Source organism: Panicum virgatum, chromosome 2N (assembly GCF_016808335.1).
Source record: "Panicum virgatum strain AP13 chromosome 2N, P.virgatum_v5, whole genome shotgun sequence".
Lineage (NCBI taxonomy): Eukaryota > Viridiplantae > Streptophyta > Magnoliopsida > Poales > Poaceae > Panicum > Panicum virgatum.
The window spans coordinates 63,359,479-63,501,572 of NC_053146.1; the positions used below are offsets into that span (position 1 = coordinate 63,359,479).

Sequence of the window (142,094 nt, forward strand, 5' to 3'; positions counted from 1 at the left end):
ACAAACTTTGACCAGGACTTGTGAGCTGGTCATCAGACTCACACTGACGGTAGCAGGAAGGCTAGCATGTGGGTATCACATGTTAAAATCAATATTTTATTTTTATATTAATCCAAGGAAACATTTGCAATGTTGGTAAAAGTTTCAATATCTCTCTTTTTTTTTGAATAATAACGCAGGAGCACTGCTAAATAAGTTTCAGCATCTCAAATTTACAGAAATCGCCGTAGATTCCATGTATGTTACAACCAAATCGGACAACGGGAAAAGTAGCAATAGTCGAAAATCCTTTGTTGTGAGCTCTTTTGGATTAGTCAAACTAAAAGGACCTATCCATTAATCCATACGTCCTTCTCTTATATTTAACTCGTTACAGCTTGTGCTTCACTGGGGCAAATTGGAAGCTTCTGCTGGTCGTTTGGTCAAGAGAGCGCCCCAAGTGCAGCAGCTACAAGCTTGATTGCTGCCTGTGCTGGTCCACTTGTGAGGTGACCGTGGACTAACTGCTGACTGACCAGAATCGCTGCGTGGCAGCAGTTATGGATCGAGTTGGAAGGATTTGTGAACCCAGGGTGTGTTTAGTTCGCGAATTTTTTTGAGTTCAGCTACTTTAGCATTTTCATTTTTATTTAGTAATTAGTGTCAAATCATGGACTAATTAGACTCAAAAGATTCATCTCATTATTTACAGCTAAATTGTGCAATTGGTTATTCTTTTAAATTATATTTAATGCTCCATGTATGTGTCCAAAAATTCGATGTGACGAAAAATCTTGAAAATTTTTGGGAACTAAACATGTCCTTAAATCTGACTATCTGAATGACATTTGGTTGTCCTGAGTTAGCTTTCAGCTTTGAACTTTGAACTCACAATGAATAGAAGTCCTGATGACACTGGAATTTTCTTTTACCACGGATGGATTTACAGATTGCAGTATGTGTACAGGAAAACATAGATTTGAAAGAGGCCCAAAGAAATCAAAATGAAAAAGATGGGTAATTTAACATCCACTCATGCATAGAACAAGGAAACAGAAATGGGACACAAATTTGAAAAAAATCAAACACATATATTATCAGTTCATTAATCATATACCAATGAATCGAATTATGATTTGGTCGGTACGTATAATCATATATACCAATGAATCAAACACACACATACGTATGGTTTCAAGGTACTTCATGAGGAAAGGGAAATCTGCCTCTCTTTTTTGGAGGGATCTGCTCTAACTTTTTTTTTCGAGAAAGACACCAAAAAGGTAACTCATATCCGGTCAACCTCGGGCCTTCCGGGCCTGAGGCATACGGAGCGCACAGTGGATCGGGCCGCCGAGGTAAAGTCTTCTTAACAAATGAATAGATGGGCCTCATCCCCCTCCTCTTCTCGGCCCAATTGCTCCGGCCCCTCTCCCTCCCCGCTGCCGCGGAATCCACACAGGCCGAGGTAGAGATGCGGCGGCGGCGGCACACGATTTTTTTATTTTTATATTATTTTTTATTCGATTTATCAAAAATATATGTCGTTATATTTTTTTTGCAAAAATGTCACCCTCCCGCCGGTTCGTTTGGCGGTAAGGAGTTACCGCCGGATGAACCGGCGGTAAGATCCTTGGCCCACGGCCCATGGAACTTACCGCCGTTTCATCCGGCGGTAGCTCCTTACCGCCAAACGAACCGGCGGTAAGTGCTACCGCCGGGCTACAGCGCGGCTATAGCCGGCTGTAGCCGTCCTGTAGACGGCCAGTGCCCTACCGCCGTTTGAAACGGCGGTAGGTATTCCCACAATTTTTTAATTATTTTATATGTTCTCACTGCTGTAATTAATTATATAATTATTTTATAGGAACTGTAATTATTTTCTTTACGTTTAGAGATATTTCAGAAAATAATAGAGATAGCGGAGGTTAGGGAAATATTTTTTAAAAAATTTATACAAATTAGATTTAACTCTAATAGTCTGTGAAATATATTTTTATGAGATATTCATGAGTTTCAATTACGATTTCGATGTCCTGTCACATTGCATCAGATTCTTCTGCACCCCCACTATAATTAAAAATGTGGGAGGACCTACCGCCGTTTGAAACGGCGATAGACATGCGTGAACCATGCCTATAGACCAAATAGCTCCATCTATAAATAGAACATCGCCCCATCTCATATGAAGTCAATAGCCATCTCATACGAAGTCTTTAGCCATCCCCGCACGACCACCATGTCTTTCTCTGGTTCTACCTACATTCCGTGGAACAAGATTAGACAACATGTGCCTCAAGGAGTGCAGGTTCCAATGTGCTTCTGCGGTTCATTGTGCAAGCTGATGGAATCCAAAGTTTTGGGCGATGACTTCGGCAGGAGGTTCTTCATGTGTGAAAACTACGAGTATGATCCGCCAAAGCGCTACGGCAAGGACAAAGCGAAGATATCACCTCGCACTATCTAGTTTGCGCCTTCGGAGTTCAGTAAGTTAATTATAACTCGGCTTGGAAATAGAGTCCACCACCTCTTTGTGATTTCATACAGTGGCTGGACATGGAGCAATCGACCGAAGCTAAGGAACACGTTGAGCGCGAAGCAAGGTGGGCTGCGGAAAGGTGGCAGCGAATGCTGCAAGAGGAAAAAATGGAGGAGAAGCGTAAGAAAGATAAAGAAGAGATCCAGAAGAGGTTCGCAGATGTGGAACGTCGGCAGGCGGAGGAGCGTGAAGCTGATAGGGAGAGGAAGCGAGAGAGGGCCCGCCGTGCGAAGGAGGCGGGACCCGAGGCTATTAGGAAGGGGAAGTATCCTCGGTGCACTCAGTAGATGACTATCATGTAATGTTCGAATTTCATATTCCCTAAGGCATGTTAGGTCTAGATGGAACACGACGTTAGCGTGTTCCATGTACATGCTAGTGCAATTGTTATTGTAATTTCAATGTCAAATTAATCTGCATTGTGTAATTTGTACTAGCTACAACTAGATTTTTCATAAGCATTGCCGTACAAATAAACTTTTCAGACCGACGCGATGACAACTCCATGGGCATATATCGGCCAGTACACACAATAAAAACAATCAAAACAATCACCGTTCATACATTGAACACAAATTAAATAGTGGTCCACACAATTCAACGCACAGAACACATGACATGGCATGTCAGGACCTGTTGCAAGCTACGGTAACGAGGTCCAAGACTAAACCTAACATGCCTTAGGTAATTCGAACAAACGTTACATTATTTATTCAGACGGAGCAGTACAACATCAATCATTCACGGGCAGTACCCTTATCACGTCCCGCGATGTCTAATTTTGCACGCTCGCCTTTGTGTAAATCTTCATTCACCTTCTTTAACCACTCCATATATTGCTGATCACGATTAGTGATCCACGTGTCAATCCACTCATGGAAGTGACACCAATGAGTATGCGTGTCATCACCAGCGTACTTTTGCAAACAAGAAACGATTAAAATTAATAAAAATAACAAAAGCATATTTACAAATTAATCTATACCTGTGATGTTGCACCTCTTTTTTGGACAAATGTAACCCGTACCTAGGAACCCAACGACGGTGTATCGGCATCGTCGACATGGGCACACGTGCCCGAAACGTCCCTAAGCTTATGCCACGGACCGCAGACATGTACGACCGGTGGCGCTTGTCGACGAGAGCATCGAGCAACTCAGGGGTGACTCCTTCCTCGTGCGGCATACCTGTATAATAAGATTTATTAGAAAAAAATTCAGAACATAAATAACAATATTAAGCAGAATAACATTAAGTAATAAAATAAATATGTAATAAAATACTAAATAAAACATAACGTAATAAACTAATAAATGATGCACAACAAATTACATATCATATAACTTCAATTTCCAATTACAGCAACAAAGTTGAACATACGTTTGCTCCACACATTACAACAAATATTCGTACGACAAGACGAAATCAGTTTACGACATATTAGTTCTTAATATTACATAATTTAACATCGAACATGATTCAATATCGAATGACACAGTTTACAATCGTCATCGATCACATAAGGCCTTCGTTGTTCGGACGGCGGCCACGACGACCCGTTGCCTGCGTTGCCGGATTTGGAGCTGCTTCTGATGGGCCCGCTCCATCTGTGCGGCCACCATAACTCAATGCCGTACAATCCTTGTACGTATGATCCGTCTCATGGCACTTCGAGCAGAGGCGGACGTCTCGACCAGCCTCCGATCGATCCATGTTATTTCTAATGCGTTTCTTCTTGCGTCGGCCCACCCCTTGAAACATTTCTGGATCTGGATCCGGAATGTAAGTTGTATTGTGTTCAAGATCAGTTATGAAGTCTCCCAGGATGCGGAACCCATAAATCTCGTGCCTCCAAGTCATCAAAATAGTTTCCTTCATGAAGTAATTTGAGACATACATACGAGGCTGTAGTCCACCAGCTTCAAAACAGGCAGCAATGACATGTGTGCATGGCATGTGCAGCAGCTTTAGCTTATGACATGAGCAAATACAAGCATCAGGACCGAGAACACACCCCTGCACATGCTTCTCACGCCGGGCCCCCATTCGGCCTTTGTCTCTACACATCACCTCGTATCAACGTTCCATAGAGCCAACTGGAGTCACCCTATGTAAACGGCCCTTTTTGAAAGATGCCTCCATATACTACGTAACCTTGTATCCGTAAACTTTGCGATTATCGACCATATCTTTCTGTGCCACAGCGTAACGGTCCCTAAAGTACTCGCAAGTGCGATACAAAAAGAACTCCACGATCCCAACAAGTGGCAATGATCTTACACCACGCAGCACCCAATTGTATACCTCGGCTAGGTTCGTTGTCATTAAACCGTACCTAGCACCTCCTTCATCAAACAGTAAAGCCCATTTTTCTTTTGGTTCATGCTCAATCCACTCCGAGAATGTCTTAATTGCCCTTCTCCTTTTGCGCCTGACATTCGGACCGTCCAAGCCCACGTCTTCAAGTGAGACCTGGTCGTCCTCCTCTGTATTGACAGATCTCTTCGCTAGCTCCGCCGTTTGCTTTTTTTAGCTCATCCAATTTTTTCCATAGGAAGTTGAATTTCCTTTCCTGATTCTGGCTGCATAACCGCTTGAACAGCTTCATAAGGGTTTTGTTCTTGAACTGGCTATGAAAGTTTGCACCCATATGCCTCATGCACCACCTACTCTTTAGGTCCGGCCAAAGTGCAGTCCTACTACGCTCAGTAGAACCATTATGTATATCATCGATTGCTTGTAATATACCCTTGTGCCGATCATGAATCAAATACACGTTCTCTACATCTTTGACAATCATCTGCTTCACCCTCTGCAAAAACCAATACCAAGTATCCCCTGATTCTTTCTCCACAAAGGCAATTGCCAAAGGCAACAATTGTCTGTTACCATCAGCTGCAACAGCTGTGAGGATTGTGCATTTATACCTTCCTGTCAAAAATATCTCATCTATACAAATGACTGGCCGGCAGTGCGGAAATGCCTCAATGCAAGCGCCCAAGGCCAAGAACGACAGTTGGAGTACCTGCTTTCCAGACTTCTGGGCACATGGATACATTTTCAAGTCGTAGTAGCTACCAGGATTTCTAAGACATATAGTGTGCAGCAATGCCGGCATATTGTGATACGAAGCTTCATACGTCCCCCACCTCATCTGCAGCACTTTCTGTTTCGCTCTGTAAGCTTTGTTGTAGCTAATTTTATATTTAAACTCCTCCTCAACAACACAAATGATTGACTTAGATTCATAACTAGGATTGTCCACGATCAAAGGGTACATGTAGTTAGCTATGAAACCTGCACTGAGGTTGCGGTGTTGTGGTTCTAATTGCTCAATCAGGCATGTGTGCTCCACATTTTTTTTGACCTCCCAGAAATCCTGCCACTTGCCCATAGAAGCATACACCCTGAAAGGACATTCGTTTCTCACACAACGCACGTCATATGTTCTCGGACTGCTCTTGACAACTTTGAACTGTCTTTGCAAAGTGAGAGTCGACCAACGTTTTATAGCTTCCTTCATATTGTCATTGTTGGCATACACCGAACCGATGCATACCTCATTTTGCCTGTACTCCCAAGGGACCGCTTCACCTTCATTTACACCTAATTTTGAAAAATCATACCCGGACCAGTTGTGTGGGACATGATAATCATCGTCATCATCATCATCATCCGAGGAGTCATCATTCATTGCATTGTGCTGTTGTTCACCCTCCCTCTGAAACTCTTCAACTATCTCAGTAATGTTTTCCCCTTCATCAGCCTGACCAGTTGCTTGACGAGGTTCGTGTGCAGCATGTCTATCATCTTCTAAAATCTCGAGTTCACCACCTTCTTCATGAGGTTCATGCATCGTTTCGGTTTCTTCCGATACTATATCTCCCTGCCCTTCATGATCTCCACCCGCTTCAGTTCCCGAACTAATCTTCTCGAATGTTTGCACAAAAAACACAAGCGGTAAGCCTCGGCTACTACTTATATTAACATAGTTCCTCCAATTTTGCGTCCCTTCAAGCGGCAATAACTCCCAAAATATTGGTTCCCTTCGACTGACCACTACCATGACAGAGATCTCATGTTCATCTCGACTAAGGCCGAAAGCTTTAAATAGCCAATTGGATATTGAAATCCAAGTCCTCTCTCTAGCTCGGGGTATTTTTTTGTGATCGAGCTAAACTCTGACAAATCTACCCCTTCAGGACCATATCTAACTTCTCCTGGCCCATAAAACACTTGAAAATACAAATCATCTGACATGCCTGCCAATATTTACGACAATAATTACTCGTCCTTAGAATTTAATCAACGCTAAAAAATATTTCTGCTATTTTTACATCTATCTTAATTATTTCTCTACAATTTTTATTACTGACAACAATTTCTGTTTTTCTGTAATATAATATTAATTAATAATATTTTTATGAGACTAATATGTCTGTTTGAACTCATTAATATTTTCAATTATATTCGTATGTAAACCAATATTTTCAATTACACGTTCTACGATTTTGTATCAAAATAACTTATTTTCAAATCACTAAAATTTAGTAAAACTATTTCTACACATAAAACTATATTCAAATCACTAATATTTCTAATTCTAATCTACCAACTATTATTACTAAAATTAAAATTTAAAATTTACCTGCGATCCGAGTGGCGAGCGCCGCCTGGGTGCGACGGCCGGGGAGCGCCGGCGAGCCGCGCCGCCGGCCAAAGCCCGGTGCGCGGGTGCCGGGCGTGCGCGCGGCCGGCGGAGCGGGCGGGCGGCGGCGCGGGGCAGCGAGCGGGCGGCGGCTTGGGAGGAGCGGGCGGGCGGCGGCGCTGGGGGAGCGGGCGCGCGGCTTTAATACGCAGGACCTTACCGCCGGTTGAAACCTACCGCCGTCGGCGGTAAGATCTGGCCCACCACGGCCCACGGCGGTACGAGCCTACCGCTGGTTCATCCGGCGGTAACAACCTTCCGCCGGATGAACCGGCGGCCCGTGACATTTTTGAAAAAAAAATCACGACATATATTTTTGATAAATCGAAAAAATAATATAAAAATTAAAAAAACTCGCGGCACACGCACCGATGGCCGCGCGTCCGCGATGAGACACGGCGGCCGTGCCAGTGGCGCACGAGGGGGGAGATGATTAAAAATGCCGTGGCCTCCCTGATGGTGCGCCTCCACCTCCTGCCGCCGCCCCGCGCCGCGCCCGCCTCCACCTACCACCACCACCAACGCGCGCTCCGCCTCCCGCGGCCCTCATCGGCCTCGCTGCGCCCCGCCGCCGCCTCCATGTCGACGACGGCGGAGCAGGCGGTCGCCGACCAGAAGCGCGCGCTGCGCACCGAGGTGCGCAGGGCGCTCAAGGCACTCTCCCCCGACCAGCGCGCCAGCGAAGGTGACCTGCGCCGAGCGTGCTTCGTTTGCTTCGGGCCTGCTTGTTGCGCGCGATTGCAGGGCCGTCGGTCGCCACCTGTTCGTCGATTTGCCGACTAAGAACTGAGCTCTGCCTGTGCTTCTTTTGGCTAGCTCTTACGCTGACACACTCTGGAGTCTGGACGTTTAGTAATTGGAGCGAGTAATAAAAGAGTGGCGAAAATTTTGTGCAATTTCTCTGTACATTCTGCTTTATATTTCAAGATCATGAGACTATTTAGCATTGGAGTGTGCCCCAACCATATGAGAAGTGTTATTTTCCGATAATGGTTTATTTGCAGATAAGTGCACCAGAATAAGCGTCAGAGAAGACACTAGGAGAAACAAGGATTAGTCTGCACTAACTTTGCTTTTACATTAGTGCGACAAAGGGGACTTTCCTTATTTTGATTTGGTAATTAGAGATCTTAACTAGAATGGGGATGTGGGGGTGCTGTACCACACTATTGTTCTTCCATTGTTGGTACAAAGTAGATTTAATTGTGTTGTCCCATTCAAGTATTTGGAGGTGAAATTTTTGTTTGGTTTTCCAGATCTGGCCATTCAAACTACAATTTTGAACTCCTCTTGGTTCAAAGCAAGCAAACGGTTGTGTGCTTATATAAGCTGCTATCAGTTGCGAGAAGTCGATACATCAAAAATACTAGCAGAGTGTCTACCATCAAGTCCTGGTGAGTCCATCTATAGTTATGCTCGTTACTGATTATGTTACTAACAATTCGGTTCTTCTTAAGGACAAGAGGAACTGGCAAAGGATCTTTATGTTCCTCGAGTGGAGGATAAGAACCGCAATATGCGGATGCTCAAAATCACCACCATGGATGACTTGGTCAAAAATTCAATGAACATTCTGGAACCATCACCCGTGGATGCTAGTGGCAACGATCGTGAAGATGGTAAAGTTTATTTCCATGTTACCGGAAAGCTTTACCCCCATATAGTTGTACTTATAAACTGCATCAACAGGGTGGCTAACTTGATCCTCAATTAATCCTTGCAGTATTGTCAGCCTCTTCCCCTGTTGACCTTTTTCTATTGCCTGGTAGGTTCTCTGTCATTTCCTTTATACGTGCTCTGCCAGACCACCACATAGACTCAATTTGGTAATACTTCTTATTCATGCAGGACAAGCGTTTGACAGAACTGGTCGAAGACTGGGACGTGGTGGAGGGTAGGATTGCATATATTATTCTATTTGCCAGTATTGACTATTGAGGTTGCTATTTTTCAGGGATAATTTTAAAAGAATACTCCCTAACATAAGAAATAGGATCCCAAACTGCATGAACTCAACATTTGTAATAATATTAATGTAAATTTCAATATACTGATAATAATTAAATCAAAGTTTTAATTCCTTTGATTCTGATACCAGAGGAGCCAGCTATAATAATAACAATAGTTACATTTAATTCGTATGATTCTGCTACCAATGCAGCCAGTTGTAATAACAATAGTTACCATCTAAGACAGTATGTAGATTTTTAATATGCAAAAACTCCTGGAAAGGGTGGTCCATATTAGTCATGCAAACTCATGGGATGGCAAAGGAATCAAATGGGTGTCGTGATCTGAACCAACTAACTTGCAATCTGAAAGCTTGTAACCTCACCCTGTGTACTTAGAATCAAGGAGAGTTGTATGAACATGAAATCTGTCCAATGACAACTTAGTAAAAGTTTGAAAAAGCAAGGTCATGCTGGCGTTGCAATAAGCCTGTCGCCTTCCCTGTTTCTTTCTAGATTATGTAGGTAAGGTTCTGTGATATATATTTGTTTTTTTCAATGCGGAAGTACCATCATGCAAGTCAGCTTTGTGTAAAATGCCTAAGCAGAACCTGAACCTCAAAAGATATACAGTGTTGCATGGTAATGGTTAGTTCAATTTATGCTAAAGTGCATGCTTATGCTTTTAATTGAAAGATATTTTTTTCCGCCGCTGTCTTATTGTTTGTCTTTTTTTCAAATTTAAAAGGTACTATGACACATTCTTGCTGAAATACCAAGAACTTGCAAAAGAGAAAGGGTGGAATCAGCCCCTCTTAGGTATGGCACACATTTATATATGCAGGATTTTGTTATGTTTTTCTTAGACCTCTGTCTTTGTAATTAAGGATCTTTTTCAGTTTTTCTTATGATACTAAATCATGGGTTGGTTGATCTGAACTTGGATGTGAACTTAGGTTTTGTCTACCTATACCCTATTCGTTACTGTCAAGCCAAGTATCCAAATGGATCAGAATTAGAGCAAGATTTGACAGAGCAAATTATGGATTGCTGTTCCAGAACAAAATAAATAGTTTGTTTTAAAGGGAATGACAGTAAGACTAGCAACACATTTTGAATCGTCTTTTTTGCCGTACCAAATGGTGAATCAAAATGAGTCAAATGGAAGTTCATTGTGCTTCTAATTGCATTAGAAGCATTAATTTCCAGAACAGAGTATTACAGTTCCATTTACTATTACATGACTATGAGATATTTTAATCGAAATGGAAGCACCTTTTATTTCTGTCATTCTGTCTTTCGTGGTTCCATTTGATGATGATTAATAATATGTTACATCCATGCCATTTTGATTGCTACATTACCTATTGTAATGTTTGCTTGGCAATTTTGAAGTTGCTCTTTCATACTCGGTGCAAATTATGGAGGAAGGTCTCATCCCAGTCAACTCAACTGATATCCCTATTGATGCTCTGGTCTCAGCTTCTGGTATTATTCCAATAAGCCCTGCAGCACTGGAGAGGATGTAATGAAGCTGATTGGTTTCTTGTTATGCTTTGACAACATGCCCTCTTTCAGTATTTTGTGTTCCCTGGTTGCCCTAATGATACTGATAAATCAGCGGATAAGGGAATCTGTCCTCTTTCTTGTGGCTTTCTGCTGTATCATTTTATAATAATATAGACACTTGATTTCTATTCCTTATTTCAGCTGATTAATGTAAATTCTCCTTTTGAACAGTCAGTCAGTTGACATGGTATTCGGAGTTGTGTTGTCATGTTTCTTTAAAGTCTTCAGAACTAGCCAATCGCCAACAAAAAAAGGGAAATGAAGTTTTTCGACTATTTTTAACTAGATTTTCGACTTTTGTTAAAGGAGACAATTTTGTAATGGTTGCTAACTTCGTGCGCTCACTATCCATGAATTGCCTAAGATTTGGCCCAAGGCAGTTGGGCCGCCTTAACTTTAAGCCTCATGGGCTCCTCCAGCAGTTTCCTTTATGGGTTTGGAAGGAAATGCTGTGCAGCCAAAGGAATTCTGAGTAGGATGTGTCAAAAAAAAAATTGCCATGTACAGACGGTGACCTAGTGACGTACGTCGATTTCAAAAGCAAAAAAAAAACTGATTTGAATCGACTAAAATTTCTGTTCTGCAAAGTGTCGCATGTGCAGCAACCAGGGTGTGAAGTCTTAAATAATAAACTGCAAAACTCTTAAATAAAGTTCGCGATAGGAAAACGCAAAATTGAATTTAACCCGTTTTTACCAGAAGAAGAGCAGCGGTGCTGATCAATTGTTGATTTGTTTCAGCAGTGAAACCTTACAAAGGGTTATTACAGATTGTACTGAACTGTCGCTTAGCTTCGATCCCAATGATCATGATCGAGCAGTCCAAAAATTAACCAATGATTGCAACGCTCTTCTCCTGGAACTGTTTGGCTAAATTTGGTATCGGGCAACGGAACTCTAGTGAGGATTAGTGGATTTACAAGAAAGTCTCAAGATCCCTAGACGACCTCTCCTTCCTCAACTTCACTGCTTGTACGCAATGACCACCTTGGCATGGTGTTGAGCACGCACAGTGGGGAGATGTAGGGGTCATTGAACCATACCGTCCTCACTACCTTGTCCAGCTCCCGCCGAAACTCCTCCCTCTGCCGCTGCAGCTCGTCCTGTCTGCGCCTGGCTGCTTCGTCTTCGGCGTCGTCACCGGCCTTCTCGGTCTCCTCCTCCGGCGACCGCTTCCTGTCGTCGGCGGCGGACGGATACTCCCGCGGCGCCCTCCGCTCCTCGGACCGCGAGGTGCTCCTCCTCCTGGTGTCCCCGCGCGCGCGGCCACGCTCTCGCCGACCCTCCTTCCGCTTTGCCGCGCGGTGGGCGACATCGCGGTCGCGGCGGTGAGCGACGTCGTCGTCGTTCTTCCGGGAGTAGATAGCGCGACCAGCGCTCTCACTTCCCCTCCTCCTCTTCCTGTCCGGGGACGCCCCGCGGTCTCCGTCACGTCGCCGGCGCCTCCTCATCACCGGGGGCGGCGGCCGCGGCGTCCTCCGCGGCTCTTCGTCGCGGGGGCGCCGGCAGCCGCTCGCGTCCTGCACCTGCTTTCCCGCGAGCTGGTCCTCTCGGCCCGCCACGCACGTGGGGTCGATGACGCGCACGCGGGACACGCCGCAGACCGGCGCCGGGATGCCGGGGTGAGAAGGAGCCACCGCTGCCGCCATGGTCGTCCCCGTGCCTGCGGCCGGGCTTGCTCTAGGGCTCGTCACGTACAGGTCCGGAGCGTGAACGCGCGTCTCGTCTCTCTCCGCGATCGTGTTTGGACGGTTGATGGAACGCTAGTCTGATTTCGTTTTCTGATGATGAAGGAAACAATGGAGGAGTGTTGGCCACCGGTCCTGTTAAAAAGGCGCGCGGGCGTGGCGGTTCTCTCACTTTGTTTCCGATTCGGACAGGGATTACGTAGGCGCGCCGCCGGTTCCGATTAGGCGCTGATTGAGATGGGAAAGTGGATTCGGCCCGCCCCGTTCGGTTTCGGACTTCCCGCGGATGTCCCGTCTAGATCGCGGCCCATCGTCGGGCCCGGTAAGACGACTGCATTCGTGGGCGAAGGCCTGAAAGGCGTGAAAGAACCAGCCCAATAGTAAATGGCGCCAGCGATAGCGAAGCATCGTGCCGGTGACGACTCCCTAATTGGAGGGTAGATCGCGCACGCCGATCAGGTGAAAGTGGCGAGCGCGCAACGACCTCCTGGCTGCCTGCTCCTGCCGTTGTTTTCCTGCAGACTGCAGTCAGCAGTCAACTCGCGCACGATGCGCCCGGGGTGCTGCCACCGTTTTTGTGTTGGTTGGTGAGCTAATTAATCAGCACCTGTTTGGCAAGGCTCCGGCTCTTCCAAAAACGGTTTCGGCTTTGGGTTTTTTTGGTGGAGCGGCTTCTCTGGTGGAGTTGAGCCGTTTTGCAAAATGTTTGGCAAAACAGCTCCATTTTGTTTTTTATGAATGGATTGGCATGGTCAAATGTCCAATATGCCCTTAGATATTTGAGCTGCTTAAACTGATGAGTGGTGGTGTAATACATACAAGGAAACATGACGGATTTAATTGAATTCATGTGGAAATAAAATAGATAAATAAATAGGTAATATTGGACGGGGGCGCACTGCGGTGAAGTTGCGGACGGAGTATGCACGTCTCCGACAGCAGCACGAACCGCTCGTTGCCGTGATCCAGGAGCGCGCTCGCCAGCAGCCGCCTCTCCGCCTCCACCAGCATCCAGGCCCCTCCCCCTTGGAGGATGCTCAGCGCGCGCCGCGCCTTGGCCTCCCGTCGCACCTCCGCCTGGATCCGCCCCCGCCCTCCGCCGTCGTCTGGATCCACCTCCGCCGGAGTGGATCCGTCGATTCCGGTGGCCGGGGAGCCCTCCCTGCGCGCCGCCGCCGGCGGCTGCCGGAGAGGATTCATTGCCTCTCTGTATCGCTGGGAGCAGGGGGACGGGAGGATGGTGAGCGCTCTTTGTTTTTCTCCCGTCGGGGCTTGGAGGGTTGGGGAGTGGCAAAATTGTGGTTATTCCGGCAAAGTTTAGGGGCAATCATGGAAGGAAGGGCAATGGTCTGCTGCCGGAGCCGCGCGGAGCCTCGTTTTTTCGGCTTCACGTCGCCTGTGGAAGCCGCTGACGGCTCCAGCAGGGGCTTCACATGTGGACATGGTTCCCAAACCATCGTTTGGCAGGGCTCCGGCTGGAGCAGCTCGTGGAGCCGCTCATGGAGCCCTGCCAAACAGGGCCTTAGCATCGTCCCCGGTTCCTCAACGCGCCTCGAGCCCTCGACACGTCGACTCGTAGTCAGTCACAGCGGCATGATCCATTCGCACCGTAGCATTTTTTTGTTCGGCTGGTTGTGGCTAGTAGCTGATGTTGATTTGTTTGTGGCCGATGCTGATTTGATATGAGTGAAAAATACTGTTGATTAATTGGCTGATTCGTTGCTAACGACGACGTGTGGTTGCTCGACGCAACCCGTCAGTCCGACAACGCACGGGAGACAGCAACCTCCACTCCCTGCTGGTGCTGTGCAAGGCCGGCGTCGCTCGCTCGCACAGTCACGCTACATACGTCGCTACCGGCTACCGCCCCCGGTCCGTCGTCGCCAGCGACAGCCGCTCCGTCCACGATCCAACCAACAAACAATGTGGTATGTATGGATCGCGGCGCACGAGCGGGACTAGAAAAAGGCCCACCCGTCGGTCGGCGCGGCGGCCCTGGAAGCAAATCAATCCGCGAACGCGTCGCCGTCCGGCGTTCGGTGCCGCGGCGGACGCGCCACTGATTTGACAGCCGCACATGCGCACGGGGGGGCCCCGGGCATCGTCGTCGTCATTGGGCACGATCCGCACCGGATCTTCAGGGAACCTTTGGCAGCGCGGAGCGGCGGGCGCCCCGTCGCTCGGCCTGGCAGCGGCCAGGTCGCGAGCGCGGGGGCGCCGGCGCCGCGGGACGCGGCGGACCCGGATGGAGGCGGATCGCGGCGCCGCGGCGGCACCCCGGGGGCAGGGCCTAGGAGGGACATGCCATCACTGTAGCCGCGCAACCAGCACGCAATAACCCTAGCTAGCAAGCCGGCGGGGGTAGCGGACGTGCATGTCCATCCCGGGACTGTGCGATGTCACTGTTGGGGACGCCGAGCCCGACCCCTCGAACGCCGCCGCGGGGCACGCACGTCGGCCAATAATGCGAGCGCGTACACGGGGGGCCGTCGCCGGTAGTAAGTAGTAACCCGGTACGATCCGGCCGCCGGGAACAGGCCTGCAGGAGCCCGGAGCGCGAGATGCGTCGCACCGTGGGCCGTGGCCCCGTTTGGATGGCACTAGCATGAGTAGCACAAAAAGGAATCTTGTTTATATGAAGCACTAAACAAAATTTATTTGCAATTTTTTTTACGAATGGATGTAACTTTTCGCGACGAATCTAATAACGGTAATTAATCGCTGATTGACTACAGTGATGCTACAGTAACCAACCTCTAATCGTGCGGTCAAAGGCCGCATTAGATTCGTCTAGCGAAGTAGCGCAGGGATTGTGGAGTGAGTTTTGTAAACTATCTTTATTTAATACCTCTAATTTTTTTGTCAAAGTTTGTGCTATTCGTGCCAGTAACCAAACAGGCCCCGTATGCTTGTGCTGCTGACAAAGAGAGAGTTGAGGCGGGAGGAGATTACGGCTCCGCTCGTGCTCCCAATGATTTGGCAGGCGCAGCTGGATGGAACCTCGGCCCTGTTTGGCAGGGCTCCACGAGCTGCTCCGGCAGGAGCCCTGCCAAACAGTGCAAATCGCACCGGCTCCAGGTGTGGAGCAGGCGCTGGAGCCGCTAGCGGCTTTCAAAGGCGAGGAGGAGCCACGTTTTCGTGGCTCCAGGCGGCTCCGCTTGCTCCCGTCCCGCAATGCCCCTCCATGGCACACCCAGCGCACGGAGAAAAAAAAGCGACGCGTCTCACACCGCTGGCTGCGACGGTGGCGGGGTGCCGAGGTAGAGGAACTCGGTGCTGGGGTTGGACGAGGAGGTAGGCATTGGCGGCGGATGCCCTCCTCGTCCCCGTCATCATTGTCGCCGGCGTTGCTGCGGTGCGCCGCGGCGGCAGAGGAGGCCGCGGCCCCGTGGTGGCCGCTGTGGCGGAGGCGACGGACGAGGTGGATGGAGAGGAGCGCGGAGAGGAGGAGGAGGAGGAGGCAGAGCGAGAGCAAGGAGAGGAGCAGCGCCTGGAGCACCGGGGAGCGGCGGGAGCCGGATGCGCGCAGGGTCGGGGCGACAAGGTTGGAGATGTTGGCCGGGAACGTCGGAAGGCCGCCGTCGCCGGAGGAGGAGGGCTGGGTCTCGGCGGCGGGAGGCGGTGGCGTGGGGACGGCGGGGAAGAAAGGGTTGTTGGTGAAGGGATAAGGGTCGGTGGAGGGGTTAGCGGAGGAGGACGGGTACTTGGGCGTGGGCGAGGTTGTGGCGACTGGCGGAGCGGGCGTCGGCATGGGCGTCGGAGGCGGCGCCTGCGTGTGTTTGTGGCGTGGTGGAGGCGGAGGTGGAGGGGGGAAGCTACTGGGTGGCGGAGCTCGCGGTCGGTGGGAGGCGCGGGCGGAGGCCGATGGGGCCGCGGGTGAGGCAGGGTGAATGGATAAGGAGGAGGAAAAAAGAAAAGGGAAAGAAAAAGAAAATAAGAGGAGAAAAAGGAAAAAAGAAAAAATATAAGAAAGGGCAATTTAGATATTTTACAGTCTCAATCCAACAGGTGAAGCCGTTTTGCCAAACGTTTTTCAAAACGGCTTCAACTCCATTAGAAAAGCCGCTCCACCAGAGAAGCCGAAGGTGTTTTTTGAGGAGCCGGAGGTGTTTTTTGAGGAGCCGGAGGCCTGACAAACAGGCCCCTCTTCGATGCCTGCATTTTCCGTATAGGTGCATGCTCGGCTGGTGATTGGTTTGGTGTGCGGGCAACAGCATCTACAGGGTGCCGCCCCCGGCCGAGAGCTACCAGGTGGTTGACTGTTGCTGGGAAAGATGATCTGACTGTCATGAGTGTGTGCCAACTAGCGATTTATGGTACGTGTCGTTGCTAACTACACTTTGCCACATTTAAAGTTGGTTGCTAACTACACTTTACCACACTTAAAGTTAGGTGAGGTAAGTGTTGCTGGCGTGTGATCTATTACTAGCATGATGCGCATAGAACATTGGTCTGATGATGGTCTGCAATTCGGCATCTCATGCGTGTGTGTTCGCAAACATGCGTCGCAGCCTCGCAGGCCTCGGGGTAGCTGCTTGGTGACGGTGGACAGTCGATAGCCTAGTATCGTACGAGTAGCTCACGTTCCCAGAGAAGATACTCCTCCCACTGTAAAACTGTAAAAAGGTAAAGCGAATACTGGTACCGTCACGTCCGAGAGAGACAAGATCGAGTCACAAAAAAGTTCAGCCCTCCGTCTCTTTTCACCCACGAGGTCACGCATCTTGAGGAGTTATACACAGCACAAACAGTGAAAAGTGGCATCCAAATGAGGAGACCATCCAAATGATGAATGGGTGACGATACAATCGGTGATCCTTTACTTCAAAAACAATCGGTGATCCGATCCAATTCACAGACGAACGAACGGTTGTTCTGGTTCCTCAATTTCTCATCAGTCCATGATGAATGAAATGAAACAACAGCATCACCTACACCTACATCGAAGCGGCCGATCGAAAGCACGAAATGCGTCGTCAATTTCGTCACGCAGCTAGGAGTACTACACATTTGCCGCCGCTGATCTCACAAGAACCGCGATCAGCTGGTACTCGAACTCGATGCTCATGGCATTGCAGACTTGCAGTACAGGAGCTCAAAGATCCGAGCTTTTGCGAGATTGGCCGTCGCTTCACTTGGCGCCGACGCCGAGCGTGAGCTCGAGCTCCTCGGCGGCGACCTCGTGGATCCGCTCGCCTTCCCACGGCGTGACGCGGCCCTTGTCGAACTCGAACTCCGCGGCTGCCATCCCGTCCAGCTCCATGGAGGTGGAGGCGGAGGCGCCGCTGCTCGGGTTGACGAGGTTGTACGTGGGCGAGGCGGGCGCGGTCGTCGCCGCGAACATCTGGAAGCTGATCCACCGGCCGGAGTCCACGGTGGAGCAGACGTCGGACTCGTCGCACTCGGGAATGGTGTCCGGGTGCTCGCGCCGGCGCGCGCGGGTGGGGCTGGCGGGGGCCGAGACCGCGAAGAAGGGGTGCCGGAACGGGTCGACGGCGACGGCGTCCCAGTCGGGCTTGCGGACCTTGGTAGGCGGGCGCGACGCCGCCGTGGGCGAGGAGAGCGGCGGCGTGACGGGGGCGCTGCTGGAGACGCGGAGCGGCGGGAGGTTGGGCAGGCCCCGGAGGAACGGGAGCAGCGAGGAGGCCGCGGCGGCGGCGCCCGGGTTGTTGGTGTTGCTGCCGCTGCTGGGGTCCAGGCGCGTGGGGCTCGGGAAGCTCGACGACGCCGGGCTGGCGTGGTAGGACGGGACCGGGCTCGGGTAGCTCGAGGACGGCGCGCTGAGCAGCTGCGACGACGAGCACGGGCCCATCATCCCCGGCGGCGGCTTGCATCCCTGCCAAGAACGACGAAAACGCACGGTGAGCTTCCATCTATCAGATGATTCAGATCTGCGCGGACGAAGCGCACGTCGAGGATCCCTGAACAGCGGGGAGAGGGAGATCAGGGACCAAGAGAGAAAAAAGAGCAGAAAGCTCCGACCTTCCGGTAGGTGGTGCCGTCGTCCTCGACGACCCAGCCGGCCTCGCGGCAGAGCGCCTTGAGCACCTCGTTGTTGTCGCAGTGCTTGGGGAGCTTGTAGTTGCCGAGCGCGCGGAGCCCCGTGAAGATCTTGGCGGCGATGGCCCGGCGCCGGCGCTCCCGCCGCTTGTTGTTCTCCCGCTCCTTCCACGTCGGCGTGCGCCCCAGCCCGCCCGCGGCCGCCGCCCCCGACGTCATGCCGGCCGCTGCCCGCGACTTGCCTTGTTGCCTCCTCTTTCTTTAATGGCGAGGTGGTGGGTGGCGTACTGCGCCGTGAGTATTGACTAGTGGGAGAAGGCCACAGGGGGAGGGGGAGGGGGAGGGGGAGCTGGCTGCTGCTGCCTGCTGGAAGCCCGTAGTAGAGTAGAGTGGTGTGTGTCATGGACTCATGGCATGGCGTGCGAGCTGGAGCCGCTAGCTTTGAGCTTTCGCCCTCGTGGGCCCGGGCGACGGCTGGGCGGCGGGCCCGGGCGAGCTCACGAGGGTGGTACGGTAACTTTACTTTATTGCAACTTGATTGGCTAGATACTACTGGCCATGGTGGGTGGGTGTGGCCCTACCTTTTTCCTCGCCTAGAGGCTGGGGTGGGTCTCTCTCTCTGCCGTGCCGGCCGGGGGGCTCGGCTTTTGGCGAGTGGGAGTTTGGTTTTACAACAAAACTAATACGTATGTTTTTCGAATTTTTTTTGCATGTATGAAATATTAAATGGAGTCTATTTTCAAATTTTTTTAGGGATGTGTGTAACTTTTCGCGATGAATCTAATTACGATAATTAATCGATAATTTGCTACAGTAATCATCCTCTAATTACGTGGTCAAAGGTCTTATTAGATTCTTCAGGATCACTAGCGGAAATTCTGAAATTGGTTTTGTAAACTGACTTTGTTTAATATCGTAATTAGCGATCAAAATATCACTATTTACTAACATGCTACGAAACTAGCGCAAAACAAAACAGGACCATGTGCTGCGCGTGAGCGAGTGTGGGAGTAGGGCCGGCGCGCAGGCATCGCGGTGCCGGCGGGCATATGTGTGGTGTGGGTGGGCGCGCCTCGGGATCTGCGACGGCGAATTTCACGGCGCCGATGGATGGATGCCGTCGCCACCGCCGTCGGAGCAGTGCGTACGTTTCGTCTGCAGAGTGCCGTGGGCGCTTTATGCGGGGGGCGATGTACTAGTGGCAGCGTGTACTCGCATGAAGATTTTCGCCCTGTTTAGTACTCTTTACATGTTTTTGCAAAAAAAATTTACGAAGAAATCTTGTCAATTTGAAGTACTAAATGAAGTCTATTTATACAATTTTTTGCACAGATGGGATGTAAATCGCGAGACGAATCTAATGATGCTAATTAATCCATGATTAAGCAATAATTACCGGATGGTACTGTAGCATTACTGTTGCAAACCGTGGATTAAGTAGGTTCATTAGATTCGTCTCGTGATTTACAGCCCATCCATGCAAAAAAGTTTTGTAAATAAACTTTATTTAGTACTTTAAATTAGCAAAATTCCTTCACAAAATTTTGCGTTTTTGTGTTTTTGCGTTTACAGGTGGGGCCTTTGATGACTCCTCATGACATTGGCAATGGCAGGCTAACGAGGGCACCGCACGGCGAACGCGACGGTGTTGACACGAGTCAACTACACCTTTGGACCTCCTCCTTAAGTCCTCACCCCCCCCCCCCCCCCCAAAAAAAAACACTAGCTCCTGATCCGGATGTCGTGTACTCGTGTGTTTTTTCGGGTACCCGTGTGTGATTAGGTAGTCGCGGGAGCGGGGTCTTCTGAGCATCTGAGCCCGGGATTAGGATAATCCGCCGGGAAAGTGAGACATGGCTGTCAGTGGGGCAGCGCGTGACAACGCCTTCAAAGCTCTGCTGCTTTGACCGGCCCGTACCCAAGCACTCATGAGTTTTACAGGACGTACGCTGCTGACGGGCGGGCCCCACCTCCTGATCCGTGCCACGCCGTCCGTGGATGCCGGTAAAAATGGAGGGGCGGTGGGGCATGGACCATCTGCCGGGACCACGTGTAGTTCGGGAGGTTTGACCGTGGGATTTTGCAGGCCGTAGCTGAGATGGCGGCCCGTGTAGTTCGCGAACTGCAGATTCTATGCCGGCCCAGCTATAAATGTTGGCCTCCGCGGTGCGTCATTGTGCGGGAGACATGTTCTAGCTGCTGCAACCGCCCGAACCATATACCTGGGCCAAGTAGGCTGATCCAACATGAATTGAATTTGAGCCCAGCTTCAGATTCTCGAGCATGTGCTCATCAGGCCATGCGATCTTCTTCTGGTCAGCTTTTTCAGGTGTCTGCTTAAGGAATATGAGCCTGGATCATGTGTGTAGCTCTTCTCCAGTCTCCAGAATTACCAGGGCCTTGTTTGGCTGTGCTACGAAACTAGCACGCACGCAATTCGAAAAAAGAATCTCGCATGCATGAAGCACTAAATGAAGTCTATTTGCAAAACCTTTTTAGGGATGGGTGTAATTTTTCGCGACGAATCTAATGGCGGTAATTAATCGATGATTTGTTACAGTGATGATACAGTAACTATCCTCTAATCGCGTGGTCAAAGGCCTCATTAGATTCTTCAGGGTCACTAGCGCGGGGTTCTGAAGTTGGTTTTGTAAACTGACTTTATTTGACACTGTAATTAATGGTCAAAATTTACTGTTCCTAGCTCTTGAACCGAACCAAACAAGGCCCAGCTTTTGTAGAAATCTGAATTGCACCTCGGATGATGCATGGAACCAGGAATCTTAATTTGGTTCGTCAGGGTCGTTGTACTGCATGTTCCACTCTTTCAGTCACCACAATTCAAATGTACTTCAATGATTGTGCAGTCATTTGAGTGCAGTCATTTGAATTGCGGTGACTGAAAGTAAGAGGCCTCATGCGCCTGCAAGTCAAGACTGAGCTTCAGTGAAGGACCAAGGCACTGCTTAGGCATAAATGCTCCAAACTAATACAGATCTCAAGAACCTCACGTTTCCAAACTGTATATAAGAAATAAGAGCTTTTTTTGTTCACAAAATGTTTTTTCATCAAATAAAGAAGAGCTGATTTACCTCAATAGTTTTTGTCTTCTATAAAAAATTGTTGAAGATGGTTTTTTTGCCATCCTGAAGAAATACCACGTTTTAGTATCTCTCTCAGGGCCATGGAAACTTTAACAAAGAAATATTTACATGTAAATAACATTTATTTTTCTGCAAAGTTTCTGATGCTTTTTATACCACAGACATAGCAGGGTTGCGGGTTGACTGATGCAACTGTCTGGGTTATCTAGAATCCAAGTATGCTCATATCCTTGTTATAAATATGTCATTTATTTTGCCATCGTTCTTCTTTCTGCCACCAATACACCATCCAAATCTGGTCGTAACATAGCAATGTTTTCAGCTGTTCGAGCAAAGGCAGATGCGCCGGGAACAGGAGGCAGCGAGACCACACAGGTTGGTATTGGGACTTCACAGCCGCTACAGGTCTCCTACAATATGTGCTGCAATTTCTTTTGCTCCGCGTTACGCATCCTGCTAACAATGGCGTAATTCCACCGCGCACGCGGGGCCTGATCTCGTCGTCGGCACCCTCCCTCCCCGGCGATGGAAAGCACGAGGACGCCGCTGACGTTGACGGCGGTCGGGTCGACGCGCACAACGTCGATGTGTCTAAGCACGAAGGTCGTGAGCCGCAGAGGGTCCGGCGGGACATGATCGCCTGCCGTCACATCATTGCCGTCGAACGGCAGCAGGGGCGCGTGGCTGGCGGCAGAGCCCTCCGGGTAATGACGTAGCTCACGGCCATGGAGAGCACGGGCTGGCATTGGTGTGGGACGTCGGTGAAGCGGCGGTAGCCAGGAGCCTCGTCCCCGTTTCAGCCGGGAAAAATTCAGTGGGGACGGTCAACAGATTTGCTAGCTCCCCTGCGGACCTATGCCTAATGACCGACGCGTGGAGACATCTTCCGGATTGGAGTGGTAATGGCCTTGTTTGGTTTCTCCCCGTGCTAGGAATAGTGATGTTTTGACCGCTAATTGCAGTGTCAAACAAAGCCAATTTACAAAACCAACTTCAGAACACCCGCGCTAGTGACCCTGAAGAATCTAATGAGACTTTTGCCTGCGTGATTAAAGAATTGTTAATGTAGCATCACTGTAGCAAATCATCGATTAATTACCGTCATTAAATTTGTCACGAAAAATTACACCCATCACTGAAAAGTTTTTGTAAATAGACTTCATTTAATACACCATGCATGTGAGATTTTTTTCAGGAGACGTGCACGTTAGAATCTAGCGTGATCCAAACAAAGCCAATGGATTATCTCTAGTGATCTCTTTCATAATTCAAATTGGTTTTTATAAAGTTGTATAAGATTAGAGTTTGATTTTTTAGGTTCCGTCCTTTAGATAATCTAAGGTCATGTTTAGTTTCTAAAAAAATTTCTATATACCTATCACATAAAACTTCGGACACATACATGAAGTATTAAATACAATTGAAAAAATAATTAACTACATAAGAATGAAAATGCTACAGTATTAAAATCTGAAAAAATTCATGAACAAAATATAGCCTACGTTAACTTATAACGTCCTTTACTATCCCTACCTACTGATTGAGATAACGTGCAGGCGTGCAGTTTCTTGGCTCTTGCCACGCGCTCATATCATTGGCTCGGCTCCAGCCTCCAGGAGAAGTCGGCTTGGCTCATCTGATGCCGCAGCCCATCCGCTGGAATCTCGTCATCCGCCGCGGAAGTGGTGCTGCAAGGAAGATCCGTCCCCCGCCGCTGCCACTTCTCATGCGCCTGTGCGGGAATCGGTCTCCTGTTTTGCCGAGTCTGCAAGACTGCAACATACAGCTCCTTCGCTCTGGTCTCACCGGGTAATCCGCCGCCATATCGCTGCCCCATGTTCCTACGCCGAGGTCAGCTAACCAACGGAAGTTATAAAATGGAAAGAACAAAACAAAAAAAATCTCGCCTCAAAAAAAAAAAATCAACCTGTTCGATATGCCCACACGTGAAGAGATCCATGAAATCAGAGATGAATCAAACTTGGAGCAAGTGCTGGAAAGGCCTATAGAGCCTCAGAGCACCTCGATAATGCACTCTAATGCTGTGTTTGGATCCAAATGCTAAATGCTGTAGGTACTAAACTTTAACAGTAGCATATCCAAACAGGAGTGCTAACAAGATAGATTGAACTATAGTCCAGATTTAAAAAGTTTAGCAAGAATATGACTGCTAATAGGTGATAAAGTTTAACACTAAATTTTAACCCATTCAAACAGACTCTAAAGCTCTAGCTCCTCTCATATAGAGCATCCTAGCATCAATGGTTCCATGTTACTCCCTCCATCCTATAATATAGGGTATCATAGTATTTTTACTACAGATTAAGGAGATAAGAAAATGGCACGTGTACCCTATTTAGTGCTTTGTTTGGTTATCATTTTGCTAATTTTTGACGCGCGTTGCTTTCTTCTCCTCACGTGGCTTGAAAAAAGACCAGTTCCTCTGTCCACGTCACAGAAACGGCACGAGATATACGATCTCTTTCCGCTGGTCTCGGTTGACTAGCGTTTTCTTTTTTTTCATTTTCCACTACCAAACTTGGGCGAATATTTGCCTTCTTCCTTCCACGTGATCTGCCAATTGACAGAAGTCAAGTCCATGAGAACTTGACGGAAGAACTGCGAGCGCTGAAATCTTGGACGCTGCGCAGGTCAATGGGAGCGAACCGACGGAGGAGATGAGAGCAAGCAAGCGGCCGGAGAGATCGATCAGTTCGAAGGCGACCAGGGCGCCCCGCTGAACACGTGAACGGACCACAGAGAACAGTGACTGGCGACCGGCGGCGGCGACGATGACTAATCATGGCGAGTGCCAAAGCGGAAGCACGCAGGCATGTACAAGTACACCCACATGTAGGAGCGCAGTATTCGCATAGGAGTAGCGGTAGTGTGAGTACGGTAATTGATTGATATGATCACATATGCATTCGTAATATCGTACATGATACATCAAACATGTGGTCACATGAGAAAGCATTGTTTAACACGATGTTCAGACTGGAGAGTGGAGACTAGTTTGGCCCCTTCAGTCAAGAAAGCTTACAGTGACAAAGGTGATTCATTTGTTCACAGACCATACCATTCAACCTGTTCGAAAAAAAATATCTGGACTACATAGGGGCAGAGACTAGTTTCAGTTCACCTCCATCAGTCAAAGAAAGCTCACAAAGGTTATAGTGACATAAAAAAAAATAGCATGAACAGGTGAATGACGTACATAACCATATGATCAGAATCTGCCAAACATGATTACTAGTAGAATATATGTAACAACAAGTAACCAAAACCAATAAAAACATGTGCATCCATTTATTCGTTCACACGAGAAGCTGATGGGACCACGTAAGTATTTGGTGTCCAGATGAGTGGTCATCTCCATTACCCTGATACGTCCAGGAGACCACGTATCCCGTATCCGATACGTATCGGATATGGATACGCCAGGGATATGCCGGGGATACGCATCCATCGCGTATCGATGTACTGGGCCGCATTGTGCCTTGAAACTCAGGTTTGGATACGTATCTGTTGCCGTATCGGAGAGCAGAGAGAGGAGCGTGCGAGCTCGAGATCCGCCGCCGCGGGAGGGGGAGGGAGGAGGGAGGATGGAGGTGCGGGGCACCGGAGCTGAGCCGAGACCGTCGAGGCCGCCGAGCTCGTCACCCGCCGAGGCCGCCCGCCGGGGAGAGAGAGCCAGAGAGGGGCTCCGGCCGCCGCTGCCCCGAATCGAGGGAGGAGGAGGGAGCAGGGCCGTCCGCCGCCCCAAATCGAGGGAGGAGGAGGGAGCAGGGGCGTCCCGTGCCTCCGCTACACCACGAACCGCACCTCCGCCCCACGCCGCGGCCGCCATGGCCGCCGAGGGAGGGAGCAGGGAGGAGGGAGGGGGATCCAGCGCGACGAGGGAGGAGGGCCGCCGCGCCCCCGCCGTCGACCAGATCCGGTGGCCGCCCGCCGCACCTGCCGCGCCTGCCGCCGTCTAGCCCGGTGCCGGCGAGAGAGGCCGGAGGAGCGTCGCCGCTGGCCTGGGGAGAGTGAAGGGAGGAGGGAGAGAGTGGAGTGCGACGGGGTTGGGGGAGTGGGTGGATAAAAAAATGAAGTGTATGATATGTGGGACCCGCAGTTAGTAGTTGATATGCTGGTGCCATATTTCTTATGAAATACCTAGGTACTAACATGAATTGGCTCCATTCTGGAGAAGCCATTGTTATTATTGGTGGAGGAAATACTTTGTGGCGCTGCATTATTATTATTATTATTATTATTATTATTATTATTATTATTATTATTTTTAAATAGTAAACATATCCGCGTATCGGGTTTTTTAGAAAATTGCCGTATCCGTGTATCCTTCCGATACCGATACACGTATCCGTATCCGTGCAACTTAGGTGGTCATCACCTAGAGCCAGACAGAGTGCCCAGCTTATGCAGAGCGCAGTATCATAAATAGAATCTTCATACATGATACAACCTCAATCAGTGCAATAATAAAGTTTGAAACATTCTGATGCATCAGCTTTATTAGATATAGCATGTGCTATCCACATTCTCGGAAAACATAAGAGGGAAATGATATGCATATAACCCTTTCTTTTCCTGTTCAATTAGAATCATCCATTGGATAGTAATTGCTTATTATGCTATCAATATTGTAACATTGCAGTTATTATCCACAAGCACTTGGTTAACCGTGACCCAGAAAAGTTTCAGATAACATAGTGATGGTTTACCGGGGAGAACACCAGAGGATCTGGTATGACACATTGCTGGGTGTGCCCTATAAGTAGGAGACAACATGATTTTTCATGTGTGATGCTGGCAAACATACAGATTTGGTTTCAATCAGAGCCATGTGCCCATGCAAGAGATGTTGAAACTTGAAACACAACAGTTCTTGTCTTCATCCTGATAGTGATGCACCACATTGGAGAGTTCTCAAATCAAATATAAAGAAGTCAATATTTTTGGTTAACCTCAGCTAGGAGTCTACAGATGCTCTGTAACTGAATTATTTCCATCTGGGATTACTTGGAGCATTTTTTGGTGTCGCAGCAAATGTTCAGCCAGAAAGAAAACCATAAGGCAGAAAGATTGGTTTCAATCAGGCTTACTAATTTGATTTGATATTCATATTTTCAACTGAATAACCTTCTTACAGCAAGGTAGAAAGCTACAGCTAGTATACATCACATGATGATTCGGATATTTCTGAAACCCAAGTACAATGAGCTTACAAAGTTACAGATCAACAAGAACAACAACAGAGTAAGCATCACCTCAGTTCTGCCTGTGGGCGATATAGTAGGCCAAATGCAACAGAGGTGCTGCCTTCTCTTTGTCAAAACCAGCAAGCTGCTCCTTTGCATCAGAAAGCAACTTTTCTGCAAACTCCCGTGACTTCTCTAGCCCCAACAACTTCGGGTATGTAGTCTTGTCGCTTGCCAAATCCTTCCCTGCTGTCTTCCCTAATTCCTCCGACGATTTGGTCACGTCAAGTATGTCGTCGACCACCTGGAACAGAAGACCTATTGACCTCGCGTACTTCCGCAGCCGCTCAATTTGCTCATCCGTGCCCCCGCCGATGATTGCCCCCATGACCACTGAGGCCTCAAGCAATGCAGCAGTCTTGTGGAGGTGGATGTACTCCAGGCGTTCAAGGGGCACAACTTCAGATGCGCCAGTCATGGCAAGATCCACAACCTGGAGAGACCAGAGATGCATTTTCAGCAATTAAGTACCTCAAAGTCGCAATTCTTAGCTAGCGAGTACTAGTAATTTGAGGTCCTAATTCAACTGTATGCGGACAAACAGACCATCCACATCATCACTCTTAGGAAGATCGCCATATAAAGGATGTCAGAATTAGGACATTGCCCAATTTTTACTCCCTTTTGTGCGATGGTGAATTGTTCAATGATGAATAGTGGAAAGTAATCGAATCTGATAAACGAAGGAGACCTGGCCGGCGACGAGGCCCTCTGAGCCGATGCAGCGCGCGAGCTCGAAAGTGGCGCGGACGACGCGGGCGGGGTGCTTCTCCGAGTCGACGTCCGGCGGGTAGGAGCCGGCGTTGGCTACGTGGTGGAAGGCTTGCGAGAGCAGCGCGTCCCCGGTGAGGACCGCGATGGCCTCGCCGTAGACGATGTGGCAGGTGGGCTTGCCGCGGCGGAGGTCGTCGTCGTCCATGCAGGGCAGGTCGTCGTGGACGAGCGACATGGTGTGCACCATCTCGACCGCGGCGGCGGGGGCCAGCGCCCACTCCTCCCGCCCGCCCACGACGCCGCACGCGGCGAGGCACAGCGCGGGGCGCACCCGCTTGCCGCCCGCCAGCAGCGAGTACCGCATCGCCTCGTGCAGCGCCGCGGGGGGCTCCCCCTCGGGGATTGCCGCGTCCAGGGCGCGGTTGACCGTCTCCGAGCGTTCCGTCATGTAGGAGTCGAAGTCGAACTCCGCCGGCGCCGCGGCGGGCGCCGCCGCGGGCGCCGCGGCCACGATGGCGGAGAAGCGGCGCCGGTGGTGGTAGCGGTGCGCCGCGACGGAGGAGGACATGGGCGCCGCGGCGGCGGCGGGGAGGAGGGGGCCGACGCGGACGCGCGAGGCGGCAAGGGTGTGGAAGGCCATGGCCATTGGCGGCGAGTGGCGAACGGCTTCGGGCGGCGATGGGGTTAAGTGGAGATTGGGGGAGGCCCCGAGATGTTGCGAACCCCTTATCTTGAGGTGAAGGGAAGCTTTGGACGCTGGCCGTGGCAGGGCAGGGCAGGGGCGGGGCCGCGTCAGTGGAAGTGGAGTGGCCGCCCGGGCGGTGGTGGTGGGGTGGAGCGAGGCACACTTTTTTCTTTGACACGCTCGCTGCAAGGACGCCGTGTTTCACTTGTATTTATAGAGACGGGTGCAGGCAATTCAGTCGACGTCTCTGTGAAAGTTCGTCCCACGTTTGGGACTTTTCAGCCGGCAGATTAGGATAGTGTTAAGTTGGTTGTGGTGACTGATGGTAGGATTGTCTCGCAACATGTGCATTCAAAATTACAGGCTGTTTTAATTTTTAGATACATAGTTTTCGTATGTATTTAGACATTATGTATGTCTAGATGTATAGTTAAAACTATATACCAAGATTAAAAAAAACTATATATCTGAAAAAAGTTAAAATGGTCTGTGATTTGTGACTGGTGGAGTATATATATCTTAGGATAACAGCAGTAATACTACGGGGCATGATTTTATAAGAAATTTGAGCATTTTGTTTTGGAAATTCCTAGGGTAACATCTTCCTTCGTAACAGTTGTTGGCAAAACAGAATGGTGCCAGATTGTAGTTTAGACAGAACATGGAATGAGATTGGGATTGTGATTCTTTTCGTCCCTTGTAACGTTTTCAACGGTTGGTGGCTTTGGACAACACGTGACGTAGAAAATGTGACCTTGGACAACGGTTCATCAATTGTTATATTCCAATAGATGGATTTGGTGTTTATTGCTAAAAATACTCTTCTCAACTGGAGTAGGTGAGTCCGTTAGTGAATTTTATCCATGTTGCTCATCAACATGTCCATTTGCTACTTAAATTATAAATTGTCGGCAATAAATAGCTATTTTTTATTATTTTTAAATAAAAGGTCATAACTAGCAACGACATATTATATATCTACCTTTGTCAGAATTATTTCGTTGCATTGGGCCTCATGACTTAAAAAACGTGATACTTGTATATATGTTACAATAAACTAACTTGGTCGTATGAAAGTGGTATAGCTAAATTTGTTATGAGTAACACCTTTTCAGGTTCAACACTTTGGCTTCTTTAGAAGCATTTGACTATGAAAGTAGATAGCCAGATTTGCATTTGCGGGGATCGTGTCCCGTAAAGTTATTACTTTCAAGTTTCAATTAAGCATATATATGCACGTAATGGATTCCCAAAAAAATGTCTTCAAATGCTGAACCGTAAGTGGTTAATTTGGTTACTAAATGTTTTTCAATGCAGGCCATGTTTGGGAATTGGGACAGTTCAAATTTAAAGGTGGGATGAGCAATGAAAAGAATTTAAAGGTGGGGGACTGAATGCTGTCGAGTTTTTGGTATTTCAATGGTATGATCAGTTGGCAAAGAAGTTGAAATTTATTTCCTACCTTAGGAGAACAACATGAGGCTGGATTAGGCTGGGTTCTTATTACAAATTTCTCTGAATTTTCTTTGGAGGATCCTTCATGGGAACCCTCTCCATTTTTAACTCTTGCTGAGGATAACAAATTGAGATTGGACTTCTGGTACGCTTCCTTGCTTCGAGTTGAGAGTCCAAGCTTCCAAAGGCAATGTCTATATTTTTCTATACACGAGGTTGGAAAGCTGACTATTCTTGCTTTTGAATTGTCGCTCTCTTGATTAAAATCATTCGCAGCACGCAGCCTAAGCCAACTAGTAACTTCAGTCATGTTACTCGATATTCTGTTGCTTCTAAGCTAATAACAAGTTACAAGTTGCATCAAATCCTTCCAAGGAAAAAAAATTGCATCAAATCCATAGCAATGCCATTTGTCCGTAAGTCCAACACCAGTCTCGCTGTATTTGATTTGCTTTGCTTAAAACCCAACCTTTTTTTTTTGTCGTTCTGTGTACCAAATATGAAATATCTCCATTTCCCATCTCACCCAGAACATGCCAACGACGTCCAACATTTAACACTAATCCATATGCAACGGTATCTGGATTGTTCGTTAAAAGTAGTGCAAGTAAATTTGCTTGACAACTGGTTTCCAGATACATCATTTTTACTCCTTCACTGGCATTTGACTGACCATACGTAGCCAGCTCACTATTAATATTCTCCAAAATAAAGAAGATGATGAAACTTCACAAGCCCCGGTGCCCCGCTTGTTGTGCCACCTGCAAGCTCAAGCCCAAACCCCGCCCCATGTGGGGTCAGGCAGCTCCGACGAAACCCACGTTGCCGGCGCGGTGCGCTCACGACGCAAGGAATCAACAATCCACAGCTCCGGCATCCAGAGCCCGACAGCGAGACCACGAAATAAAGAAACGCATCGCCGGCTGGCCGGACTAGAGCCTATGGAATCCTACCACGGAGAAACACCTGTATTCCATTATACGAGTCTTTGTCTTCATCTATAACAACACGAACGCCACCACGGGATTGACAATGGCTCCACCACACCACCACCCCTCGCCTGACAATCCCTAAACAAACTGTCTGCCATAGTGTTGTTCTCATCATCATCTACGTCGAAACCGGGGGGTGGGGGGTGGGCAATTCGTCGTCATCTACGGACGGACTTCCCCCCCTCAACAAGGGCCAAAATTAACACAAGTGTGGCGTCGATAGCTTCGAAGGAGCAGCTTGGATCGAGGCGAGCGCGTACAATCACAAAAAGAACAAGAAGAAATCAATGAATCTTCACAGCTGCCACGGCCGGCTAGCTCTTCATCTCGCCTTCCTCCAGGTCGACCGAGGGCAGGCCGCTCACCCTGGCCTTCAGGGGAACGTCCTCGCCGTCCAGCATGTCACTCTTGTTCCGGGGGATCGGGGTGGCCGCCTTCTTCTCGGACTCCACGGCCCAGCTGTAGACCACCATGCCCATCACGGCGAGCAGCATCCCCAGGATGTTCTTCACGGTGAGGGCCGAGTCGAACAGGATCCAGCCGAGGATCAGCACGCACACGGTTTTCATGTGGCCCAGGACCTGGAACGAGGTCGCAGAGAACCGCCCGATGCAGAGGTACTGGCTCATGTTGCAGAAGACCGCCAGGGAGCATGAAAGCAGTATGAAGAACTGCAAAACGATAATATCATGAGCTGTTAGATCAGAAAGCAATACTGGTTAACAGAATAACACTTTCCATGCTACTGGAAGAACTGGATAACGATTTGAACAACAGAAAGCAGCACGGACAACAGCATGTATCAGCTGCAACTACAAGGTAACAGCTAAAACTTATTTCATCAGTTGGCGTTAAAAAAAACGCAGTAAAACTGAGTAAAAGCCATATATTAGAACAATCAAGAGATAAGCAATCCTTAGGAAGAATGTTAAGCAATATCGGGGATCCAAAAGAAACACTCTTGTGAGTTGTGACAGTTCCATGACAGAATCAGTTATGTCATTGGCAACAAAATTTTACTACATGTGGGCTACTGGCCGGGGTATTCACTCCATGGGGAAAATGCATACTTCGGTTGAAGCTGAGAATACAGGTAATGAATTTAAAGTAGAAGATAGAGCACTCAGGACAGGTAGCATTCATAAAGGAAGTGTGCTTTCAAGAACTAAAAAGTGACAGAAGCAATAACTTACAGTGGCCCCTCCTGAAAAATTGTAGTTCAACAATGATCGCCCATTGAGGTAGTAATCCACAAAGGGGCCCAGTATAATAAGTGAAATTGCTTGAATTGGTGCAGTTTTGCTCAGCAGCTCAAATGACCCAATGTTGTACTTCTTCTGAAAGGAGCCAATGGTCTGGGAAGAGGAAACATATTGTCAGAACAGCTCATGTATAATGGAGCTTATCAAACAGCATAAGCATTGTTGCAGAAAGTAACGTCCCAACAACAATTCTTTTCAACATTCAAGACTAAAAAGGTTTAACTCTTATCAACGTTCGGTAATTTTTTCAAACCTCAAAGGCCACACTTTTTTCCTAGTAAAACACAAACTTCAAAGACCATATTTTTGTTAATAAAAAAATCATCTAGAGGTGGAAATACATTATAATTTGAAGTGTAATAGGAATAATGTGAAAAAGGTCAAAGATTGATTCAGGTTGATTCCAGTTATTTTAAGCATGGAGGATATATATAACAGGCAAGGAAATGTGTACCGCAGAATACAACAATAAGGTAAGGAAGTACAGAGAAGCATCTAAAAGTAATATGAATGTGCAGCTCATGATGCATCATACGGTTGAACTGATAAACATTAACTTCTTACCCGGTGGCCTGTATTATTGTATTCAGATCTGTGTTACAAAGTTTTGAATTCAAGGGGTCTGTGCCTTATTGTCTAGCTATAGTAACTACACCTTCGTTTGGGTGCTATCCCAATTGACAATAACTGATAATGATGTAGCCTACACCTACAGCAGTGAAACAATGCCCAAAGCAGATCGATGTCTTGGATAAAAGTGGGAGCAGAAAGGTAAGTCATCACTATGAGATTAGGGCAAACCAAATAAGCAGTAGCCTCTAGCCAATTTTAACATATCTCAATTATTGACCATATCACTAATTTCAGCATATCTCGTTATTATTAACCATATTAGGTTCAAATAATGTCTACAGCTCAACATCATAATCACTTGCTAAAACGTCATTGCACATTGCAGAATATGATTAAGGCACCAGAAACTAAAATTCTTAGCATCATAAACAAGGAAAACACAATGCAAAAGTTTATCATGAAAGATGGTAACAAACAAGGAAAGGAGCTCACAATCTGCTGCAGCGACGTGCAGACAACAGCCACACACGCGCAAAGGAATCCCTTGGCATTGACCTCGACATCCGTGACCGTGCAAATCCCGACGCCGGCCGCCACAACGACCACCGCGGAAATAACCTTGGTGGTGTAGTGCTTGCTGTTCAGCACCCATTCCATGAGGCAGACCACCGGAATCATGCTCAGTTTGGAGATCTGCACAAATTTCTCGTCTTGAGCCTCACAAGCAGCACGGGGCCAATGGCCGGTGTCGGAGCACATGGTATACCTGGTAGAAGCCGACGGAGTTGAGCATGAGGCTGAGGTTCATCCCGGTGATGGAGGTGTTGGCGACGAGCGAGAACCAGACGAGCTCCCAGAGCGGGACGTGCTTGGAGACGGAGTAGCCCGTGGCGTTGGAGATCCACCCGACGAGCGCCGTGACGGTGAAGTGGAACCCGGTCAGCGTGGTGGCTGCGCGCATTCGCAAGCAGAGTAAAAAACCAACAACGGCAACGAGACGCCCCCCATCAGATCCGCGGATTCCCCGAGCGCCGGCGGATCCGGGTTCCAGATCGGGAGGAGAGGGATGGAGCAGGCGCGGAGTGGGGTACCGAAGGCGAAGGCGTAGCCGGACGAGGACATGAGCTGCTTGTTGGCCATGATGATGCCGACGGAGCTGACAACGTTCATCGCCCAGGCGCCAACGTCGGACACCGCCGGCGGCTTCTTCTCCGCCTCCATCTCGCCTCGCCCTCCTCCCGGCGGCGGTGGCACGCGGCCTCACGCGAACCCGGAGGAGGAAGGGGCTCGGACGGGCTGCTGCTCCCCCCTGCCTGCCTGCCTCTGCCTCTGCCGGTCTCGCGCCTCGGTGCCTCACGCGGGAGGGGCCGCTCCGTTATAAAGCACGGGGGGCGTTGCCGCCTAGGCAAGGAAGGGAGGACGGCGAGGGAGGGTTTCGAATTGGGTCTGGGGACGGGACGGGGGCCGGAAAAATGTCACGGGCGGGGGAAGCGGTGAAAAAACTCGGGCGGGGGGGGGGGGGGGGGGGGGAGGAGGGGACGACGACGGCGGCGGATTGACGCGGGCGGCGACGACAGGGAGGAGGGGGCTGCGGCTCGGGCGGGGGTGGTCGGCTGGATCTGGCGCCGGGCCGCGGCGGGCGACGCTTTTTCCCTGCAGCTTCCGCCCACCCCGTCTCCTTTGCGCGTCGCGGCGTGGGTTTTTCCCCCTCTTTTCCCCCGAACGGCGGGCACGGCACCGCAGCGTGCCCGTTCAAAGTCCGGAGGCGGAGCACCCGCGACCGGTTCCGCTTCCGCCAATTACTGTTGCGAGAATGAGCAAGCTGCTGCTCCCCCGGCTGGCGGTGCACGGAAAAGCGACGAGATCCTCTTGCTCGTGTCACGTCGGTATGGGCGTTTTCCGTGTGCTCCGGCGAGCCGACGGCAGCGTGTGGTTGCCGGCTGCGTGAACCGCGGCACGCTAACACAGTAACACTGTTGCTCGAGCGGCTCTGTGGCGTGGCTGCGCCCTGGAGGCTGGCTGGCTGGATGGATGGACCTTTCCTGGCGCAGCAAGCAAGGGCTCGAGACCGCGGGAGCTTTTCTTGGCACGACGGCCGCAGTATAAAACTGGCCGGCAGATTGGCGCTTTTGTGATATCTGTTGATAATAGTTTACTAGTATGGGAGCAGAGGCATGGTCTACTGCGTGTCTGCGTTACATGCCTCGAGATCCGCCACGTATACTACTTGTAACGAGTAAAGTCGTACGCCTGAAGTCTGTCGAGGCCGGTTGGATCCTCTCGTACCCCGTTAACCATCCAGCCAGTTTCTTCTTCTTCTTCCTGTGGAACTTAGCCAGGCAAAGTTAGATTTTTGACTTGTGAGAATGTGGTGGCGAACCATGACGCCCGGTTCTGAGTTTCTGTATTTGCGGTGAGCGGGTGAGGGCTGTGCACGTCAAGTCGTCAATTTTCTGGGATGGGAACACCCAGCGTCACCCGATCAGACCGTGGACATAATAGACGGCATCGAAGTGATGATTCAGACGTCGTCATCAGCGTCGAATCGAGAAAACCTCCGCGTCAGACAGCGAGCGCTCTGGCATCCATCGGCGATCGACGCCGCCGGCGACGATCGAAACAGATCCCGGGCCCCAGCCGCCCCGGGCTCTCCGTCCTCGCCGAAACAGGAGAGAGTTTCGCTTCGACACGCCAGGTTAACCTTTCAGGCTTTCATTGCACCGTCAGTGATTGATCGTTAGGCCAAACAACCGGACCATTGAACCTGTCCGTTGCTCCGGTCCGGCGGTCTCCGGGGTTTGGTCGGGATACAGTCTCTCGCCGGCTCGCCGCCGAGCGCGACGGTCTGACCGGATCTTCCGCGGAGGGAGCCGCTCCACGTGGCACGGGCGCGCCAGTTCATTTGACTTGGCGAAGCGCACATGCGCATGTACTTCGGGGATACACGCCGCCGTTGTCAAGGCCTACACGTTCCAGCTCGCGGCGGATCTCTGGCACTAGCAGTAGTAGTGGAATAACCGGAGCTCTCCGCGTTGAAGCTGGATGTACTGGCAAATATACCATCGGGATCGGGGGACTAAAAAGAGAGAGAGAGAGAGAGGCGCTCGATCTCGCGTTGACCCAGCGGGTGCCTCTGATCGCAAGCCGAGAGCCACCTGAGTCCTGAGGTGGTTACTTGCACCGGTCGAGGGCTCGACGCGGCGGCGGCGTGACTGGCGGCGATGCCGTTGCCGTCCCTCTCGGGCGACTCGGCACCGACAGGCGATGATGTGTTCGGATGCCGGATTAGTTTAGCTGTTTAGGGATCGGCCGGGGCGGTGATGGAGAGCGGCAGGTCCCCCACGACCGTGTCCCGCCGGCCCCGCGGGTGCCTCGGCCGGCGACGGCATCCATGTTCCCGTGGGGCAGCAAAAGGTGGGTGCGGCGTGCGAACAAGCGGCCGGTTTGTCTCGTCCCCGCCCCGAATCTTGGAAGGGCATGGACGTGCACAGCACTCGGACGCTCGGACGGCGACGGGAGACCCGGTTTGTCTGCTGCCGCCCCGCTCCAGCCGACCATGAGCCAGGAATGAAATGACTTGTGGTGTGGCAGCAAAATCACTGTGGTGTGGCATAACATAAGCATCTCAAAGGGGGGGGGGGGGGGGGGGGGGGCAGTTGGAACCTCGGACATGTCCGTACGCTATTTCAAAGTCAAAATTTTGTACAGGTACGAATGCCGCTGTACGAACCGTTGATTTCATATTGCTGAGGTCTGAAGGTCTTTGCTTTGATGAAGCGCCATATGAAGGGTTTTGAGATGTGAACATAACTTGCTCGTGGGGGTCACATAAAGGCGTTTCCGTGTGTCTGATCTCCAGCAGTCTCATATTCCTCAATAAACTCTTACTATTGAGGAAAGAATGTGCTCCAGCAGTTACTCGATACATATCTTTTTTCCCAATAACTATTAGGTTGTTTCAATATTTCACTCAAACTCTCCTCAAATAAAGAGAGGGTCCATGCTCTCCCAATACAAGTTGTATTGGAACAAGATTATTGGAAAATTGTAAAAATATCCCTCCTAATAATCCATGAAAAGGATATTGGGATATCCCAATTTTATCTTATTGGAAAGTGTTTATTGGAGAATTACCGGAGATGCTCTAGCAGAACTGCTTATGCGATGCAGCTGAAAAGTTTAGGAAATGGTTTCCTAGACGCAGCCTGACACAGGTGTTTAAAGAGAAGGCACGGGCGCAAGCGGCAAGCGCAGTACCGAAGTCAGTGACACAGCACGGCACCGGAAAGTTTGATAGTGAACTTGTAGAGTGATGTCAACCACTTAGTCCGGCCTAACATTAGAAGTGGACCATTAGCTCGGTAACAAGTATTGCTGGATGCCAACTTAGAAGACTACAAGGACGTCTTTATAGACTACCTTGGCACCGACCGAATTTTAACATAAAGTAGCGGCCCGTGAAAGGTTCAACATATTCATAGTTTCATACCTACTTCATTGGAATAAAAAATGAGTGAGGACATTCATAACTACAGTCTCTATGAAGTTATTTTTTTCGTACTAATATTTGCTTTGGTCATTAAGCTCGTCGTGCACTACCTGGGCTGGACTTGAATCTGGGCGTGTAAGCTAGCGCTGGTAAAGAAAGACTTGACAAATCTATAAATAGGCCCAATTATTTTGGCCCATTACGACTACGCCCTTTTTTTTTTGTTCTCGGCCCTCTTCGCCTACATCCTTCCAGCTTCAACCACATACCACTGACAAGAAGTCGCAAAACCCTTCTTGGCTGTTCCCCCGCTCTCGCCTAAACCTCGCCTCCGCTCCCCTCAACCCCGGCCGAAAGGCGAACCACCGAACCGGCGGCGGCGGGTGGTAGCCACTAGCCATGGCGGAGCTGAAGCGGCTGTCGGAGAGCCGCGACCTGACGCGGATCGAGCGCATCGGCGCGCACTCCCACATCCGGGGGCTAGGGTTGGACTCCTCCATGGAGGCGCGCGACGCCTCGGAGGGCATGGTCGGGCAGCTTCCGGCCCGCCGCGCCGCGGGCCTCATCCTCCAGCTCATCCGCCAGGGGAAGATCGCCGGCCGCGCCGTGCTCATCGCGGGCCAGCCCGGCACCGGCAAGACCGCGCTCGCCATGGGCATCGCCAAGTCGCTCGGCGCGGAGACGCCCTTCGCCTCCGTCGCCGCCTCGGAGCTCTTCTCCCTCGACCTATCCAAGACGGAGGCGCTCACGCAGGCCTTCCGCCGCGCCATCGGCGTCCGCATCAAGGAGGAAGCGGAGATTATCGAGGGTGAGGTCGTCGAGATCTCCATCGATCGCCCCTTAGCATCCTCTGGCGCTGGCAGCAGCTCCGCCGCGCCTTCGGGTGCTACTGCGGCCGGGAAATCCGGGCGGCTCACGCTGAAGACTACGGACATGGAGACGGTGTACGAGCTCGGAGGGAAGATGATTGAGGCTCTTGGAAAGGAGAAGGTGCAGAGTGGGGATGTGATTGCCCTTGACAAGGCCTCGGGGAAGGTCACCAAGCTTGGTCGCTCCATTGGGAGGTCGCGGGATTATGATGCTGTTGGCCCGCACACCAAGTTTGTCAAGTGTCCTGATGGTGAGCTCCAGAAGCGCAAGGAGGTCGTGCACTGTGTCACCTTACATGAGATTGATGTGATAAATAGCAGGTATCTTCTCACTCTGTTCCCATCAATTCTTGCATACCTAGATTGGAATAGATTCTTAGACAGCTAGCAATTTTTATTAACTGCACAATTCTGACAAGGGAATTCACATTGAACATTTGTAATTGTAATCTATCATTGTAGTATACAGTGATGTTAGAAGGGCAATTAGTCCTGCAAATTACCACGCAAGAAAACATACACCAGTGATGTTAAAAGGGCAATTTGGAATTCTACAGACTAGAATAATATACAATAAAATCTCATTTATCTTGGTAATGCAATATCACAGCAACAAAACATATATGGGTAAAGAAAATATATCCTAGGAATTTGAAATTTTACTTGCTAGGATAAACATTGGCTTGGGACTACCTTGGCTATGCTGAGCATACATGGTTTTTCATTGCAAGAAGCCCATGTTATGTTGCTGTCCTGGAAAGTCTCGCCAACTGATTACAATAAAGTGTTGCCAAAGAGACATTTTTAAGGTTTGCAAGCAATTTCTAGCTCAAAAAAGAATATCAGTCATCACACCATGATGATTTAATTAGAATTCACTTCTAGTATGACTATAATTTGTAGAAGTATTTGTTATTCTATGGCAATTAGTGTTGTGGTTCATTCGGTGATCATTAAGCATAGGTACTGGTGCAGTGGCCTGGGCTACTTAAATTATATGCTCACACAAAAGTCAGAAGCTAGTTTATGCTTATATCTCACTACTAAAATATTTAAGCAGCAATTTGTGGTTGACTTGATGATGCCAATTCTTGATAGACGGCTTGAAAGTGCGTTGCATAACTAATTAAGGTTTAGAAATCCTAATCTGTTTTGGTAGTGCTCATCTATTAAGATTAAACATTACAATATAAATCTAACTTTAGTGAAGTCCATATGTTAATGAAGAAATAGAAGGGGCTTTGCGTTATACCCCATTTTAAGGATATGGTGATTTTGCCCATTTTTTAGTGATTTGCCCCTGCGTTTTTAAACTGAGATTTAGTTTACCCTATTTATTAGGAAAGTAATGATCATTTAACTGCAAAGAAAACTTATGTCAACCACATTCAAAATCTGTCTGCATAAGCATATCGACTGTCGCTCACGGCCGCTGCGGCTAGTTTCTGCCTGCCCAGAAGTCTAGGGTTAAGGGAGTGAGTGGTGCAAGGAGCAGAGTTTAGATGTACCTAGGGTTGGGATGGTTGAATAAGGGGTACTTACATATTTTTATGATTTTTTTAAAAATTTATTACCTTTTAAATTCATTTAACAGAGTTACACTTAAAAAACACTCAAAGTAGGGGCAAATAGAAGCTTCATTTTTGAAACGTGAGGGTAAAATCACAAAGTTACAAAAAGAAGGGTAAAAACACAATTGGCTTCCTCGGCAAGGGTAAAAACACCAATTTCCCTACTTGGTGCCTATTTTATTGAGGCTCCCATAATGTGCATTGCATTAGAATCCCCTACAGAGGATGGTTTTCCTTCCCACAGTTCAAATGTTCTATTTGGTTCTACAACTTTTTTCGGCTTTGTATTCCAGCAACTAATAGCAGGTGCATCTTAATTGTTTTTTTGTTGGGATCTATCTTTACTCTCACAAGAAGTCCCAATCCCACTGAAGCATTATGAAATAGAATTTTACCTACAAATTTTAGCATCTGAATAGATCTTCCATTATGTTGGAAAAAGATAGTGTCCCACACTTCTCAATTCTATTATCTTGTATGTTCTGTCCAGGACACAGGGTTTTCTTGCACTGTTCACTGGCGACACTGGTGAAATTCGTGCGGAGGTTCGGGAGCAGATTGACACAAAAGTTGCAGAGTGGAGAGAAGAAGGAAAGGCTGAGATTGTGCCTGGGGTTCTGTTTATTGATGAAGTCCACATGCTAGATATTGAGTGCTTCTCCTTCCTCAACCGAGCATTGGAAAATGATATGGCTCCAATCCTAGTCATTGCAACAAACCGAGGGATCACATCCATCCGCGGGACAAACTACCGGTCACCACATGGGATCCCGCCGGACTTCCTCGACCGGCTCCTGATCATCATGACGCAGCCCTACAAGGAGGATGAGATCCGGAAGATCCTGGACATCCGGTGCGACGAGGAGGATGTGGAGATGTCTGCGGACGCCAAGGTCCTGCTTACCAAGATCGGCATCGAGACCTCCCTGAGGTACGCGATCCACCTGATCAATGCCGCCGCGCTGGCCTGCCAAAAGCGCAAGGGGAAGGTGGTGGAGATGGAGGACATCAGCCGGGTGTACCAGCTGTTCCTGGACGTGAAGCGGTCGACGCAGTACCTGATGGAGTACCAGAGCCAGTACATGTTCAATGAAGTGTCGGGGGAAGCAGATGGGGAGGACGCGATGCAGTCCTAGACGACCCTTGTGTTACAAGGTGGCTGGGTTAGTGTGTTGTGCTGCGTCGTGTATTTCGGGATGTTTGTTGCTCGTTTAGGTTGCTGTTACCCTGACAAGGCGTGGTGTGGGCGACGGACTCTGTGTTCGCTGCTGTAGGTGACTATGCAATTCAATGTATCTGATCAAATTCATCCCAAGTGCCGTGATTTTTTAAAGCTGTGTCACCATCTCGTGATGGATGCCTGTATGTCATGTGCCAGATGCCTAGATTTATCTGTCCAGGATTCGACGGAATGGTGGTCTGTTTGAAAGTCATGCATCGAGTAGCTGTTCTGGACTGAAAAGACAATGCTTTTGCGATTATTCGAACCGCATTTTCCCTGTTGCTATAAAGACCACGCCGGACTTGGGTGTCCCTGTGAGGCGTGACCATGTGTCAAGTGCCATGTTACAACCATTGCACGTGCACTTCGAGCCTTACTCTTCTCAGACGTCCTCCGGGCCGGTGCTGACCGACGACGGCACGGCACCTGGCGGCCGGAGCCCCCGGCCCCCGCACGTCGCGCCGAAGGGAGAAGAGAAGCCGCACTGCCCCGTCAGGCCGTCACGTCTCACGCTCTCACGGGAGTCGGGAGAAGTATGCGTCTCGCATTTCTCAAGCCAACCAAAAGGCTACTCAAACCGAGGAGCTTTCCAGAGCGCGGCACACGCCGTCGGTTCCTCAATCCTCACACCGTCCCCTTCGTTTTATTCTTCTCCTCCCCCACACCACCAGCCCGTGCCACGCACCGTGCCACCACCACCAGGCAGGCGGCAGCTCCCCCACCTCCACGCCAGTTCCGGTCACCAGCGCGTGATCATTGATCCCCGCCAGGTCGCCACGCCACCGTCGGTCGGTCGGGGTCCCCGAGCCCGCCTGCCCCGGTTCCGCGAGAGGTCGGTCGGGGGTATCTCGCGGCTTGTGTTGTGGCCTTGTGGGGGTAATAACACGGGCAGCAACTGCGCTCCTCCACTCCCCCATCCCCTCCGCCACTCCCAAACCCCATCGCCCCGCGCCACCGCCGCTCCGCTACGACGCGGCGCTGTCCTTCCGGATCCACCGTCCTTCCGCCGGCGCCATGGAGCCAGGCGATTCCAACTCCGCCGCAGGTAAACGCGCTCCGACCCCCCCCCCCCCTGCTCCCCCTCCTCTCGTTCCTCCGCCATCTGATCGAACTGGGCTGCGCTGCTCCCCGGGACAGCTCGATCGCGTAATCGGAGCCCCCATTGGATGCTCCCGGATCGCCCATGTTTGCTATACTTACTGCGCGTGTACCGCTGGTCTGCGGGCGCTGAATCGCCAGTGCCCTCCAGTTGAGTTCGCGTTTGTGCCGTTACCGGGACCGATCCTTGTGTGAGATGTCAGTTGACCCTGCTTGCATTGGTCGCCACATTCCTGATAGTTGTTTTGGTCTGAGTTTAATGACGGAAAGTGGGAACAAATTTGATGGGGATGGTCAGGCCCCTATTAGCATTCCCTGGGGCATTGGCAGTCCATTTCAATCAGTTATGAGCCCAGGTGCTTGACCTCTATAGTCGTGTTATTTTGCAGGCCCCTGTGCCTGTTGACTTGTTTGCCTGGGAACCCTGGGCTTGAGTCAGGGTAGATAGTCTGGTAGCCTTTTGATCCTTTTTCTGTAACAATTTCGGGAATTTCAGTCATGTATTAGTTGACCTAAGCACCTGAAGTGTTACCAAAGTGTGCTAAGCTTGCACATTCCTTGATCCATCGAGTGCAGTATTGTTTCATTTCTGTCAGTATCAAGTGCATCTATTGGATTCTCTTATACTTGGGTTTGCATTTCATTGCACAGTAATCTCTAGTTCATAACAAGTGATGGATTTCTTACAAACAGTGTGAAAGACTTTATGTTATTTTTAAATTTTGACTGACGTCCATTATATATAGGAACCTTGTTGCTTAAATTCCACTTTGGAAGTTTGACTACAAATCCTTCTCCTTTTTGGGATCACAGGAGGGAAGACACAAAGTGCTTCAGCACCACCTGTTGAAGGTGTAGCTGGAGGAGGGACTAGTTATGGATGGGTGGATGGAGGCTTGCGGGGTACAAGTCTGGGTGCCGGTGTAATTGATCCTACGAAAGTACACTCAGAAGATCTTCTGCACGTCTGGTCAATGCCCAGCACAGCAAATGTTAGCCAACAAGAAGCACCTCGACCTCTAGAGAAAGTGAGCTATATTACATTTTATCCGCACTTGTTTCTTGCTTCAGCATGCGACTAAAAATAATCTTGTAGTTGTGAATCAGGATGCTACTGTTCATAGAAAGTAAGTTGTACAACATTTTATCGGTACTTGTTTCTTGCTTCAGCATGTGACTATAAATAATCTTGTAGTTGTGAATTGTGATATACTGTTCAATAATTTATTCATCATATGGAGTGCTTTATTTGTTGTTTGTTCTTTAAACTGTGATATTGCACTTTTCAACTGCAATCCGATCCATTGTGCTTTCAGTTGCCATGATTTGACTTATTACTATTTGATTATGTTCATTCCCAAAATTTTCAAACGTTATGTTTTCCTTTAGGTTAACCTTCTGGCAGCAAGAAATGAAAGAGAGAGCTTTCAAATTGCTTTGCACCCAAAGGTTTCATGGGCCACTTCAGGTATTGCAGGGTCTGTGCAGATCCAGTGCACCGATCTCTGCTCCTCCTCAGGAGACAGGTTTGTTTGTTTAAAATTTTGGAACATCTTTACTACTAGGGGAGACTAGCATTCGCACAGTTCTATTTCGATGATTGTAACAGTGCTTTACCAGGTTAGTGGTTGATCAGTCCATAACTTTGCGACGTATGGTGCCTATCTTAGGTGTACCAGATGCTCTTGTGCCTATTGATCCACTCAGTCCTCAAATAAGTCTACACCCAGGGTACTGCCTCTCTGCTTTGGATAACTAACTTATAGTAAATATTTCCCCCATTTACATAAATTCAACTTCACTTTTTGCTTGTACAGGGAGACAGCTGCAGTATGGGTATCATTAAATGTTCCGTGTGGGCAACCTCCTGGTTTATATGAGGGTGAAATATTTATTACTGCTGTTAAGACAGAATTAGAGTAAGCTTTTCCTTGCTGCATTCTATCTTGTCTTAGAAACAGAAGTTGCCTTTAGGCTTACAAGAACATAATAACCAAAACAAATCCATCTTATTTAAGCATGTTTTGGCTCAAATGTTAATTCTTAGTGATAACACCGAGTCATCGACCCAAGTGTTCAAATGTATGTTAGGCTTACAGCAAGAGCTGCCACTAAACATATTCTATAGGAATATATCAAATATAATGTGGTGAAAGGATCACTCTATAAGTGATATATGCTTTTCTTAAAATGTATTGCTTGAGATGTCAAATTCAGAGCCTTGAGTAACCTATTAATTGACTTACTTATATACCTTAGTCCTTAGCTGCCTTTAAAAAGGTCTGGAGGATTTAGGTCATAAGAGTATGAGACAAACATCTTATGTAAAGAAATAATTTTAAGATGCTGTTAAACAAGAATCCCAAGATAAGTGTCATGATTCGATACTTGCGTGCATGTGGACACAAGTGTCCAGGTGGCATTTAGTTTTGATTCCTGGGTTATACTTATTTACTGGCTTATTTTCTGGCTTATTTTCTGGCAGCAGTTCCAGATCAGAATCTCTACCAAAATCTGAAAGGTACAGGCTGTATAGAGAATTAAGAAGTTGTCTTGATATCACTGAACCCAGAGACTACTCGTCACCAGAGGAAATGGTATTCTGCTCTGAAAATACATTCTAAGGGTTAGCTGTATTATTCCCTCTTTTCTAATAGTGCTATAACATTTAGGTACAAAGGCTAACATCAGCTTCTACCACAATGAGGAGGATGTTGGATAATCCAGCACTACAGGATTGTCAAGAGAGCAACGGATTTGGAGACATGATGGATGAAGATGTTATGAACAATGTTTCAGTTCGTTTGAAGTTAAGCCTTACTGTTTGGGATTTCACTCTCCCAGTGACACCATCATTACCTGCTGTTTTTGGTGTATCTTGGCAATATTCCCTTTTACTATTTTACATTTCCATTTCTGTGCTGTGCAACTGCTATGGGCCTTGGTGCAGTGGGCCACAGCCCTATGGGCCCACTTGGCCCGGCAGCAGCTGGTGGCCATTCCAGGGGCTACTGCTGCCCTTAGCCGAATTAAAAGCAGGGACCTTGTGCCATAGGGCAGCAGGGATCCTGCCTGCCTTCGTCGGCGTAGGGATGTAGGGTCTGCCAATGACCTTTTTTAGGATACTCGAATTTAAGTTTGGTTTAGGAAAGTTTGAGATAGGATTTGGAGAGTTTGGTTTGGAATTAGGAAAGTTGAGTTTAGGAAATGATGTATTCCATCGTTTAGGTTTATCTGGTCATCAAGTTTGTTTTTCTTTTGGTGCACCACACTACCAAGTTTCTACACCAGCAGAAGCAAGCCTGTATCCTCATGAAATTGGATATTAACAAGGCCTTTGATTCAGTTTCATGGCCTTTTCTCTTGGAAGTTCTAAAGCAGCTGGGATTTGGAATTATTTGGCGTGATATTATCAGTGGACTCCTTGCAACCTCCTCCACTCAAGTACTGCTAAATGGTTCTCCGGGGGAGAAAATACATCATCAGCGAGGTTTGCGACAAGGTGACCCACTGTCACCAATGCTTTTCATATTGGTCATGGATGTGCTATGTCATTTGGTGAAAAAAGCTGAAGTTGAGCATTTGTTGCAACCTTTGGCCAGAAGAGCTTTGCAGCATAGAATTTCCTTGTACGCAGATGATGTGGTCCTATTCTTGAGGCCCTCGGCTCACGACATTGAAATTACCTTGGATATCCTTCAGCTTTTTGGTGCAGCATCTGGTCTAACAACAAATCTACAAAAAAACAGTGTTCTCCCCATCAGATGTAATGAAGATGACAAGGCAGTCTTGCTGGACTCTTTACCATGTCAGATTTCAGATTTTCCCTGTAAGTATCTAGGGGTTCCCCTTTCCCCTCTCAAGCTAACCAAAACACAAATCCAACCCATTATTGAGAAAATTGCTGATAAACTGCCTAGTTGGAAATCTGAGTTGCTCACCAAAGCGGGCAGATTAATTTTGGTGCAATTTGTTCTCACTTCAATGCTGATTTACATTGTCATGGCACTGGATTTACCCCCTTGGGCATTATGAGCTATTGACAAGATAATAAGGGGATTTTTATGGAAAGGAAGAAAAGATGCAAAAGGGGGTCATTGTCTACTTGCTTGGCCAAAGGTTACAAGACCACTGTATTTGGGGGGTCTAGGTATTTCTAATCTTCAGAATTTGGGCTGGGCTCTGAAACTTAGGTGGCTATGGCTCCAAAAAACAGAACCAGGAAAGGCTTGGGCCTTCTTTCCTGTCCAACCTCAACCTCAAGTCATTTCCTTCTTTGCAATGGCTGTGGAGACAGTAGTTGGAAATGGGAAAAAATACTCGTTTTTGGACTGATAGGTGGATTCTTAGTCAGCTCTATAGCGACCAGAGCAAGAAAGAAAACAGTTTTTGATGCTTTTACTGGTAGAAGTTGGATTTCAGATATAAAGGGTGCATTAACTGTGCCTGTGCTGGTCGAATATCTTCACCTATGGGAGCTGCTCTCAACTGTTGTGCTGCAACCTGAAGTGGAGGATACACATATTTGGAAATTCACAACTTCTGGTATGTATTCCACCAAATCAGCTTATGAGGTCTTATTTGTCGGATCAACTCATTTCAACCGTTGGGAACTAATCTGGAAAAGTTGGGCCCCAAGGAAATGCAAGTTCTTTTTGTGGACAGTGGCACATAACAGATGTTGGACAGCTGATAGATTAGCACGGTGTGGTCTCACTCATCCTCCAAAGTGTCCACTTTGTGATCAGGTCGGAGAAACAATCGATCACTTGATGGTTTCTTGTGTTTTCACAAGGCAGATCTGGTACACTATTCTGCAGTCCTTTGGGTTACAAATCCTTGCTCCACAGATGGAGGATAGTATCTTTATGGACTGGTGGGTTGCTGTGAATAACAGGGTGGCTGGTCAACAAGAAAAAAAGGGCTTAATTCCATCATTATTTTGGGAGCTTGGTCAATCTGGAAGCATCGTAATCATTGTGTTTTTGACGGTGGTACTCCTAGCTTAGCCAGAGTTGTCGCTGTTTTTAGAGAAGAAGTACATCTTTGGTCTTTAGCAGGGGCTCGAGGAGTTACCGAGTTACTCATCTCCTCGCCCTAGCTCCTTACTCCTAATTGGTCAAGTGTCTGGTCCTGCTTTGTTTCCTTAGAAAGACAAACGGTTTTTAGTGTTTTTTCAGGGTGTGCTACAGGCCCTCTAACCGTGTAGCTGTTTTGTATTTGGGGCTCTTCCCCCCTTTTTTTCTTCTTCTTAATATATTGATGTGCAGTTCTCCTGCGCATTCGAGAAAAAAAAGTTTGTTTTTCTTTTCCCTTTGAGAGGGGGGGGGGGGGGTGGGGCTCTATAGCAAGGGCCATTATAGCCATTTTACTCCAACGGAACAAAGATTCTAATCATCTCACGTCAGCGATGCTCCTCCTCTTCCATCCTACTCACTGGTGAGAACAGATCGTCGTTAACATCCCGTCCTTCACCCACACACTGCATTCAGCTGCAACTCTGCAATCCTCCCCAAACCAACCAGCCCCTCTGGCAGCAACACATAAACAGAACCACACTGTTAGAGTATATTAGGCAACTCCGGATATGGTTAGTTTAGGATTGATTGTAATCCCGCGATAACCTTATCTCTAGGAGAGGCTACTTGCCCTCCAAGCCATGTACTCTTATATATTCGCCCTAGAGGCTCAATGCAATACATTCTACGCATTATACACAATCTTACACACACCACATCTTAGAATTTATGGTTGGATTGTCTATAAGATTGTTTTGTTGCAGCTTCTGACAATTCACATTTGAATTGTCTATATCATTGTTTTGTTGCAGCTTCTGACAATTTACATTGACTTGTTCGTGATCATATGGATATGTTCTCCTTTGACTACAACATAGATATCTGAAACTGTCATTGAAGATCGTTTCTGCTTGGAGCATGGCACTGAAGGATGGTATGATGCACTGGATCATCACTTTAGATGGCTCCTCCAATTTAGAATTAGTCCATTTTTCTGCAGATGGGGTGATAGCATGCGCATTCTAGCATACACATGCCCTTGGCCTGGTAATGCTTAAATTTGTTTATTTCTGTCACAAAGAATTTGTTGGTTCGTTGAAACTAATGCTCATATGTTATGTTATTTTCTACTCTTTCTTCTATATTTTAGCTGATCATCCGAAGGCTAATGAATATTACTCTGATCCAAGATTGGCAGCATATGCTGTACCCTATGCACCTATCCTATCATGGTATTGCTTTTATCCTTCTGAATTTATATCAGCTTAACTGATTCATTGTTACTTAAGTTAATTTGGATCCTTCTTAACAGCACTGATGCTGCAAAAAATTCCTTGAGAAGAGAGGTTGAAATCTTAAAATCGAAGCCTCATTGGTCAAAAGCTTACTTCTATTTATGGGATGAGGTGTGTTATTTACCTTTTGTGACATGTCCTGATTCCTGAGAAAACCCATGCAGAGGCATGGAGCAGAGCAAAACTTGTTGTGGCTATTGTTATGGGTTCAAATCTCCACTCTTCTTAAAATTGAAGATACAGAGTTACTCCTGTGAGTGCTTTTAGTTTTACCCACGTCTAGTGGACATTCTCCGGCAGCAGAAAGTTGAATTTTCACTCAGCCTGTAGTGTGCCTTCTGATCCCATATCAAGTTTCAGGTTCAACTTGGACTTGCTTAAATTGTTAAATCTATGATGTTGAACTTGCAACTAGAAGAATGTATCATTAATAACAATTAGCCTATTGGAGGCTATATCATTTCTAACAGTATTTTTCTTTCCTTCATTTTGAAATAAAACACATGATATTTAGGACTTTCTGTCTAATTTTGATGAAGGAAATTATTTGCTGAGTTGTTTATTGGTGTTCTATTGCCATTAATTACATCCAGTCCTACCTAAAATAGTATATATGGGTATTAGCTTAGATAATACTCCCTCCATTTCATTCTATAAGGTGTGCATGTATTTGAAGAGTTAAATCTTGTAATCTTCAACCAATAATAAGCCTCACAAGCTATAAACTTGTAATTCGAAAATGATATTGTTGGATTCACATTGAAATTACTTTCTTGTAGTTATGATTTTGTTGCTACAAGCAGTATGCTATAAGAGAAATTAAAATCAGAGGGTGCAAGTGGTAATGGTGAAGGTAACTTGTCTATGCACTGCCACTGTGCAACTAACCTGCTTAGAGTTTTTTGATAAACAAACTGAAGTTGTCAAAATATCCATTTCTATGCCTCCAGTTTCTAATAATTGTTGTCTTGTTGAAGGAAACTTTGTTGTTAAAGTCTCTTCTTTGTTACTTCAACCACTGGAGGGTGGAGACGAATTACCCTACAATAATCTTACAACCGTTTTATACCTTTTCAGCCATTGAATGTGGAACAATATGACATGATATGCAATATCTCTAATGAGTTACGGTCATATGCACCTGATGTGCGAATTTAACAACTTACTATTGTGGTGAGTATAAGACAAAACCAGATGTTGTTTCTCGCAGAACACTGCCTCTATTCAGAAACAAACTTTCATAACTGGGTTTCCTCATAATGATCTGTGTAGGCCCAAGTGGCTCTGAACTGGCTCCTTCTACATTTGAAGCTTTTGTGAAAGTCCCAAATGTTCTACGTCCGCACACACAGATCTTTTGCACAAGGTATGAAATGCATCTGGCTTACTTTTACATTCTTCTAGGTTGCTAAACTGTTTTGTCTATAGTGGTACTAAGATTCTACTAACACAACAAATAAGGTTCAGAGCGTTACTGTTTTATCATATCTTGAACTATTGCCACACAAATCTTGGGACAAGGATCGTAACTTATCAAATGGACAAGGTCGTGAGACTTCATGTTAGCATGTTACAAAATTAGACCAAAATAGATCGAACTCGTGTCAGAGGAAACAAAAGTTCCCTTCTCACAGGCCATTGGCACTAAGATTATGTTATGTAGCACTGACAATTTGATGGAACTTACAGCTCCAATACATGTTGGGGATGTGGTGTCACTGTGAGGATGTTGCATACGCATCACAGAGGCTAGTAGAACGGGTAGCTTGGTGCAAACTAATTATAATGTTACACTAATTCAATCTTGGGCCAATAAACCACTTTGGTTATTGATCTGTCGTCTCCTTATGCAGTGAATGGGTTCTTGGCACAAGAGAGGACCTAGTGAAGGATATTGTTGCTGAATTACGACCTGATCTTGGTGAGGTAAAAGGTTTCTATTCCTCAAATAGTAAATCTGTAAACCTTGGCTCTTTAAGCTCGTATCATTCTCGGAGAGGATTAATGATATTGCGCTATTTGTTTTCTAATTAACATTGATTCTAACATTATAGAATCAAGGAATTGTATGAGAGTGCACCCGTTTCATACATTTATGAAATATTTTTGTGAAGGATTCCTCATGTGACATTTTACTATTCTTTTTCTTTTGTTGTTTCTATGTTCATCTAGTGCTTTAACACTGCCCCATTTATATCTATTGCTACCTCCGGTTGGGAAAAGATGAAGTTCCTGACTGGAGGAACCTGCCCGTAGTTCCTTTTCCATGGTTGGAACGTCTTTATTATACAGCCGGAGGGAGTATTTTTAGTATGTATTGTTGCTCGCTGTGGCCGGAGCATAGTCACAAAGTTCCTGGGTCGACCGGGTCGAGGAACGGGGTCGAGGGTCGTCACTTTATAAAATTGTGGTACGAAGGGGGTATACCTCTATGGAACGATAAATTATTATGTGGAACGCGACTCTGATTCATCCGGGTCGATATCTTCGGGTCGATGCGTCTTTAAAAAGACAAAAACTATATATATATGTGCTACTAATGAAGAAACTAATCTGCACAAGCATATAAAAAACATACAAAATAGTACATCTAGATCATACTACATGTACTCAGCTTATTATCTAACAAAAACCACATCAATCCGCTATCAATAACCTTCTTATCCCAATTAAATCTGCTAGCAATGGGGCTACGACCCCTCTCAAACCGGGACACGATCCAACCTTGAATGGGACACTGACCCTCTTTGACCCCGACCCTCAAATCGGAACGGCGTTCCCGGGTCGTGGGACGAGACATCGACCCCGAATTCTGTGACTATGGGCCGGAGACCAAGGAAAGTCTTTTCTTGATGGCGTTGGACTGTTTTCCTTGTTTTTATGATTATAGTATTCATGTTTTCTTTTCTTGCAGTTGAAAGAATTCTTCAGTTTCTTTTATGATCTCCCGTTGCATTGATGTTATGAGAACCTCTTAATTGGTAGATTGCAGGCAGGACTTATGTTACCTTCGTACTGTCATTTTATTTTGGGTGCTGCAATCTGCATTGAAGCATACTTCCTGTTTCCAGATTGTGCCACAGCCTACTCTTGCTAAATTGGATGCATTGTCACACTGAAGTGCAGACAATGTCTACTGTCCTGGTCAATTACATTTATTTGGTTTTTCTCATTTAACTTGAACTTATTCGTTTGCCACTCAGCATGGAGTTCTCTGTAATCTTTAAAATTTGCATCTTGATGGGCTTATCTTGATCTATTTAGGAGTGGTGGACCTATGTTTGTATGGGCCCTTCTGATCCTCAACCAAACTGGCACCTTGGAATGCGTGGAACCCAACACCGGGCAGTGATGTGGAGAGTGTGGAAGGAAGGTGGGACAGGATTCCTTTATTGGGGTACCAACTGTTATGAGAAGGCAATGATTCCAAGTGCTGAGGTATGCTGTGGCATGGAAAGCGTCTTTATGTAATGACCTGTCATTAATACATGATTGAAGTTTTTTCCTGGCTAATGTAAAAACAACCCAGTAAGATTTACTTGTTACTCCCTCCATTCCAAATTCTAAGTTGTTTTAGCAAATCTAGATGCATAGTTTTTCCATGCATCTAGACATAATTGTTTATCTAGATGCATAGCAAAATCTATGTATCTAGATTTGCCAAAACGACCTACAATTTGGAATGGAGGGAGTAGTGTCTTATTCTCTACCCGTCCCTTGTTGCAAGACTACAGATAGTTTTGGGATTTAGCGGTCCTGTGTCAAAGCAATTTTACATGTGTATGGGACATGGGCTTGACTGTTGAACTCACGTGCATATCCTAGTACGGGCGAATGACAGCTAAGATGCTTTGGGCTGTTTCTATGTTTGAACAGATTAACTGTTAATGCTAGGTAATAAATGTCAAGTTATATTCTAGCGACACTTTTTTACTTCAACGCTGAGACAAAAGCTCTAGCAAATATGCAAGCGACTAGTGATTCTTGCCTATAATATTTGCATTCTGCAGATACAACTTAGTTTAAAAGTTTATGCTAGTTTTGTTTTGTACAGATATTGTGTTCTAGTTTACAATTTCTGCAGTTAATGTTAGCATCTACCATTTGTAGTATTAAACTAGGAACTGCAAATTATTGTTCTAAGTTCCAGCTCTTTATTTTCAAGCATCCAACCATTTCTTTGTTTCTGATTCTCAAAACTTGGCGCTGCCACAGATCTGTTTCCGGCGTGGCCTTCCTCCTGGTGACGGGGTCTTGTTCTACCCTGGTGAAGTGTTCTCATCGTCACATGAACCAGTTGCATCCACCCGACTAGAGCGCATTCTCAGTGGCATGCAGGTGATGATTTTTATTGATAACGAACCCTCGACTTAAAAATATTCATATCAAAAGTTGTCAGTGAGCACTCATGCCCTGCCAGGTCTTTGTAATTTTGCTTGGCATTTCTCAAGGGTGCTTCTTAGCAGAGCATGCTAGGAACTAATCCGACATGTTGAATTGATTCCCGTTGCGCAGCTGGAAGCAGTGCATTCTGCAAATTAGAACACAGTGTACCTATATAACCTATGCGATTGCTCGCTGTTTCCCTGTGCTCATGGCTGTCTATTATTGCCTTTTCAACGCAGGACATTGAATACCTGAAGCTTTATTCTTCACGGTATGGGAGGGAGGAAGGCCTGGCCCTACTCGAGAAGACTGGCATGTATCTTGGCCCGGATCGGTATACGCTCGATCATGGACCGATAGACGGGATGCGGGGCAAGGTATACCGCAGCTGCAGGTCTTAAGAGCATGGGCCTGCCAGATGTTCATCACTTTTGTTTAGCGTAGCGCCTTTGTTGTTGTATATATATGGTGGTCTTACTGTGCTATATGTTATCTGTACTCTGTATTTAGCGATGCAAAACTTGCTGCATGTTCGTGAACATTAAAGCTGGACAGTAACTAGTTGCCTGGACAGTAACTGGCGGGTAAAAAACGATTCGTCTTCTATACTTTAACTTCGCCTGAGTTCCAGAAGCAAATAGAATCGGTAGATGTATGTGGCGACGTTCAATCGGTTGATAACGTTTGTTTGTGATCCAACGGCGATGAAAAATTGATGACGTGGCCCTATGAGATGCTTGGGTTTGATGAAAAATTGATGACGGGCCCTATGAGATGCTTGGTTTGGTGCAGGAATCGTAGGTAAAGATTAGCGATTTGCTATGAAAAAATTTTGTAAATAGACTTTGTTTAATACACTATGCGTGCAAGATCTTCGAAAACAATATCACGAAGATCTTAGAAAAAAATATCGCGAAAACTAGCCAAACACAGTGTAAGGGAGCAGTGTCGTCTGTGGATCCTGTGGCGATTCACGTCGGCGCCGGTTGGACGTGAAGACCGCCGGCAGGTCGTGGTGATTACCTAAAGACTATTTTTATTCCTTAATTACTGAGGATTAAACCAACTTGGCATCTGTCAGGCATGGCTGCGTGTAGCAGCACGCGCCGGCGGCGCACGACCGCTGATGCCACCGCCTCCGCTCGAGATTCATCCTTGTGGGCGTCGCTGCACGAGGATCTGGTGAGCCAGATCGCGTGGCGGGTGCTGGCCGGCGACTTGCGGGACTACATCTACATCCGCTTTCGCGCCGTGTGCCCAAACTGGCGGTCCAGCACAGCCTGCCCGCGCGGCCGCGGCATTGTCGACCGGCGCTTCCACCCGCGGCGGTGGATGCTGCTGCCTGAAGGCCACGGCCTCCCCCCGGGCCACGGCAAGCTGTGTGGGTTCGTCCGCTTCTTCAACCTCTCAACCGGCGCCTTCGTCCGCGTGCACCTCCCGCTCTTCAGGGAGACAGGGACCACTGCGTCATCGACTCTATCGACGGTATTCTCCTGCTGCAGCGGGCTTCACCGGTGACATCTTGGACTTCCCCCCTCAGGAGACCCTCCTGAGGTACGTGAGCCCGATGTTGCTAGGGAACAAGTGGCCCTATATCAGAAGTATCCGTGCTGCCTCGCTCAACGTGAGCGTGGATGAAGCCGTCTCGCTCATGATTTTGGGGTCACCGGGTACGTTGCAGGGTTTTTTTTTACATATTTACCATTATAACCATTATAAGAAGAGACACTCGCTGGTTTAGTATTTTTAAAATAGCGCATATATATTTAGCACTACTGTAGCAGCAGATTTTACATTTTTATCACTTTATCCTACGTGACACACCAGGTTGGCACGACATGGTGGCGCTCAGTCAGCAGTGCGACGTGAAATGACTTGAGTGCCCCTGCCTAGCTCCTGTCTTGTTCCTCTCTGACAGCTGGGTCCCACAGCTTCCCTCAATGCCAGGTGGGCCGCATCTGTCAGCTTCCTCTCCCACCTCCGGCCAGACCGCCCCTGCTTCTTTCCCCCGCCGGGTCTCGCGGGCGCTCGACAGCGTGTTCCTGGACGAGCTCGGCCGGCGTCCCCGCTCCCCGCGCCCCGCGATCCCGCTCGCCGACTGGGAGGCGCACAAGGCAGGAGCACCCCTCGGTTCCATGACCGGATCTTCCTCCTGAACCGGCCGTTCGGTGAGATGTAGAACATGGACTCGGTGGTCGTGCTGCAAGTCTCGTCGTCGTTCGTGGTGGATAGGGAAGAAGTGCTAGTGAAGCCCTCGGACAACTCGCCAAGCCTGAGATCCTCCAACGTCAACACTACCGCCTGAGATCTGCTCGCAGGGGCGTGCTCTTTCTCATCCGGCGCGAACGACCGCAGGATATCCCACGTGGATCCCGCCCCGCAGACAGCCGGCAGCGCCATCGACGGGGGGCGGCTTGAGCACCGGCGGCGGGCGCAAGCCCTTGATTCCTCCCTCCACAACTGCCCTCTTCACATCCGGGCGGGTGGACTCAAGCGGATCCAGCCGTGCCGGCCGCTCCAGAGCTTCGATTGGGGCGTCCCTCGCGGCCGGCTCCTTCGCCGGTAGCTCGTGGTCGGCGTTCGCTGGCCGGGTGGGGTCCTCGGCACCCTCGTGGCGGAGCGGGGAGTCGCGCGCGGGGGGTTCGGGTTTGTGCCGCGCGGACGAAGGGGAGGTGGAGGCGGAGGTCGAGGAGCGCACACGGCCTTGTGCGCCTCCCAGTCGGCGAGCGGGATCGCGGGGCGCGGGGAGCGGGGACGCCGGCCGAGCTCGTCCAGGAACACGCCGTCGAGCGCCCGCGAGACCCGGCGGGGGAAAAGAAGCAGGGGCGGTCTGGCCGGAGGTGGGAGACGAAGCTGACAGATGCGGCCCACCTGGCAGGGAGGGAAGCTGCAGGACCCAGCTGTCAGAGAGGACCAAGACAGGAGCTAGGCAGGGGCACTCAAGTCATTTCACGTCGCACTGCTGACCGAGCGCTACCGTGTCGTGCCGATCTAGCATGCCACGTAGGACAAAATGGTAAAAATGTAAAATCTGCTACTACAGTAATGCTAAATATGTAGGCGCTATTTTAAAAATGCTAAACCAACAAGTGCTTCTCCTTATAATGGTAAATATGTAAAAAACCCTGTTGCAGGTAGTCTTTGCTACCTCTGGGGGAACAGCAATGGAAGGTTTCAAGCTGGTACTTGAACGAAATTTTTAGTGAGTTGTCATTCCAAGGCAAGGTATATGTGGTGTGTGATATCGGAAAGTCCACTGGAGAAAAGATCCTACAGATTGACCCACCCGAGCTGGAAGGGACGGAACCCTGGGTGCCACCAGCAAAGTTGATTGCCAAATGTCCAGTAAACAAACCTGGCCAAATCAGCTTCTACTATTTGGTCGAATGCAACTCAGAGGTTCTGGTGGTCGCCATAAGCTCTGGCATTGATAGGAAAATTTCAGTTTACAGACTGGCTGACATTATGCTGGGTCACTGGGAAGGACTGTCTTGATGACATGCATTGATGGTAATGCCCTCTTCATTGGTGGGAGGAATGTGTGTGTGAGCTCTAAGGCGTTCCCTATACTCGTAGGTGACACCATTGTCTTTTACTATAGAGAGGGACGCTATTTTGCTCAATACCACCTAAGCAGAGGCACATTGCTGCCAGCATTAGATGGATCTATCATAGCAAATGCTGTATCAAGTCCTCGTAGCATCATTTACGATATCAACACATGTTGCTATCGTGAAATATGGCCAGTTACCTGTTTTTTGTTTTCCATTCCATCATAGTTCTCGCTGACAATGATGTTCCTTATCCTGCAAAATTTTGTGCTGCTAGGTAAGCTTATTGCGTTTCCTCCTCTCTTCCTTTAGGAACAAGGGGCAGATAAAGTTTTGGGGGCAGACGGCAAAGTGGCGGGTGAAGGAAAAGTGGCGTATTGGGGTAAATCTTGCCCCTGAGGCAATGTATCTGTTCTATGCATTTTTTTATGTGCCTATGTTTACCGCCACCAAAGGCTAGCTACAGCCAATTGATTAATTCATGGGGTGTTTTTCTAGTATTAAAGTGATACTGTTCACAGTCCCGGATCAACATAGTGCCTCTTGCTTTCCCTTTTAGTTAGATACATGGTATCCAGGATGTAATGCCATTTGCTAGCGTGATTTCCAGGGCTCTGACCTTGGTCCAATTGCGTTGCAAAAGGACCAAAAAGTAAGTTTATGTGTTTGCATGTTCTCCCTATATGTGATCTATATCCCATTTTTGTAACTTGGGCAGCCCAGAACTGAGGTTTCCAGCACAAGAATGAATAAACTTCTTATCCATGATACTAATAACCTTAGGGTATGGTCTACCTAAGCCACAATATTCCTTCTTGAGGCACACTGAAAGCAAGTTGGCTAAATGATAAGTTCTGTGTTCATCAAAGCTGTTCAAAAGGCAGTGGGCCATATGAGAATTAAGAGTTTGAATGCCTACTTAAGTACTTAGGGATTTGACAATTGAATTGCTGCTAGTGGTGATTGGCTATTTTCTTAGAGAATACTGAAAAAATGTGTGTATGAGTTACAAGTATTGCTATAATGCACAACATGTAGTATTACATCTTGGCTAGACAACAAACATTTTCTTAGAGGAAAATAAGATTTTCCTGGTTCATCTTTGCAACTGCACTTAACTGAACATATGGACTACTAGTTGCACCCATCTGTGGATGCATGGTTAAAAATGATCTCACAGTTGTTAGTCAAAGCTCCAAAAGAATTAGAAGTAATGGCCTTGATGCAACACAATCTGATTCCACCTGAGCATGGGGAGCATCTATGTTGGAACACTATCTTCTTAGATACATTGCCAAGCATCGCAACCACAAAGACCTGGTTGAAATGTAGTTATGGTTGTCATTTATTGCAATGTTGTCTATATTACAATCACCTATGACATTTTAGTTGTTGCTATGCAAGATTTTGTTCTGTTGGCACTGGACTTGATTAACAAAGAGAAAACAATGGTGTTTTTGCTAGGATAGTGTGCAAAGAGAAACACACACTGCTGGCGTGTTTCCAGAAGTTGTACAAAGATAGTGTTAATTTCCTGATTGGAGATGCTAGTTTGTCCATCATAGCAAGCCAAATGATTATGCAGTTTCACATCTAGGCCACACACTTTTGTCTTATGCATATTTAGGAATTCAAAGATTCCGTATCTTAGTACTTCATCGTGGGTGTCTTTTCTACTATTATACCAGTCACTGACTTGACGCCTGCTTTCCTACTTGTGTCTTACTAGGCGTAAATGTCTCTGCCTGTAACATGGTGGATTGGTGGTGGTGCCTGGTTTTCCTTCCTCCGCAGCTTTATCTTCACGATATGAGATTCTTAATTATTGGCATGCTATGCACAAGGAGAGTAGCTCCCTGTGGTTGACAGATTTGCTTACTACTATCTATCATCAATGTTATTCTTGTGGTTGTGACAATTTGCTTGCTATCTAGCTATCTTCATGTTTAAACAGCTGAGTAACTGTTGTAGCCGCCCTGGTATTTGCCATTGAGCTACTTATTTGTCTAGGGAGGTTCCGTTAATTAATTCTAGGAAGGTTTTGAACTTCCGGAAACAAGAATGTGATAATTAACATTACATGGTTTGGCAGCGTTGCGATTAAAAGCACGCTTGTTGCACGTTGCTACTATATACTACATCTATTGTTGCAGTCTTGAGCTACCCTGGTGTGCCCAGTTGGCTTCGTGCTAAATTTACTTGCAGTCGCAGAGTTGCCTGAGTTGATGTTAGAAAGAAACTGATCATTGCATAAAATGCGTGAGCCATTCAGCCTGGAATGGTTTGCTCACTTGACGAGCTAGAAGTTTTTTTTTAGAAGTATTCCAGGTGTCTCTACAATGATTTTGACAACAGGCAGCAACGCTGTCCACGCTAGGATTGACATTAAGTTAGGCCTGTGCATGGTTCAGTTAACCCAACCCAAACCTACTAGTGTTTCAAATTTGTTGGGATCTTGGCTAAGAAATTTTTCTTCAGCACTTAGACAATATATCTTAGTGGGGGGCTTCAGCTATGTGCTGGGTTTTATGGTTGAGTAGAAATGACAGTTTTGAAATGAACCATCACTACCTCCTGGTAATTTTCAGAAGGACGTACTAGACAAGGTGTTGGTCGCAGCTATCTAAAGATAAAGAGAAGAATTACTTGAAGTAAAGCTGTCGTTGATTGGAGAGCGCGGTCATGGAGCTGTTCAGTAAGGTTGGATGGAACTTCAGGAGCAGGATTGAGGTTTAGTAAATAGCTTTCATTTTGTTGGTATGTTCCAAATTTATGGTGCCTTTGGTGGCGTATGCCAGCAATCTTCGTACTGCATACTTATTTGAGTGGTTATAGACATTCACTTGTGAATGATCCAGGTTGGAACCTTTTCATTATTAAAAAAAACGTTATCCTCGGCCGGGGGGGAGCGTCATCACAGGTACAATTTTCTGGCTTCCAAAAACAGGGTGGTTTTCTTGCTTTCAGCACAGGCGAATAGCTGAAGCTTTATTCTTCACGGTATGGGAGGGAGGAAGGCCTGGCCCTACTCGAGAAGACTGGCATGTATCTTGGGCCGGATCGGTATACGCTCGATCATGGACCAGTAGACGTGATGCGGGGCGAGGTATGCCGCAGCTGCAGGTCTTAAGAGCGTGGGCCTGCCAGATACTCATCACTTTCGTTCATCATAGCGCCTTTGTTGTTGTATATATATGGTGGTCTTACTGTGCTATATGTTATCTATACTCCGTATTTAGCGATGAAAAACTGAATTACGGACCAGCTCATCTTATCCTGCCAGTTCAGGCCTGATGAATCTGTGGCTCTGGTTTTTCATCGAGTTGCATGAAGAATCGGGAGAAAAAACTGAAAGATGGTGTCCCTGGTCCAGGGTTAGAAAAGCCCAGGTCGGGCACTGACACAAGGCCCAAGCAGCCACTGGACACAAGGTCCAGGGTTAGAAGTGGGCCATAATATCTGCTGCAACTTGACACGAGATTCGCATTCCCCGCGATTCCCAGCCGCTCCATCGGAGTGACGCCGCAGCCGGAAATCCTATATATCTTCCGCAAGAAATTATTCTACTCATCTTCTACTATTTGAGATTCGTGCAGAATATGATGAACGGATCAGATTAAAAGCTGATGGAAGAGGGCTGATTGAGCGCACGTGGTTGCATCAGAAAAAGCGGGACACGTGGTGGCGCATGGCTGGCTGTAGCAAGTTGTAGCAGGTTAGTGGTTGACGAACTTTCTTTTGACTTCAAAATTTCAGATTCATTTTTTCTTCAAACCATAAATACGTTTCAAATTCTGTTTGAACCATGATGTTTGTTAGAATTTATACAACAAATCAAGGTCCATTATGAATATATTTAAATGTTTTAAATACTTTTCAAAAATTAACATTCAAAATGTATTATTTCAACAAATTGTGTTTATGTGTTCAACATTCTTGACATACTGCATCAACATTTCACATAAAATGTTGAATTAGTATATTTAAAATGTTGAACTAAGTCTACCTAGATGTTAAATTCAGTATTTTTAAATGTTGACTATATTATTTTAATATTTTAAACAAACTGATTGTAAAATCTTTAGCAAAATAACACATTACAATCACAGATTCAAAGAAATAACAAAAAAAAACAAGCATAATATACTTTCATTACTTTGCCGCTGCTGCTATTGCTATTATATGTCCTGCTAGATCCGTGGTAGCTGCTTCTGGTTTCCACTTCCACACGTAAAGAAATATAGCAGGCCGGCAATGTGTCTTCCTCACTTAAAGGAAAAATAGCAGGCCGGCAACGACACAGTGGGCTGTAAGCAGGCCGTGCAACATATATCTTATGCATCTTCCGGAATATAGATAGGTGCCCCCCGCCGCACCTCCTTCATCCCCGCGTGTCGGCGAGTCGCGTAGCGTCGCGTGCCCTACGCTCCGTGCCGCCCTAGGCCCTAGGCCTACACCTGGAAAGAAAGAAAGAGCAAGGACACAGGACTTGAAATTGAAATATTATTTATTTCAAAAAAATTGAAATATTCTTCTATCTATCTATCTTGCAATTTGCAGGCAGGCTACCCTTCAGAAAAGGCGCATCCGATCGGCGTATCCGCCGTGACGATTCCCGTCTCGCGACGGACGCTGACGCGGTGACGGCCTGCGGCCGCGGTGCCCCGTCCCTTTCGAGGTCGGTACCGCCAAGACCCGACCGCGGCGAGTTCCGGACCCAGGCCCCGTTTGGTTAATAATCTATTAATCTACGTTATCCTCGGTCGAGGGCACAGATCACAGGTAGTAATAAGCTTCCAAAAACAGGGTGGATTTCTGGCTTTCAGCACAGGCGCGCGGTCGCTGTCGCCCATCCACCCACGACCATAAAAACAGCAAATTGGATGATATCGATATATTGTATATCTAGGGATAAAAATAATATAGATATTTTCCGACCGTATTAGCATGGATACTATTTAGTTCCCAAAAAAAGCATGGATACTATTTGCATGCTTTATATTTTTCGACCGTATTGGATTTTGATCTGTTTTTGAAGAGTTTTTATCTGTTTGTATCTGATTATAGATATTCAATATCCATAATTGATTCGTATTTAAATACTAAAAGTTATTTTTTTAATATCAATATCAATTATATCTTTATCCGGCAAAAACTAATATTTTTCATATATGTGAAACCAGTGAGAAAGGGAGAGAGAGAACACACTTGCATGGAGGTCCTTGTCACGGGTTCCACAGAAGCCTTGGCTCCCTGGACCTGGAGGGCCGGGGCCGAGTGTCGTTATTCATTTGTTGGTAGCTCCGGCCTCTCGTTGTTCGGCCACGCCGCTTGTGCTCCAGGAAGATAAAAGGCTGACAGACCAATCCTTCTGTCTGCTCTTTGGGTCCAAAAAAAAACAGAGAGGATCTTTTCCATGTCGCAAAAAAACATCATGGAGATGATGGGGGCATGGGGTGGTGCTACCTGGCAAGTTGCACCAGCATGTCTGACAGACAAAACTGTTGCGCTCTTAAAGGGGACGCTGTTGGAACAGTCGTCGGGCTGTTCGTGCGACATTTATCAGCACGGATTTGGTTTCTAGGCTTTATTTTTACCCGCTCCATTTGTGAGATGAGGATATCTGGGAGTAGACCGGAGATCTCGAGCTGATCCGGGTGATCAGGGAGTGAGCGCAGGCGATGGGCCATTCCCTGATCGCCTGATCTCACTCAGCAGTAGTACCCGGTGCTCTGACCAGCAGCAGGCCAGCCAAGCCAAGCCGGTCTTGCGATCACAAGTGTAGCCCGTGTTCGTGCGTGTGCGACCTCGCTGCCGTTGCTCTGATGCTCTCATCTGCGGTTACTGTGCGGCGGTGGGCCGGCGTTCCGGTCAAATCCGTTGCCGCCGTCCGGCCAGAGACTGACGTGGAGAGCCAATATGAGGCTATGTTCGGATGAATGCATCAAAACTTTTTCACAAAAAGACGAATGCATGCATGAAGTACTAAACAAAGTTTATTTGCAAAACCTTTTTAGAAATGGGTGTAATTTTTCGAGACGAATCTAATGAGCCAAGTTTCATCATGATTGGTTACAGTGATGCTACAGTAACCGCACTCAATCATCTTCTAATCGTGCGGTCAAAGTCCTCATTAGCTAGAGCAACTGCTACAGTACCATAGTTGTGGAGGTAATTTTGTAATTAGACTTTATTTAATACCCTAAATTAGTGGTCAAAGCATCGTTTCTCTCTCATCAAAATTTTTTCACAACCCAACCAAACATGGCCTGAACTTCCAGCCTCCTGGCACTTGCAGATTCTCTCGCTTGCTGGCCTTCGCCTACCTGCCTGTTCTCGAAAGGAAACAAAGGCCCTGGTTTCCACATCGTAAACACAAAAACACAAAATTTTATAAAAGAATTTTACTAATTTGAAGTACTAAATGAAGTCTATTTATAAAACTTTTTGCATGGATGGGCTGTAAATCGCGAGACGAATCTAATGAGTCTAATTAATCCATGATTTGCAACAGTGATGCTACAGTAATAATCCACTAGTTATTAATTAATCATAGATTAATTAGCATCATTAGATTCGTCTCGCGATTTACAACCCATCTATGCAAAACAATTTGTAAATAGACTTCATTTAGTACTTCAAATTAGTAAGATTCCGTCGCAAATTTTTTTTGCGTTTACAGCCGCATGGAACTAAACACGGCCAAAGCACGCGAGGTTCATGAATCCGGATGCAGTTTTTTTTTTAAGAAACGGATGCAGTTATCCTACCGGTGAGAACGATTCAGTCAGTTATCATCTTCATTAAACAGGGGAGAGCTCAGCCCGGTGCGGCAGGCCAGCACGTAGCAGCCCGTGGCTGTGCTCGCCTGAAAACGACTCCCTCCTCGTCGACGGCCGGGGCACGGCGATCGATTCCGCCGAATCATTGGCGCGGCGCATATGCTCCATTTGTCTCGTCCTGCTTGGACGTAGCATTTATCCGCTCCTTTTGTTCCGGAGCTGAAAACTCTATCCCATCTCTCTCAAAGCGAGAACAGGATCGAAACTCCACCTGTTAAATCATCAGATTACCGCAGCCAGATGGATCGCCCCTATCCTCAAGACCTCAACTCTCTGCTGTTGCGATGATGCAGGCATGCAGCCGCTTAGGGCACCGTGTTGGTGGTGGTGATTGGTCGCTGATGGCTGATGAGACTTCACCACGAGCTTTCTTTACAGTCCAGACATCAGGTGGCAACCTTTTCATCCGGCAATTATCCACCCCGGCCAGGCCACTTTCTTTCTATCCATCGCAAAATGGCAGCGCCCAACGCAGCACGCGACACAAGGAGCAGGGAAACCTTTTCGTGGAGTGGTCCAGACCACCACGAGCAGAATGGCTAACCTGTGACGGCTCATCATCATCAGAATTCAGACAGTAGGTGTGCGAGAGTGTGAGAGCTCGAGCTGGAACGGGAGGAAAACGGAGACCGACCATCCAACCACGCACTAGACTGGAGGCTGCCATGCCACGTCTGCATGCATGGACCGGATGGATGGAGGAGCTACCAGACAGCGACCTTTTACAGCTGGCTCGCTTTCTTTGCTGGAAGTAACTCGCGGCGCCGGTACTGCATCTATGAATGATATCCCAGTAAAGAAATGGCAAAAAAATGGAAGCCTTCACGGGTGGTTGCGATTTGAAATGAGAAAGGAGTGTGAATGGTGAGCAGGGTTAACCAAACCGTAGGTAACCGGTCCGGTTTGGTCCGGTATGAAACCGGTCCAAATTCAAAATTTAAATTTAAATTCAAAAAAATGAAAAATTCTTAAAAAATTCCTAAAAATATTTCAAGGTGCGATGAATCTAATGGTGTCAAATTTTCTCAAAAATTCGTTCATTTAGTATAGTTTGCGGGGATTTGAAGTTAAACAAAAAAACGTGCATACAAAAGTATACAAATACAATGTAAAAGTAGTACAAAAGAGGGTTGAAGGGTTCATTTAGACTAAAATATGTTATACCAACATTTATTTAGTATACTTTGCGGGCATTTGAATTTAAATCAAAAAAGAAAAAAAATTGAATTTGACCGGTTACCAGTCAAACCGGCCGGTATACCGGTCAAACCGGCCGGTATACCAGTACGAACCGGTTGAACTGGAAAGTTTAAATTCAAATTTGGATTTGACCGGTTCCGACCGGTAACCGGCCAAACCGGACCGGTATACCAGAACCGGAGGCCGGCGGTTACCGGTCACCAGTCGGATAATTAAACCCTGATGGTGAGTGGCCGTGTGGTAGTTTATGCACTTTGTTTTGTCACAATGCGCCCACGATTCGTCGTCCACCGGCCAGCTAGAGTGGTAGGAATAAGAAAGAAAGCGTGGTGAAAAAGGAAACGGGAGAAGCTAGTATAGCCATTTGCGAAAGGAGCAAAGGCAGCAAAAAGTAGGGTACGGTTTTAATCTAGGAAATGTTGAGATTTGTACTGCGCGTCAACTGCTTCTTCTACAAGACAACAAGACGGGGTGAACGCTCTGCCCAATGTCGGCGCCATGATACCTTTTTAACGGAAGTTGATTTTTTAATTAAAAAACTGGGTTTGTTGGCTGCGGTTGTCCAATTAAGTTACTGTGGGTGGTCTATGGTTTCATGGTAGTTTCCAAAATTGACAATGATGAGATCAGCAAAAGGAGGAGCAATTCAGTTGTAGAAGCACTGAAGATTGGCAAATCAAAACACAGACCAAAACACAATAGTTTAAAATCGACATGCAATAGCTTAAAAAAAACACAGACCAAAAGTCCTTGTGTACTAGCTACTCCAGAAAGAAGCACATCAAATCCCGGCCCTAAACCATGTGATTGGAAACATCCTGCATTTGCCGTCTTCAAAAAGTAGTAAAAAAAGTTCTTTAAAAAAAGTAGTAAAAAAGTGCAAAACAAGCGGCCAGAAAACCCCCACACCATCCCCTCAGACCTCTTCCGTGCACGGTGACGGTGCCAGATCCCAAAATGCAATGCAATGAAATGAAAGAGGTAGGCAGCCAAGTCTCCGCGCGCTGGACCCTGCCTTGCGACGGCGGCTAAAAACGGAGAGATTCGCACGGCCCCCCCACGGTAAAATAGCCACCCAATTTCCAAATACAGCACACTGCACACTACTTTACTTATACATATATATATATACATATATATATATACATGTATATATATGGCGTGTTTAATTCACAAAATTTTTTAGGTTTAGCTATTGTTGCACTTTTGTTTTTATTTAGTAATTATTGTCCAATCATGGACTAATTAGGCTCAAAAGATTCATCTCATCATTTACAGCTAAACTCTGCAATTAGTTATTTTTTTAAACTACATTTAGTGCTCCATACATGTGTCCAAAAATTCGATGTGACGGGAAATCTTAAAAAAATTTGAGAACTAAACATGGCCATAGATATAATAAAAGCGCACGTAGAAGGATAGTGTAACGGATCAGGGATCCTTCCCATTGCGGCGACGACAACGCATGGATCGATCGCCGCCGTCCGCCCCCGCAAGCAATGCCACGCGATCGCAACGCAACCCGACGCGACGAGCGCTGGCGGTCGGTTCACGAGACGAGCTGCTGGCTGCTGCTCCGCGCCTGCGCCCCAGCCCGTTTGGTCAACCACACCCCGCGCGGCGCGCGGGCGCGGCAGGCCCCCACGACAAGTCAGCCAGGCCAGCCCCAGCCTGTGGTTCGCTTGCCGAGCACTGATGCCGCGGCTGACTTTTCCTCGATCCCATCTCGCCTTCTTTCCTTTCTTCGCTGATCGCCTGGGACTGGGACGCGCGCGGGTGAATCGAATCGCTGGTCGGGGGCACCGGGGCCAAACGGCGTGGAGGGCGTGGCGGCCGCGCGCGGCGAGCCCCGCTCCGGAAGCAAGCCGAGCGAGACCGCAGGCACGATGCCCAGGCCAGGCCAGCCAGCAGAAAGGCGGGCGGGGGCGACCACGTGCGCCACGCCTCGCGACGCGGGAGGACGGGACGGGCGCGCGGTGGATGGGAGGGAGGCGGAGGCCAACGTGCCGGATCGGCGTTGGCCTCGGCAGCCGCAGCTCGGCCTGGCTTGGCTCGGCTCGGTGGCGTGCGACGCGATGAGATGATGAGAGGCGGGCTGGATGGATCATGATGTGGCTGCGGCGGCTCTGCGAGTGCGCGTACAAGCTACATCGCCCGCCCCACACGCCCCCGCGCGCTGGGGCTGTCGTCCCGTCTCGTCTCATCCCGATGCCCCCCGCCCGCCCTCGCTTCTGACTCCCACGCCCACTCCTCCCCTCCCTCCCCAATAGAAAAGCAAGCCGCAAAAATAATCGCCAAGAGAGAGAGAGAGAGAGAGAGAGAGAGAGGAGAGACGCGAGGGCCGGGGGTGGAGGAAGAGGAAAAAAGAAGAGAAGAGCGAGAAAAGAAATCCCCCGTCCACCGCTCCCCGCCGCCGCGCGCGTCCCGGGCGGGAGCCGGCGCGAGTGCTGGGGTTCAGTGAGGACCGGGCGGGAGCCGGGGCCACGGATCGAGCGGCAGCGATGACGCCGACGGAGCCGGAGCCCGGGCCCGAGCAGGCGGCGCCGGAGGCGGCGCTCCCCTTGGCGGCGGCCGCGCCGGCGCCGGTCAAGAAGAAGCGGAACCTCCCCGGGACGCCAGGTGAGCGAGCGCACCCCCCCCCCTCTCGCGTGTTGCTTCGGGGTTGGTGTGCGTGCTAGTACTACTGCTACCTCCCTCCGTTTCGGCCCCCCCGCGTGCTCTGAACGGTTTGTTTGCTTGCTCGCTCGCCCTACGCTCTTCCCGCCGCCGCAGATCCGGACGCCGAGGTGATCGCGCTCTCGCCGGGGACGCTGCTGGCCACGAACCGCTTCGTCTGCGAGGTGTGCGGGAAGGGCTTCCAGCGGGACCAGAACCTGCAGCTGCACCGGAGGGGGCACAACCTGCCCTGGCGCCTTCGGCAGCGCGGGCCCGGCGCCGCGCCGCCGCGCCGCCGGGTCTACGTGTGCCCCGAGCCCGGGTGCGTGCACCACTCCCCGGCCCGCGCGCTCGGCGACCTCACCGGGATCAAGAAGCACTTCTGCCGCAAGCACGGGGAGAAGCGCTGGGCCTGCCCGCGCTGCGGCAAGCGCTACGCCGTCCAGGCAGACCTCAAGGCGCACGCCAAGATCTGCGGCACCCGCGAGTACCGCTGCGACTGCGGCACGCTCTTCACCAGGTGCGTGATTGCTTGCTTGCTGCTTCTTCCTCCTCTACCGCAGCCCGATTTGGGAAAAGCTAGCGTTTTTACTTGTTTCATTCATCGGATGGCGTGCTTTGCTTGGTTCAGACGGGACAGTTTCGTGACGCACCGCGCCTTCTGCGGCGCCCTCGTGGAGGAGGCCGGCAGGGCGCTGGCGCCACCGGCGCCGCCATCGCCTCGGCCGCCTGATTTGGAGGCTGAGGAGAATGTGGACAAGGACAAGGAGAAGGGGCAGGAGGAAGAGGAGAATGAGGACTCTGCACTGGCCGAGGCGGAGCAGCCTCAGCGTGTGGAGGCACCGGTGCCGGAAGCGCCACAGCGCCATCCGTCACCACCTCCATTGCCACAGGAGCCACCGCCCCATCCGTCATCACCTCCATTGCCAAAGGAGCCGCTGCGCCGTCCGTCTCCACCTCCATTGCCAAAGGAGCCGCTGCGCCGTCCGTCCCCACCTCCATTGCCAAAGGAGCCGCCACACCGTCCGTCCCCACCTCCATTGCCAAAGGAGCCGCTGCGCCGTCCGTCCCCACCTCCATTGCCAAAGGAGCCACAGCTCTTTCCCTCCCCACTTCCATTTCCACTGGAGCAGCGACCAGTTGTGGCAGTGGTGCCAAATGTGGATGGTATGCTCCTCTTGCATCTTGTTCGTGTGCTTGTCTTATTGCCCATACATAGACCTGATGAGATTTATGGCAAGTTCTTGCTCTTCAAGTCGATCTCATGGCCGTAATAAGAAAGCAATGCATGGGTCTTGGCTTTTTCCCCAATTTGGTTGGCCATTTGGTCAATTAGCTCAATAGCGATAACTGACTTGTTCTTCCTTGTTTTGGTTTATCATGTTATAGGGCCAGAGGTGGTTGCTGAGACAACTGTGGCTGCCAAATTGGAGGATGAAGCTGATCAAGATGAAGACACATGCTTCCAGGAAGCTGATCAATTCAAGGAAGCTGAACTTGAGGTCTCCAATCTGCTGGACAAAGACACTCCAATGCTTCCTTGCTTCCTCCCATCACCCTCAGAGGCCATTGGTACCGATGGGAGCAGCACCACCTGTGGTGCTGGCGGCAGTGTTTCCAATTCTATCGCGCCATCTACAACAACCAACACTTTTGCCGGTCTGTTTGCCTCAGCCACAACAAGCACCACTTCCCAGAGCAGATCTCTGCGTGATCTCATTGGTGTTGATCCCACCTTCCTTTGCCTTGCGATCGGTGCGCCCTCCTCTCTGTTCCCACAGACAAGCGCAAGCAATCCAGGCACTTTCGCTGCACCTCCGGCCCCTCACATGTCCGCAACTGCGCTCCTGCAGAAGGCAGCCGAAGTTGGGGCTTCGCAATCAAGCTCATCCTTCCTGAAGGAATTTGGGCTTGCCTCTTCCTCAACATCATCGCCTCCATTGAAGCAGCCACCTCAAGGACGGTTTACTGAAAACAGCGCGCTACCGTGGCACCACTGCAGTAATCAGCACATGGAGATGGAGCACCATCGGAATCATCAGCAGAGGGAGATGGAGTCCAGTTCGCAACCTTGGCACCACCGGAGTACTCAGCAAATGGAGATGGAGCGCCACCGGAACAACCAACAAAGGGAGATGGAGTCGAGTTCGCAAAGGTGGCACCACCACCGGAGTGATCAGCAAATGGACATGGAGCGCCACCGGAGTAATCAGCAAATGCAGATGGAGTCCAGCCTGCAACGGTGGCCACACCACAGGAGCAATCAGCAAATGGAGGTGAGTAATCAGCAAATGCAGATGGAGTCCAGCACGCAACAGTGGCCGCACCACAGGAGCAGTCAGCAAATGGAGTTGATGGAGCGGCACCACTGGAGTAGTCAGCAAATGGAGTGGGAGTCCAGGGCAATGCTATCTGGGGGTCTAGGCCTTGGTCTCGCATACGAAAGTGGAAATTCAGGGTTGCCGGACCTGATGATGGGGCCATCACCACTGTTCGGTCCCAAGCCTGCTACGCTGGACTTCCTTGGGCTTGGCATCGGAGGGACCATGGACGGCTCCACGGCCAACGGTGGCCTCCCGGCATTGATGGTTGGAGGAGAGCTGGCCATGGGGTCTTCGGCACAGGTGCCGGCGCCATGGGAGGACGCCAAGAGGAAGACCAACGGCCGCACGATCCTGTGAGGTTTTCGTTTTTTTGTAACCTTGGGGGGTTTCGTGCCTCGGCTCGCTCATTCTTTCAGTCTCAGTCGCAGCTGTGTTGGTGGTAGAGCTAGAAACTCTGTACATAGCTCGATGCTTCTCCCAATCCTGCATTTCTGTCTGGAAAGGAAAACTCGAATTGAAGCTGTTATTATAGCCAAAATTCCATCCCGGCAAGATGGAACCTGACATTTGATGCGATGCCCGTTGCTTTCAAGATGTGACGAGGTTAACAGGGTAAGTAGTCGCCTTTATTACCGAGATCTTCGGTGCTACTAATCCAGTACTGTTTTTGGAAAGATCCGAGATGAGGACAGCGACGCTGACATGTGAAAGGTGTTTTTACTGTCGGCTGCTGCTGCTGCTAAGTCGGCAGGGTTTCCTAATTACCTAACCTGCTGCTGGTACTTTGGAGAATTTATCGTGCACTTGGTGTCAAAAAAATCCCTGCTTGATTACTTTGCCTCGTGTACCTGTAACCTGTAATCTGTGTGCGACCCTGTAATCTCTTTCACTGCTGTTGTTATCAGCTGGGGCTTTGTCACGCAACAGTAACGAGCTGGGGAGACCCTGCTGCTCAGCACTCAACAGTATGCTGAAGGCCAACGCCCAGCAGTGGTATTCTTTTCATCAGACGTCTGTATCTCTCTGTCGGCGACAGATAAACTGCTAACCATGTGTTCATCGGAATTCAGAGGTCATTTTCCTCGATCCCGGCCTTCAGCATGTCCTCGGAGAATTTGTAGCAGGTAATTTCCAAAAAAAAAAGAATCTGCAGCAGGTGGCTATGGAGCCACAGTTGTGGTCGCTGTGGAGCCGGGAACCAGCAGCACAGGATGGGGTTTGCCCTTTGCAGCTTGAACGTGTCAGGTTCCTTTCGGGAACGGGAAAGGAGGGTGTGAACGTGTCGCGGCCCTGGCCCGGACGTACCGGGCTACAGTGTCTTGTTGGTCCGACGTGACGATCGTGGCCTAATCAGTGTGGCAAACACTGAACCACTCAGGGTTAGAGGATCAGCGAAGACGAGATCGCCAAAGGCATCGATACTGACGAAGCCACTAATCAATGTTTGCTGGAGGCTTTAATTGGAACTGAGGGGGCGATGTTTGGTTGGTAGGTGCCCACACGTGCCAAGATAGGGATTGGAGTGGCAGGTGATTCTCATTCTTCTGGTCATTTTCTTTTCCCATCGGAAAAGGTGAGTACAAGAAAGTCACAAAAAAATTGCAGTGTTGTACCTCAATGTCTGAAAATATATTTTAGGTAAAACTGGTACTAGCAATCTATCATCCAAAGTACCATCCCAGATCCTCAAATGATCCAGCAATTCCTGACCACAGGAAGTGAAGCAAAATATCTAGCCACTGCCGCAGTGGTACCAAGAGAGCCAAGCGCTGCCAGGCAGAACGAGTGACAGTGCCACTTGTAACTGAAGCTGAAAGCCATTCTGTTGCCGACTGCCGTTTCATTTCACACCCCGGGCGGGCGTCACGGGGCAGCTGGGTGGGCTAAGATCATGGCGGCACCATGTTGGATCGCTCGACCCCGGGCGCCTTCCCGTTTCGACGGCGCACACGCGAAAGGCGGCACGCTCGGTGGCTCGACTTGTCTGAACTTGATAAGTTGCGTGTGCTCTGCTCGGGCTCTGAATGGGGGCCGGGTTTGTGCCAAGCGTTTCCCGGTCGATGGCGGCCTCCGCTTTCGAGGAGCCTAGACGCGTGTGCCCCCGAGTTGAGGCCGTGCAGGCTGGAGCGTGCGTATGTGGATCCATACAAGACGAACTTAGGCTAGTCTCAACGCAGACTCAACTCATAAAATTTAAGTCTCAAAGACTCCATCACAATAACTATACTTCCAAATACAAAATGTGTTATTTTAGTTTATATGACCCATTTGTCTCTCTCACGTTCATTTTTGATTTGCGTGAAGACTTGGAGTCTAAATAAAACTTGGAGTCTTGATTTCTCTCCCTCTCTCTTCCATAAATATACTACCACATCAGTAAAACACAATAAATAGGAGGCTTAGACTTCATGGTAGAGTTTGGGTTGGGACTGCCCTTAGGCCTTCTCCAGTCGTGGGTGCTGTCCACCCAAAAAACACGAGGCCACGTAGGCTGAGATCGTGATTTTCCCGAAACCGACTCCTCCTTCTCCAGTGGTGTGGGCCCCATAGCGCACCTTCCCCCACCCTTTTCTCTCGCATCTCTCATCACCGCGGACGCCGGCGACGCCGTACCTGCTCCGTCTCACCGCGGACGCCGGCGACGCCGCGGCCGTACGGCTCATCCTGCGCCGTCAGCCGCACCTGCTGCCGTTCCTCGAGTGAAGCGTCCCCTCATGAGAGAAGACTTAAAATTGATACAATATCAGTCTCAGGAGGCTGATAACACTTTTATTACATCAGATGGTACATCACCGTACAACTCTACGCGGAAGTGGGCAGTGAAGCGCCACTATCGCGATGATAACAACTAACACCCACACAACAATATTAATTACGAAAAGGGGGTCATCATAGTATTGCGCCATGCGGAACCTCCTGCGGGTGACCCTAATCCACATGCAAGGTTGGGTGTAGGACGGAACCTCTACTCGACGTCTTCGGGAACGAAGTCTAGGTCTTCTTCTGTAAAAATTACGAATGGGGTGAGTACAAACGTACTCAGCAAGTCCAACCACACCCACGGAGGGGGTATAAACAGAATATAATGCACCGGTTACATCAAGGATAAGGCTGTGGTTTATCTTGCGGAAAACAATCTTCTATGCATGGGTTCATTTGAAAGAAAGGATTTTCAAAGCAAGTTTTCTTTGTACTGAATAGCACATAATGTTGGCCCACACATAACCCAAATTTTAAGCTGCTACCGGACTCCTCATCCGCCGTAGCACACGGCACAACTGCCGGACACATTCCCAAAACAGCTCACGCCAACCCATCTCCAAAATAAACACTAGTTATGTGACACACCGTAACTCGCCCAGTACCGTGGGCACGGCTATTCGAATGGATTTTAACTCTGCAGAGGTGTGCAACTTTACCCACAAGCGGGGTACCACAGCTCGAGCACCGTAGTGTCGGTGTAGATCCCAACAAAGCCATTACCCACCTTAGCTAGACTTGACTAGCCATCACGGGATCCACCAAGGGGTCATTGACCTATCACAGAGGTTTTAACCGGGGTACAAGTCACACAGAGCTAATCCCTTCTCCTTAATCACCCGTTGCTCTCAGCTCTCCTGATGGCTATCAGACTAACTAGTGGGGTTTATGCTAAGCCGTTGCCCATTCAACGGTCGAGTGGTTTGCACGATAGTGAAGTTAGGTGAGATGACACACCAACTCGGTCCTTAGTGGTGACAAGATGGATATCTCCCCTCCTTGCTCTGCCACACAGGCACGAGCACACCAATCGGCAAATCACACAGAAATGCCATCCATCCCGTCTAAACTCATCTTTCGAAATTCCACATTTCCCCCTTCCCACACACGCACACATTTTCTTTATAAAACAAGTTGTATTGTGTATAAGGTCCTAAGCGTTCTAGCAGCGATTAGCGTCCAAACAAAACACATTCAGACATTAATCTAGGTAGTCAAGGAATGGTTATAACAAATCAAGGGGTGGCTATCCAACCATGTTTTCATCAGACAAAACATATGCAATTTTATAAAACAGGTCAATAGGTTGTGTTTATAAAAACTAGGACAAAATATGCATCAAAGGCGGGATTGAACTTGCCGTCTTCAAAGCCTTCCGGGAAGTCCTGATCGAGGTACTGTCCTTCGGGTTCGGGGTCGCGGAACTATTCCTCGTCCGCTTGCTCGCAGTACTGCTCGTCGACGGGTTCTTCCTCGTTCACTCCGTGATCTACGACGCGTACAAACACACACAATCAAGAAAAAGAAATAAAAGTTTTATCGTTGAGCTCGATTCAGAAATAATTAACATGTGGAGATAGATGTAATATTTTTGAGCGGTTTTCTAATGGCATGGCCAAAATTATGTTATGAAGGGCGTGGTAAAGTTTCAGGTCGATCGGAGGTTGTTTGGCGCATGAAATGATAGGTTACGGAGAGGCTTAGGGGTTAAACAAGGAGTCAGGGACCTATTTGTAATTAGTGAAAGGACCTGATTAGAATTCTGGGGAATGTTCGGGTTATTCTGGAAAAGGGTAGGGGTTTATTTATAAATACATTTATATGGTCGAGGGTTCATTTGTGAATAGGAAGTTAGCCAGGGTTTCTTATGCAAAAAGGGTTATAAAGGGGTGAGGGCTCTTAAATAAAATGGGAGAAGGGGAGGGGCCTAAGGGCAAAACCACCCTTCTTCCTCCTCCCTCCCGTGGTCAAAACAGAGGAGGAGGAAGGGGGCGACGGCGGCGCCCTGCGCCGGCGAGCCAGGGCGCGGCGGCGGCCGGGAGGAAAGGGGAAAGAGAGAGGGGATCGAGGGGGTTCGACTCCCCCTCTTACCTCGGGCTGGGGTGGAGCAGAGAGGTCGGGCCACGAGGACCGGCGGCGGCGGCGCTAGGCGGCTCTGGCGGCGGCGTTAGGGGACCAGGGAGGCGGCGGGCGGTGGTGGCCTGGGATATGGAGCTCGAGGACGACGCGGGGGCCTTTTATAGGCGAAAAGAGGCGGTGGGGAGGAGGGGGCCGCGCGGTGGCCGGTCGGCGAGCTCGGCGGGCGCCATTAATGGCGTTTGGCTGCTTGCAGGTGTCGCGGAGCGGCGTGCGGCGGCGAGGACGACAAGACCGCTCAGGCAGGCGGACGTGGGGAGGTCCGGCCGCTGTGCGCGATCAGGGAGGCTCGGTGGCGAGGCGGGGCGCTGTGGCGTTGCTGCGCGCGGCCTGTGCGGCTCGGCCAGCGAAGCGACGACACTGTGCGCCCAGGCGACGGGCGGCGCGGCGAGCGCACGTGGGAGCAGGGCTTGGCGCGCGTGGGCGGGGCCGAGAGTAGAGGCGAGCGGGACCGGGGACGGCCGTCGTCGAGCCGCGGGCGGCGAGCGGCACGGCGGGCGGCGCGCGTCGCGTGGCGTGGGCAGGCGTGCGCGTGGGCCGGACAGGGGAGGTGGGTGCGGGCGCGCAGCGGCGGCTTGCGCGGCAAGGGCAGAGGGCGGCAGCGGCGGTGCGTGCACGCGCGCGTCGTGGCACGCGGAGCGCGTGGTCGGGAACAGGGCCTGGGGGCGTGCGCGCTGGAGCGGGGAGCGAGGGCGGCGGCGAGCTGTGCAGCGCTCGGGGGCGCGCGGCAGAGAAGAAGGAGAGAGTAGGAAGGGAGGAGGAAAAGAAAAAGAAAAATAAAAAGGGAGGAAAATGGAAAAGGAAAAAGAAAAGGAGAGAGTGATAGGGAGAGAGCGGGAGTGAGCGCGCGCCGGCGATATTCGCGGTCGGCTGTCTCGCGTGGGCGACAGGCCACCGGATGACACGGGATGGGACGACGGCGGGGGAAAAAAGAGAGGGTACGGTCGGCGGAAAAGATGGAACAACGATTGAAATCGGACATCAAGACGGCGGAAACTCTGGGAGGGGATTAGGGTTTAGGGTTAACGATCTCAACGATGAAAATATTTTAGCGCGTGTTTTAATTTGGTGGATTTTCGGGATGTTACATCAAGCCCCAGCCCGCGGCGCCCGCCGCCGCCGCCACCGAGAAGTGGGCGCCGCTGCACGCAGCGGCCGCGAGATTGGGGGGGGGGGCTGCGGGGAGGTGAGGTGGCTGTGCCCCGAGGCGCTGGCCGCGCGCGACCGCAAAGGGAGGACGGTCCTGCACGCCGCGGCTGTGGCCGGGGAGGCGGAGGCGGTGGTCGTGCTGGGGGAGCTCGAGAGCCCGCGTCCGCCACCCGTGCGGGCCTCCGCCGCCACCCGCCGCCGTCGAAGGAGCTCGAGCTCGAGCCGGGACGCGCGCCATGGCCGGAGCTCGAGGGCCGCCGCCATGGAGGGAGGGGGAGGGAGGAGGATGGGGAGCTCCGCCGCCACGCGGACCCGATGAGGGAGGAGGCACCGAGGCGAGAGGAATCTGTCAAGGGGCCTGTTCAATTTTTTAGTCGCGAGGGATCGAACCCAATTTTGGCTTCGATGCTTGTCTCTCTCCTCGAAGGTGCGCTTGCTCCGGTCGTTGCATCGATTCCTTCTGTTGCCACCGGGGACGAAGGTGCGGCCACTGGAGAAGGCTTTAGCAACCCCCAATTTATAAGCTTCATGCTGCATTGCATCTCTGAGTTTGCAAGTGTGGTCTGCATACAAAAGCAAAAGGAAAAGATTCTCCTTTATCAAAATACCCCTCGAATGAAGTGACGTTATATATACAGTAAACAAGCATAATCGTTTTGCCAGTGAGTTGGGAAATGGGATAGTTCTGAACTGATCGGTTGCGTTTATACTTCTGTTCAATCTTGAAATGCGTTTGTGCCACGTATTTCCAAGACCGGAACAAAGTAGAGCAACCATGACCTTCTTCCGAAAACTCGTTCCTCACTGCCTGTTGCTACTACAGGCTTCACTACAAAGTAGATATAAATGTTGCATATATTATCTACAAATCTAGTCAAAATTGTAGCACGGAAACAAAAAACAACACTTAATAAGGAACGGAGGGAGTACTGAAAATAGGAGAACTTGCTTTATTTTTACCAAACAGGTAACCTACTTCCACGAGTTGTTTTGCGCTGCTCGTGCTACTCGAAGAATCTTTCATGCATGAAGTATTAAATAAAATTTATTTGTAAAATTTTTTCACGGATATGTATAACTTTGCTCGACGAATCTAATGACGGTAATTAATCGATGATTGACTATAGTGATGCTACAGTAACCATCTTCTAATCGTGCGATCACAGGCTTCATTAGATCTGTCTCGCGAAGTAGTGCAGGGGTTGTAGAATTAGTTTTGTAAAGTGTTTTTATTTAGTACCTTTAATTATTAATCAAAATTTGTGCTACTTGTCCTACTGACAAAATCAAACAGGGCCTTGGACTTATGCAGCCTAAATTCCACACAGCAGTACGGCAGGAGATGGCCACATCTGGATCTGGAATCGAGTAGATAAGCATCATTATGCTATTGATTGATGAAGTGACCTATCTTCGCTGGAGGATTTAAGGGAGGATATTTTGTAGGTGCCCACACTTCCAAAAAAAAAAGTGTTCAGCTTCAGACACACATAGTGACGATGACTCCCATACTTTTTCAATATCGTCATAGAAAAAGATACGGCTAGTCTTATAAAAGAGTTGCAATAATGTTGATCGCCCTGCTGCAAATGCAATACAACTATATATGAATGGGTAAACTGATTGGTATTATCTATCCCAAGTTAATTGCCTTTTTGCAACATAATGACTTGCACGGAAGAAACATAAATTTCAGATGGCAAGCAGATGAGCAAGTGTCCTGATGATCCAGACCGACTGCCATTCAGCTTAGAGAACAGGACACGTGGTCCGTGCCAGACACACAGTTAGACAAGCAGCCCAGCTGTGGCACGAATCTGGAAAGGTTAGCCTTGCCGTTACACTCCAGAGCTCCATCCAAAATGCATAGGCTCAACCCAGCTGTACTACCTGCCCAAAGTAGGCCTTGCCGGAGGCCTGAGATCCGCTAGACCGCTACAAGAAGTTCAGCAAAAAAGGAACTAATAACAGAGCCGTTGGGTGTCTCACAACCTCGAATCCATACTACATCTGGCTTTGCCGATGATGCCAATTGAGCCGCCGGATCAGCTGCTGCTCTCCCACAAGACTGTGGCAGAGGACAGCCTCATCCAAAGCAATCTGAAGCTCCAATCCAGCTGAGAATTCTCAGCTGATGCTGCAAGTGGGCCGTGAGCATCGAGTACAGGCGCGCCCGTACCAGAGACGACTAGCGAACACCGCCGCGCCCCTACAGAGCTCAGGAGATTCAAGCCACAGCCTGGACTTCGTCGTGTGGTTCCGGATGCGTGCAGGGCCAAGCTTCTTTCCCCTCGGCTCCCGTCCCCGTCCTGGCTGACAGAGGAGGCGAGTAAAGAGCTTGGAAAAATTGGGCCATTCATGGATGGAACAGTAGATCTGGGAACAGTGGAGCGGCGGCGGTACGCCGGCCGGCTGGATCGGCAGCGTTGGGAACGTGCCGGTTGACAGCGCACGCCGGCCACACGGGCGAAGAGCTTTGAAACGCCGAGCGGCGAGCTGTCCGGCATGAACCACCTGACCTGCCTCGCTGTTTGACTGGAGGGTGCCGCTCCGGCCTCCAGCTCGGTTTCTGCGGCCGCCGCCCTCCCGGGGGTCGTCGTCCGGGGCGCGGCGGCGGAACTTGAGCAAAAGGCCCACAGGTAGCGGTTTCGTGGGCCGTCTTTAAGATCTGCAAATCTGGCCCAAGTTTGGACGGTTTCAGCCGCGCGGAAAAGAAATAGCCCAATTAGTTTTAGCCCGGACGTCATCAAACGGTAGCAAGTAATTGACGTATAGGCCCGTGCGGCCCATATGCGCGCTGCGCATGGCCATCAAACAAACGGCGGCCTCACGGGCGGCCCAAACCATATGCAAATTCTCTGACGGCTCTTCCTCTCGCCGAGTTCCATTTTCTACTTTTTAATAAATCCTCGAAAAAAAAGCAATTCCTCGCGCTCCAAGTGGAGCTAACTTCATCAATCTTAAAAATTTGCTAGGTTAATATTTACAGATGCTCATAAAGATAGAATTTGCAAATGTGTGTTCATAAAAATATATATACGTACGTTATAAATATCTGAGTTGTACTGTTTAATTTAAAAATACCGGCAACAATAGGAGATAGGTGCGCTAGCATGCCGCTATGGCCTTGGGCGCCGCCGCCGTCCGCCGAGCACCGAAAGCTGCAAGGGCCCAAGTGTCATCTTCCTGCAAGGGAACACGGAACATGTGCAGCTGCATCTGCGTAGTACTTCAATCTGGACGCCTGTAGTATATCGCAACTGTTTCAGGTAATTCTTTGTAAGATTTGGAAAGATTCGCCGGGCTGTGTCCCACGCACGGCTGCGGGAAGAGAATCGCTCTCGTGGCGGCCGCAGCGAGGTTCCTCGCTAATCAATGTTATCCTCAGCTCTTGTGACTTGCTAATCTTTTATTTTTCGCCCGCCTTTGTTGTGCTCCGGCTCGAGGCGGCCACAAGTTTTGCATGTTGTTTGATCCATCTGCTCTGTTGTACAGCACGAATTAGCTAGCAACTTGATGTGGTCCTGCAGAATGGAGATGCCTAACCCTAACCCCCTCACTTTCCTATTGATCAGGCGGCTAGAATTCACGACTCTCAAGTGTAACACTTCAGTTATTAATCACCTGTAATTAAAAGTTTATTACGGTCATTAGTTCTAACTCACGCGACAAATCGCTAATCAAAAACTCTTCCTGTCTGCTGGGCCAGACCAGTCTGACCGTTTAGGGCTGGACAATCGTTTTGTTGGGGCCCATAGCATTTAAATCACACTCTCTCTCCCTCACCAACTCACTCGCCTCTATCGTGCTCAGCTCGCCCCTCCCGAGCTCTCCCCCTCCCCAAAGCCCTAAATCCTCAATCCATCATTTCCATTTGATTCCAAGGCCTAGGAAGGATCAAATCGGCATGGGGAAGCTTCTTCTTCGCGATTCCCTCCCTGGGGAGCAGTGGATTCAAGTTCTTCGCGTGAAAAATACTCATCCAAGGTACTCTAGCTAGGAATGAATCGATCTCCTTTTCTAGATGATCTTAGGTGATTTCCTCGGTTCAAAAACGTCTAAATGTATCCCTGAACTAGTGCCTAGAAGGGTTTAAGGACTTGTGGGCGATTTTCGCCGCACCAAATATTCCAGCTTTTGGCTGGGTTGGACCGGTCTGACCGGTCGGAGGGACCGGTCTGACCGGTAGGGGCCCAGATAGTCCGGCCATTGGATCGGATACTCCGGGTTTGTGGTGATCTAGACATTCCAGAGTTAGGTCCGGATTCTTCGGATTTGGGAGTCCGGATACTCCGAGAATATGTCCGGATACTACAGATTTTTGGTATCGAGGCGCGCACAGGCCAGACCGGTCTGACCGGTTTGGTATACCGGTCTGACCGGTGCTAACAGAGCTAAGAGGGTTGAATTGGGGTTAGTTTGTGCAAATGGTTAGAAATTAATGTGGTTAATGGTTACTTGTAATTTTTATAAATCATGCATGCCTTTCTCATGTCATATGCATATGCATACGTGTAGCAGCCGCCGCGGAGGAGGTGATATACGAGGTGGTTGCGGAGCCGCAGGGGCAAGCCCCGCAGCAGGAGGATCATGGGGAGTTGGCCCAAGGCCCAGCTCACCCCAGTTCTGAGCAGCAGACTCAAGGCAAGCCCCGGTGCACATCCTATTATTTCAACTTATAACACCTATATATGTCTCTATTACTTGTGCATAAGGTTTATGAATTGTTTGAAACCCTAGTTGCATGATCTCTAGGTTTTTTCCTGAGTTATACTAGAATGCATAGGACGATAGTAGTGCTATGCTTAATGGCTCTCGGTAGAAAAGACGAGTGATCTCTTGTCACTCGCGAGATATAGGGTGTTTAGAAGTCGAGTAATTTCCGGTTACTCGCGAGATATTAGATATATTTATATTCCAGTACATGAGTTATTGAATTTGATACGGAAATTGAGACCGGACGGGGAAATGATGAGGATGTTTAGGGATGGCAGTAGGACAGGGTTTCTGGGTGCCTTAGCCCCGTCTGTGTCGATTAAGGACCAGTCGTTGTCGGCAGTGCTGATCGGGGATTGAACTGTACTAACCGCATGCCGGGAGTAGGGAGGTAGTCGAAACCGGTAAGCCTAGTACTGTCTCGCTTCGAAAGTACAGAACTGCATCACCACCCCTTAGGACGAGTCGAGTAGTCGCGGAGAAATGGGATGCATATCTTTATTTTTGGTGGTCTCACATTGAGCTCGGCTGACTATATGAAGGTGAGGTGGTTCTGTAGTTCGAGGTGGGGAGTGGAAGGGTTGGTGCGTGTGGTCCGACGGGGCATACGCGTGTCGTGTTGGTTAGGTCTACCTTGCAAGGTTAAATCGAATCGATTCGCCGTGTCTCACGGTTATGAGGGCCTTGATCTCTTTGCTGCATCGTAGCAAAATGCTAGAATGTGAGCTATCTGTATATAGTGTTGAACATATTGAATTATTTTGATTGCACCACCGTGTTTGTTATAGTTGGTTCGTGCAAATATTAGATTAGAGTTAATTTATATATAGAATTTGGGGCTAAAATAATGAAAGTAAGTAATTACTTTAGTTGCTTTTCTGCAAAATAACCACCAGCCAAAAGCTTTGCATGTCTAGGTATGTGGGCTAAGTTATACCCACGGGTCGGGTAAGTCTTGCTGAGTATTAGTTGCTCAGGGTTTGTTGCCACCATATTTTATTTCAGGGCACCCAGATGTCGATTTCTGCCCCTGCTGCGTCAAATTTATCCGCAGAGATGCAGAGGGGTGGGAAGTGGTGAATAGAGACTTTTAGATTAGGGATTTGGTGGGTTGCACACTTGAAGGCAGGGTGTGCAGCCCTCAGTTTTGTTTTGACCGGTTTGACCGGTCAGTGGACCGGTCTGACCAGTGGTTGCTTAGGCCAGGTAGCATCGGTCTGACCGGTGAGATGTACCGGTCTGACCGGTGGTGTTAGAACTGAACCAATGAAGTAATGTAGTTGTATGTTTTCTTTTTCATTTGAGCTCGGCTACGCTATGTAAAATTTGTAAATTATGTAATTTATGTAAATTATGTGAGCTTGTGTTTTGAACTAAATTTGTAAAACTCTCGTTATCGGTTGTCACCCTTGTATATTTTCAAGTATTTTGTCGTGCTTGTACCATCTGCGCCCGCCTTCGCGTGGGACTTCCGGTGATATTTCGATCGGGGCCGTGGGTTGAGAAAGGATCGCCAAATTAAACAATTAATCTAATGCGCTCGATGTGTTCAAATGACGGTCATTACGCTTAATTTAGAATTTTAATTTGGCGGTTCCGTCACATCAAGTGCCAGTGTGAAGAGGCAGCAGTGAAAACACTGGTTTCGCAGAGCGCTGTCAGGTGAGTGTCAAGCAGTGAGTAGCATATATTCAACCTAAAAGTCTGACGAAAAGGTCCTTTTTTTTCCTGCTCAGAGAGTTATTTTGCGGCCATTTGAGACAGCTCATTTTCAGGAAAAATGATTACTAAAGTTGTTGATTTATTCGGTGATTGATTCTCACGAGAGTAGTTACTATACTCCCAGACACTTGAGAAAAGGATTATTCCAGTTCATGACGCTGCATTTTAGAATACTCAATCATTACAAATGCATCTCAGGCAGTGTGCATTCCGGTTGGACACACCTGCAAATAAATACTGCTTTCACACACACATAATAATACTACAGTACCTTGGAAAGATTCTGCAAGTACGCCACCACAGCTTTGTTTGCAGCGTTTCCATGATCCATGGACCATTACTTAATCACGCTGCTGATTCGATCGTTTGCTTAATCGCCACCGCATCATCACTCACCATCATCCATGTACGGGGATGAAAAAACAAATGGTTCCTTCGTCGGCGATCACCTCACTTCTGACGGGCGAGAGAAGCCGCAAGCGCATCGCTGCCACGTTTCGCCGTGCCATCGGCAACGTACGACCTGGTTACTAGCTAATCGCGCGCATCCTATCTGGCTATATCTCAGCTTAGGCTTTGGAATATGTGGAGCTACGACTATTTTAGTGCGGCGAAAGGTCACATCACATGGTTAGTGGCGTAATTCAAGGAAAGGTGAAACATTTTTTGGGTAAAGTTGAGTGCCGCACAAGGGGAAAAGTTTTGAAACGGTGCGTGCAAACCTATGTTCCGTACGAGTAAAGATCAAAATCCTAGAGTGTTGACGCCGTTCAAAGGTCTCTTGATTAGCTAGGGCTGCTAGTTTGCAGTTTGTAAACTTGTGTAGTAGTACTACCTAGTAGTGGTCTAGGAGACTAGGACATGGTTTTCATGTACTTCGTTCATATGGTAATTTGTGTTTTCAAACCAAACACTAAGAACTTCGTGGCGGGTACACGAAACGAACCACAATACATCATGTTTTTCTGTTGCATGCAGTAGGATTGAAGCTTCCTTCTCCATGTGTTCAACGCTGCTGCATTTGCCATTCCCACAAGTGTACAACTAGTACATCATGGAACTCGTCTATAGAGAAATAAAATGATAAATAAAAAAGCCATTTGTCTCGGCAAATTTATCATAGATCCATTGACCTTCAGGTCACGGTGACACCGCCAATTTAAGACGAGTGATGCAAGTTTTGGGCAGATCCAAGGAGATAAGTTGGAGGTTGGGAAGCAGGGGCGTGGCTTGTCCGGGAGTAAGGGCGCCTGCATTAGATTACTCACCTCCGGAGCATTAACAAAAGCAAGTGGAGATCATGGAGCATGTGAGGGAATCGAGCACATGATGATGGGGATTAGTATTGCCTAGCTCCTGACCGGTTCCTCTTCCTCCCAATCTGAGGCAGACAACTGTGCAAGCTTAGCGCTGATCCTCTAGCTAATCTCGATTGGGAACAGCCTAGATGTGTGTGTCAAGAACATGATTATACAGCTTCAGCACAGCTAGGCTCAGCTAATGAGTGCCATTAAGAAACATTAGTCCCCTTAACACCCTGCAGATAGGCATGCTTGTTTCTTATGGCTTCTATATAGTAATCTACTTTCCCTTTTCTTTAGATGGTGGACTTTAGTTTACTTGAAAAGGATGGTTCAAGTAAGTGGTTGTGATGTACTACTCAAAAGAATTTTGGAAAGGTTCACCATCCAATAATTCATCAGCATTTAGTTTGGGGACGCGCAATCGTCTCTGAATCAGTTAATAAGCATGTCAACATCGAAGAAAAGAAGCTGCTTAAAACAGCTAATAAGCAATCATCTCTTGCAAAACCCAAGTTACATGGCAAAAGCAAAATCCCTGAAAATTTTCTTTGCTCCTTTATTTTTTTATGAAAGATTCTTTTTAATTTCCGTCCCTTAAAAACAACCGTGCACACAGCCGGCCGGCTCCCGGCTGGCAACGCAGATCTCGGACAATCTCTTCCGATGAGGCTTTAAGTCTACGTGCAGTTACTTGCACCCACCAGCTCCGTCCTCGTGGGGACGCCGGCGGCGGCCGGCCCCTACATTGCCCTGACCTTCCATATATCCATCATCCATGGCGGCTGACAGGATAAGCCTTACCGGAAACGCACAGGCACCGGTCAACATGGGCGAGGGACGGGGCCGAGAACTTGCCGGTAATGGAATGCGGATGAGCCCCTGGTCTCCATGCGTGCATGCATCTACGCCGTAGCTGTACTGCTCAGATCTTCCGAGAAGTCAGTCGATCAGGGCAGGCCATGGGAGATCTCTGCCTGCTTTCGTGGCATGTGCCGTGTGCGTTTCATCGGCGGCCGTGAGTGGGTTGGATTCGAACACATCCAATATCCGGTCTAGTTATACCTGCACCGTGGCAGTGGCACGCCCGGCTTTACAGTTCAGGGTGTGTTTAGATCACTTTGCATTTTGCATTTTTTGTATTTTTGAAAGAGAATTTTCAATATTTTCAATATTAAATGTAGACTAATCACAAAACTAATTACAGATCTCGTCTGTAAACTACGAGACCAATCAAACGAGCTTAATTAATTCATCATTAGAGCATGTTTACTGTAACATTATTGTAGCAATTTAGTGTCTAATCACGTCATAATTAGGCTTATTAGATTCGTCTCGCGATTTACAGTCCATTTGTATAATGCGATTTATTTTTTTGACTATATTTAGTACACCATGCAAGCGATTTATAAAAATTTTGCATTTTGTGTTTTGGAATCTAAACAAGACCTCAGAGACATGGGTGTGGCATCAGCTCCAGCCGTACGTGGATAGTCGTGACTGGATAGATAGACAGTTGCTCAGCCGATAAGCAACCTGGGCTGTGTTTAGTTTCAAAATTTCTCTCTCCAAACTTCACTATTCACCATCACATCAAATCTCTTGACTCATGCATGGAGCATTAAATGTAGGTAAATAAAAAAACTAATTGTATAGTTTTGATGTACACGACGAGATGAATCTTTTGAGCCTAGTTAGGTTGTGGTAGGACAACAATTACCACAAACAAACGAAAAGTGCTACATTGTCTGATGTAACCTTTTTTACCACCATTTTACGGATTTAAACACAGCCCTATTGCTACTAGTGGTAAAAAATCGTACGACCGGATAAACTTGGAGCTTTCTTGCATCCAAGAAAAAGTTGTGTTTTTTTTTGCGAGGACATGGGCATCCAATGCAAGTTCGTCCAAGAGAAAGCTGCACCGATCGAAGTGCCCACGGAAAACCTGCACTAAAATGAAAAAAACAGTGGAATTTCCGCTGCACATACTGCCCAGCTCTCCCAAATCCCGATATGTTCTCACGCTCCAATAACAGATCTCGCTCAGTTGACAGCAGCCAGTCGACAGGCGCGCTTGGCCTCTACTCCTCTACTACGCGCACGGGCCACCGGCGACCCAAGACGCCGCGAGCGGTGGCTGGCACGCGGGCCCGGGCCCCAGGCGCCAGCGGCTCCGGCGGGACCTACTCCGCCGCTCGTCCTCGGGCCACGGCGTGCCGGCGACTAATCAACCACCGGCGGGGCCGGTGAGAGGGGAGCACCGGAGCCGTGCCGCGTTTGGAATCCCGGCCTCCCGGGGCGGGCACGGAAAGCGGCCAGCAGGCAGCCGTGGAGTCCCTTCTCGCCCCGGATCGGCGCGGGGTGGCGACACGTCCGGGGGCGCGGGGGCGGGTGGTCCCTGGCGCCCGAGCCCCGCGCCGGGCGACGCGTGGAGATCCAGTTCACTTCACCCCCCGGCCACACCACTGGCGGGGCACTAGCTCGCTGGCGAGCCCGCCCGGCGCCCGGTGCAGGCCATGTGCCTACGCCCCTTGTCTCCCGGGCTAGCTACTCCCACAGTGACCGGCCGCTCCTGCTGCCGCGGCTCGGCTGCCGCCTCCTCCCCCTCCCTGGCCGGCGACCTGTAGCCTTATCCACTGTTCGTTCTTTCCCTCGCCTGGAAAATTCCACCCCGTCCTTGCTGACCTGCCGAGTTATCTCCTAATCTATCTTGCCGTATCCGTGGGCATGCTGATGGAGATGCTTTAACCCTTTGATGGCATGGCAATGGCAATGGCAACGGCATCACCGGATCCATGGTCCGCATCTGCAAGCGCTGATAACATGGGCGTTGCGTGACCAGTGACTCGGCATGTTCTCCCTCGGTGAAACATGTGTGAGTCTGCATCTTTGCTTTAGGGAGACTGCCTGCTTTGCGCTGTTGTTTCTTCCGGTCGAGGATAATTGTCGTCCGAGGAATTGATCCTGCCAACTGATGTTCCGACCACAAATCTTCATTGCTCTTTAATTGCACTAGCATCATCGCAATTTTTCACTAGACAAATAGCATCGCGCCATTTTAATTTGTACTATATCTATCAAATTAAATGAACACAATATATTTGGTGCTGTATCTTAGCAGAAACTACTTTCAGTTGTTCACTGGACAGAGTACAGCATGGAAATTGCTACTTATAAAGGTTCAGGCATGCATAGTGTTGGCCATTTGAATTGCATGTAAGGCGGCAAATATTTCTCTCAAGCTAATACTGTAATTTCATGCCAACATTAACATTGTTGCCCTTGCGCATCCATATATACCAGCCTCAAATTTCATCAGTAGTAGTACTGTATATATGCTGAGATGCTGTGCTGTTTACTTCTCTACCTTTGCAGCATATATAACTTTGAAACACAAAGGTAACGGGATAGCTAGTGTAAAACAGTCGGCTAGTACACCATGAAATAACATGCTACCTCTATAAAGACTCGAGAGAGATCTCCTTGCCCGATCTTTTCAAAGAAAGCGAGAGCCCTTTCCAGGAGCAAGTGCCACCCTGTCGACCACTCTTGTTTAACCTAGAAGGGCGTGCAGTGTCTCCAGTAATCTCGAATTCAAGCCCGGACACGCCGTGCAGCATCCGGCCCCTACATGCATCCAACTCTTCGCGAGGCTGAAAGCAAGACAGGAAAAATAAAAGAGAGGCATGCATAGAGAGTAAACAGTTATTGGTTCTGGCATGGCAGTAGAGAGATAAATAAACCATGTAAAAAAGAACAGTTTTAGCGTCTCGGGTGAAATTAGAAGCCGTCTTACATTCAATTCAGACAGTGCTTTTCCCTCGTACCAAATCAGCACCAGCCACCAGCCATCAGCTAGCCAACGGTATTTTTCTCTCATTACAAATCAGCATCAGTCACCAGTCACAACCAAACGAATAGAGTGAATTGTAAACCTTAAATAACAGTGTGCGTAATGCACGTTAATTTCCAAGACTACTAGCTGTATGTTCTAGAAGGTATGATGATACCATGCATCATGCATGCAAATGCAAAAGTCTCTCTCCAAATCCATTGCGTGACGAAACCCCTGCTGCCTCTCTCTGGTGTAGTGTCCTGTAGACAGGACCCTGCTTGGCTGCTTGGGTCTTGGTACACGAGTGAGCGCGTAACAGAGTGGCACCCCCATCCCTGTTCATCAGCACATCACCAGCAGCATGCAGCAGCTATAGCCCCCAAAGAAAAACAAAGTTGCAGCAGGTGGTTTTACATCCATGGGCCATGGCCGGTCTGTGGCTCGGAATTCAGAAGGCAGCAGCCCCTACCCAGCTACCCTGCCGGCCGGCGAGCCCCACCACCGCCACCGGCGTTGCGCGCCTTTGCCACCCCTATATATTACTCGTAGGTCTCTCTCGAGACACGCACCTCTGCTTACTTAACACCCCAACTGGTGGTGCCTTGCCCCTGTGGTCCTCCCCCTCCTTGATCCGCTGCACTTCTCCTCCGATCCTGCCTGGTCTTCGCACACAACACCCACAGCCCCGTCTCTTCTCCTAGTAGCTCTCCACAGCCTCTCTCTCTACCGCTTGACAAGGAGAGAGAAAGGCGTCCAGCGGCAGCAGCTGATCCGCCAGGGAACGCACAGCGCAGGCGAAGCATGGAGCAATACGACGAGCTCTTTCCTCCCGCCTACGTGGACTCCTCCAACCTCCTGGTGCCCAACGGTTCGTATTCATTCATCTCAATCAATTCTTAGCTGTAGGCACCTGCAGGTCATCATCAGCACCAGAGTACAAGGTCATGCTGCATGCATGGAGAATTGTTCTGATGTGCTCTGTGCGTGTGTGTCGGCATGAGTGTGCAGGCGCGGCGCAAGGGGAGAGGCCGAGAGCGCGGCGCAGGAGGCGGCGGGCCGCGAGGTGCGGCGGCGGCGGCGACGGCGAGCTGGACGGTGGAGGGGACCCCAAGAAGCGGCGGCTGAGCGACGAGCAGGTGGAGATGCTGGAGCTGAGCTTCCGGGAGGAGCGGAAGCTGGAGACCGGCCGGAAGGTGCACCTGGCCGCCGAGCTCGGGCTGGACCCCAAGCAGGTCGCCGTCTGGTTCCAGAACCGCCGCGCCCGCCACAAGAGCAAGCTGCTCGAGGAGGAGTTCGCCAAGCTCAAGCAGGCACACGACGCCGCCATCCTCCACAAATGCCACCTGGAGAACGAGGTACACCATCCACACATGCATGTCCTGCTACTAGCTCTTTTGAACGAACAACACCTAGCTGCTATTATGCTCTTCTTCTGTTCACGCCCATGGATTGGTACTGAGCATTCGTGGGCACATGCATGGCAGGTGATGAGGCTGAAGGAGAGGCTGGAGGTGACCGAGGAGGAGCTGGCGCGGGTCAGATCCGCCGCGGGGAGCCACGCCGTCTCCGGCGACGGCGGGGACGCCATGGGCCGCGTCGTCTGCAGCGGGAGCCCGAGCTCGTCCTTCTCCACGGGCACCTGCCAGCAGCCGTGCGTCGGCGGCGGCGATCACCTCGGGGACGACGAACTGCTCTATGTCCCTGACTACGCCTACGCTGACAACAGCGTGGTCGAGTGGTTTAGCCTGTATGGAATTGGACTGATGTAAGGGAGCGAGAGGCGATCAGTGATGGTGTGTCGTCAGATTAATTCTAGCTAGAGTCATCACGGTGTCATTGCTGTGTGCTGATTTCTAAGTGTGCGTGTTTAATTATGTATATAAACCAAGTTCTTAATCGGTGGCAAGAAATAGCCAGCTAGGTACTACCAGTACTTGAATTTTCAGATGTGTTACCCACATTGGTGACCTCCATCGCGGTTTTTTTATTTTTTTATTTTCGTTTTTTATAAAAATATATTTTCGATTTGGAAATTTACAGGAATATACCCCGGCCGCCCCGCTGACGGGCGGCCAGCCGGCCATAATTTTTGCAATTTAGCCCTTTTCGCGAAAGAATTTCACATATGTGCTCTTTTTGTAACTTTTTGCAGAAATATACCCTGGGGGTCGGCGCCGAGATAACACGTCTTGGCGCCACAGATCACGGCGCCGAGGTGCCACGCACGCACAAGCAATCTAGTGAATCTTCGAACTTGCCTTTAATATTTTCAGACCTTTTCAGGAGACTAGAATACTATGAACCACACATGAAATATAACGGTAAGAATTAAGAACTAAAAACTGCATTACACAATGTAAACCATAGGAATTACATCATAATACAACGTTAATGAAACACACATCAGACATGCAGTGGCATGGCAGAACCCGTTGCAACTACGGTAAACAGATTCTGAACTAAGCTAACATGCCTTAGGTAATTTAAAAAAAACACAACAAACACAACAATGCAGCATGTCACTAGCACTAAGTAGTCCTAGTAGCCGTACCCCCACGTAGCAAACTGCGTTGAGCCTTCTCCGCAGTATCCACCCATTGCAGGTGGTGCAGGCGGTGGTGCCGGAGGGGCAAGTCCTTTCTTCTTGTGACAAGGGCAGTTGCAGTAAGGAATAGTGCATGGTTCATCCTGTGAAGCGGCAGCATTGCTGGTATCATCATCTTCGTCGTCTTTGTTACCCTCGCTCACTTCCTCGTAATGGTTCACCTTGCATTCCAGATCAAAGATCTTTATCTGGAGGTACTCGATGAACTCCTGAACTGAATCAATTGGTGCAGGATCGACTCACCTGGTAAAACAACAGTTTTTCTGGAGCATCTGAAGACTGCAAAATAAATTTCATGTAAGGTGTCTCAATGAAGATAAAGAAATAAAACAACCGAGTATTACCCATGTGTGTGGGCATTTGAAGAAACGCCGACCGCCATCCATCCCTTCGGTGCACATCTGCACTAAGCAGTCATCACCATGTCTGCATTTTGACCACGGTTCTCTACGGTTATCGTATTGTCGAAGAGGAGTTTCATTGGTAAATTCACTCTTGTGCTGTGGCAGAAACTCAAACACTGGTTCCGAAAAGGAATCAGGTCCAAGAGGCCCCTCCCATATTATGGGGTCTCCCTTTCTTCCCCCTTTTCCTTTCCCAAAACCGTAGTAATTCTTCCCGCTAGACCCACCTCCAGACATTGGGTATACAATGAGCTTTGGTGTTTGAGTGCTGCTGGGAGTTCACAAACTTCGGAGTATTTATAGGGGCACAAAGGTCTGATACCCGGAGTGTGGAGTGTAAATGCACCTGAAAAGCCTACATGACAACACAGTGAAGAGGCTAGCTGACCGAACACTGAAAAGGATAGATTCAATTCTCGAACTGACTACTCGATGCATCTCTGTGCATGTAGAGCATCTAAGTGCATGCAGACTCACAGCACTGCATCGCTGCCGCTCGGTCGATCGTGCCTAGATGCCGCCTTTCCCACTACACGCCACAGACCTTCGCTGTAGAATGATAGTTCCGTCGTCCTCGCCCGAGAGACTGCTTTGAAGGTGAGCTGGTGTGGTTGCTATTGGGCTGTCGTCTTTTGTCACGTTTGTCTGAGAAAACAATGCGACATATGGGAAACCCGTGATCGCCGTGCTGAGCAGTGGCAACCTATGATCTCGTACTCGCAGCTAGATACACTATGGTCCCTATTTTGAGCTATACGAGCGTGTCACGAAGTTTACTTTGTATGCGGTAGTCGTCATCATCGTCGGCGGGATCTCGGCCGCTAACTCCTCCCACACCTAACTTGTCATTCATTAAATCACGGAAAAAATTCGCAAGAACTTCCCTTATTTCACGAGCATTATGGAACCCACAAACATAACAAGTTCACATCAATAATATCTATAGAAACAAATGACAAATAAACTACCACAATCATAAACAACCATAATCCGAACAGTCGAAACAGTCCATAATAACAATAGAGAAACAAGTGCCAACAACTAACCACCCCTACCATTCCGACCTCTCTTACGTTGTGCGTGTACGTGATATGTAGGGTAGCTATGACGGTCCGGTGGCCTCACGTCTCTGGTAGGACGGCGTAACAAAGCCACAGGTGTATGCAAGCTGGGATCATCGTCCTGGGCAGGCGTAGCAAACAACCATGTAAAGTCGTCCAAGGAGGCCGTGTCGTTGTCTTCAGACCACCCTACAGATCACAAAAAAAAATTTTAAGCAACATTCAATAGGTGAATGCAATTCCGTACAAATTATACTACGTACCCTGTGTTCCAGGTGGTGGTGGTGGTGGATAGGAAGAAGCTCCTTCATATCCTCCTGGTGGTGGCATAGGGTGATACAAAGACGGCCCCGCTCCGATGAACTGTTGTGATCCTGAGTATAAATAATAACGTATGAGCCTTCGACCATAAAACATAAGCAAATAAAATTATGCACCACATATTTACCTAAAGTCGCTCCAGCTGGTGGCATAGAGGTAAACTGGGTTCCTTGAAATGGAGCCCCTTGCGAGGCACCTGGCCCTCCATAGGGCTGAGAACCGGGGTACCCGTACCCTATGTGGAGTTGTATTTAAATACTGCATATAAACATACGGATCGGTAAATATCACACCATACCTTCGTACTGTCGGTGGTATAAGGGAGGCTGCTGCCATGCGGGACCACAAGGAACTGACGTCGACACTTGCGACGATCCGTAGGAATCCTCATACTCCGTCCGCGTACCAAAGGCCTGAAGGATGCCTCGGGCTCTATCACGTTGAGTGGTCCAGGCCTCGAGTTGTGCCGGCATGCTCATCGTAGACCCGCCATGAATCCTCATTACATTCAGTGAGTAATCTAATTCAAGCAACCTACAGGCCTCGAACTGCAACAAAAAAAACTTAGTATACAAATCTTAAAAGATCGAAAATGCCGTCAATATTTACTCACCGCCCCAGCTAATGCCTCATCCCTGTGTCATGCATAGCAATCCTGCGAAGTCGCAACATGCGGCTGTGGATGCATGTCAACATAGGTCAAACGACAACGAGTCTTCGGTTCGTACCAGGTCAGGTACGCCCGAAATGAAGGCTCAGTGTGTGGACCGGTATCCTCAGCCAACTGCTCGCCTGCATCATCCCACGCAGCCACCCATGGTTGTAATCTAGTGACCCACATTGTCGAGAAAGGATGTCCAGCCCTTGATAAACTGCACGTTAAATAGAAATTAGTTTCACGTTATTAGTACATGGGGACTTATACATTTTTGTTACCTATGATTGTGGCGCTGAACATGATCCAACACTGAAGACACAGTGAAAGACTGGCGTCGACCGAACTGCCTCATGACTCTATCTGGGCAGTGGGCCTCAACTGCAACGTCGTACACCAAAGCTGCAATAGTCATCCATAGGCCCTGGTCCTGTGTGCACACCGAAGATATCCCAAGCGGTGCACGTGCGGCTATAGCCGAAGGACTGTATGGCTCCCACACAATGTCTTCTGGGGTTAATCGATCAAATTCGGCAACAAACTCAGGATAAGACCGCCGGGTCTGTACATGTGCCCATGTTTTCTACAAAATTAAAAATTATGTGTCCATAAGAAAGGTATTGAGGGAACAATGTATGGCCATAGTATGCATAGAATATAAATTTTTATCGGGTCCATACCTGTCGAGAGTACCAGAGATTCCCCATGGTGGGTTTGTCGTCCTCCGTGTCACCGTACATATCCGGCTTGTACGGTGACTGGTCAATCATGGGACGACCGATAGCAATCCTCTTGTCAGACCAAAGCTGTAGCAGAATTGGGCACCCCGTTAGGACAGCATTCCTATCATTCTGCCGTGATGCCTTGCAGAGTCCACGATATGTGCATGCAAGAACCGCTGAACCCCAACTATATAAGGGTATGGCATCCTCATCTGCATCGGCGATCTCCTGTGCGTAGGGCAGAAGCTCTCTATCCACACGTTGGCCGTGTGAGTTGTTGAACATGATGTACCCAAACAACCACAGCAAGTATGCCTCGAGTGATCTAGTCACGCTGTACTCATCAGCATCGGCTGCCAACAGATCCGGCTGCAATGAAGTACGAACATTGAGAATAAGAAACACATGAGGTATTTCAAAGCCATAAAATACATCAACACATCGTTTTGTATGAAATTGTACTTGAAACTGTAGGAGCCATGACTTGGAAGGGCCTTTCGACTGTGGGTGCTCATTGAAATCTTCAGGATCAATCGTGTGGCAACACCTGCAAAACGTTCCTCAAGATCCTCCAGCCACGTAGAAGGTACCACGCGGGGCCCGACAGCGTCTCCGGTGATAGAAAGACCAAGCAGCATCGCAACGTCCTGCAGGGTCGGTGCCATTCCCCACAAGGGAGGTGGAACGTGTGTGTCTCAGGTCTCCATCTGTCAACGAGAGCTGAAAGTAGAGACCTGTCTCTTCACCAAAGCACTCTCAGCAAGACGAGCCACAGTGAGAAGACCTGCCTCGCTCAGCCTGCATCATACAGTGCACAAATATTAATACATTATATAACGAAAATATAACGGATAAAACAGAAAATAGACGACATCACCTGGGCACCAATTGGGGGTTTACAGGAACCAACTCTGCAGGTGGACGTGGACGAGCACGTTTAGTTCTTGGTGCCGAACCTTCGCAAGGAAGGACCGGTGACCCGAGCTATGTTGTGGGTCCAGCAACAAAATAGTTTTTAACAGTTTCTACAATTTTCTAACATTTTCTATAATTTTCTAACATTTTCTACAATTTTCTAATATTATCTTGCAATTTTTTTGATTTTCTCATACTTCTCTAACAATTTTCTACTATTTTCTAATACTAAATCTAACACTAAATGTGCTATATCAACGCTAATCACTATAAGTAACTGCACCTAAATGTACCACTAATAACTCCTAACAATAATTGAACTGATTCCTAATCTACTGTTTCAAAAAAATAATTACAACATAATCTATTTATAAAATGTAGAAAATTTTACTTACATACAGTCGCCGGCTTGAAAATCCGGCAGGACTTCGCCGCTTTGCCTCTCCCTCACCCCTCCTCTCCCTCCCTCCCTCTCTTTTCTTTTTTTTTTCTGGATTTTTAGTGAGCCAAATGAGGGGGTGAGGGGCAGCCAACGCCTTATATAGCCGGTCGCCCCGCAGGCGGGCGGCCAGGGCCCGCCGCTCCTCTGCCGGGCGGCCTGGAGGGCTGGCCGCCTCGCTGCCGGGCGGCCGGTCCTCCAGGGACCTCGGCGCAATTTTTTGTCGACTTTTTTTTGCAGATAAACCCCTACCGCCCGGCTGTCGGGCGGCCGAGTCCCGGCTGTCGGGCGGCCGAGTCCCGGCTGTCGGGCGGCCGAGTCCCGGCCGCCCGGCAGCGGGGCGGCCGGGGTATATTCATGTAAATTTCCAAATCAAAAATATATTTTTGTTAAAAACGAAAATAAAAAATAAAAAAATAAAAAAACCGCGTCCTCCATCCATACGGGCTCATCAGCTGATGCCTGAAGCCTGATTGATGGGCAAGTACTGTGCATGTGCTACCTGACAATAATCACATCCTTCCTACATGGGGTGGTAGTGTGGTACGTTTGAAAAGAGAATCTAAATATACAATGTTCAGGTCGAACTGTAAAAGATAATAATAATACTAGTAAAACATCACAGATTGATGTCTGTAAATCACTATATTCTGGTCGTCACTGGCTCACTGTACACTTACCTCCGGTTTGTTAATTTCCCTGTACTTATCAAGATTGTTCACTTGAGTAATGCTCCGTGAATGAAATACACGCCAATGCATGTTCTTGAAAAATGATTTTGTCATATTTCAGCTCCTGTTAGCTTTATGCAATGCTTTATCTCTCTTCCTGGTATGTTTGTTAAGGTGGGGGCTTCGCGGCTCCATCTTCCTCCTTTTAAGTTGTGTCCTTTCTTATTATTATGACTAAATAAGATAAAAAACAAGATGTTGATGAAACAAATTTCATAATTACCGCAGGTCTGATTGGCTCCTTCTGTTGCCTAGATCTTCTGATGAAAGTACAGTTGTGATAGCCCCTGGAAAATAGATTTCTTAACTTCGGTCATTTTAATTATTGAAAGAGGCTCCGCAGGATGCTTGAAACACGTATTAGCACAACTTGTACCAAAAGGTGTCCAGTACGAAAAAGGAGTAAATTTCATTTACCTTTGCAACTTTCCTCAATTGGATCATGACGAAGTACAATTAGCAAAGAGCACATTGTTGACTTTAAAAATACCGAATCCAGATTTAAGGTAAACACTAAACTTTGTGATAAATAAGTACACAAAAAATAAATAAATAGCAATATTGAAGGCACCTTATTCCTTTTGAGGGCTTAATTAAATGCCCGCAACAATTTCATATAAAGCCTTGTTAAAATTCTGAAAGCTATGAGAGAAAAACATGTTTACATGGCTTGCATTCCAATCGTATCATAATGGCATAGATTAGTGAGCAGGTGAATAAACCTTGCAATTATAATACTGTTGGACAAAAAATGTATCTTCATTTTAATAATTGAATTTGATTTTATTTTTTCAAAAAAAATAACGATAGGCATCCTTAGACCAACATGTACCAAGTGTTGTTGTAATTTTATTGTTTTAGGAACAGGCATTGTGGAGACTTCAAGAGATCTTCCAAATACTCTATATATGATGTTATTATGAAATATATAGTAGCAAATTATGGTTCATGCAACATATATAAAAAAACATTGATGGATCTTTCCTAGCATGTGCAAGCTAAGTATTGTAGAACTTTCACCCCAAGGATGGCAATTACCTTATCGAAGGAATTATACTCTATGATAAAGGGAATCGACAAGATGCATTGGCATCTTACTATTATACTCTTGAAGGCTTCTTTCAAGCCTTCACGTGAAGCCACATGGGATCCTTGATGGGCACGCTAAAAAATAGAGAAATCCTAAAAATTCTCAGAAAAAATTGAAACACGCAGCCATCAATCTGATAACTCTAATTATAATAGTCATTTGACTTGTTATATTTTCTAATAAATTATCCCCCTCTGCCATTATACAAATAGACTAAAGTAAACACCTAAACATGCATGTATCTAAATTATCCACTTCTTCCATTATAAATCTAAAGTAACTCCCTAATCTTCATATAAATTACTCACCTATGTCATTATAAAAGTAATGCAAACAACTCACTAAATTTATATATAAATTATTCAATTTATGTCATTACTAAAAGTTAAAGTAATCTCTAAATGTGAATCTAAATTATATAATTATAACAAAATAGTATGCACCAATATAAATTCTAAATTACTATTTATACCATTATTAATATATTATTTATGTTATCGATTATATAAAATACTACCTATGATATGTGTCACCATGTACATGCATGATGGAAGTGATAAGAATACCAAATTACAAATACATAATTCAATTAAATATATATCAAACACACATGAAGGTGTGATGGAAAATAAAATCTATTGCAACTAGATAATGATGAATATGTGTTCTAGAGTATGTGTTAGAATATTTGATAAATAAAAGAGGATGTGAGTAGATAATTCCAATTATTTGCTATAAGTCTTATTTTTTATATAGAATATTTGATAAATAAAAGAGGATGTGAGTAGATAATTCCAATTATTTGCTATAAGTCTTATTTTTTATATTAATTCTAATTAGCCCGTGTGGGAGCATGGGTTGATAGAGTAGTGGCAGATAGTGCGGGAACAACAATAGACATGTGGCGTCCATCAAGTGTGTGGTGCCTTTAAAAATTTTCACCCATTGAGTGTGGTGATTTACAGGGGGAATCTATTTCCTATCCGATAACACAGGTCATGCAATCATGTGTTTCATTCTCAAATCCCAATTCAAGCCATTTTGATATATGATATGAATGTGAACGTGTACTATATTGTCATTACAGTAGCCTTGTAGTGCATCTGTCCATGTAAATCTGAATTCAAAATTGGAACTAACTGTTCGTGAAGTTTCATATGAAATACTGTTATTTTGGCAGAAACCAAGGAAAGAATCGAGGCCGGAATTCGGTGCGTGTTACTAGTGAGCATTAATTAGCTTACGGCAACTGAGCAAATCTCTATACAGACGCAATGCATAGATCAAGCAAATCCACTATGCAATTGCAAACGCATCATCATGAAGGAAAGCAACTAATGAAAGGTGCGGAAAAGATACGCACCAAGTCACCAACTAACCGTGAACAACTACCGCGGCGCCACCTGCCCACCTTTCCCCAAGGTGCCATGTCATCATCCACCGTACCGCATCGGCCGACCACCGATCGACCGGGTGTGAAGACACACAAGACACCGCCGAGCGCGCGCGCAGATCTCGAGAAGATCACGGCCAGTCCGTCCGTCACCTCGCCAGCGACGCCGCGTATCCCTGTCGTCGCCGGTCGTGTTGGGTGGTGGTGCTCGTGCTCCGATCCGGGCGCCATCGATCAATCGATCGTTCAGCCGGCGGCTGTTCCTGGGCGTAAGCTGTCCCGTTCTCTCACCGTCACACACGTTCGATCCGGAGAGAGACGCCCGCCGGTCGCTGGTGGGCGGCTTCGGGAAACTTGGGTGGAGATCGAAGACGCCTGTCTACCTGAAGTGGCGATGCCACCGTGCAACTCGTCGGGGACGACGATGAAACCCCCGGCAGCCACGGCCGCACGCCGAGCCTGCTGGGCGCGGCGGGCAAAGCGGAGCGATCGACGGGTCGACACACAGGCGCGCGGACATGGACACGCCTGAGATGGGAAAGCAAGCGATCGAGCCGACGCACCGAAGCAACTGGCGCGCGCGTCCGCCGGGTCGCCGGGAGCCCGTTCCTCCCAGCGGATAAGGCCGCGGTGGGTGATGGACGGACGCGACACAAAGCGGCCGGCCGGACGGCCGGCCAGGCGAGGCGAGGCGAGGCGAGGCCTCCGGGGCCAGTGTGGCGACGACGCAGGGCGAGCGAAAAAGCCTGCGCCCGCGCGCGGCTTTGCGCGTGCATGGACCGCACCCGGATCCATCCATCCATGCCAGCGGTCGACGTCCTAGCTAGGCGCCTACACCGGCGGTTTTTTCTCGGCGCCCACCGGCCGGGCTAACTTGGGTAGGGTGCCGAGGGGCGCCAAGTGTCGATCCGGTACTGCCCCGGCGCGCCGCCCGACCTCCGGCGGCGCAGCCAGTGAGCTCCTTCTATGATGGCCCCCGGCTGGCGACGGACGTAGTATCGGCCGGTCGCGGGCCATGCTCGGCGTCAGAAATATCGGGAGCTAGGCGCTCGAGGGAGGGGTGAGGCCCTCGCCGTCGCGGCGGGGCTACCGCCGTGGGGCACCCGGCGCGCGAGAGCCACAGGCACGGCTGCTCCGTTGAGCTACGTGACGGTATCCCTGCGGGTCAGGTGCTGAGCTGAAGTGGCCAGGTGGGCACTGGATGGACCGGACGTCCAGACCTGCCCTCCCCCGGTCCCGGGGCGGGGACCCTTATCCAAACAGTACCTGCGCGGTGTCGACGGTCCGGCGGCTGCGCGCCCCACCACGGGGAGCCTTTGTCCGGCCCTCCCCTGCCTCTGCCGCCGATGCAACAGGAGATGCCCCGTGACTTGTCAAGCAAGCGCGCGTGCACGGCGCTGCCCCGAGCGCCGGTGCGTCGCAGGCAGGTCTCGTCTGACGTCTCACCATTCGACAGCGGACAGGCGCTCCGACACAACACATGGCGCCGCAGGCCAGCTGGTACTCTGCTCCCCTTTACTGCGGCTGCGGGGGCTCAACCGTCGATCCATGGGCCCTCCGACGAGCCAGTGTCTGCCCGGGGCGTACGTCCGCTGTCAGAACCATATCCCGTGCAAGACTACAGCGGAGCCGTCGGGCGAGCGAGGGAGAGGGATGCCGGAGAATGAAGATCTATAGGACCCGAGTACCATGAGCGACCCATCACGCCACGCCGGCGTGCGTGCGTGCACATGGCGCCCGCAGCTACGGTGCCGGCGGTGGGCGGCAAATTCGTCCAGGAATCTGGGGGGCGTTCGTTATGGGCTGCCGGTCTTGTTCAACAAGGCGGACGCCTACCGAAACCTGACTGCAGCCTGTAGGGCGTAGCGGTTGACGCCACCAATAATCGTTCAGAGGCCAACATGTGGCACACAGCGCCACCACTGGATCGACGTTGCGCGTAGGAGCGAGGAGTCCCTGATGATGCTGTTGGAATTCAGAGATTGATGGATCGGCGTGCCTGCTGTTGGAATTCAGATTAACAGGAATGGTACAAGTGACATTGTTGGCAGATACATGTCCTGCTTCTCTGAGGATACATCATATCAAATTTATTAAAAGAAATATTTTTCGCTGCAAAATTAGGCTTTTAACTGAAACTCGGTCTCCCCAGAAAAGAACAGAAGCCAGAGAGGTCACACTCACACAAACTAATTGATATGCAAAACAAGCCTATGGAGATAGGTGGAATACCATAGGTATCCTCTGTAAACGTACGCACAATCTTTAAGCAATAGCACAACCTGACTTCAACAGGTGGCAAATACAAATTCAATTGCAGATAGGAAACATTCCTGAACATTAGGCTTTTGTTTGTTGGAAATTTGTGTTCTCAGGATAATAACCTAGATCTGTATGACAAATAATTTCCACAAATTAGATATAACATACCAAATAAGTCATGTATCGTGATTGGCAGGTACACCTAATATTTCCATCTATAAGTCGGCCTCGGTCCCACAGTGCTGTCTATAAATATGAGACAGAGGGAGGGGTACCCTCTATAACACAAATTCCAGTCTAATCGCGAGATTAGCAAAACACCAATCACTTCGGGCACTGGAGGGCTGGAAGTGCGACTTCCTCATCTACTTCGTGGCAGGCATCGACGGGAGTTGCTGCTCGTCGTCGACATCAAGATCTTCATCAACAAGAGATCTAAATCTCTTTAATTGGTGAAGATTAAAGTCTACTTCATCTACATTAGCCCTAATACTACAACTAGAGAGGCGCTGGTCAGTTTAATCAAAGTTTTCCACATTAAGTTTAATTAGTAATCATGACTAGACTAAGCTAAGATTCTGTTTATGGATAATTAAATCTAACAATTGGTATCAAGAGCCTTCTTAGATCTATCATGATCCTAATCCAGAGCCATCGAGTTCTAAGCCTCTGATTAGTGTCAATTTAGATAAGTGCAATGCAATTAGTAGATTGGATCTACTATTCTATTTATGTGCAATTAGTGATGTCCAGCGTGATGTATGTGCTGATTAATGTTCAAACTAGCTTTTTGTGCATATACGTGAGACTAAGCCTCTGCATCCGCACTATGATAATGTGCAAAGTAATCGATTTGATTAAACTATGATTAAGTTTCTGCACGTAAGGTTTTATGGGCGAATTAGATTAAGGTCCATGTTTATGAAGTCATTAGCCTAACTCATGGTCAGATTAGATTCTAATAAATGCAAATCTTAATCTGATTAGGCTAAGTACCTCAGATTAGATCTAAATAATTATGTTAATGCTAATTTTATGATTAGACCGAGGCATGCTAAGGTTAATTTCATGTTTCCATTAATGAGTTTATGCAATTGGGGTTCTATGGTTTCGGCTACTAAGTTTTTCCCCAAATTAGCTTCAGTTCATGCTTTATTCCGCAAAATTGAAGTCAAATCCATGAGATTAGATGCATCCGTAAGCATGTAGAAGAAGGGGAATTGCAATTTCAGATCGCGTCAAGCAAACCCCAAATTTCATGATGAACCCTAACCCTAACCCTAGGTTGAGCATCAGTTGCTTACCTTGTAATGCTGATGGGAGCTCCTGCGCATCAGTAGCGCACGGCTCGGCCGAAAGCACCAAGGTGGAACCCCTCGACGGCCCTGCGCGCGATTAGTCCGCACGCACCACCGGCGAGAGGGCCCACCAAGGAGCATGGCACGGGCGGTGCTCACCTTCATCAGCGGTGCACATGCGGCTACGGGCAGCGGCAGGCAGCTCAAGAAATATCAGGCGGCGGCGGGCCACAGCTGCGCCACGCGCGCAGCCCGTGGCGCCCGCGCCCTCCACCGCACATGGCGCATCAGGGAGCGGCGGTGCGAGGCACCCAGCTGGCGCTAGCGGGCGGGCACCGCTCGGGTGCCGCACGACGCACGTGGCTCCTGCGGCGCGTGCGCACGCGCGTCAGCCAGTCCCAGGGCGGACTCGCAGGGTGCCCGCATGAGGCGGCGGCGGCCGGGCGCCCACGTTTGGGCGGTGCTGCCTGTGGCCCCGCGCGTGAGGTGGCCGCTGGCCAGCTCCACGCGGATGCGCTGTGCGAGCACCTGCTGCAGGCCGACCTTGGGCCGCGGTACCCTGCTGCTGTAGGGATCAAGAACACCGACTAGAGGCGGGTGAATAGGCGGTTTAAAATTTAAAACCAACAACACTAGAGAAATTTAATTAGTGACAAAAAAGCCCTATATCATGCTACTACTAACTCTAGTTGGGTTTGCAACCTAAGGTGACAAGATACAATTCAAGATCTAATAAAGTAAATTTCTCAAAGTAAATGTACTAAACAAGATGAGCAAGAGATGTAACCGAGATGGACACAAGAATTTATCCCGTGGTGTCGATGACTTGCCGGTCACCCCTAATCCATGTTGAGGTGGATTCCAAGAGTCAACCTGTAACATCCCAAAAATTCACCAAGATAACTCACGCGCTAAAATGTTTCAAAATTATTGTCATCGTTGAGCTCAAATCATTTTTCCGCCCGATCTCCCAATCTCCCGAAAAACCGGTCCCGACATCCGAATCCATCGCTGTCCCGTCTCCCTATTTGCCCTTGTCCCGCACACCACGCCCGACCAACAAGCGTGCGCTTGCAGTCGCGGTCGTCGCCGCGATCGGCGCCGACGCGATCTCTCTCTCTCTCTCTCCCTCCCTCTTTCTTTTTCTTTTTCCCTCCCCTTTTCTTTTCTTTTCTTTTTCCTATTTCCTTTTTTCCCTCTCCCTCTCTCCTTTCTCCCTCTCCTCTCCCGCGCGCCCCTGAGCGCCGCTTAGCTCGCCGCCGCCCTTGCCCCACGCGCTGCCGCGCGCGCCCCCGCGCGCGCCCCCGCTTGCGTCCACGCACGCGTGTGCGCGCCCCTGCACGCCGAGCCCATCACCGCCTTGACGCAGGCCCTGTCCGTGCATGCGCACGCGCACCACGTGGCCGTGCCGCTTGCCGCGCCGCCTACCGCTGACGGCTGCCCTGCCCGCCTGCCCACGCGCCGCGTGCGTGCAGCACGCGTTCCACGCGCCCCCGAGACTTGCCGCGCCGCCCGTCGCTTTGCCTGGCCGTACAACGCCGCCGTCTCGCCGCCCGAGCCGCACAGGCCGCGCGCAGCGACACCGCCGGCCTCACAGCGCCCCGCCTCGCCGCTCGAGCCGCGCAACGCGACGCCGAGCTGAGCAGCCGATGCCTCCACGTGCACGTCCTCCCCTGCACATTCTCCTTGCCCGAGCCATCGCGTCGCCGCCGCGAATCGCGCGCCGCTCTGCTCTGCGACGCCGAGCACCTTTAAAGCCGTCCCGCACCGCTCGCCGGCCTCCCCACCGGCCACCACCGCTCTGCCGCCTCTCTCGGCCTATAAATAGGCCCCTACGCCGCTTCCTCACCACCACGACACCGACCGCCACCTCTAGCCTCCTCCCCGAGCTCCCAACATCGCCACTGCCCACCATCGCCGCCGAGCCCCGCCGGCCACAGCGGAGCCGCCTCCTCGCTTCACCTCTGCCCAAGGTAAGGGGCGCATTAGGACCCGTTGCCTCCCTTCCCCTTTTCCCCCAGCTCCGGGTCGCCGCCAAGCTCCGCAGTGACGCTGCCACGATCGTTGTCGACCGCCGCTGCCCACCGCCATGGCCAAGCCCCCACGAGCCACCTCCGCTCGAGCCACGGCCGGGAATCCACTCCCCGTGCCGCCCTTTTCCTTTTCCCCTCCTCCCGAAGTGCTGTCGAGCCCCAGGCCGCCGGTCTAAGGCCGCCGCCGGAGTGCCGCCCCCTCCCCTGTTCCACGGGAAAGGGGAGGAAGAAGATAGGCGCTTTTGCACAAAACCCCCTGCCTTTTTCTCTATTCTGTTAAGAAACCTCCCACCTCTCTAATACTTTTGCAAAATAAACCCTCTCCTTTATTATATTCCAAAATAAATCATTCCCCCATATAAACATATTTCTAAATAAACCCCTGACCTTTTTTCTAATAACCCGGGTATTTTCTAAAATACCAATCAAGCCCCTGTCTCCTCATAAATAATTACAAACAGGTCCCTGACTCCTTATTTAACCCCTAAACCTCTCTGTAACCTATCATTTCATGTGCCAAACAATCTCCGATCGACCTGAAACTTTACCACACCATTTCTAACATAGTTTTGACCATGCTATTAGGAAACCAGCCAAAAATATTACTCCTATCTCCATATCTTAATTTTTTCCGATTCGAGCTCAACGATAAAACCTTTATTTCTTTTTCGTAATTGGGTGTTTGTTTGTTTACATCGTAGATCACGGTGTGAACAAGGGAGAACCCATCGACGAGTGGTACGGCGAGCAAGTGAACGAGGACCAGTTCCACGATCCCGAACCCGAAGGACAGCACCCCGATCAGGACTTCCCGGAAGGCTTTGAAGACGGCAAGTTCAATCCCGCCCTTCAATGCATATTTTGTCCTAGTTTTTATAAACACAACCTATTGGCCTGTTTTACAAAACTGTATATGTTTTTCTTGCTGAAAACATGGTTGGATAGCCACCCCTTGATTTGTTATAACCATTCCTTGACCACCTAGATTAATGTCTCAATGTGATGTGTTTGGACGTTAATCGCTGCTAGAACGCTTAGGACCTTAAACACGATACTTGTTTTATAAAAAGAAAATGTGTGGGTGTGTGTGGGAAGGGAAAATGTGAAATTTTCAAAAGATGAGTATAGACGGGATGGATGACACTTCTTTATGAATTGCCAAATGGTGTGCTCATACCCGAGTGTTAGAGCAAGGAAGGGAGATATCCATCCTGTCACAACTACGGACCAAGTTGGTGTGTCATCTCACCTAACTCCACTATCGTGCAAACCACTCGACCGTTGAATGGGCAACGGCTTAGCATAAACCCCACTAGTTAGTCTGATAGTCATCAAGAGAGCTGAGAGCAACGGGTGACCAAGGAGAATGGATATGCTCTGTGTGACTTATGCCCCGGTTATACCTCGGTGATAGGTCGATGACCCCTTGGTAGATCCCGTGGTGGCTAGTCAGGTCTAGCTAAGGTGGGTAATGGCTTTGTTGGGATCTGCACCGACACTAAGGTGATCGTGCTGTGGTGCCCCACTTGTGGGTAAAGTTGCACACCTCTGCAGAGTTAAGAATCTATTCGAATAGCCGTGCCCACGGTATTGGGCGAGTTACGGTGTGGTCACATAACTAGTGTTTCTTCTGGGATTGGATGGGTTGGCATGAGTTGTTTTGGAAAAGTGTCTGGTAGTTCTGCCGTGTGCTACGGCGGATGAGGAGTCCGGTAGCAGCTTAAAACTTGGATTATGTGTGGCTCAACACTACGGGTTACCCAGTACAAGGAAAAACTTGCTTTGAAAATCCTTTCTTTCAAATGAACTCCTGCATAAAAATTTGCTTTCCGCAAAATAAACCTTAGCCTTTTCCTTGATTTACCCTGTGCATTATATTCTGTTTATAACCCCTCCGTGGGTGTGGTTGGACTTGCTGAGTACGTTTGTACTCACCCCATTCTTAATTTTTACAGAGGAAGATCCAAACTTCGTTCCCGAAGACGTTGAGTAGAGGTTCCGTCCTGCACCCAACTTTGCCTGTGGATAGGGTCACCCGCAGGAAGTTCCGTATGGCGCAAGACTTTGATGACCCCCTCTTCGTAGTTAATATCGTTGTGTGGGTGTTAGTTGTTATTCTAGCGATAGTGACGCTTCACTGCCCACTTCCGCGTAGAGTTGTACGGTGATGTACCATCTGATGTAATAAAAGTGTTATCAGCCTCCTGAGACTGATATTGTATCACTTTTAAGTCTTCTCTTATGAGGGGACGCTTCAGGTGGTATCAGAGCCGTAGGTTGGCCGTAGGACGCGACCCTAGGAGCGAGACTCTTTCAGGCCTTTTCACATTAGGACTTTTCCTTAATCATTTTTCCACACAAACACTCACCGCTGATTCTTGCCCTGTTCCAGATGGCTGACAATGGATGGAGTGGCAGAATTTCCCACGCAGAGCCCGGCCTTCCTAAGCTATTGATACTCAGCCTGGAACGCGTCGGAGTTGTGGACTCACCAGAGTATGTCTACCGGGAGTACGACTCCAGGGGCACTCTTCGATGCGACCTGATGATCTTCGTGGAAAAAAGCACCTGCTATCCTGACGTGGACCCCTGGTTCATCTCCAGCACTGGATTTCGCTTCCCGGACACCTACCGAAAGGCCGCCCGAGAAGCCCTGCGACATATGCATGTGGTCTACAAGCATCATCTTCAGCGGACTCCTATGGGATTTTTCCCGTCTACTGGAGAAAGAGGACGTTCATGGATTGCCCGAATGAGAGGACTTGGGAGAGAAGAAGAAGACCTAGAAGATACGGTCTCCCACCTATCCATCTACCTCACCGGCCTGGATAAACTTTACCGCGAACAGGCGGCACAACTGAAGCACTAAATCCATAGGGCAGAAAAGGCAACCCAAGAATTGGAGGAACAACGGATAAGAGCCGCACGCGCCGAGTATTCCCTAGCCACTCTCCAAGCCCAATGGCAAGAATACGAGGCTCGTAGAGGAATAGGTGGGTGGATAGAGGAAGAACCCGAAGAAACCCATTGGGATAGAGGTACTCAAGCTGAAGATGATCAGTGTCTTCCACCAAAGAAGCGCCCTATCCGGATCAAGGAAGAGTCCCCATGATAGGAGTAGCACTCCAAGCTAGAACCCTATCCTAATAATCATGTACCCATGGAATCTGTACCCCCACTATGTTGTAATAATAAATACCATCTACCCCCTTTTGTACCCAAATATTCGTGCGAGACTTGTTCACTCTACCTTTGCTTTCAGATGGCTGAGGAAGGATGGACCCAGGGCAATTGCCAAGCTGCGCCTAGCTTCCCCAGCCTTTTGATCAATGCCCTGGAGAGCCTTGGCGTTACGGAATGCCCAAGGTAGTATAGCAGAGAGTACGAGCACCATGGTACCATCTGCTGCAGGGTGATCCTAGTCATCGCCAGAAGTGACCGCTACCCCGACATCCAGCCATGGCGAGTGACCGCCACAGGATTTAGGCACCAAGACACCTATCCCTTGGCCGTTAGGAAGGCACTCCGTTATCTGTGCCGGATTTTTGAAGGACACCTCGCTCCCACACCAATGAGGTTCTTTCCGCCGGCCATAAGAACCCCAGTTTGGGAAGCTCGTATGAGAAGCCTGGAACGGCGCCGCCATGAAGAAGATCCCCAGTACCAAGTGACTACCTATTTAGCCTCCTTGGATCAAATCTTTGACGAGCAAGCCAACATCCTGAGGGAGCAGACCCATCGAGCCGAGCAAGCAGAGCTCGCAGTAAGACTGCAATAGATCTGGGCAGCCCAAGCCGAGGCAAGAGCCGCAGCCGCGGTTAGCAGCGAAGCAGTTGCCCAGGAGAGCCTCAGGCAAGCACAGGACCGGCGTATGCAAGAATGGACCAAAAGTGGAACGCCAGTCCCGGCAATTGGGGAAGACCATGTTTTACTCGGGACACCCGTCATAGGATGGGGACCACTCTTGAGAACCCCACAAGCCCCACCCGAGAACCCCGAAGGGTCTACTGCCACCATTGAAAGAGGAGCCGCTGCGCAACCCTTGGAAAATGGAAATCTAGAGGACGGCGAGCAGTGATTACTTGCACACCCTGCCCCGGAAGAAGGCTCGCCCCGCGAGTAGAATGCCCAACGCCACCCTAGTGTTGTACCCTCCCAGCCCCTTTGGTTTGAGTTGTAACCTTAAGTGTGAACCTATACCCGAATGTGTAGTACGCGTTTTAGTCTTGCCCCATGTTGTACCCTCCCTTGTAGTAATAAAGTTGTGTGTGCTTGTTGCTTGCTAGTTTGTGTGCTTGTTGTTAGTCTGTGTGCCTTCCGGTAGGAGGTAGATTCTGCCTTTTCAAAAATACGAATTAAATAACTTAAACATCACTTAATTCTAATCCCAATCTCACAAAGACTCTACCCAATCTACAGAAGGCTTCCTGAAGCGGTACGAGGGCCTCCCGCTACCGGATCCCTGCAGCCGCTAATGCAGGAGTACAGCCTAATGGGCAGAACCCTCCTCAGGAAGAACAGGAAGTGAGCCAGAACAGAGGAGAAAATCAAGGAGAAGTGCCACTGCCACCACCACCACCCCTCGGGGACCAGGCATAGATAATACACAACCAGACCCTCATACTGGAAACACTGGCCAATTCCCTCGTCAACAAGCGGCCACGAGAGCAGACCATAAATGATAAGCTGACAGCTTTTCTGAGGACTGTTGACGCTCCTTAGCGCCCCAATTTATATACCGCAAGAGCACGGGATCATGTAGCTTTTCCCTTAGAGTATTCCCCCAAGGTTTATCAATCCGTGGATCGACAAAGAACTACCCAAGGTTTTCCATCTAATCTAACGGATCTATCCTAACATGAAGCATGAATTGCACATATAGAGTAACATTTAATAGATATGAGTGTTGTGTAAAGGTTGATCTCATCCATGAACATAGGCGTAACCATAGCAAAACCAAAGACATGACTAGGCCTATTGTCATCTAGTTGTAGTTCAAGCTAACGAGCAAATAAATCATGCATCTCAATCAATGGCATCTTTTAACCCAAAATCTCCAATCCGATCCTTCGATACCCCATCTACTAAAGCAACGCCCTGTCACGACGCCCCCCTTTGGATGAAAGCACCCTGAAGCAAGTCGAACTCCCTTTGGTAGTTCCGCCATGAACCTCTAGCCACCATGACTACAAGATCATGCTAAGCGATCTATCTCGATAATAGATCTAGGATGAAGCAAACCCAAAGAAAAGAATGAAATCGAAAGAGAGAACATGGTCGCTAAAAGATTCGGAAGACATGATTATCATTACTCACATAATAGATTCAGTTTGGATCGTCACCACCGAGTACATATCATTGACGACTCCAACTAGCTCATGAACTCCACCATGGCACAACCACGCAGGGAGGCCATGGCGGCTAGGGGCGGCCTAAGCCATCTCCTAGACAACTTCGAAGACTTGCGGCGGCCGTCGTCTCCCTCCGGTCTTGGCCCTAGGTTTTCGTTGAGTTCTGTGTGGATGGATGTGCATGAATGGGCTTCGAATTAACATGGGCTTTGGTCCTTCCTTTGGGCTTTGTCCTTCGTCTTTCTCCATGTTAGCGCTAGATCATGGGCCTCGTCATTTCATGCTCCAAAATAGGCCAAAAACCTGCAAAAATGAAGTTCCTCCAAAATATATATGTGCAAGTGTGAAAATGACCAATAATTAGGCCGGGGTTAAGACAGTTAGTGATTTCGATATCAAATTCATGCCATTATCAAGGATAAAAAAGGGATAAAATGGGTACTTAAGGAGCGCCAACAAGGACCAAGCCGCCCACCTTTTCCAAATCCAGCAACCGCTTGGATGCAGACGAATGGCTGCGGGTAATCCAAAGGAAGCTCGAGCCGTTCGAATGTCAAGATCGAGACAAAGTCCTTCTGGCAGCCCACCAACTCACCGGGACTGCCTTAGCCTGGTGGGAAAATTTTTGTGCCGCTGCCGAAGATGCCTCCACTATCACTTGGAAGGAGTTTTTGAAGGAATTCCGCCGCTATCATATCCCCTCGGCCACCATGAAGCGTAAGGCGGATGAGTTCTGAGCACTGCAAAAAGGAAGCATGTCAGTAGAAGAGTACACTTACCAGTTCATGGAGCTGGCCCGATATGCACCAGAGGAAGTGAACGATGATGAAAAGAAGCAGGACATGTTCAAGAAGGGATTGAACCCAGAACTCCGGACCTTGCTTACCCATCAGATCTACCCCGACTTCAATACTCTGATGAACAAGGCTATTCTCACAGAGATGCCCAAAACTGAAGAAAGGAAGGATAACAAGCGCAAGTTTCTGGAAAGCATGGCCCGCTAGCATGACCGCTTCCAGAAACTAAGGAATTCCGGCTATATGGCACCAAGATATCAGGCCCCAATGCAGTATAGAACCCAGTCACAAGTGACAGAATCCCAAGCCCCTAACACATAGTTCAGAAGTCAGAACACCATGAAGGCCCAGCAGAGCAATGCAAGCCAAGTCACCACCAACAACAGCAATGCTAGGGCCTGTTTCAACTGCCATGAGACAGGGCATTTCATTGCTAATTGCCCATATGCCAAGAACAAGCCTGCTACATCAGCCTTCTCCAACTCTGTGAATGGACCAAGGCCAGTTCTGTCAGGTGCCAACCGAGTGCCCATCCGCAACAACAATAACAAAAACAACAACAGTCAGCAGATGAGGTAGCCCTAGCAGTCATTTGGACGAGCCCGCGTCAACCACAACAACGCGCAGGAGGCTCAAGGAGCTCAGGGTGTGGTGCTCGGTGAGTACTTAGTTAGCTCAGCTCTTGCAACAGTACTATTTGATTCTGGAGCATCACACTCGTTCATATCCTCAAGTTTTGTGGAAAAGCACAATATACCTACAGTACTACTATAAACACCCCTATTAACCCGGATGCCTGGAGGTGACATCAAGTGTCAATTGGGTTGTCTACGGGTAAGGATCAATTTAAGTGGGGTAGAATTTCTAGCAGACCTAGTAGTACTTAAGTCTAAGGGAATAGACGTGATCCTTGGAATGGACTGGTTAAGCCGACACAATGGTCTCATAGGTTGTACTGACAAAGTGGTACACCTAACGAACCCAGAAGGAATACGAGTGACCTGCCATACCCAGGGAAGTGGATCTGACCCAATGGTGTTTAGCATGGAAGCCAAGTCCTTGGAAGAAGTCCCGGTAGTAAACGAATACCCAGATGTTTTCCCTGGGGAGCTTCCCGGAATGCCACCAGATAGAGATGTAGAGTTTGTCATCGATCTTGTCCCTGGAACCTCTCCTATAGCCAAGAGACCCTATAGGATGACAGCCTTTGAATTGGCAGAACTAAAGAAGCAACTGGAAGAACTACAATGAATTGGCTTCATCAGACCAAGCTCGTCGCATTGGGGAGCCCCAGTCCTATTTTTCAAGAAGAAGGATGGGAGTATGAGGTTGTGTGTAGATTATCGGGCACTGAATGAAGTTACCATCAAGAATAAGTACCCCCTCCCCTAGATTGACGACCTTTTCGATCAACTAAAAGGAGCCAAGTACTTCTCCAAAATTGATCTGAGGTCAGAATATTTTCAGCTCAAGATTAGAGAAAGTGACATTCCAAAGACAATTTTTGTCACCCGTTACGGGCAGTTTGAGTTTACGGTGATGTCTTTTGGACTCACCAATGCACCTGCATATTTCATGAATCTCATGAACAAGGTGTTTATGGACGAGTTAGATAAGTTTGTCGTAGCTTTATCGACGACATACTTATTTACTCCAAGAGTATTTAGGAGCACGAGCAACATCTGAGGGTAGTTTTGGAAAAGTTGAGAGCAAACAAACTCTGTGCAAAATTCAGCAAGTGTGAATTTTGGGTAGAGAAAGTGGCTTTTCTTGGACATATTCTGACCGCAGAAGGAGTAGCAGTCAACCCTGAGAAAGTCGAAGCGGTTTCCAATTGGCAGCAACCAACTAATGTTAGTGAAATCAGAAGCTTTCTTGGATTAGCTGGGTCTTATCGAAGATTTATCGAGGGATTCTCCAAGATAGCCTGGCCCATGACGGAACTACTTAAGAAGGAAAAGAAGTTCGTCTGGACAGAATCCTGCGAAAGGAGTTTTCAAGAATTGAAGCGGAGGCTGACAACTGCTCCAGTACTAACCCTACCGGACATTCATCGGGATTTTGTCGTTTATTGTGATGCATCCCGACAAGGATTAGGGTGTGTACTGATGCAAGACGTTAAAGTTGTTGCGCATGCTTCCCGCCAACTCAGGCCTCATGAACAGAACTATCCAACACATGATCTGGAGTTTGCAGCCGTAGTGCATGCCCTCAAGATTTGGAGGCATTATCTAATTGGAAATAATTGTGAAATCTATACCGACCATAAGAGTTTAAAGTATATTTTAACCCAGCCAAATTTGAATTTATGGCAATGGAGATGGTTACAACTAGTTAAAGATTATAATGTGGAAATCCATTACCACCCTGGTAAAGCTAATGTGGTAGCTGATGCCTTAAGCCAGAAATCTTATGGACCCAAGGATGCCCATCTGCAGGAAGAAATGGCACGATTGAATGTGCACATTGTCCCTCGAGGTTCCATTCGCAAGATGAGCATTCATCCCACTCTGGAGAATAAAATCAGAAAAGCCCAAAGTTCAGATAAGGACTTGATGGAAATCTGAAAGCAGACTGGAGAAAATAAGGCACCGGATATTAGAGTAGATGATGAAGGAACTTTATGGTATAAAAGTAGGATTTGCGTACCCTAGGAAGGGGACTTCCGGCACATAATTATGGATGAAGCCCATAACTCGGCCTACTCCATCCACCCAGGATCCAACAAGATGTATATGGACTTAAAACAAAAATACTGGTGGAAGGGAATGAAAGCGGATATTGCATGGTTTGTCGCCCATTGTGATATTTGCCAAAGGATCAAGGCCGAACATCAGAAGCCAGCAGGATTGTTGCAACCCCTACCCATCCTGGTTTGGAAATGGGATGAGATAGGAATGGATTTTGTAGTGGGTTTGCCCAAAACACAGAAAGGACATGACTCCATATGGGTAATAGTGGACCGACTCACTAAAGCGGCTCATTTCATACCCGTACGGACCAATTACGGTGGAGAGAAGCTAGCTAAGCTTTATGTGGAAAACATAGTGAAGTTGCATGGTGTGCCTAGCAGAATTATTTCAGATAGAGGGACCCAATTCACCTCTAGGTTTTGGAAAAGTTTGCATGAAGCCATGGGCACCAAATTGGATTTCAGCTCCGCTTATCACCCACAAACGGATGGCCAGACAAAAAGGGTGAATTAGATTATGGAGGATATGTTGAGAGAATGTGTCCTTACCTATGGCAAGGATTGGGAGCAGAGTTTGCCCTATGCAGAATTTTCATACAACAACGGTTATCAAGCAAGCCTGGACATGTCACCATTCGAAGCTCTTTATGGCAGAAAATGCTGAACTCCCCTGATGTGGTCAGAAGTTGGAGAACGTGCCCTAGTCGGACCTGCACTCATAAAGGAGGTAGAAGAAAGAGTGGCCGAGATTAGAGAAAAGCTGAAGGCCGCCCAGTCTCGACAGAAGAGCTACGCAAACAAGAAGAGACGAGAAATAAGCTTCAACCCGGGAGAGTTCGTCTACCTTAGGGTTTCACCCATTCGAGAAACTCGAAGATTTCAAGTGCAAGGAAAGTTGGCCCCTCGGTACATTGGACCGTACCAAGTCCTGAAGAAAGTCAGAGCTGTGGCATACCGACTGGAGCTACCAGAAGGAATGTCGGATCAAGGTTTTAAAAAAACGCTAGACGCTAGGCGAACGCTTGCCTATGGTTTAGAGTTTCTTGTGATTAAACGTAGATTGAACATGATTAAACGTGTGTTGTGATTAAACGACACTGTGATTAAATGCAACGCTTGGCCACCGTTCAGCATTTAATCAAGATTAAACGATGTTTAAAAATGTTTTTTAAAACACTGTGTCGGATATACACCTGGTGTTCCATGTGTCCCAGCTAAGGAAATGTTTGAGAGTACTGGAGAAAGAGCATGTGCCAGAGGAAGAGATAGATCTACAGACAGACCTACGGTACCAGGAAGTACCTGTCAAGATTTTGGACACTGTCACTAGGAGGACGAGAAACTCCGAAGTACGGATTTGCAGAGTTCAGTGGAATAGACACGGAATAGAAGAAGCTATATGGGAACGTGAAGATGCCCTGAAGAAAGAATTTCCCCATCTGTTTAGGAGCCAGCCGAATCTCGAGGTCGAGATTCATTTTAAGTGGGGTAGGTTTGTAACATCCCAAAAATTCACCAAGATAACTCACGCGCTAAAATGTTTCAAAATTATTGTCATCGTTGAGCTCAAATCATTTTTCCGCCCGATCTCCCAATCTCCCGAAAAACTGGTCCCGACATCCGAATCCATCGCTGTCCCGTCTCCCTGTTCGCCCTTGTCCCGCGCATCACGCCCGACCAGCGCACGTGCGCGTGCAGTCGCGGTCGTCGCCGCGATCGGCGCCGGCGCGATCTCTCTCTCTCTCTTTCTCTCTCTTTTTCTTTTTCTTTTTCTTTCCCCTTTTCTTTTCTTTTCTTTTTCCTTTTTCCTTTTTGCCCTCTCCCTCTCTCCTTTCTCCCTCTCCTCTGCCGCGCGCCCCCGAGCGCCCCTTAGCTCGCCGCCGCCCTTGCCCCACGCGCTGCCGCGCGCACCCCCGCTCCCATCCACGCACGCGTGTGCGCTCCCCTGCACGCCGAGCCCCTCACCGCCTTGACGCAAGCCCTGCCCGTGCGTGCGCACGCGCACCGTGTGGCCGTGCCGCTCACCGCGCCGCATGCCACTGACGGCTGCCCCGCCCGCCTGCCCACACGCCGCGTTCGCGCAGCACGCGTTCCACGCGCCCCCGAGACTCGCCGCGCCGCCCGTCGCTTCGCCTGGCCGCACAGCGCCGCCGTCTCACCGCCCAAGCCGCACAGGCCGCGCGCAGCGACGCCGCCGGCCGCACAGCGCCCCGCCTCGCCGCTCGAGCCGCGCAACGCAACGCCTAGCTGAGCAGCCGGTCCCTCCACGTGCGCATCCTCCCCTGCATGTTCTCCCTGCCCGAGCCATCGTGTCGCCGCCGCGAATAGCACGCCACTCCGCTCCACGACGCCGAGCAACTTTAAAGCCGCCCCGCACCGCTCGCCGGCCTCCCCACCGGCCACCACCGCTCCGCCGTCTCTCTCGGCCTATAAATAGGACACTACGCCGCTTCCTCAACAACACGACGCCGACCACCACCTCTATCCTCCTCCCCGAGCTCCCAACGCCGCCACTGCACACCATCGCCGCCGAGCCCCGCCGGTCACCGCGGAGCCATCTCTTCGCTTCACCTGTGCCCAAGGTAAGGGGCGCATTAGGACCCCCTTGCCTCCCTTCCCTTTTTCCCCCCTAGCTCCGGGCCGCCAAGTTCCGCAGTGGCGTCACCACGGTCGCCGTCGACCGCCGCCGCCCGCCGCCGTGGCCAAGCCCCCACGAGCCACCTCCGCTCGAGCCACGGCCGGGAATCCACTCCTCGTGCCGCCCTTTTCCTTTTCCCCCTCCTCCCGAAGCGCTGTCGAACCCCAGGCCGCCGGCCTCAGGCCACCGCTGGAGCGCCGCCCCCTCCCCTGTTCCATGAGAAAGGAGAGGAAGAAGACAGGCGTTTTTGCACAAAACCCCTTGCCTTTTTCTCTATTCTTTTAAGAAACCTCCCACCTCTCTAATACTTTTGCAAAATAAACCCTCTCCTTTATTATATTCCAAAATAAATCCTTCCCCCATATAAACATATTTCTAAATGAACCCCTGACCTTTTCATAATAACCCGGGTATTTTCTAAAATACCAATCAAGCCCATGTCTCCTCAGAAATAATTACAAACAGGTCCCTGACTCCTTATTTAACCCATAAACCTCTCTATAACCTATCATTTCATGCGCCAAACAATCTCCGATCGACCTGAAACTTTACCACGCCATTTCTAATATAGTTTTGGCCATGCCATTAGGAAACCAACCAAAAATATTACTTCTATCTCTATATATTAATTGTTTCCGATTCGAGCTCAACGATAAAACCTTTATTTCTTTTTCTTAATTGGTTGTTTGTTTGTTTACATCGTAGATCACGGTGTGAACGAGGGAGAACCCGTCGACGAGCGGTACGGCGAGCAAGTGAACAAGGACCAGTTCCACGATCCCGAACCCGAAGGACAATGCCCCGATCAGGACTTCTCAGAAGGCTTTGAAGACGTTAAGTTCAATCCCGCCCTTTGATGCATATTTTGTCCTAGTTTTTATAAACACAACCTATTGTCCTGTTTTACAAAACTACATATGTTTTGCCTGCTGAAAACATGGTTGAATAGCCACCCCTTGATTTGTTATAACCATTCCTTGACCACCTAGATTAATGTCTGAATGTGATGTGTTTGGACGTTAATCGCTGCTAGAATGCTTAGGACCTTAAACACGATACTTGTTTTATAAAAATAAAATGTGTGGGTGTGTGTGGGAAGGGAAAATGTGAAATTTTTGAAAGATGAGTATAGACGGGATGGATGGCACTTCTATGTGAATTGCCAAATGGTGTGCTCATACCCGAGTGGTAGAGCAAGGAAGGGAGATATCCATCCTGTCACAACTAAGGACCGAGTTGGTGTGTTATCTCACGTAACTCCACTATCGTGCAAACCACTCGACCGTTGAATGGGCAACGGCTTAGCATAAACCCCACTAGTTAGTCTGATAGCCATCTGGAGAGCTGAGAGCAACGGGTGACCAAGGAGAAGGGATATGCTCTGTGTGACTTATGCCCCGGTTATACCTCGGTGATAGGTCGATGACCCCTTGGTAGATCCCGTGGTGGCTAGTCAGGTCTAGCTAAGGTGGGTAATGGCTTTGTTGGGATCTGCACCGACAATAAGTTGATCGTGTTGTGGTGCCTCGCTTGTGGGTAAAGTTGCACACCTCCGCAGAGTTAAGAATCTATTTGAATAGCCGTGCCCACGGTATTGGGCGAGTTACGGTGTGGTCAATTAACTAGTGTTTCTTTTGGGATTGGATGGGTTGGCGTGAGTTGTTTTGGAAAAGTGTCCGGCAGTTGTGCCGTGTGCTACGGCGGATGAGGAGTCCGGTAGCAGCTTAAAACTTGGATTATGTGTGGGTCAACACTACGTGTTACCCAGTACAAGGAAAAATTGCTTTGAAAATCCTTTCTTTCAAATGAACCCCTGCATAAAAATTTGCTTTCCGCAAAATAAACCCTAGCCTTCTCCTTGATTTACCATGTGCATTATATTCTATTTATACCCCCTCTGGGTTTGGTTGGACTTGCTGAGTATGTTTGTACTCACCCCATTCTTAATTTTTACAGAGGAAGATCCAAACTTCGTTCCCGAAGATGTTGAGTAGAGGTTCCGTCCTGCACCCAACTTTGCCTGTGGATAGGGTCACCCGCAGGAAGTTCTGTATGGCGCAAGACTCTGATGACCCCTTCTTCGTAGTTAATATCGTTGTGTGGGTGTTAGTTGTTATTCTCGCGATAGTGGCGCTTCACTGCCCACTTCCGCGTAGAGTTGTACGGTGATGTACCATCTGATGTAATAAAAGTGTTATCGGCCTCCTGGGACTGATATTGTATCACTTTTAGGTCTTCTCTTATAGGGGACGCTTCACAACCGCTCCTCTATCAATAACTCTCTTGATCTTGAGCCGGCTTGAATCAAGGAACCACTCCACACCTCGATTCCACTAAAGTTGCTCTTCACCACTCCGGTGTGGTGAGCACAAAACCTCTCACAACTGAAATCGGGGCTCCTCAACAATCTTCTTGGAGGTGTTTCACGAAATCCACTTCTCCAAGCCGTCTAGGGAGCGGCAACTCCCAAGAGTAACAAGTCGATGACGCTTGCTTGAAGTTTTCCTAGTTCCACAAAGCTCAAACCCTTGATACAATGCACTAGGATGCTCTCCCACTCTCAAGAATACAATCTCTAAGCAAGTGTGTGTGAGAGAGGTGTTGACGCAAAAATCAACACACTGGAATCCGAGGGCAAGTGTTCGCCGAGTCACGGAAAAGTCAACCAAGCGTGCCAGTCAATTTGACCTGAAATTGACAAGGGAGAAAACAAAGTCAAATTCGAGAGCGTATCGGCAGGTATTCCAAATATCTCTAAGATGAGCGTATCGGCAAGCTTTGCCGATACTATAGACGATAAAAAGATATTAAATGTAAGCGCGTAGTAAAGAGTGCATCGACAAGATCTAAGCTACGAATGTGTAACTTAGATGATGCGAAGCTAAAAACAGATCTAAACCGTCTCTTGAGATAACGAAAGTCTTACTCCAAAACCTAAAGCCGATCTAGTATGTTTTTAGATGTGATAATGGCCAAAAAAGCATAGGAAAACCTACAAATCTAGCCGATATCGATAATTGGTGAATAAATCTAGACGAGACGACAGCGATGCGCCCGGAAGTCAAAGCCTAGATGAACTCGATAACTTTTGAATAGATTTGAACGAAGCCAGGGCGATGCGCCTGGTAGCTAAAGCTCAAATATACTTGGTAAAACGAAAACTCACCAGCAAATCAAGTCGCTCGAATGTGAGACGTCCTTGATCAACTTGAAAGAACTCGTCGAAAAAAGTAGAGAAAAGGCGAAGTCGCCGAAAAAGTACAAAAGAATTGTAAAATTTGTTGTGTTGGATGTGTATCAAGTTTTTCCGGTCCCTTACAAAGCATGCTCTAGGATTACTGTAAAAACGTCTCGTGTAATCTTCAGAATCGGCAGGCAACTTAATCTCAACCCAGAAACTTGTCTTTATGATTTATTGCTCTAAGGGCGACTCATATCGTGTCGGCCATGTTACAACCGATGCATCCTACTTGTAAATCGGCTTTCACATATTTTTTGCACTAAAGGCAATACTTTTTAGTATTGGCTATAATTTACAAAATCCGATCGATACTACAATCGGCCATACCTCTCTTTGATCAAGACTCATCTGAAGAATCTCCTGACTTCACCGATGTGACTTCATAATCAGCCATCCAAAAGAAATCCTTCTCCCTTGCTTGACCAGAAAGACAATTCATCCGATCATAACTAACTATATGGTCTTCAGCCGATGCCACGCTGAATGACGAATCGGCCGATACTAATTCAATAGTATCGTCAACCCACTAAATCAAACATTGATGCATAGTAGATGGAATACAACAATTTGCATGTATCCAGTCCCGACCCAACAGTAAACTATATGAACATTTGCCATTAATAACGAAGAAAGTAGTGGGAAGGGTCTTACTGCCAATTGTGAGATCGACGCATAATGCCCCTAAAGCAGGAGATACGACTCCTTCGAAATCCTTAAGCATCATATCAGTCTTCGTCAGATCATCCTGATTCTTCCCAAGCTTGCGCAACATAACATAGGGCATTATATTCACGGCTGCACCTCCATCAACCAACATCTTTGTAACAGGCTTGCCATCAATGAATCCTTTCAGGAACAGTGCCTTAAGATGCTGCCTCTTATCATCTTCTGGCATCTCAAATGTTGCTGGCAATGGTTCCAAATTTAACTGTGCCATGGCTTCCTCTAATTATGGTTCATGATCTTCATCATCTGGCGCCATAAACTCTTTCGGCATTATGAAAACCATATTAATTGGCGCAGCCGATGATCCAGATTTTTTATCACTATCGGCTCTGGGTTTAGCACGCCAAACTTGTGACCTGATCCCTTTCTTGTGCAGATTCTGTTCTTGTTCTTCCTCAATAATCTCCAGCTGGCGTAACCTCTGAACACGTCGCTTTTGAGACCTGGTCAAACCCCCTGGGCACCATTGAGATTGATCCGTGCGATCAGGCTCACATTCTGGATCTCTCCGCATCGGCCGATCATCTTGTACTCTGTCATCGGCCACCTGTTCTAGCCGATCGTGTACAGGCACCCTTCTCCCAGCAGGATCACATAGCATTGTACTGCCCCCGGTCGATCATGCACTGATATCCTTTTTCCTAGCCGATCATGCACAGGAGTGCGCTCACATCGATAGGGCTCATGACGCGACCTTTCATATGATCGGCTGCCTTGACCATTGCATTCGGGACAATCATATGCCGATGGCAATGTCAACCCTTCTTCCCAGCAGTAGACAAAGAAAGGACACCTCCAATGATCTTACTCACGTCGCTCCTCTTCTTCTCTACGCTGTCGCCTTTCATGATCACGCCGAAACTTGTTCAACATCATTTGAGACGTCACACGTCTACGTGGTGACGATAAACGTTCAGCATCCCTCATCGAGCCCTTTCCTTTGACCTCATCGGCCGCTATCTGCGCTTTAGGATCAACAACTCCAGATTTCTTGGTCGATGATGACGTCAGAATCTTAGCTTGAGAAGAACCTTCATCTTTGGCCACATCAACCATATTTGTGGCGAAAGGATGTCCGTCGATCTTCATCGTCTTCTTGGAGCCTCAAACTTCAATCTCCCTTGTTCGAAAGCCATCTGAATCTGCTGTTGGAAGACCTTGCACTCATTTATATCATGCGATGTGGTGTTGTGCCACTCGCAGTACTTTATATTCTTGAGATCGTCCTCCGATGGAATCTTGTGATATGGCTTCAACTTGATCACCCCTTCCGACAATAACAAATCAAAAATCTTGTCGGCTTTGGTGATGTCGAACCCATACGCCTCAGGCTATTTCTTTCCAAACGGACACGTCACCTGCTTTTTACTGTTCTGTATCCACTCAGCCGATGCGACCGTTTCTTGCTACTCTTCAGACTCATCATTAGCAGTATATTCCACATAGTTGATCTTCTTCTGAAAAGGCTTCTTGGACTCGTAGGATCGAGTCTCTCCTGTCATCCGACTTGTAACAAAATAACAAACAACAACATAGCCTTTTTTCCTGTCATCCGACTTGCAATCTGGCTAATACTTTCAAACTCTTGCGATGCATATTTATCTTTAATGTGCGGCAAGAGTCCATTAAATGCTGCATCGGCCAACTGTTGATTGAACAGAACCAAACTGTAACATCAGTTCTTGACATCTCTGAACCTTTGGATAAATGCAGCAACTGATTCATCGTTTCTTTGTCTCAAGCCGGTCAAATCGGTCAACTTTAACTCAGTAATCCCAGAAAAAAGAACTGATGAAATTGTCTTTCTAGACGGCCCAATATAATATGGAGTTTGCCGGCAAAGTAGTGAACCAAGCAAAGGCCGATCCAGACAAAGACAAGGAGAACAAACGGACTCTGAATACATCCTGGTTGCCCGCTTCTCCCAACTGTAGAAGGAACCTATTAACATGTTCCATCGTAGAAACTTTTCCCTACCCGGAGAATTTTGTGAAATCAGGCATCTTGTACTTGTGGGGGAGAGGAATATGATCATAAGCCGGAGGATAGGGAGTCTTGTACATGACGGATTGTTGATTTGGCCTCAAACCAAATTGCTCCCTCATCACTTCAGCTATCTTTGTGCTCCAATCAACTTGCGGTTCAACTATTAGCATTTGCCGAGGGGAAACTGTGCTCGCTGCATTGGTCATTATCGCAAGATGCTGAGCTACATGGTCCATCGGCTGTCCAGCCGATTGCATCTGTTGGGCTTGCTGTACTATCCGATTGGGTGTTTGCTGAGTTATTGTCGGCTGTGTAGCTGATGGGTTAGCTGATTGTTGACCAGTAATATCTATGTACGGCACATTGACATATCATATCTGTCCAGTTGCTTGATTGTGGAATACCCAGTTGATTCCCTTCTGATGCGGAGATTGCGACAATAACACTTCTGAAGGAGACTGGGGTTAGAGCAGAATAGCAAGACGCTGCTGTAGGGTCATCGGCGGTGGCGCCGATGCATTAGCTTGTGCCATCTGTTGTGGACTCCATGCGCCTTGTGCATTCAGCTGTGTTGCCAATGCATCTTGCTGTGCACCCATCGGCTAAACGGCCGTTGGATCAGGCTGAGAGGCTATCGGCTGAGAAGCCGATGCATTAAACTGCATCTTGGGTGGTGTAGAAAAGAAATCCGGATGCATACCATACCCAGTAGCAGGAATCCATCCTTTAGGAAATACGGATGCAGATCAACCTTTCACAGTTGTAGCAATCGGCGGCGTGGTTGAGTAGATAGGATCTGTTGTACCCGCCGATGCTGCAGTAGTCATCTGAGGTGGAGTTTGACTGTTGTTTGTTCCTGCCTGGCTATCTTGAGCCGACAGGGCTACTGCCATAGACACCTCCAAGGGAGTATATTGCATCTGATCTGGTTGTATATAGCAAGGACCCATGCGCCCTGGTAACGTGCCTTAAGTAAAAGTATTGACCACTGCATTGTGCACCGTGTTGCCCATGACTGTTGCACTCTTGATGAAGGCATGTGCCACAGCCTGGCCAATTGCGTCTATCATCTTGCTTTCACATTGAGCCTCTGTCAATGGCTGGAAAGATGGAAGATTAAACTTCTTGATCACCTCACTAGATCTGTTAATGCTGTACGACTTGAGGCATTCACGTTTGAATTTCTCCACCAGCTCTTCATATTCCTTCTTTTGTTCTTCTTTGAGCTTATCTTCAGGAACAGGAATCTAGTTTTCTTCACTAACTGCAGATTTATCTGTGAGTTCCACCATGTTGAAGCTTTCGTGTCCCACCGACCGTGCCAAAAGATGTGTTAACGCAAAATTCAACACACTGGAATCCGAGGGCAAGTGTTCGCCGAGTCACAGAAAGTCAACCAAGCGTGCCAGTCAATTTGAGCTGAAATTGACAAGGGAGAAAACAAAGTCAAATTCGAGAGCGTATCGGCTGGGATTCCGAATATCTCTCAGATGAGCGTATCGGCAAGCTTTGCCGATACTATAGATGATAAAAATATATTAAATGTAAGCACGTAGTAAAGAGTGCATCGGCAGGATCAGCCGATACACTAAACGATAAAACCGGCTTTGAATAGCCGATCGTGTATTTATGACAAGATCTAAGCTACGAATGTGTAACTTAGATGATGCAAAGCTAAAAACAGATCTAAACCGGCTCTTGAGATAACAAAAGTGTTACTACAAAACCTAAAGCCGATCTAGTATGTTTTTAGATGTGATAATGGCCAAAAAGCATAGAAAAACCTACAAATCTAGCCGATATCGATAATTGGTGAATAAATCTAGACGGGACGACAGCGATGCGCCCGGAAGTCAAAGCCTAGATGAACTCGATAACTTTTGAATAGATTTGAACGAAGCCACAGCGATGCGCCCGGTAGCTAAAGCTCAAATATACTCGGTAAAACGAAAACTCACCAACAAATCAAGTCACTCGAATGTGAGACATCCTTGATCAACTTGAAAGAACTCGTCGAAAAAAGAAGAGAAAAGACGAAGTCGCCGAAAAAGTACAAAGGAATTGTAAAATTTGTTGTGTTGGATGTGTATCAAGTTTTTCCGGTCCCTTACAACTGATATATATATATATATATAGCCTAGTGCTATCAAGTCCTAGCCGATTATGGCAAATATTACTTGACTTAAAAGAAAAGACTATCTAAAGATAAACTACTTTAAATACTACAACCTAATCATCAAGATTCTCGTAGAGTCCGGATCCTCTCCTCATTCGTTGACTTCAACGGCAACTCTCCATCGGCCGGATACCAGATCTAGCGGATCAGCATCTTTAAAGCATATTCTTCTGGCCCATCGGACGGACTCCATCGGCCGATTCCAACACTGTGCAACTTTTTGTTTCTTCTTAATCGGCCACCTCTTCTTCACAAAAATCACCTTCCTTGACACGTGTCAAAAAATGGTGTCAACAAGAGGGATGCCTTAGCTCTATATTGTCAAGCATGCAGTTCAAATAGCCAAGAGAGCCTCCCAATGGCCGGGCATTGGGTATATATAGGCATCCCCTAAAAACTAGACGTTACACTCTTTTCTGCGAAGTCGCGGACCGTCCGCGGTTCAAAAACCGGATCGTCCGGCGTTATAGACCAGTGAGTCAAAGTGCAATGATTGTGTGTCAGAACTAGCCGTTGGAGCCCTGGCGGACCGTCCGCGCCCCTGGGGCGGACCGTCCGCAGTTATGTGTTCCACACCACCAGAGACGAACATCGTCTCTAGTACAACTTTGAAATTAGCCGGCGGACCGTCCGCGCCCCAGGGGAGGACCGTCCGCCGTTCAACCATTAAGCCCAAACCAAAGAAACAACCTCTCTGGTACAAAACTTGAAATGAGCGGTGGACCGTCAGCCGTTCAACTTGCTTTTCCACCAGAGACACCACAAGTCTCTGGTACAAATTTGATTAGAGTAGCGGACCGTCCGCCCCCCTGGGCTGGACTGTCCGCCAGCCAATTCGAACTCCCACTAGAGCCAAACATTCTCTCTGGTGCAGGTGCGGACCGTCCGCGCCACAGGGGCGAACTGTCCGCACTTGTGCAGTCAGCTCTCAACCTTAATCTTTTTCAAATCTTTTCAAAATGACGTTAGCCCTCATGCATGCATCTAGACATTTTGAGCAAAATGGCGCTAAAGACCCGTCAAGCACGAGTACACAACCCCTCTTGATAGTACGACAATCTATCCAACAAATCCGGACACATTTCATCCACTAATCGCCTTGTGACCGGTAAAATTGCAAAAGCCCTATTTGATACCTTTGCCTTGAGCCCGAGCTTTGCATATCATCTCCAAACTCCACACGTTCACAAATAAATCCCTTTCATCTGTGGATCAACCTATGCTCATTATCTCAAATGAAATCGTTAATCCACAAACTGTTGTCATTAATTACCAAAACTCGAATTAGGGGCCTAGATGCTTTCAGCTGCCCGTGAGCAGGACCGCTGGCGGTGCACAGGCATGTGAGGAGCTGGCGAGGCATGAACGCTGGCTGTGACGGCTGCTCAGGCTGAGAGAAAAGAAGGAAAGTGAGAGGGATGCTAGGGTTCCGACCAGCCTTCCTTTATTTATACGAAGCATCTATGTTTTCTCAGCCATTAGATTCCGATGGACGGCTGAGATTGATCACATTCGGGTTTTGTGGGCGGTTGGGCCGAATTGGGCTGAGCGCCTGTAACACCCGGTTTATAAAAGGACATAAACCGAGCAATCATATACGTGCTAGGATCAAGTCACACGTATATACAATAGAATGAACAGTATATCATAGCATATATCACATAAAAAGATATAATAAAGTGAATATGAATGTTTTGCTTCATAAAGTAATTAAAATTTATCTTAGGTTCAACTTGTTTGTGCATTCATGCTGGTGCATGGTTTTCATTTTGTTTGAGTGCTAGGGTTTTGAATTCAAATATGAATTTGAATTAAAATAGTTTTGAGTTGAGAGAAAAAGAAAAGAGAAAGAAAAAGGAAAGAAGAAAACCCAGCCCAGCAACTAACTCAGCCCGAGCCCAGCTCCTCTTCTTTTTCCGCGCGGACCCAACAGAACGCCCAGCCCAGCTCCTTCCCTCTGCCCAGCCCTTCTCTCCCTCTTCTCCCACGCAGCCTACTCCCCTCTCTTCCTGGGCCGCTCCCACGCGACCGGAGCATCGCTCCGCGCTCGCCCACCTCCGCTCGGCCCGCTCCACCCGCACGCCACGCGGGTTGCCCACTTCCTCTCCTCCGTCCACCGAAGCAGCTTCACCCCGAGCCCAGGACCGTTCCCGAGGCCGCTGCCCTCGTCCTCCGCCACGGCCACGCCAAAATTGCCTCTGGAACCGCCGCCGTGGGTAAGTCGACCCGCCGCCGCGATTCCTCGCCGCCGGCAACTCCTGAGCCCCCCTGACCCCGTAGCATCTCCGCAACACCTCCAGGAGTCAAACCAAGGGGATCTGAGGGCCAGAGACGCCCAGATCGTCGCAACTTCTCTCCTTGGGCTTTTCCATTGTTGCTAGTAGATAAGAAGAATGGCTCGAGCGAATGTGTGTTGATTATCGGGAGCTGAACGCAGTTACTATCAAGAACACGCATCCACTGCCCTGTATTGAGGATCTCTTCGATCTGCTTCAAGGTGCTCGTATATTCTCGAAGATTGATCTGCGTTCGGGTTATTTTCAGTTGAGGATCCGTCCTGGGGATATTCCGAAGACGGCATTCACCTGCAAGTACGGGCTGTATGAGTACACGGTCATGTCTTTCGGCTTGACTAATGCCCCGGCTTTCTTCATGCACTTGATGAACATGGTTTTCATGGATTATCTAGATGTCTTCGTGGTGATCTTCATTGATGATATTCTGATCTTCTCCAAGACAGAGGAAGAGCATGAAGATCATCTGAGGCTCGTGTTGCAGAGATTGAGAGAGCATCAGCTGTATGCTAAGTTCAGCAAGTGCGAGTTCTGGATTGACGAGGTTCTATTCCTCGGTCATGTCATCTCCAAGGGAGGTATTACAGTTGATCCGAGCAAGGTGAAGGATGTGCTTAAGTGGGAGACACCGCAGACGGTGAAGGAAGTCCGGTCATTCTTGGGCTTAGCAGGATATTATCGGAGGTTCATTGAGAATTTCTCCAAGATCGCAAAGCCTTTAACTTCCTTGCTAGAGAAGAATGCGGCATTTATATGGACTGATGAGCGTCAGATGGCCTTCGATGAGCTGAAGAAGAGGTTGACTACGGCGCCAGTCCTTACTCTGCCAGACCAGAGCAAGAGGTTCACGGTGTATTGTGATGCTTCGAAGGGTGGTCTTGGTTGTGTTCTGATGCAGGAGGGCAAAGTGATTGCTTATGCTTCTCGGCAATTACGTCGGCATGAGCTGAACTATCCTACTCATGACCTTGAGTTGGCCGCAGTTGTGCATGCTCTGAAGATTTGGAGGCATTATTTGTATGGGCAGCAGTGTGATATCTACACTGATCACAAGAGCCTCAAGTATATTTTCACGCAGAATGAGCTGAACATGCGGTAGAGGAGATGGTTAGAGCTGGTCAAGGATTATGACCTGGAGATTCACTATCATCCGGGTAAGGCCAATGTTGTGGCAGATGCTCTGAGTAGAAGAAGCTATGTCAACATGGTCGTTGCTTTCCAGATGCCTCAGGAGTTATGTGGGGAGTTCGAGCAGTTGAGTCTGGGTTTCTTGCATCATACTTTGAGTGCGACATTCGAGGCAGTGCCCACTCTAGAGGCAGAGATCCGGCAGCATCAGAAGGAAGATGAGAAGCTGCAGGAGATCCGTGAATTGCTCAAGAAAGGCAAGGCTCCTCATTTCAGAGAGGATGATCAGGGTACCTTGTGGTACAAGAACCGGATATGTGTGCCAGATGTGAAGGATCTCCGGAAGTTGATTTTGAGTGAGGCTCGTGATACAGCTTACTCTATTCATCCGGGCAGTACCAAGATGTTCTATGATCTCAAGGAATGTTTCTGGTGGTATGGGATGAAGCGTTCAGTGGCAGAGTACGTGGCTATTTGTGACACCTGTTAGCGTGTCAAGGCTGAGCATCAGAGGCCAACAGGTCTGTTACAACCTTTGAAGATTACAGAGTGGAAATGGGAGGAGATCACTATGGACTCCATTGTTGGATTGCCTCATACTCAGAAAGGGTACAACTCTATATGGGTAGTAGTGGATCGTTTGACGAAGGTTGCTCACTTCATACCGGTGAACACTACTTACTCCAGTGCTAGGCTTCCAGAGTTGTATATCTCCCGTATTGTCTGTTTGCATGGTGTGCCCAAGAAGATTATATCAGACAGAGGATCTCAGTTCACTTCACGGTTCTGGGAGCAGCTTCATGATTCCTTGGATACGAAGCTGCGCTTCAGTACCGCCTATCATCCTCAGACAGATGGGCAGACAGAGAGAACCAACCAAGTGTTGGAGGATATGCTGAGAGCTTGTGCTATTCAGTATGGTACTAGTTGGGATAAGTGCCTGTCATATGCTGAATTCTCCTATAACAACAGCTACCAGGCCAGTCTGAAGAAGTCCCCCTTTGAGGCATTGTATGGTAGAAAGTGTAGGACTCCTCTCTATTGGGATCAGATTGGTGAGAAGCAGCTCTTTGGCCCTGACATTATAGAAGATGCAGAGCAGATGGTACAAGCTATGTGAGAAAATCTGAGGATTGCACAGAGTAGGTAAAAGAGCTATGCAGATGGCAAATGGAGAGACCTAACTTTCAGTGTTGGTGATCATGTATACCTGAAGGTGTCTCCGATGAGAGGAATCCGCAGGTTTAATGTCAAGGGGAAGTTAGCACCTCGGTATGTTGGTCCATTCAAGGTGCTATAGAGGAAAAGCGAAGTTGCTTATCGCCTGGAGTTACCTCCCAGCCTCTCAGGAGTTCACGATGTCTTCCATATATCTCAGCTGAAGAAGTGTCTGCGAGTACCCGAGGAGCAGGCACCACTGGATGGAGTAGATGTGCAGGAAGATCTGACTTATACTGAGCATCCGGTGAAGATTCTGTAGACATCAGAAAGGGTTACACGGAACAAGCGCATCAAGATGTGCAGAGTTTAGTGGAGTCATCACAGTGAAGCTGAGGCTACATGGGAGCGAGAAGATGAGCTGAGGAAGACATATCCAGATCTCTTTGCTAGCCAGCCCAGCTGAATCTCGGGGACGAGATTCCTATATGGGGGTAGGGTTTGTAACACCCTAATTTAAATTCCAGCATTTTAATAATAAATTTAATTGGCTTTATTTAAATTTCTAAGGTTTATTGTTTTAGACTTGCATTTAATCTAAATTTTATTAAACAAGTAATTAAAAATTTGTCTAAGTTTAAAATTTTGTGTTGCATTCATGCTGGTGCATTGTTTTATTAATTTGAGTGCTAGGGTTGAATTCAAATTCAAATAGTTTGTGTGGTGTTTGAAATAGGAAATAGAAAAAAGGAAAAGAATAGGAAAGAAAGGAAAACCCTATCGGGCCTCAATCCAGGCGACCCAGCCCAGCTCCTCTTTCCCCCTCTCCCCGCGAAGCCCAGCACTGCGGCCCAGTTCCCACACAGGCCAGCCCAAACCTTCCAGCCCAGCTCGGCCTGTCCCCGCTCCCTCCGTAGGCCCACCACCGCCAGCCTGCCTCGCAATCCACCAGGGACCAGCGCACGCGGCCCAGCTCTCCTGCGCGTGAAGTAGCAGCCCAGCGCCCCGTCTCCCACACTCTGGCCGTGAGTGCGTCGCCCACGCCCCCACTGCACACCTGACCCTACCTGCCAGCCTACGTGCGGTTCCCCGCTGACCAGCTGGGCCCGCTTGGCAGGGTCGTCTTCCCCGCGGAACGGCCAGGCCGAGATCTCTGGCCGAAACTCCCGCAACCTTCCTTCCCTGCTTCCACCCCGAGATCTCCGGCCGTCTCCTTTAAACCGCCCGCGGAACCCCTGCGCTCCTCCCATCCCGCAGCCCAAACCCTAGCCGCAGCCGCCCGCTATCCCGGCGCTCGAGGCAGAACAACCGCCGCCGCAGGTGAGCGATTCCTCGAGCAATTGCTCGCCGCCGGTTATGCTCCGGTCACGCTGACCCTTCCACCGCCGCCGCAGGAGCACCCTGCGCCGATCCAAGGAGTCCAGGAGCCTGGAGCGACCCCGATTCGACCTTCCTCCGCGAGCTCCGCCACATCCCGCCGCCGGACTTCGCCGACGACCTCCTACGTCGCAACTCCGGCCACCACAAGCCCTCGGTGAGCATCAGCATAGTCCCTCCTTCTTTTTGCGCTAGCTACCATAGCACATAGGGCCGTTCCTAGGTCGGAACACCAGCGCCAGCGTCCCGCCGCCGCCGCTCCGCCATGGCAGCACCCCTGTAGCGCAGCACGACCCCGCCCTAGCCCCGTTCCACCTTGCCTGTGCACTGCGCATGCGCGCACGACCGTTTGCAACCGCTCCTGTGCTTAGAGTCGCGCACGAACGCGCACGCCGACGACTCTCGCCGCGTAGACCCGCCTGCGCCATGGTGCTCGCCGCCCTGAGCCTCGCCGGCCCTTGCTGTCGCCTCAAGTGGATCACGCGTTCAACGCTGATCCTCCACGACCAAACCCCGGCCCCAAACCGAGCCCTGTAACCCCCAGATCACCTGCTCCGGTCGAGCGCCGCTGTGGGAGCTCTGCTCCGGCGAGCTCCACCGCCGCCCGGGCACCCAAATCCCCTGAGCCACCCGATTAGAACCCAACGGACGCGATTAGAACATATCCAGACCTGATCCGGGCCTTCAGATCCAAAACCGGCGGCCCAGATTAGAAGATACCCCTTCGCGCTGCTACTTTTGTTAAAGAGCCCCTCAATTTTTCTTTATTTAACCCGCGGTCCTAGGCAGTTCAGAAATAATTATAGTTTAGTCCAGTTTTTAACGCTTAGACCCCCGAACTTCATTAAAATGGAACCCGCAGTCCACTAGGCCGTTGCCCTTGGTCTTTTTGCACGCTACCCCCTGTGTGTACCCTTTATTTATGTTTACGTCCCTGGTTTTTTGCAAAAAAACCCCCATAAACTCCGTTTTTCTTACAGTTAAGTCCTTGGATCTTGTTTTAGGCCTAGTTTTCGCGTTCTAGCTCCGTTTTAGGCGTTCTTTATGTCCACGCGATCGTTGTAACGCGTAGAATAGTTCTAGCTTAGTTTTGTTTGCTGTTTTCATGTATTGTTGTATTGTTTCATAGTATTAGCTCTTGTTTGCTTGTATGTTTATGTTATTGCCTTGTTTTTGGCCATGTGTTTGTGAGTAGACGTCGAGTTACCGGAGGACCCTCAGTACCAGTACCCAGAGCATCCATCTTCAGATCAGTTTGAGCAGCAGCAGGAGAACTTGGAGGAAGGCAAGTATAACATGAACAACACCTATCACTTTAAATATATTTTCATACTGCATTTTAATACTGTATGCCTATAAGGATTTTCCTAGCCACTTTATTATCTTATATATATCCCTTGGGTTGCATTTTGGTTAGTTGTGCTAGGTTGCTGTGCTATAACACACTTGGTCCTTTTTAATTAATTTGATTAATGGTATATGCAACTTAATTCTGAGAGTGGCCCATTTGAGGGGCTCACGTCTCGTTAAAATTGGTTTTTGTTAGAAACATGGTTTAGGGGGCCAGCACGGTGCTTACTACTGGGTTGGCCACTCTCCATAAGGACCGGTTCATAGAGCGACAACCTGGGACAATAGCGCTACCACAAGACTGGAATGGGACGGTCTTGGCGTAATAATTAGGTCTTTTTGGTTTGGAGTAACTTACCTGTGGGGCAAGGGTGGTAAGCTTCTATGGCCCTCGTACTGAGTGGCCTCGTCTGTGGTATTCTTGACGCCCACTAGACCTGCTCCATAGTCGCCGATCCAACCCTCGCGGTTATTCCTTACCAACGAGATTCTTTGTAAAGGCCTCGTAGTGTGCTTGCTAGCCATCTCACCTAAGGAAGTGTGATGAACAACTAGCGTAGCTCACGACTTGTGGGTAAAGATGTGCAACCTCTGCAGAGTGTAAAACTGGTATACTAGCCGTGCTCACGGAGTCACGGTCATGAGCGGCCCGGATCCTCCTTTTGATTAGTGGGGTTATCTTCCTTTGGTTAGGAGGGTTTCCCGGGTGGTTGGTTTGGTTTGGTTCTCAGTAGCATCTTGATTAATTTTGATTAATTACTATATATCTGGGTTATGGTAATTCATCAACTTGTAGTAAATAGTCTTAATAAAATTTTGCCAAGATTAAAAGCTAAAGCAGTTGAGTCAGCCAACCTTAGAGCCTCATAGTTTGTGTTATACTTGTTGAGTACAAGTTGTGTACTCACTCTTGCCTACTCTACCCTTTTTCCTCTTGGGGATACTCTACTGCTGCTCAGTTCTTGCCGACGCGAGGGAGTTCACTCAGAGCTACCAGGAGTACGAGGACTTCTAGGCGTTCGTCTCCCAGTCAACGTCCCTGTGGTGCCCAGCTTCCGAGAGGCTTCGTTTATGATTTACGCTTCCGCTGTATCAGACATTTTGTCATTATTGTAATAAATAACATTCGTATTCGCTTTATTATATCTTTTTACGTGATATATGCTATGATATATTGTTCATTCTGTTGTATATATGTATGACTTGATCCTGGCACGTATATGATTGCTCGGTTTATGTCCTTTTATAAACCGTGTGTTACAGCGCCACTCTTGGGCCGCGCTACTAGGCTGGGATGATTTAAAATGCTTTGTTTTATGAGCTTTTAGCCCACTTTAATGTTTAAGATCTTGTAATTATTGTTTCTTATGTTTTAAGCCTTGTACTCATCTAATTTAATGACATAAGCTTTATTTGGCTTATTATTTATATTTAAAGGTTTTATTTAATTACTGTTGCACTCATAATTACCAGCCTTATGTTTATTTAATGCCCATGAGTATTTATTTCATATTTGAGATATCTATTGTTTATAATTTCGCAAATAAGTTTATTGCTTAATTTATCTATGATATATATTTCTCAATTATGAATAGTGATATGAATGACGTTATAAGTTTAACTTAAGAATAATTGTGAGAAATTATCATTGATAAAGAGTTCATTTTTTGGGCTATTGATGAGTCTTATTTTCAGCACAAATAATTCATAATGTCAAACGTGCTTGTTAAATGAGAAAGAATCTATAGATTAATGAGCCTTATAATTTCAGTGCAATTAAGTTTAATAATATTTTATGCACTGATTATATATGGTAAAGTTTAAGGTTTTATGAGGCTTTTATTTATAGTGAAATTTGATCTCTTTATGATTTATGTGTTATTTCACTGTTTAAGTTTGAGTTTAAAATTCCAGAATAAGTGTATTTGCCTTAATGTTTCCATTATGCTTTATTGATGAACATTGCATTAGTTCGCATTGTTTAAGCTGAAAAATTATATGTTTTCCACCATGTACAATTAAGACGCTCTCTAATCAAATGGAACCATCGAGAAGTTTGATTAGAGTACACTTGTAATTAATTCCGACCCTCGTTGTTTTAATTATGAGTTAATGATAAGTTTCATTTGTTTTCCCCATCGGTGATGCAAATTGAAACTTATGGCATGATTTTAATCAGACCATCGTAGGTTTAATCTTGTGCATCTTATTGTATAAGATTACTGAGACATCATTTTATAATTTTTCAGTTAGTTATAAGGACTTACTAAGTTCCGTTGAGCCCTTTAATGGCACCAACTTTCCTAAGTGGAATAAAGAGGTGCGTGTCGTTCTCAAAGTTTTGGACTTTGATTATGCACTTTATGAGGATAAACCTGTTAATACTTCTATAAGTACTGAGAATCATAATGAACAATTAAGGGAGTACAACTCCTTGTTGGAGAAATGGCAAAAAAAATCCAACAAATTTGCAAAATTAGTTATAAAACATTCGATCTCAGATGTCATAAGGGGAGAATTTCCTTATACGAAGGATGATAGGGAACTAAGTGTGAAGGAGTTTATGAACTCCATTGAGGAAAGTTCTAAAGTTAATTATTCCAACTTCGTCATAAATAAGCTGTCTACCTCACGTTATGATGGGCACAGTGGACTAAGTATACACATTAAGAGCATGTACAATATGGCTGCTGAGTTGAAAGCACTTGGCAGTTTCATCTCTGATGATTTGCCAGTGCAATATCTTATGGCTTTTCTACCAGAGAATTATAATAAGCGTGCTCAAAATGTGGATACTCCAGTAAGATATAAGTTCTGTGAGTCACTTCATTAAGTGCAAAAGAAATGTAATAAAGTTGTCTCATAAGCTCTTTTAAGTTAAAGTTTCCCCTAATTTTGGTGGATTGATTGAGATGCATTCCCAGTAGGTCATTAAGTCTAACCCATAGATCAGGGGAGTTAAGGGGAGCAAAGTCTAATGATGATATAAAGACAAAGATGTTAAATGCTTCGCATTAGTTTTATGTATTTAGCCATATTTGTTTCAGTAATAAGTGATTCTGAATATTTTGTTAAGTTTTGAGATAATAAGTACATCATCATTGTTGATTTTGCTATCTTGTCAAGGAATTATTTTATATATTTCTTGCATATTGTGTAATGCTTCAATAAGTTGTTGATGAGACCATGTCGAAATTGTGATATTATTAGTTAAATCACATTTCGAAGGGGAGAAATGGAATGTCTCATCAAGTATAAGAGATACTCCAGTTGTAATGTCTCATAAGAATGAGAGATACTCCAGTCATTAGATGTAAGACAACAAACAGCTATAACTTATCACCATATTTTATTTGCCCATAAAGATTGAGATTCAAAAGGCTGAATTAGAAAAATCGGCTCATATAAAGGGTGAATATGATGGAGAACGCTCTAAAAACCATTGTGATAGGAGAATTACTCCATAGTTGCCAATCGTCTCAAATAAAGTTAAGTGTGACCTTATTCGTTATTCTGGCCATCGTTGATTAATGGATACATGTTCACAAAGTTTTGTTGCTCTAGTTCATTTTAGCCATAGCTATTTGACTAGTTCAATGAAGCTCGAGACTTTTGAAGTATGGCTTATATTTATTATTTCTGGCCATCGTTGTTTGGTAAATATTTGATCATAAGCTTTGCTGCTCTTGTTTATTTCTAGCCATCGCTGATGTGGGCTTGATCAGTAAAGGAAGTTGATCAATGGTATACTAAAGATAAAGAACTTACTTATGTCGTGATGAGCCACCATTTATGGATATCCTAATAAGTCTGAGGGGTACCATTTCTACCACTATAGTTGTCTCAACTATTGTGTTTCTAAAGGAATGCAAAGATTAGTTGTTTCAATTGTTGTGTTCTTAAAAGAATGCACAGATTAGTGGGAGTCAGTGGGAGCTAACAAAGGAGGAAGAAATGATTTGAAGAGATGTGGTCTTAGTTTCCCGCATCGATGATTCGAGTAAGAGATTCTCATAATGTTTAATTCATGCCATCAATTTAGTAAACCTCCATATCAAACTACCATATATTTATTGAGTGTTTTCATAAGTTGACTAATCCCAACATGAATATGTGGTATATATAATAACGTTTGATGTTGGCATAAAAGAAAGAACCTCATTGGTTTTGAAGGTCACTATTAAGGAGGCCATAAATTGAGTCTATGAGCTTTAGTATAAATTTTTTATGGAATCAAATAAGTACTTTGCCTTGAGTCTGATTCCGAAAGAGAATTAAAATACTAAGCTTGTAGTTTACCATGATTCTAAATGTTCATGGATAAAAGGTATGTACTGAGATTAAGGTGGAAAACTTACTATCCTAATACTTAAGTGGATGATGCTCTACTAAGTAAAGTGGCAATTAGAATATGCCACTAAGGTTGAGAGTGTTTCTATCATTCAATTAGATTTAAATTAATCTTGGTGAAAACCTCTTATACTTTGGGCACTAATGTACACTAAGATTGGACCAAAGAGGTATTAGGATTACCACTAGAGACGTAAACTGTCTAAAGTGGTAAATGTGAATAATGTTAAGATACGTTGTTCTATTTTGCACTAATCATAAGAATAAAGTTAAGATAAAGAAAAAAAAGACGTTCCTTATGCTTCAGCTATCTGAAGCTTATGCATGGGTCTCTAAGTGATTGACCTTGCATTTGTGAGCCGGAAACCTTATGTGTTAGTATTATCCAAGAGAGGTCCACTGGATATGCACAAAACACTTAAACATGCTTGTTTATTATGAACTATTCAGTTAGGAGTTCTGTATGAGTGTATAGATGTAAAAGTGCACATTAGATTATGTCCTTCACTCTTGCAGAAAAGAGCAATAATATTGAGAGCTCTAAGCAAACTTGGCATAATGAAATCTGAGATTGTATAAGGCATGTTTTAATTTATGAAGCTTAAGAATTATATTCCGGTATAAAGTTTGTGAACAACAAATTTGTACTGCTATGATTGCGGTATTTATTCGAGTAACAACATAATTATTGATGATGTCTAAACTACTGATGAGTAAGTATTATGTTGTGAAAGAAAGGTCTCAAGATCAAGTTATTAAAGTTGAAGAAATAAGTTTGAGTTAATGCTAGCAAATCTTGTTAAAGACTTGTCACTCATCCCATTTAATTTTTCGTGAAATTAAGTATGGGATTTGTGAATAGTCTTGGATCTGATTCTGGGTACATTATCATTCTCAAATAAGTAATAAGCGTTCTATCGAGGTATTGCAGTGAACTGTGGGTAATGGGGTCCCGGTAGTGAATTAAATACTACTGACGACGCATTGGTCCGGTCTTACTGTTGTACTTAGTGTGAACATAAGTTTAAAGCGAACTTATGTTGTTAACCGTTCGATCAAGTGGGAGAATATTGAAAATTTGTGATCTCAGGATAACAATCTAGATCTGCATGGCAAATAATTTCCACAAATTAGATATAACATACCAAATAAGTCATGTACCGTGATTGGCAGGTACACCTAATGTTTCCATCTATAAGTCGGCCCCGGTCCCACAGTGCTGTCTATAAATATGAGACAGAGGGGTACCCTCTGTAACCCTAATTCCAGTCTAATCGCGAGATTAGCAAAACACCAATCAATTAGGGCACTGGAGGGGCTGGAAGCGCGACTTCCTCATCTACTTCGTGGCAGGCATCGACGGGAGTTGCTGCTCGCCATCGACATCAAGATCTTCATAAACAAGAGATCTAAATCTCTTTAATTGGTGAAGATTAAAGTCTACTTCATCTACATTAGCCCTAATACTACAACTACAGAAGCGCTGGTCAGTTTAATCTAAGTTTTCCGCATTAAGTTTAATTAGTGATCATGATTAGATTAAGCTAAGATCATGTTTATGGATAATTAAATCTAACACTGTTGATGAAAAAAAGCTCAGGCGCTAATGGAGTAAAATGGTATTGATGTAAAAAGAACTCTGAGGGGGTGTTTAGTTTGTGAAAAAGTTTGGATTTGGCTACTGTAGCATATTTCGTTGTTATTTGACAATTAATATCCAATTATGATTTAATTGACGTCATTAGATTCAACTCGTAGGAATCAGTTAGACTATGTAATTAATTAGTTTTTTTTAACTGTATTTAATGCTTCACGTATGTGTTCGAAATTTCGATGTGACGGGTACTGCGCAAAAAAATTTTGTGATCTAAACGCCCCCTGAATGGTAAAGGGAGCCCCAAGACGAATCTGCCAGGTATAGACAAACAAGTTGATCCTACTGAACTGAATGAAACTCTGATACTGGTCAGCTGAATGTCAATCAACTTGAAAGGTTGCTGGATCTTCAAAGCATTTACTCTGTTTCGGCGACCCACGCAACGAGTCGTCTTCAACGTGCGGTGTCCCCACGTCGATGCGCACGTGCGCGCCGGCGACGAGCCGACGACTCCGTCCTGATGAAAAACGTATGCGCTGTTCAGATGGCTGGGATCGGTCCGCCTCGCTCCGGCGGGGTACGGGATGCCGGTGATTGAGTGACGCAAAGGATCAGACGTCTGGACGGAGCTCGGTGCGCGCCATGTTTTCCATGCCGTGGCGTCCCGCCGCGCCTAGCACCCGCCTTGGTGCCCCTTGTCCTCTACAGACCAGCTATTACACCGGCCGTAGAAGCGTGGAGCGTTGCTCCGAGGTGCCCGCGTGAAGGGGAAGGAAGCGAGGGGCAGCCTGAGCGCGGCGGCGCTCCGGCGAGCCGCAGCATGAAGCTGCGCCTGCAATTCTCAGAGTCGGAGGCGCAGCCCAGGGTGGACGGTATGTCAGATACCGACCGGGTGGACGGTGTTTCAGATACCGTCCACCCCTTGGGTACTTAGCAACCGTCCGATCTGACCTGGACAGTCTAAAATAGCCGCATCGCAGGAGCGTCTTCCTCGTCAGGCTCAGATGCTGGAGGCCGCGGTTCTCCCGCCGTGCCCGTCCCAGCCTCCGACGAGGCGCCGTCTGTCTGGACTGGGGAAAATCAGAAGCTGATCGGATGTGGATCGACGCACGAGGAATAGGCAAGACCGCAAGAACCCAACATGGTGCGGCACCAGCGACGAACAGATTTGGGCGGTGCGGCAGCGGTGCTCCTGCGAGCCAGGACGTTCTGGGAGAACCGATCGCCGGCACACTTTCAGTCCCTGCCGTACTGGGCGAACCTGTCGCTGGCGCACGGGCGTTTGTTCGTCCAGGATTCTTTGTCTGGATTCGAAGCTCTGAGGACGGATGACATGATCCGCGGCGCGCTAGTGCACTACAGAACCAGCAGCCAGCAACAGCCGGAGGCCATGGACGCATGTTCGTGGCTTCGTGCTACCCACACGCCGCTTGGACCTGAGGCTATCTAGCAGGACCTCACCGGAGCTCCGCCCAGAGGAGAAACCTGATGTGCTTGACATGCAAGCAGGCAGTTGATCAGGTTCAACCTGACACCCGGGAGCTTTATAATTATTCTTAACCTGATAAATCGTCGAGCTCACTGAGCTGGGTTCAATCAAGAATTTGTCAAAGCCTGAAAGTTCTAGCAGCAGATCTTTCTATTAGTGTTGATCTCGATCTCGGACTGGGCTTTTGCCCAACGGCAAAGCCCAGCTCCAACTCGGTCTTCCCCACGCGCCCTGATCGGGGACGCCCAGCCTTCCTCTGGCTGGTAGGCCCCCATTGCACAGCGCCATAATAAATAGGGGTGAGGGGCCGGGGCGCTCGGTACGAGGTTCACCGCGCTGCCAACACCCTCACCCACAGAAACCCTAGTCCGATCTAGTAGGGGGCGCTGGAGCAGCGGGAAGTTTCACCACCACCGCAGCCAGCTCCGTTCCACCGCCGCCGCCACCGTCATCGACGCCATCGTGCCGGCATCAAACTCGCTGCGTCACTCGTCGCCGCCTTTGAGCGGATCTCCATCAACGAACCCGAGATGGCCGGCTCAAGCTATTCTGGTGGTACAGAAGGTCTCTCTCCCTCTCTGTGTACTCTCTGTGTAGATCTAGGAACCCCTCTTGTACTCAGATCAAAGAAAAAAAGAATAGAAATCCTCACTGATCTATGTTCTAGAGATCCTAATAGTCTTACAATGGTATCAGTCGTCTTGCTAGCGCATAGTTCCAGTAGGGAAAAGACAGATTCGAACTCGAATCGAAAGAATCAGAGAAAGAACAGAGAGAATCAATGGCAAATCGAACTCAAAAGTTGAAACCCTAACCCTAAGTGAAAAGGGCAGCGGGGCCTTACCTGGGTCCAACCGCCGGCTCCATCGCCGGCCACCTGCCACGCGGGAGCCCAACAGAGGGCCGGCTCGCCGGCACACAGATCGGAGCCGCCACTCGTGGACTCGGGATGCCTTCTCCACGCGCGGGCTCGGAAAGGACAGCACCGCCAAGCTGCTCAACAGCGGCGTGCTCCCACACGGGGAGCACGCGCGCCGGCGAGGGGGCCAGCGGCGGCGCCGCCGCTACCTCCTTCGGCATCCACCAGTGGTCGCCGCCGCTTTGTGTGGAGAGAGAAGACGGGCAGGGAGAAATGAACCTAGGGTTCGGGGGGGCGGCGTTCGCCGTTTTGATTTGCCGAGAAGGGCGGAGAGCTGTCGGATCCGATCTGACGGCTCACAGCACTCGCGAACGAGCGGGCCAGATTCGGCCCAAGTGGGCGCCGCGCACGAGCCGTTTTGGTGGCCCAGGCCCAGGCTGCGGCCTGGGCGCAGAAGGTGCTGCACGCGCGCGCCGAGCGGGCTGGCCGATTTCGCGCCTGGGCCGCCTCAACAGTGAAAGTTTTAAATTGTTTTTCTATTTTCAAGAAGCATTTTCAATAGTATTTTGAATGTTTTTGTTTATAGTTTGATCTCTATTCATTTTGGCACCAACGTGTACATTGTTTAGAGATAAAAGTCCATAGTACTGCTTCTAAAAATAGAAATTTAACATGTTTCCGCTGCAAAGTTTAAAGTAATTGCTCTCTAATTTAATTCGAACCAACGGGACAATTAAATTTAAAGAGCATGTTTAAAGTGATTTTTGAAGTGAATTATGATATTGTTATTTTCTGACCAACATTGTTAATAGCTATAATTTTTGTATAGTTCTTGTTCATTTATTTCTATTTCTGCCCAACGGTGATATAGATTTAATTGCATAAACAGTTGTATGTTCTATTTTGACCAACGTTGGAATTATTACATGCAATTATTGTTATTATGTTCTCACTATTTTTTGAAATTTTCAGCGGGGATGAACTTGCTGGGATTCATCAATCACATCCCGACCTTAAAAGGAGACAACTATGGCGAATGGATCAAGAAGGTTGATCTTGCTTTCGTCTGTGGAGAGGTGGATGAGATGATCACCACTCCAAAGCCCACTGAGCCACCGGCTCCAGTGAGAGGGGAATCTGACACTGATGCTGAGTGGTAGAAAAAGGAAAGGGACTATGCTCCCTTAAAGATGGCTTATGATCTCAAAAAGACAAAGTGGAACAATACCAACAAGAAATGTGTGGCAGTGATAAAGAACACAATTGATCCTAACATTTTAGGTTCAATTGGAGAGTGTGATTCTGCTGCTGAATACCTTAAAAAGATAAAGAATCAGTTTACTGATTGTTCAAAGACTTATGCCACACAGGTCATAGAGTAGTTGGTCACAAAGAGGTACTATGGCAATGCCGGTACTATAAGGGATCATATCATGGGGATGTACGCCTTGAACTCCAAGCTCAAACCAATGGACTTGGATCTCAAGGAAGAGTTTCTTGTGCACCTGGTGTTCGCCTCTCTTCCAAAAGGGTTTGCAACATTCGTTGTAAACTACAACTCACAGCCAGAGAAGTGAAACATGGAAAAGGCAACAACAATGTGTGTGCAAGAAGAAGAAAGATTGAAGCGCCAGAATGGTGGTTCAATTAATTTTGTGCAAAACAAAAAGAAAAGGTCCTTCCAAGCTGGCCCTTCCTCACAGTCCAAAGACAAAGCTCCTATGCCACAAAAGTATCAGCAACAGCGCCCTCCAGCACAAGATGAGTGCTTCCACTGCCATGACATGGGGCATCGTAAGGCAGATTGTCCCAGGTACTTAAAGATGGTAATGGCAAAGAATGGTGAGAATGTAATTTCATTTGTTCATGAATCCATGTATATACAGTTTTCTAAATCTACTTGATGGATTGACTCTGGTGCAACTGTACATGTTGCAAATTCTTTACAGTGATTCCGTTCGACAAGGACTACGCTAAGAAGCGAAAGGCACATTAAAGTTGCGAACGGAGTACAAGCAGAAGTTGAAGCTGTTGGCGATGTCTCCCTCGAGCTAGTTAATGGATTTATGCTTGTATTGAGAGATGTTCTATTTGTTCCTTCGCTTCATAGAAACTTGATTAGTGTGTCACGTCTAGACAAAGATGGTTATGGTTATCATTTTGAGAATGGCAAATGTGAACTATGGTTTGATAATAATTGTGTTGGTGATGCTTTCCTTCACAATGAGCTTTATTTATTATCTATGCGTGATAAAGTACATTCTGTGTATGATGCGAATGTAAATGTGATAGCGTCCTTGTCAGTAAATGCGAACAGGAAAAGAAAGAGAACTCAAGTTGAATCATCGAAATTATGGCACTGTCGTTTAGGCCATATTTCGAGGGGGAGAATTGAAAGATTAGTAAAGAATGAAATTCTTCCTCCACTAGAGTTCTCTGACCTTGAACAATGCATAGAATACATTAAAGGAAAGTTTGTAAAGCAAATTAAAAAGGGTACCAAACGAAGTGCAGAAATTTTAGAGATAATTCACACAGACATTTGTGGTCCTTTTTCTGTGCGAAGTGTGGATGGTTGTGACTCGTTCATAACATTCACAGATGATTACTCCCATTTTGGATACATTTATCCAATTAAAGAAAGATCAGAGGCATTGGATAAATTTAAGATATTCAAAGCCGAAGTTGAAAATCAGCATGATAAAAGAATTAAAATAGTAAGATCCGATCGTGGGGGGGAGTACTACGGTCGGCATACCCCGTATGGACAAGTTCCTGGGCCTTTTGCGAGGTTTCTACAGGAAAATGGAATAGTCGCCCAGTATTCCACACCGGGCGAGCCTCAGCAGAATGGAGTAGCTGAAAGGCATAACCATACTCTGATAGATATGGTGAACAGTATGATGAGTTACTCAACCTTGCCATTGAGTTTATGGATGGAGGCGTTAAAAACCGCCATCCATATTCTCAACAGAGTGCCAAGTAAGTCAGTGCCCAAAACACCGTACGAGCTGTGGACAAGAAGAGTACCCTCACTAAACCACCTGCGTGTGTGGGGGAGCCCGGCTGAGGCTAAAGTTTTTAACCCAAATATTGGGAAACTGGATCCCAAGACAGTGAGCTGTCATTTCATTGGCTATCCAGAAAAGTCAAAAGGTTTTCGTTTCTTTTGTCCAGACAGACACACAAAGTTTGTAGAAATGAGACACGCTATTTTCCTAGAGGAAGAAATGGTCAGGGGAAGCATGGTAGCTCAAGAAATTGATCTTGAGGAGAAGCGGGTGTGTGTGCCCACTCCGATGATTGAAGAGCCATTTTTCTCACTACCTGTTGCTGCTGCACCCACAATACCTCATATTGTGATGCCAACACCTGTTGTGAGTTCTCCAGGTGTGGAAATAAATGTTGATAGGGAACCTGTCCTTGAGGATCCGACAGAACCAATTGGCACAGATGAGGGGGAGCCACAACAGCCCCAAGAGGATAATGTGCCACAGGTTGAGGTACAAAATGTACCAGAAGTTGAGACCCCTAGAAGGTCTCAAAGAGTCAGGAGGTCAGCTATTTCTAGCGACTATAAAGTTTATAATACAGAAGAGGTTCATATGGAGAGCGATCCCACTTCATATGAAGAAGCCATGAGAAGTGTTCACCCATCCAAGTGGCTGGAGGCTATGGAAGATGAGATGAAGTCGATGAGTTCCAACGGTGTTTGGGATTTAGAGGATATTCCTAAAGGGGCCAAAACAGTAGGCTGTAAATGGGTTTACAAGATTAAACGTGACTCCAAAAGGAATGTAGAAAGGTTTAAAGCACGACTCGTGGCAAAGAGTTTTACGCAAAGGGAAGGGATAGATTATAACGAAACCTTTTCTCTGGTTTCGTATAAAGATTCCTTCAGAATTATAATGGCTTTGGCGGCACATTATGACTCAGAGTTACATCAGATGGATGTAAAGACGGCATTCCTTAACGAAGATCTATATGAAAGTGTTTACATGGCACAACCGAAAGGTTTTGTCGTGGAAGGAAAAGAGCGTATGGGATGTCGCCTAAGGAAATCCATTTATGGATTAAAGCAAGTCTCTAGGCAGTGGTATTTAAAGTTTGATGAAACCATAAGGAAATTTGAGTTTAAAGAAAATGATGAGGACAATTGTATTTATGCAAAGTTTTAAAGTGGAAAATTTATTTTCCTTATCCTGTACGTGGACGACATTTTACTTGCTAGCATTGATGTCGGTTTGCTACTGGAGACAAAGAAGTTTTTGTCCTTAAATTTTGATATGAAAAATCTTGGTGAAGCTTCATTCGTTCTGGGAATTGAAATT

The 142,094-nt window shown here is 48.1% G+C and overlaps 7 protein-coding genes, 1 long non-coding RNA gene and 2 pseudogenes across 9 annotated transcripts; 6 read left to right on the plus strand and 4 right to left on the minus strand.

Moving 5' to 3' along the window:
- The first annotated feature begins 7,588 nt into the window (after nucleotides 1–7,588).
- Nucleotides 7,589–10,934, plus strand: LOC120661784 (5-formyltetrahydrofolate cyclo-ligase, mitochondrial-like). Of its 2 annotated transcripts, none has more exons than XM_039940731.1 (7): nucleotides 7,589–7,911; nucleotides 8,483–8,620; nucleotides 8,684–8,845; nucleotides 8,950–8,991; nucleotides 9,075–9,120; nucleotides 9,924–9,994; nucleotides 10,571–10,934. In XM_039940731.1, exons 1-7 carry the CDS (start codon nucleotides 7,656–7,658, stop codon nucleotides 10,702–10,704), a joined length of 849 nt encoding a protein of 282 aa, XP_039796665.1. In that variant the 5' UTR covers nucleotides 7,589–7,655; the 3' UTR covers nucleotides 10,705–10,934. The 2 variants fall into 2 exon arrangements, with proteins under 2 accessions (XP_039796665.1, XP_039796666.1); XM_039940732.1 differs by having other exon boundaries at nucleotides 10,658–10,934.
- Nucleotides 10,935–17,217: 6,283 nt separating this feature from the next.
- On the minus strand, nucleotides 17,218–18,803 carry LOC120661785 (protein BZR1 homolog 1-like). The gene is made up of 2 exons (XM_039940733.1): nucleotides 18,414–18,803; nucleotides 17,218–18,267 (listed from the first exon to the last, which is right to left on the minus strand). The coding sequence occupies exons 1-2, from the start codon at nucleotides 18,648–18,650 to the stop codon at nucleotides 17,563–17,565; spliced, it is 942 nt and encodes a 313-aa protein (XP_039796667.1). The 5' UTR covers nucleotides 18,651–18,803; the 3' UTR covers nucleotides 17,218–17,562.
- Nucleotides 18,804–26,626: 7,823 nt separating this feature from the next.
- LOC120661786 (geranylgeranyl pyrophosphate synthase, chloroplastic-like) lies at nucleotides 26,627–28,380 on the minus strand. The gene is made up of 2 exons (XM_039940734.1): nucleotides 27,494–28,380; nucleotides 26,627–27,235 (listed from the first exon to the last, which is right to left on the minus strand). The coding sequence occupies exons 1-2, from the start codon at nucleotides 28,160–28,162 to the stop codon at nucleotides 26,813–26,815; spliced, it is 1,092 nt and encodes a 363-aa protein (XP_039796668.1). The 5' UTR covers nucleotides 28,163–28,380; the 3' UTR covers nucleotides 26,627–26,812.
- A 2,218-nt stretch (nucleotides 28,381–30,598) lies between these two features.
- LOC120661787 (UDP-rhamnose/UDP-galactose transporter 2-like) lies at nucleotides 30,599–33,998 on the minus strand. Its single transcript, XM_039940735.1, has 5 exons — nucleotides 33,575–33,998; nucleotides 33,250–33,434; nucleotides 32,976–33,176; nucleotides 31,842–32,003; nucleotides 30,599–31,319 (listed from the first exon to the last, which is right to left on the minus strand). The coding sequence occupies exons 1-5, from the start codon at nucleotides 33,702–33,704 to the stop codon at nucleotides 30,963–30,965; spliced, it is 1,035 nt and encodes a 344-aa protein (XP_039796669.1). The 5' UTR covers nucleotides 33,705–33,998; the 3' UTR covers nucleotides 30,599–30,962.
- Nucleotides 33,999–37,243: 3,245 nt separating this feature from the next.
- On the plus strand, nucleotides 37,244–40,745 carry LOC120661788 (ruvB-like 2). The gene is made up of 2 exons (XM_039940736.1): nucleotides 37,244–38,162; nucleotides 39,903–40,745. The coding sequence occupies exons 1-2, from the start codon at nucleotides 37,372–37,374 to the stop codon at nucleotides 40,546–40,548; spliced, it is 1,437 nt and encodes a 478-aa protein (XP_039796670.1). The 5' UTR covers nucleotides 37,244–37,371; the 3' UTR covers nucleotides 40,549–40,745.
- A 590-nt stretch (nucleotides 40,746–41,335) lies between these two features.
- On the plus strand, nucleotides 41,336–53,045 carry LOC120661789 (annotated as a pseudogene).
- Nucleotides 53,046–53,514: 469 nt separating this feature from the next.
- Nucleotides 53,515–58,908, plus strand: LOC120662900 (annotated as a pseudogene).
- Nucleotides 58,909–66,307: 7,399 nt separating this feature from the next.
- LOC120661790 (zinc finger protein ENHYDROUS-like) lies at nucleotides 66,308–69,836 on the plus strand. Its single transcript, XM_039940737.1, has 4 exons — nucleotides 66,308–66,643; nucleotides 66,797–67,199; nucleotides 67,311–67,846; nucleotides 68,069–69,836. Exons 1-4 carry the CDS (start codon nucleotides 66,526–66,528, stop codon nucleotides 69,358–69,360), a joined length of 2,349 nt encoding a protein of 782 aa, XP_039796671.1. The 5' UTR covers nucleotides 66,308–66,525; the 3' UTR covers nucleotides 69,361–69,836.
- Nucleotides 69,837–87,143: 17,307 nt separating this feature from the next.
- On the plus strand, nucleotides 87,144–88,560 carry LOC120658993 (homeobox-leucine zipper protein HOX14-like). Its single transcript, XM_039937083.1, has 3 exons — nucleotides 87,144–87,493; nucleotides 87,634–87,980; nucleotides 88,110–88,560. Exons 1-3 carry the CDS (start codon nucleotides 87,427–87,429, stop codon nucleotides 88,392–88,394), a joined length of 699 nt encoding a protein of 232 aa, XP_039793017.1. The 5' UTR covers nucleotides 87,144–87,426; the 3' UTR covers nucleotides 88,395–88,560.
- Nucleotides 88,561–91,123: 2,563 nt separating this feature from the next.
- On the minus strand, nucleotides 91,124–91,962 carry LOC120658994. Its single transcript, XR_005668903.1, has 3 exons — nucleotides 91,630–91,962; nucleotides 91,315–91,564; nucleotides 91,124–91,251 (listed from the first exon to the last, which is right to left on the minus strand). It is a non-coding gene; the product is annotated as an uncharacterized LOC120658994 (long non-coding RNA).
- Between the last annotated feature and the right edge of the window lie 50,132 nt (nucleotides 91,963–142,094).

Excerpts from the sequence above, each read along its gene's own strand:
- LOC120661790 (XM_039940737.1), top strand. The coding sequence starts at position 66,526 with ATGACGCCGACGGAGCCGGAGCCCGGGCCCGAGCAGGCGGCGCCGGAG. Across the intron at positions 66,644-66,796 it reads GAACCTCCCCGGGACGCCAG|ATCCGGACGCCGAGGTGATC; the intron begins GTGAGCGAGCGC and ends CCGCCGCCGCAG. Across the intron at positions 67,847-68,068 it reads AGTGGTGCCAAATGTGGATG|GGCCAGAGGTGGTTGCTGAG; the intron begins GTATGCTCCTCT and ends ATCATGTTATAG.
- LOC120661788 (XM_039940736.1), top strand. The coding sequence starts at position 37,372 with ATGGCGGAGCTGAAGCGGCTGTCGGAGAGCCGCGACCTGACGCGGATC. Across the intron at positions 38,163-39,902 it reads ATTGATGTGATAAATAGCAG|GACACAGGGTTTTCTTGCAC; the intron begins GTATCTTCTCAC and ends TGTTCTGTCCAG.
- LOC120661784 (XM_039940731.1), top strand. The coding sequence starts at position 7,656 with ATGATTAAAAATGCCGTGGCCTCCCTGATGGTGCGCCTCCACCTCCTG. Across the intron at positions 8,621-8,683 it reads GTGTCTACCATCAAGTCCTG|GACAAGAGGAACTGGCAAAG; the intron begins GTGAGTCCATCT and ends GTTCTTCTTAAG. Across the intron at positions 8,846-8,949 it reads TGGCAACGATCGTGAAGATG|TATTGTCAGCCTCTTCCCCT; the intron begins GTAAAGTTTATT and ends TAATCCTTGCAG.
- LOC120658993 (XM_039937083.1), top strand. The coding sequence starts at position 87,427 with ATGGAGCAATACGACGAGCTCTTTCCTCCCGCCTACGTGGACTCCTCC. Across the intron at positions 87,494-87,633 it reads CAACCTCCTGGTGCCCAACG|GCGCGGCGCAAGGGGAGAGG; the intron begins GTTCGTATTCAT and ends ATGAGTGTGCAG. Across the intron at positions 87,981-88,109 it reads AATGCCACCTGGAGAACGAG|GTGATGAGGCTGAAGGAGAG; the intron begins GTACACCATCCA and ends CATGCATGGCAG.
- LOC120661787 (XM_039940735.1), bottom strand. The coding sequence starts at position 33,704 with ATGGAGGCGGAGAAGAAGCCGCCGGCGGTGTCCGACGTTGGCGCCTGG. Across the intron at positions 33,435-33,574 it reads CGGCTACGCCTTCGCCTTCG|CCACCACGCTGACCGGGTTC; the intron begins GTACCCCACTCC and ends GAATGCGCGCAG. Across the intron at positions 33,177-33,249 it reads ACTCCGTCGGCTTCTACCAG|ATCTCCAAACTGAGCATGAT; the intron begins GTATACCATGTG and ends AAATTTGTGCAG.
- LOC120661785 (XM_039940733.1), bottom strand. The coding sequence starts at position 18,650 with ATGACGTCGGGGGCGGCGGCCGCGGGCGGGCTGGGGCGCACGCCGACG. Across the intron at positions 18,268-18,413 it reads ACGGCACCACCTACCGGAAG|GGATGCAAGCCGCCGCCGGG; the intron begins GTCGGAGCTTTC and ends CGTTCTTGGCAG.
- LOC120661786 (XM_039940734.1), bottom strand. The coding sequence starts at position 28,162 with ATGGCCATGGCCTTCCACACCCTTGCCGCCTCGCGCGTCCGCGTCGGC. Across the intron at positions 27,236-27,493 it reads AGGGCCTCGTCGCCGGCCAG|GTTGTGGATCTTGCCATGAC; the intron begins GTCTCCTTCGTT and ends TGGTCTCTCCAG.